We start from the raw sequence: 123,380 nt of genomic DNA on the forward strand, positions 1-123,380 counted from the left end.
TTGTAAGTTCTGCCCTCGCATGATTTCTCAAAAATATGTACAAGTAGGAAAGGAATGCTTGATGGTTAAGGACCTAATCACCTGTCAAACCAAGTATGTGGTCTACGTCCTCTTCTGCCCCTGTAAACGATTCTATATAGGGCAAACTACGCGTCCATTAAAAGAACGGGTAGGGGAACATCTGGGATCGGTTAAAAGTGGTAGGGGTTGTGCCCGTTTTATTGCCCATATGAGAGAATACCACCAAGGGGATATCAGGGGTTTAAGATTTGCGGGCCTAGAGAGAGTGGATAAGGCAAGACGGGGTGGCAACAGGGACAGGTTATTGTTGAAAAGGGAGACCTGGTTGATTTTACAAACTGAAGCCCTGGGCCCATTAGGCCTTAATGATAAGGTGGAGCTTGCAAGCACGCTAGACCCATAAACTTTGTGTTGAGCGACACTAATTAGGGTACCCGCTTATGAAGAAATGGGGTGTTACAGAGCTTGCGCCGAGGCTAGTACCAATTGTTAGTGTTAGGCGTGAATATGCGGCTGATGAGTGTTTTATATAAATGTTCAGTCAATATGTATATGTCCATTGGTTCGCATTTGAGTGTAATATATATATATGTCTGAGACGGCCGGTGATGGCCGATGTATCCCCCTCCCCCCTGCCCCTTCTCCATCCCCCCCTTTAGGTCTGCTTGAAGTTATGGGTTACACGAGCAAGTGTAGCGGTCCAAGATAATAATGAATGTAATTGTGAAAGTTCTGCCCCTCAGTCCCAGTATTTAATTTTAATTGTGTGACACATCATGCACTATCACTAATTTTAATTATTTTTCCACCGGTGGATGAGCTGGAGGTATCTACCTAATGGCAACAGAAATATATGTGCCAGTTTACTGCGATGTGCCGGCTGAGGAATGGACATGCAGCGTTGGCGCTCTCTACTGGTGATTTTTCATCCAGTGCACGAGCCCTCCGGCAGCGCGTACGATTTACGCATGCGCTGGAGGGGAGCCGCATGAGACGCGTCAATAATGACGTATGTTTATGCGACAGTTTGTCCGCTTGTTTTGGTCCACGCCGGGCACCGTTCGCATAGTGTAGCCCCTCCGGCTCCCCCATTGGTGGAAACTTGAGCCCCAATCACAGCCGGCGCTGTGACGCCACGGTGGAGGCGGGTCTTCCCGCATGTATGCAGTGGCGAGGCGGCGCCGGCCTGCAGTGGAACACGGCGTGACCAAGCGTCCAGGAGGACGCGAAACGGCCGTCGCTAGGCCCACATCAGTCCCTCACTCCCACCTCCTACACTGACAGGCCCACACAAGGAGCCGCAAGGTACTATATATGTGCAATACTATGCAGATTTTGTATGCAGTGATGAATACGCCATGCACAGAATACAATGTTGATGTATAACACTGGCAATAAATCTACATGCTTAAGACGGAAGATGCACGCTATCTGTTTCTATATGCATAACAGTATAGGAACCCCACAAGTGACCCCATTTTAGAAAGAAGACACCCCAAGGTATTCCTTTAGGAGTATGGTGAGTTCAAAGAACATTTTATTTTTTGACACAAGTTAGTGAAAAATGACACTTTGTGAAAAAAACAATAAAAATCAATTTCCGCTGGGGTTCCTATGCTGCCCTGGCATTTTACGGGCCCAAAACCGTGAGTAGTCTGGAAACCAAATGTCTCAAAATGACTGTTCAGGGGTATAAACATCTGCAAATTTTGATGACAGGTGGTCTATGAGGGGGAGAATTTTGTGGAACCGGTCATAAGCAGGGTGGCCTCTTAGATGACAGGTTGTATTGGGCCTGATCTGATGGATAGGAGTGCTAGGGGGTGACAGGAGGTGATTGATGGGTGTCTCAGTGGGTGGTCAGAGGGGAAAATAGATGCAATCAATGCACTGGGGAGGTGATCGGAAGGGGGTCTGAGGGGGATCTGAGGGTTTGGCCGAGTGATCAGGAGCCCACACGGGGCAAATTGGGGCCTGATCTGATGGGTAGGTGTGCTAGGGGGTGACAGGAGGTGATTGATGGGTGTCTCAAGGTGTGATTAGAGGGGGGAATAGATGCAAGCAATGCACTGGCGAGGTGATCAGGGCTGGGGTCTGAGGGCGTTCTGAGGGTGTGGGCAGGTGATTGGGTGCCCTAGGGGCAGATAGGGGTCTAATCTGATGGGTAGCAGTGGGTGATTAGATGGCAGAACAGATGTAAACAATGCACTTTGGAGGTGATCTGAGGGTAGGTCTGCGGGCAATCTGATGGTGTGGGAGGGTGATCAGATGCCCGTAAGAGGCAGGTTAGGGTCTGATCTGATAAGTGGCAGTGACAGGTGGTGATTGACGGGTGAATGAGAGGTGATTGACAGGTGATTACAGGGGAGAATAGATGTATACAGTACACGGGGGGCGGGGGGGGTCTGAGGTCATTCTTTTGGGCGGGTGATCGGGTGCCTGCATGGGGCAGATTAGGGTCTGATCTGATGGGTAACAGTGACAGGTGGTGATAGGGGGTGATTGATGGGTTATTAGTGGGTGTTTAGAGGAGAGAACAGATGTAAACAATGCACTTGGGAGGTGATCTGACAGCGGGTCTGCGGGCGATCTGATGGTGTGATCAGATTGCTCGCAAGGGGCAGGTTAGGGGCTGATAGATGGGTGATTGACAGGTGATCAGTAGGTTATTACAGGGGGGATAGATGCATACAGTACACGGGGGGGGGGGTCTGGGGGGTGATCAGGAGCCCCCAGGGGGCAGTTTAGGGCATACAAAAAAAAATAGCGTTGACAGATAGTGACAGGGAGTGATTGATGGGTGATTAGGGGGGTGATTGGGTGTAAACAGGGGTCTGAGGGGTGGGCAGGGTGGGTCTGAGGGGTGCTGTGGGTGATCAGAGGAAAGGGGGGGGGGGGGAGACCAGTGTGCTTGGGTGCTTACCTCCGTGACTGCAGCCTGCCCTGGTGGTCCCTTACAAAGCGTATTATACACTTTGTATGCGGCGATCTGGATGCTAGTAACCCGCCGGCACTTCCGAACGGCCGGCGGGTTACTGCGCAAGGGGGGCGGAGCCTGTCGCCGGCGCCTGATGGCGTGATGGGATCGGCGCATAACCACGACCGCCGCCTGTGACGCCGTCGATATGACATATCGAATGCGTCATGGAGTTACGACCGCCAGTTTCTTCGCAAACCAACCAAACTGACATTTGTTGGTTTAAAATCCCCTCTTTTTCTCTTGCTCTCTGGCTGCTAACAAACCCTGGCTCTTTGGTAGCTTCTAATTACAAAATCTCTCACCTACACGGGACCGGGTGTTTCCTGGCCTTATGTGGCCCCCTAGAGAGTTTATAAGCTCATCCATCAGATGAAGGGTAGATATCAGCTGACAGAAGCTCATAAATTGCGTTTTTCTCCAGTCTGATCGGCCCCAGTCTCAGCAGGAGATCTGACACCTGCTGCCTGAGCTTCAAAAGACTTCTAACCTTAGGAAAACCTATCTGTGACCTCACAAATATGAAATCCATCTTTTGTCATAAAGATGACTTTCCAAATAGGCAACGGCCTTTAGAACCCGCTTATTATGAAATTCGGAACCAACCACACAATTGGATGTTTCTGAATTCAAGGTAAGCCCTGCCAAAGCAGAGATATGCATTTTGGGGTCACCGTTCACTCTAAACCCCCCAAGTTTGATATCATTGTTATCGTTAAATTCTGATCGACCTGAAAATGTTATTAGATTTAACATAACCTGTATGGTTTGAAGATCAGCACACCTATCATGACTCAGATATAATTTTGTGTTCATGCGAGGGGCGGGGAGATCTCCTGTTCCAAAGAGGTGTGTGATCCACGCCCCCTAACCCCTCCTTGCTGGAGTGGGGGCTATAACCAGAGAGAGCCCAGAAAGCTCTGGGTCCTTTACCTTCAATCTGATGCCTAGTAACATCCTGGCAGCCCGCAAGGGCACGGGCCAAAACCTCCATCTTGGAACCATCTCTAACAAAGGCTTGTTGGCCGCATGGCAACCGCCATTTTGGACTCTACGCCAAAGACTTGCGATTGCCGCATGGACTACCAATAACGGTATTTGAACTGTATATTCGGACATTCTGTTTGTTTTCATCTCTTCTCTCTGTCAAATCAATGTGTTCTAAAATAAGCTGCGTGTATGTAGTTTAGAAATAAACTAACGATTTTTATCGTTCAGTCGTGTGCCTTTTCTGGTCATCTTATTGCTGCTATAACGAATCTGCCCTCTGAAGAGTCAGTCATACTACCGCATTGTTTTATGATTTGCTTATAAATTGTTGATTTGCTAGCTAGGTTGTAAATAACCGTTTCTTCCTTCTAGGATTAGCTAGTACCAGATTCCCTGTGCGAAATCGATAACTTTCGTTTCTCGATTGTAAATACAATTCGAGATTACATCATATAGGGACCCAGTAACCTTTCTTTAACGTCACATTGCTCACAGTCTTTAAGCCGTCGGAAGTGACTATTCCCCGAACGGTGACTGGAGCGTGTTGAACGTGATTGGGCTGGCTACCGTATTATGATAGCGGGAGTCTCTTTCCTCCCTACAGAACGCGAGAGAGTGGTGGTAGTGTATTTACCCGATTTCAAGCGCAAAATCAATATTTTTAGTTTACCGATTGTATATACAATCAGAATTGTACATGTATGGGCACCTTCAACCGATCTTAACCGTTTACTACGCACACAGTGAATTTGCCTCCAGCAGTCTCTAGTGCATGAGACCTGCATGGCAACAGTGGTCTAGTAATACGGGATTGGTGGATGTTTGTCCCATTACATATTGTCGGCAGCTGCGCGACCAATCTTTGTCAGTCTGTTCACCGTACTTCCTGCGTATGCTAACGGGAGCAGATTAGACGGGGTTGGCACGCTCTATCGCCTTAACGCTTTTTCTTCTTTCACCCTCTGACGATCCAGCAACCGGTCTTTGTTGTCCGTCTGCGCCCGTACTTCCTGCGTACGCTAACGGGAGCAGATCTCGACGGGATCGCGGGGCTGGATTGTCACACCGCCACCACCGCCGATGGGCGTATTGCGGTCGTTTAGGCCCAGTACTTGCCTGCCGCCCATAGGCTGTGGGCGGTCGGCAAGTGGTTAAAGTGAAGGATATCCAGACAGATCTTACGATTTTCGGAAAAAAAGGGCTCTTAATGTCTCTTTATTTTAAATACAATAACAGAATTGGAATTTTATACTATGATGTTGGACGTTGTTTTAACCAGTCTAGTTTTCCTTTTAAACAAATTTCTACAATCAATATAGTCAGATGCCGAGCTACCTGGCAGTACATTTTTAAAGGGAACCTGAAGCGAGGAAAATTATTTAAAATAAACACATGACGTAGCTGCAAATGAATATTATATACTAACCTCACCGTCAGTTCCTCTCAGAAGCTCTCCATTTTCTTCTTACAGTGATCCCTTCCAGTACTGACAATATTTTGTCAGAACTGAAAAATACCAGTTGCTGTCAGTTGTATATCAGCAGCTCTCAGTTACTACTGAATGTGCAAGGTAACGTCCATGTTTCCCTTTGATTCAAGTGGGCGATATTACAGTTTAACAGTATACTGACCGGGAAACTGTTATAGGGTAGTGGCCATATTTAAAATGGAGGACGGAGAAATCCTTTGACCACAGTGGACAAAGGTGACGCAGGAGACGAGAAAGAGATTGAGTAGTAGACTACACAGGAGGTAAGTATGGTTATTTTGGCATTTGACTCTTTAAGCTGTAGCTGAAAGCCACACAGAAACGAGAATAAACCCCAGGCAGAAAACCTAACAAGTTCAGTGCTCTGGGCTAATGGAACAATAAATTATTATGGACCTTAAACTTACCTAATACAGGGAAATCCGATATGAATGTGGACCTGAAATTCCCCTTAAAGCGCATGTGCAATGATTTCCTATGAGACTGTACACACGTGCGTATTTCGATTTTATTAAAATCGCAAACACGCTACATGTACCATTTTCTGAGCGCTTTGGCTCAATGGAAGATATAGGGAAATCGCGAAGTGCTTGAAAAAGCGCTTTGTATTGCAATTTCCCCAGCGCTTTTATGAATAAATTCATTGTATTTATTCATTTCCGGATCAAAGAATTCACTGACATCAGGAAGTGAAAATCGTAATCGCTCAGCAAAAACGCTTAGAAAAGCGTTTTTCTAAGAGCAAAGCGCAGGGAAAAGGGCTTTAAAAAAAAGCTCAATAAATCGCTCAGAGCTTGCGATAGCGCTGACGATTTAGAATGTGAACAAGGCCTACAGTAACAGCATAAAATCCTTTAAGCCCCGTTCAGACTGCAGAACCGCAACGCATGCGGACCGCAACGCGTACGAACGCACGCCATCCGCGTTCGTATGCGTTGCGTGGCTGATCCCATCACTGAAAAGTGAATGGGACAGCCACGCGTTTTTACAAAAAATGCGTGCAGCATGCGTTCCCGGACCGCACAGGTCCGGAACGCATGCAGTGTGAACATCAGACATTGCACTGCATGCAATGTCTGATGTCGTGCGTGTCGGCCACCTGCACGCGTTTCCAAAACGCGGCTGGAAACGCGTGAAGTGTGAACGGGGCCTTACAGAAAAACATTTGTTAGGCCTCGTTCACATTGCGTTCCGATCGCGTTATCGTTGGATTTTTGTGAAGCAATTTTTTTCCCCCTTCCCAGCGATTTCTGTTCGTTGGACATTTTTTGGTAAGCGATTTTGTAGGCGTATTTGCAGAGCGATTTCGTTTCTTCATTTCCTGACATCATTCAGATAATGAACTCTTTGATCTGGAAAAGAATAAATACAATGTATTTATTCTTAAAAACGTGAACGCAATCGCTGCACAAAGCAAATTATTAAACTTTTTGCGGTTTTCCTAAACCTTCCATTATAGCAAAATCGCCCCAAAAATGGTCCATGCAGCGCTTCTCTGAGCGGAAAGCGGGCAGATCGCTCTAATATGAACTACTAGCGCATAGGATAGCATGGTGTAAGCGCTTTTAGGGCGATTTGGAAAAATCGCAGGCACTTAAAAAAAAACAAAAATGTCTCCAGTGTGAACGAGTCCTTACAGCTGATATAAATCTTGCAATAAATCTGCAATATGTCTACTTCCTGCTTTCATGGAAGCAGACATATTGTTAACATACTGTGTTTACAAATTAGCTGCTCTGCTGTGGCAGATGAAATTCCTGAGATGACACAGCTGAGAGCTCAAATTATGGTGGTGAAGAAGGGCAGATGAGGGGGAATTAGACAGGTTAAACGCTATAAATACATACAGTGTGCATTACTCTGTTTTCTTTCTGTCCTGTGCAAGAGTTCAGGTCCACTTTAATAAATGTGTTTAAAAACAATAAAACTTCTATACTGGGCAGCTGAGTAAGTCCATTGATTTTTTTGTCAGTCCCTCCCTCCGCCAACTAGTTGGGCTTGGTGACACGGGCAGGGTCCACGCTAAAGGCAGAGCAGAAAAACCAGAAGTGTCAGCCGTGACCCCGCCCCCCGTCCTGTGTGTGACAGGGGACTGCTCTCTGCGGAGAGGGGCGGCTCCCTGCAAGCCTACCTGGCTGTACCTGTGCTGCTGACGTCACGCAGGTGCTGCAGGAAGGCGGAAGAGGAGGAAGGTGTCAGCTGTCCGTGATCTGCCGCCCTGCGCCGTGTCACCACCATGTCTGCCTCCGCTGTCTTCGTCCTGGACCTAAAGGGGAAGGTGAGTGCGTGCTCCATGTGCCTGCGGGGGGAGGGGGCGCCAGCCGGACTAGCACCCCTATCCACCCTCTGGAGCAGCAAGGTGGAGGGGGACTGGATTATCGGACGCTGCTGAGCTCCGTATGAAAAGTACTGTAACAATGTATCACTTTACAGAGCGAGTCTCCAGCAGATCGCATGTGGGAATGTATGGTATACAGGAAGCAGAGTAGGGAATTTAAAGAAGTACTGTAGGGGGAAAAAGAGTTGAACTTACCTGGGGCTTCCCCCTCAGATGTCCTGTGCCCCCGCAGCCACTCACTGATGTTCTGGCCCCGCCTCCGGTTCACTTCTGGAATCGCGGCTGCGCCCTCGCTCGCGTCACCAGGAGTGTATTGCGCAGCACCAGTATGGTCTGCGTCTGCGCAGTATGCTCCTGGTGACATCAGCGGGAGCGATGACACGACCGTACAGGCGCAGCGGTTTGTGACATTAAAATGGCAAATTCTGGAAGTGAACGGCGGGGACTGGAGCATCGGTGAGTGGCTGCGCGGGCACAGGACGTCTGCAGGGTACAATTATAAGCCCCAGGTAAATTCAACTCCTCCCCCTTTTTTTTTTTTTTTTTGCCCTACCCCCCTACAGTAGTCCTTTAACTCTGGAGGTTTCCTCCTCCGTCAGGCTGTTCCAGCGCTGAGACCCCGAAGTTCGCATCCGCAATGCCATTCCAGCACTGAGACCCTCGAACTTCGCAGGTAGGCAATAGTATGGACCCATTTGGGCTTCAGCAGAAAAAGCAAAGCGGTGAGCCCAATCACGTCCATGCTACTGCGCAAGGGTGAGCTGTCGACTGGGTGTGACAACGTTCTTTCAGGGGATGCAGCGCTGGAACGGCCCAGTGCAGGTGGGTAGGGGTAAGCCCTTGAGGCGAGTACTCCCTTGGGGCTTTTAAATTGTACTGAGGCTCTGTTCCCACTTGCGTTAGATCAGTGAGAGTGGACAGTGTAATGTCTGCTCCCATGGCTGGGCCAGTTGTGTTACCCCCATAGGCTATATGGGGAATGCACCGCATGCCCAGGACTATTGCAGACTGCACAGTAGCTCACGGATCCATTTCAGAGTGACAAGTGTGAATGGCTCCTATTTATAAAATAGGAGCTGTTCGCTGCCCATTTAGCAATGAGCAGAGAATGGGCAAAATAATGTCTGTTCTGCACTCAAGTGGGAAAAGAGCCTTAAAACTGGCCAGATGAGGAAGACTGGGGAAGCCTCAGGATTATCCAGAGGCTTCCCTCTATTGAGTTGAGTACCCATTTGGGACACTTTTTGTGTCTACAGGTACACTTAAATGCAAATTGTATGCAGCCTGACATTGGGCCCCTTACATTCACTTCCTGCTGAATTACAGTATTCGGATCACTGCAATCCTTCAGTAGCAGGGAGTGCAGTGATTGGCCCTAATGACAGAGCCGTGGTCCTACCTTGGAGACCATCGGCTCCTATTAAGAAGTGAGTAGTTAGTAGCTGTGATTGGTGGTCCGGGGCAGCACCCCCTGCCTGATTTGTAGATGCTTTCCAAAGCTGTGCCGCTACTTCCATAGCCTGAGGATACTTCCTGGTAATCAGCAGCCTTCACCTTATGTAAAATGGACAGAGGAGACTGGGGGATGGGGGACAGCGACACCGGAGAGGACAGGGGGCAGAGGACACTGCAAGGGATGGGGGGTGTAGGACGGGGACAACGGATACTGGAGGACACGGGGATAAGGGGGCAGAGGAGGACGCAGCAGGAAGGGGAAACAAGTGGTAGAAGGAAGACCCAAGAGGGACCAATATTGGGGGTGGGGACGTCCATAAGATGCCCCAGCATAATGGACGCACCAGGTTTAGTATACATTTTTTTTCCCCTTGGTTTTTGTCCTCTAAACCTATAGTCTTAGGCCCCTTTTACACTTGACTTGCTCTCAGTTATAACTGAAAGAAAACCGATTTTCAAAGTAATGCCCATGTGGCACAGTTCCCTTTTATACATGTTTTAATTGAAATCTTTTTCACAATGCAGGGCTATAGAAAAAAAAGTGTACTAACGCATACCAACTGATTAACCACTTGCCGACCGCACGCTTATACCGTGCGTCGGCAAAGTGGCAGCTGCAGGACCAGCGACGCAGTACTGCGTCGCCAGCTGCAGGCTAATTAATCAGGAAGCAGCCGCTCGCGCGAGCGGCTGCTTCCTGTCAATTCACGGCGGGGGGCTCCGTGAATAGCCTGCGGGCCGCCGATGGCGGCTCGCAGGCTAAATGTAAACACAAGCGGAAATAATCCGCTTTGTTTACATTTGTACGGCGCTGCTGCGCAGCAGCGCCGTAAGGCAGATCGGCGATCCCCGGCCAATCAGCGGCCGGGGATCGCCTCCATGTGACAGGGGACGTCCTGTCACTGGCTGCACAGGACGGATAGCGTCCTGTGCAGCCTCGATCGCCGGGGGGGCAGCAGGTAGGAGAGGGAGGGGGGTCCTTAAGGGGGGGTAAAGGGTGGGTCATCAAGTGGTTAAAGGGGTTCTCTGGTATGTTTAAAAACAGCTAAAACTGCCACTTACCTGGGGCTTCTATGGGCCCCCTGAAGCTGTGATGTCCCGCACTGTCCTTCTCCAATGCTCTGTTCCCCGCCACCGGGAACCTGCTAATTATTCGTCTAAAGGGTTTACAGTTTCCCTTTGTCTGCACCAGAGTGGGTGACAACAGCTCAGCCATTGGGTAATCTCTGCCATGTGCTGGAATGTTGTAATGTAAATTTCCTTTCAATAAGCCACATAACTCAGAAAGACAGATGTAAAATACAAGCTGGCTTTCAGTGTTGCCTACAGGCAAAAATATCATGCATTACTTGATAGTGACTTTGCATGGGCACTTCCACTGATTTGAGTTGATTACGCTCAGTAGTAGGTTCATTGAACTGCAGCCACTGAGCCTTGATTACCTCAGAAACAAGTGAGTGGAGGTGCGCATGCAAAGCTAAATTTCATGCTCCTCTGATTTTCAAGTGTGGATGTCATTTGTGTGAAAATTGCTCTAATCTCGGGATTGTGCTGTCTTTGTAAATGTGAGTGGACAGTACAGTGCTGGAGAGGCTGGACCTGCTGTCTCTGAAATCGCCTGTGTGAAGCTGAGCAAAGTTTTAAGGTGGCCACACGAAACATTTTTTTTTTTCTATTCAATTCAAGAATTGCAATCAATTTTTCTGACTGGTCAGATTTTTGAAATGCTACAATGTACCACACACGTGTTCAATTTTCCCTCAATTACAGTATGAAGTAATGAATTATTGTGTGGAATAAAATGGGAAATTAAATTTTTCTCTACAACCAATGGTTTTTATCGAATCGTCAGAAAATTGCATACTTTTATTGTATGGTGTGTGGCCACCTTCAGTGTTAGGCCTTGTTCACATCAGAGGAGCGCCGGTGGCCGTGCGAAGCGAACGCAGCGCATCCGATCGCACGCCATCTGCACCGCTGCGCTGCTGATCCCATCCATTGTCAGTGATGGGATCAGCTCTGCGCTTGGGGCAAAATGCAGGCAGCGGTACGCAAGTCCTTCCCAGCGCATCGTACTGCTGCGGAGCGCAGTAGATGTGAACGGTAGACGGGCAGTCTATGCCCTTCTGCCATTCCTGCGTTTCAGCACATCATACGCGCTTCCATATCCGCACGGCAAGGCCGCAATAGCAGTACAGGGGGTGCTATTGTGGCTGGGAACGCCGAAGAATCACTCGCGTTCCCATGCCTGTCGGCCGGTGATGGCGAAACCGGAAGTCGTCGCTGGTGGGTCCAGGAGCATCAATGTGTCGCTGCGAGGGCACCGATCAGCTGCAGGGGGCTGAGGGAAACCGCAGGTGAGTTAACCTCATTTTTTTCTGCCTGACTTAAGTATCCCTTTAAGGTGTCCACACACTATAGAATAAAATGATCCACTATTATAGCAATTCAATAAAAAAATCAGGTTTCCTGAGGAATCGAAAGGGTTTGTTTTAATTCGAGCAAGAGATTCAGTCAGATTTACCTTTATTATTTTTTTCTTATATTGGCCCATATGCAATTTAACTTTTTCACCTGAGTTCTCTCCTAGGAGATAATTTTCTATTTAAAATAACTTTTCAGCATTTTACAACAGATAAAAGTACCCAAAGGTTGTTGAAAGGGGACCTTTAAAATTATTGTATATATTTTCATTCTTGCTGGTGGTTTAAAATGCATTTTATAAAAAGGTGTGAAAATATCACCTAAGTGAAAAGTCAGGTGAAAAAAGTGAATTGCATATGGGCCTTTAAGTCAATCAGAAGTGTTGGATTTTTCTGATCATTTTTATGGAAATTAAATGGTGTTTGTAATTGTCAATTTCAGTCTGAAGCCTAATAAATTAACTCTTTTTATCTTGCAGTTGTCTTAAGCATTGAGCTCACAGCTGTTTTGCCGCATCCCCACGGCAGAACGATGTAATTATCCCCCAGAAATCCCCGGGGCAAAATTACACGACTTTCCAGGTGGTGGATTTTGTTGCACGGGGGAGGCAGAGCTTTGCGCTGTAGCTCTGCCTCCAATGCAGTCAATCTTCGCCTCTCCCTGCCCCTCTCAGTGAAAGAAGGCTGAGAGGGCCAGGGAGAGGCGGAGATTGACTGCATTAGAGGCAGAGCTGCCTCTACCAGGAATAGAAATCTGCTATCCGCAGAATATTGCCCCGGGGATTTCGGGGGGGGGGGGGGGGGGGAATACATTGTCCTGCTGCAGGGATGCGGCGAAACAGCTATAAAGGAGTAATTTATTTGGATTCAGACTCTTTAAAGGAAACATTCAAGCAAATATTGCTGCCCCATGATCTACTTACTGTGCAGCATCTCCGCTCGCAGCCACGGGCCCGGGTTCCCCGCTGGTGCAGAGGCCGACCTCGAGGTTGTCCTTACTGTGCCTGCGTGAGCGCCGCTGTCAATCAAGTCCACATTGTCCGCTGTGAACAATGTGGACTTGACAGACAGCTGTGCTTCACGCAGGCACAGTAGAGTAGGTTGGCCTCTGGACCGGCTGCGCACGGCGATGCGGCATGGGACATGATGGCTTCAAGGGGCTGGAGGAACCCCCCGGTAAGTATATTATGGGGCAGCCACATTTGCTTGATGCTTCCTTTAACATGCACACCCAAGCAATTTTCTCAGTTTTCAATTTATTTTTTTTATAATTGAGGAAAAATTGAATGTGTGTGGTACATTGGTCAGATTTTTCAAATGTTACAATCAGTCAGAAAAATTCATTGTATTTCTTGAATTGAAAAGTATCCTCTATAATAAAACCCCTGTGTCCGTGCCTCCTGTCCCTGTGTAGCGTTGTCCGTGCTTTTGCCCACTGCGCATGTGCGCAGCATGGACCCAGAGACAGGGGGGCGGGGCTAGGGAGTCCAGCGGGCGGCGTGTGAGCAAGGCGGCCGGATGTGCGTCGGGTGAGCGTGCAGCGGTGGGCAGGGGTGGCGCGCGTGCCCAGGAACACAGACCCCCGTTTTTAAACGGGCTTAGGTCTACTAGTTGTAAAATAATTTTATGGTGCATGGCCACCTTCACCCTCGATTCACAGTAGGAAATGCTCCTGTTTGTTACGCTTTCTGCACTTCTTAGAATTGCAGGAAGCGGATAATATTGTTAAAAATAGGATCCACTTATGGGGAAAAAAAAAGTATCTATTTGCCACGTTGCAGCAAACGGAAGAGTCCCGATCTACCCAGCTTTTGGATGAGTGGATGTGTTTCCTATAGCCACCTGTAGTGCAAACGCATCCCCACCCCTCCCCCAACTACGAATGCGATGTGAAAGCAGAGCGGACACTGAACTGGTCCAAACCGCTATGCTGAACAGACCATCAGAATTGGAGGTGAGTGGGAACCAAGCCTTACTCTGTGGTGGTGGTTGCTCATTCCACCCTTCCCCTTCCTTTACCACATATTGGAGAGGAGCATGGCTGTTATTACTACAAAACCACTCCCCAGTATCTGATTTTTCGTGTGCGTGCACGTTTTTTCATAGAATGAAATGGGGGTTGGTTTTGATTGATGTGGGGTCCCTGGAGTCTGACACAAGGGGTTTAGGGAGGAGATTGAATCTGGAATCAAGATTCCATTGTCCATTGATTGTATGTTAAAGCCTAATGCCTAGAAAAATAGAGGGTGTGTGTTATTATTTTATAGTGTAGAAAGGGGTAAGAACCTTCTTGGGATTTTACTAGTGTCTAAGTCCCTGTTGGGGAAACTTTCCCACATATTGTCCATGGTTTAATAGGGGTTTGGGGTTTAATGGAGAACCTGGTATAAGATGGACAGCTATAAATACTTGGCAGGAGTTCTAGACGAGTCCGGCAATAACGGCGCTGGAAATTTGGGCACACCAGGCACTGCCATAGGCCGCAATAGGATTTTACAGCTATAGCAGCGCTCAACCAGTAGTTTGTCGAGACGAAGCCCAAATTACGATAACAGCGTAATTCAGCCGTCTGCAATAGCTGGCAGCCGAATTATGTATTACCCCACGGTCCATGGAAACCTGCTGGGGGAATGGTAATTAATGCCACTGTGACTTTTGCAGGAGCAGGGTGACCTCTTTTTGGCTTCACCCTGCCATCAAATTTCCCAGTGCCTTAAAGGACAACCGAGGTGACAGGTGACACGAGATAGACATGTGGATGTACAGTGCCTAGCAAACAAATAACTAGGCTGTGTTCCTTTTTTTATTTTGTTGCCTGAAAGAGTTAAACATCAGCTATGTAACAGTTTATGTCCGAGTCGGACTGGGTCAGACTATAGCATAGCCCTTGCTGATAAGTAATTACAGCCATAAAACACTTTCCTGGCAGTAAATAGCTTCTGTGAGCAGGAAAAAAGATAAAAAGGGTCAATAGTTCATAGATTTGAGCTCTGGTATACTTCAATAAAGGTGCCATTGAGCAGAGACAATGAAACAGTAAAAACTTAAAATCTAGATTTAAATATAAAATCAAACTGTGGGATATCTAAAAAAAAAAAGTAATTTTTAGGAGGAGGAGAATAGATACAATTGTTTTTCTCATCAGTTTGTCACCTCGGATGTCCTTTAATCACGTGCACATTCTAAGGCATCATGCATAACCAGCATTCATATATGTTAAATTGCATGTTATTTCCTAATCCCAGTAAAACGATGCAGTGTGAACTGAATAAATCTGTGGAACAAAGAGTGAAACTGCCTTTGCTGCACAGATTTTACAGTTGTTGACCTCGTGGTGCTGATGTATTCTGTCATGCTATGCTCTGTTCATATAGCCCAAGTATACTTCAGGGCTGCTCTACAGGCAGATGCCACTCGCGATTACTTCTCAGGATGTCATCTGTGCAGCAGAAAATGTTGTCTTCAAGCACATCCATGTCTTCCTCCCATCCAGCCTTATATTTCCAATGTTTTCTGCTCAGTTGGGTTCCTGAATAATCTCATGCGTGGCAGTTTTTAACTCCATTTACATTTTGTGTTGTCACAAAGAGACGTAACAAGACCAGTATACTGTATTATAAAAGCAGGAAATTGGCCATAGTGTGTATTGTAATTCATACACTTCATTCACTGACCACCATATCTACCACCTCATACACAGCTTCCCTTTACCTACGGTCCTATACCTTAAAGAAAATCTGTAACTATAAAAAGCTCCCCTGGGGGGTTCTCACCTCAGGTGGGGGAAGCCTCCGGATCCTATCGAGGCTTCCTCCGTCCTCCTCGGTCCCATGGCAGTCTCGCTGTGCTCCTCCGAACAGCGGGGATGTAAGTATTTACCTTCCCGGCTCCAGCGCACGTGCAGTATCAGCTCTCCGTTCGGATAGAGGCGGAAATAACCGCTGTCGGTCCGTGGACCTGACAGAGATCGGCTATTTCTGTCTATTTCCTTGCTTAGAGCCGCAACAGCGCCCCCGCTGGAGCCAGGGAAGGTTAATATATCAGTGCTTGTCGAGCCAGGATTGCAGGTCGCTTCGGGGGAGCCAGCGCTGGATTGCCTTTCAGCTACAGGGATGGGGGAAGCTTCATTGGAACCATGGGGCTTCCCCCTTTCCGAGGTAAGTACCCCCCAGGGGACTTTTTTTTTTTTTTTTTTTTTGTAATGCTGGGTACATACAATGCTATTTCCTGTCTGATCGTCGGGAATCTGGTGATTATTTCCGTCATGTCTGATCTGATCCCACTCATAATGGAATTGATTTTCTGAAGTTATCACGAGAAAATCGATCCCGTTATCTAACGTAAGCAGTTTGGACAAGTACACACGATGCAACTTCCTGTCAAAATACTTGTCGATCAGACTGGAAATTGCATCGTGTGTACCCAGCAATAGACTGTAAAGCTGGCCATACACTGGCCCGATTTGCGCCCGTTTCGACAGCAGATTCGATCACTGGGATCAAATCTGCTGCCAATCGTTCACGCTACATGCCGAATTTCGATCCATTCAGTCCGATCCCGTCGATCGCGCCGTGCGGAAAATAACCGTCGATCGCCCGCGGGTAAAGAGCGCATCGCTAGCGGCGTTCGAGTGCCCGGCGACCGACGCAATAGAGCTGCAATACATTACCTGCTCCGCCGGCGCGACTCCCGGGTCTCCGCTCTTCTTCTCCGCTCTGGTCTGGTCTCCGGCATGCTTCCCTTCTTCCTGTCCCGGCAGGAAGTTTAAACAGTAGAGGGCGCTCTACTGTTTAAACTTCCCCAGACAGGAAGAAGGGAAGCATGCCGGAGACCCGGGAGTCTCGCCGGCGGAGCAGGTAATGTATGCGGGCAGGGGGAGCGGCGGCAGCACCACCACCACCACAACAGATTGTGATCGGTTTCAGGCTGAAATCGGTTCACAATCTGTTTGCAGTAAAGGTAGCCATACGATCCCTCTCTGATCAGATTCGATCAGATAGGGATCTGTCTGTTGGTCGAATCTGATGGCAAATCGACCAGTGTATGGCTACCTTAAGGCGTTTTGGCCAGGACTCTCTTCCATTTTTTTTGTCTCACAATGCTGTGCAATGTGTTTGCATATCTCCCACCCCTTTGTACAAATCTGTTGTTGATTGTTTCACTGCATCAGCCGTAATTCACCATTGTCTTGTATTAACTGTTGTATTGTTTATTTTGTATTGTCATACCTTGTATGCTGTTGTACAACGCCACAGAAGATGTTGGCGCTATATAAATCAATAATAATATACAGTGTCCTTTTTCTGATATTAACAAGGTCTCATCTTTCTCTCTCCTGCAGCCTCTAATATGCCGCAATTACAAGGGAGATATCGATATGGCGGTCATCGATCACTTCATGCCATTGCTGGTCCAGAGGGAAGAGGAGGGATCTCTGTCACCACTGCTCACTCATGGGAAAGTCCACTTCCTGTGGATCAAACACAGCAACCTGTACCGTATCCTTGTCATGTGACTGGAATCCTCTCCTTCCATTTGTTGCCTTTTATGTCTAAAGTACTGGTGTACTTCTGCTCAAGCATCACAATTTTAAGCAGTTCTGGCAGTTGAGAGATAGTGATGTCGCGAACCTCCGATTTTCGGTTCGCGAACCTCCGCGGAAAGTTCGATTCGCGAAAAAGTTTGTGAACCGCAATAGACTTCAATGGGGATGCGAACTTCAAAATTTACAAAAATTTCTACTGGCTAAAAAAATGAAATCATGTTTCAAGGGTTCTAATACCTAGAGCACCCTCCCTCCAGGAGGGTCTCATCTGCCAGGGAATTCCAGTATTTTAAAAGCCAGCTTACATACCGTGGCTGGGGATTGAACCCAGCTCTCAGTGTATGGTAGGTAACTAACATATCCATTATACCACCAACACTACTAGCTGAAGCCAGCCTAGCATTTACAATTTATGCTCAATCCAAAAGAAAAATTAGACAAGGCAAATAACATTTATATCGTGCTTTTCTCCTGGTGGACTCAAAGCACCAGAGCTGCAGCCACTAGGGCACGCTCTATAGGCAGTAGCAGTGTTGGGAAGACTTGCCTAAGGTCTCCTACTGAATAGGTATCATCAAAAGAAAAAAGTTGAGGCACTGTAACTTGCAAAGGTACATTTACTCACAGTATACAGACAGCTGTACCTACTGAATAGGTGCTGGCTTACTGAGCAGACAGAGCCGAGATTCGAACCCTGGTCCCCTGTGTCAGAGGCAGAGCCCTTAACCATTACACCATCCAGCCACTGCTTAAGAATATGTAGGCAGGCATGGCCTTGCCTTTCGTGTTCAACAGTTGTCGAGAGAAAAATTAGACAAGACAAATAACATTTATATCACGCTTTTCTCCTGGCAGACTCAAAGCGCCAGAGCTGCAGCCACTAGGGCTCACTCTATAGGCAGTAGCAGTGTTAGGAAGACTTGCCTAAGGTCTCCTACTGAATAGGTGCTGGCTTACTGAGCATATGCCTGCCTAAATATCCTTAAGCAGTGGCTGGATGGTGTAATGGTTAAGGGAAGGCCTTAGGCAAGTCTTCCTAACACTGCTACTGCCTATAGAGTGAGCCCTAGTGGCTGCAGCTCTGGCGCTTTGAGTCTGCCAGGAGAAAAGTGTGATATAAATGTTATTTGTCTTTTCTAAGTTTTCTCTTGGATTGAGTTTGGAACTTGGACTAGTTTTGGCTAGTAGTGTTGGTGGTATAATGGATATGTTAGTTACCTACCATATACTGAGACCTGGGTTCAATTCCCAGCCACGGTATGTAAGCTGGCTTTTGAAATAATGTAATTCCCTGAATAGGTAGAAGGGTAGGAGGGTGGAGAGCAGCTGTACCTTAACTAATTAGTGTAGGCAGACAAGTGAGTCAAATGGCATAAGGACCTTGCTTGGAGGGGGGAGGGGGGCGTCCAGCAGTGAGAGCAGTATGTTTGGCAACAAGCTGACTGTGATGTAGAGGGTCAAAGTTTTGCTCAATAGAGCATTATGGGGCGAATCAAACTTCCGCGAACCACCAAAGTTCGCCTGGAACCGTTCGCCGGCGAACCGTTCGGCCCATCTCTATTGAGAGATTTATTTCTTGTTTAATAACATATTTATGACGAAAGTTTTGTTGGGGTTCTACTAAATTGAAGGAAAAGCTTTGGAAATAAGTTCTGGGCTGTGTTGGTTCTGGAAAGAGGTCCTGTTAAAGCAAGTACTGTGAGGGCTAGGGGGGAAAATTAGTAGGTTGATCCAATGCTTAATCTAGAGGACCCTGAACAAGCCTCGCTTTAGGTTCCCTTTAAAGGACACATCCGAGGCAAAAAAAAACAAACGAAAAAAAACCCTACTTACCTGGGGCTTCCTTCAGGCGCTGGTAGCCTATCTGTCCCTTGCCGTAGCTCTGCTCCCAGCCGGTGTCCCGTGGTCCCCGGCTTTGCAGATGCCTTCTGCACCTGCGCAGAACACTCCAGGCTACATGAGGGCGGTTGTGCGGTCACGCAGGTGCCGAAGATGCCGACCTGCAATGTGGGTTACCCTGGGACACCAACTGGAAGCGGAGCTGAGGCGACGGTCAGATAGGAAGCCCGGGGTAAATAGAGCTTGTGGGTTTTTTTGTTGTTTTTACCCCGGACCTGTCCTTTAAGGGGAGTATTGTTTTATATATTTTATAAAAACAGTGCTCAGATCCACTACTGCAGCCAAAGAGATCAGCAGGACTAAAAGGAAATAAATATGGCAGCCTCCATATCACTCTCACTTCCAGTGTACTATATACCGTACTCTCCTACTTCTGGGTCACCAAGAGCTATCTGGGTACTCCATAGAGCAGGGGTCCCCACACTTTTTCGGTCAAGGGCCGGGTCAACATACTTCAGACTACTGGGGGGCTGGAGTATACATAAAATGATGTAGAAAAGCACAACATTGAGCCTAGGTATTGTAGACAGTGCCTGTTAACATAGGCAGCCCTCATGTCTTCCATTTAACCAGAGCAGATGTTATACCCCCTAACACAGCAAGTGCAGATAGTATCCCCTGCCACACAGCAAGTGCAGATAGTATCCCCTGCCACACAGCAAGTGCAGATAGTATCCCCTGCCACACAGCAAGTGCAGATAGTATCCCCTGCCACACAGCAAGTGCAGATAGTATCCCCTGCCACACAGCAAGTGCAGATAGTATCCCCTGCCACACAGCAAGTGCAGATAGTATCCCCTGCCACACAGCAAGTGCAGATAGTATCCCCTGCCACACAGCAAGTGCAGATAGTATCCCCTGCCACACAGCAAGTGCAGATAGTATCCCCTGCCACACAGCAAGTGCAGATAGTATCCCCTGCCACACAGCAAGTGCAGATAGTATCCCCTGCCACACAGCAAGTGCAGATAGTATCCCCTGCCACACAGCAAGTGCAGATAGTATCCCCTGCCACACAGCAAGTGCAGATAGTATCCCCTGCCACACAGCAAGTGCAGATAGTATCCCCTGCCACACAGCAAGTGCAGATAGTATCCCCTGCCACACAGCAAGTGCAGATAGTATCCCCTGCCACACAGCAAGTGCAGATAGTATCCCCTGCCACACAGCAAGTGCAGATAGTATCCCCTGCCACACAGCAAGTGCAGATAGTATCCCCTGCCACACAGCAAGTGCAGATAGTATCCCCAGCCACACAGCAAGTGCAGATAGTATCCCCCGCCACACAGCAAGTGCGGACGGTATCCCCCGCCACACAGCAAGTGCGGACGGTATCCCCCGCCACACAGCAAGTGCGGACGGTATCCCCCGCCACACAGCAAGTGCGGACGGTATCCCCCGCCACACAGCAAGTGCGGACGGTATCCCCCGCCACACAGCAAGTGCGGACGGTATCCCCCGCCACACAGCAAGTGCGGACGGTATCCCCCGCCACACAGCAAGTGCGGACGGTATCCCCCGCCACACAGCAAGTGCGGACGGTATCCCCCGCCACACAGCAAGTGCGGACGGTATCCCCCGCCACACAGCAAGTGCGGACGGTATCCCCCGCCACACAGCAAGTGCGGACGGTATCCCCCGCCACACAGCAAGTGCGGACGGTATCCCCCGCCACACAGCAAGTGCGGACGGTATCCCCCGCCACACAGCAAGTGCGGACGGTATCCCCCGCCACACAGCAAGTGCGGACGGTATCCCCCGCCACACAGCAAGTGCGGACGGTATCCCCCGCCACACAGCAAGTGCGGACGGTATCCCCCGCCACACAGCAAGTGCGGACGGTATCCCCCGCCACACAGCAAGTGCGGACGGTATCCCCCGCCACACAGCAAGTGCGGACGGTATCCCCCGCCACACAGCAAGTGCGGACGGTATCCCCCGCCACACAGCAAGTGCGGACGGTATCCCCCGCCACACAACAAGTGCGGACGGTATCCCCCGCCACACAGCAAGTGCGGACGGTATCCCCCGCCACTCAGCAAGTGCGGACGGTATCCCCCGCCACTCAGCAAGTGCGGACGGTATCCCCCGCCACTCAGCAAGTGCGGACGGTATCCCCCGCCACTCAGCAAGTGCGGACGGTATCCCCCGCCACTCAGCAAGTGCGGACGGTATCCCCCGCCACTCAGCAAGTGCGGACGGTATCCCCCGCCACTCAGCAAGTGCGGACGGTATCCCCCGCCACACAGCAAGTGCGGACGGTATCCCCCGCCACACAGCAAGTGCGGACGGTATCCCCCGCCACACAGCAAGTGCGGACGGTATCCCCCGCCACACAGCAAGTGCGGACGGTATCCCCCGCCACACAGCAAGTGCGGACGGTATCCCCCGCCACACAGCAAGTGCGGACGGTATCCCCCGCCACACACCAAGTGCGGACGGTATCCCCGGCCACACAGCAAGTGCGGACGGTATCCCCCGCCACACAGCAAGTGCCACCAACTCTTATAGATGCAGCGGACCGCATCTATAAGTAATACTGTACATATTGTGTGAGGGGGGCCGGTAAAGCCTCAGGGGGCCACATTCAGCCCGCCGGCCTTAGTTTGAGGACCACTGCCGTAGAGTATTATGTGTGAAGGGTATCTGATCAGGGTCTCAGATGTATAAATTATGCAGAATCAGTGGGTTTAAAGCAAAACTGTGGCAACTGAAAATTAAAAAATGATCCACCAGAGATTTCCCACGTTCCCCTGGAGACCACCCACCACCACTGCCTGGGACCCTCTTGAAGATCGCACCCATGTTCCTTTTCATGCATGAGCACAGCCATGCTGCACCTGCATGAGTATGGCCACGTCTGCGCAGTAGCATAGAGCCGCTCCTGCATACGGAGGCGCGCATCCACGTAACATATCCGTAGCATGTTCTGGGGGTTGTCTGTGCGGCAACGGTGGAGGCCAAGACTAAGTAGGAATCCTCTGGGGTTTTTTTTTTTTTTTTTGATCCTCACTCAGTTGCTAAAAGGATTGTATGGCTGAGTGACAGCACAATGTTTGGAGTGACAGAGAATTTGCATATCTGTACAGGTGACAACAGGGGACAATTCCTAATGGCTGTCCAGGTCCAGTGAGGTAGCTGGGCTCTTATTAGTAATGTTAATGTGTTCAAGTAGTTTGAATTCAGAAGTTTGTTTTGAATTCTCCCGATCAGAACCTTTGTGCATGTGCACCCCGGCAGGAGGGTTAATTCACCTTAGTCTCTGATTCTGCCCACATCCCATTCCAGCGCTCACATACTTCCTCCTTCATAGCTGGGAAGAGGAAGTATTGGAGAGGTGAAACACGACGTGGAGCGCAGAGGTGAGAGGCAGCGACAAGGGTGCGTTAACATTCACTGCTGCGGTGCGCATGTACAAAGGTTCAGATCGGAAGAATTCAGAACAATGTTATGAATTTGAACTACTTGAACACGTCAACACTACTTATAAGTATCACTGGAGTTGATCAATGAGATGATAGCTTTCTGTGTTGTTGCAGATTACATGCAGCTTGGAATTCTCATCTACTTGATTGGTTAAACTTCCAAGATGCATGTAATTTGCAACTACATTTGTAAGAACTCAGAAAATAAGCATCTCGCTGACCATGTGTATTCATCACGTGAAAGTGTCCATCCTTTGCACATGCTACAACTAACTGATTTATTGTTGACTTCTGAATGTAAAAGATTTAGGGTCAGTTAACACGGGCCCTGAACTGGCGATAAATCATGATTGCAACACTTAATGTCCAGTCAAATGAATGGACAGTGGTTTTTAAACGTCGGTACTGGCTTTAACTGTCATTGATGTGAAACGCTGCACGCAATCCAGTCCTCTCATTTAGTCCTGGAAACTATATGTAGTGTCCATGATCAGGGTCGGTTTAAGACTTTTTCCCACCTGAAGCACTTCGCTTACCTCCCCCCGCTTCCTCCAAGACAGCATCTCCTATCTGATGGCCCACAGTATCCCGGCTCTGATCCTCAGGATGCTGGGTATGTGCTGCACCGTCGCCGCATCACTCGCCCACTCTCAGCAGATTAGTCATGGGATCCCCAGCCACACGTGAAGTCCTGCTTCCTCTCTGACTACAGTGGCACCTCATGTGACCAGGCAGCACGTAACAGGTCACATGAGGCACCGCTGTAGCCATGGATACAGGACGCTGGACAGGAGGATGGAGATCCTATCACTGGAACGCTGAGAGCAGTTGAGTGAAGCGGCACCGCACCTATACAGAGGGGGAGATGGGGAATTTGGGGAGGGGAGCTGCCTCTTGCTGCCCTCTAATTGTTGCCACCTTGAAGCACGTAATTCACATTGTTTCATAGAAGAACCGTCCTTGTCCACGATCGGCTAAACGTGGTGCTTCCATGTCCCATGCCGGCTAAGCGCGGCATGCCGATTGCCTGTCTGATATATGAATATTTAACAGAAATGTATAATCTGTACATTTGTTACACTATTATAACTTGTGCATGTTTAATCCTTAACTCTGCTTTGCCAGTGGTTGCTTTAACAAATAAGAATGCAAATGCCTCCCTCGTGTACTCCTTCCTCTACAAGCTGGTGGAGGTAAGTCATTTCATAGTGACCTAAAAATATAAATGTATCATATGGCGTTCAGAGGACCACAAAAATGTTCTGACTGGTGGCAGCCAATGGGATGCCTCACCTCATTTTATGATGGGTTTATTTAGCTAGGGAACTGCAGTTTCCAGCAATCAATGATGCTTCTGCCAGTAGGGACTAACTGCAGGTGTCACTGCACCTGTCTGGCCAAGCCTTGCCTCCTTAGCTTGCCCTGGAGGCCATGGGGAGATGCTGAAGCAGGGATTCAGGAGCTATTTCTTCTCTTGGGGTCACGTAGCTGGGCTCTTCTTGCTATTATCAGTTTCTTGGTGGGGAAAGGGGGATATTTTTAGCTGACCTTGTAAAGCACAGTACATACCAAAGTAAATGGGATAGTTTTAAATAGGCAGTATTCAGTTCATATTTGTACAGCAGCGTCCATGGTATCTGGCAATAGCGGGGATGGCCTGATGCCGGATACATGTGCTTGTCGGTTGCTTGAACAACTGACCGAAAAAGCACAAACCTCCCCCCATAAATACTCATCGAGTCTCCAGTGGAGTTGTGTTTTAGTTCCTGCAGCTCCTTGTGGCTTTCCGGCATCCTCCGTGCATGTCAGCCTGCGTGTTATCTGACCCACATCAGGTGACCCGCAAACCTGCGTGCACGGAAGATGCCGGAAAGCCGTCAGGAGCTGCAGGTAAGATATGAGACACACCTCTAGAGGCTGTTTAAGTATTTTAATGCCTCCAACCCCCCCCCCCCCCCCCCCCAAAGTCCCCATTATCCCCCAGGCATGCCGGTTAGTTGAGTCTCCCGGTTGCTGGAGTTCCGGGTAAGTGGGACTTTCCTGTAATAAGGTGCCCAGTAAAAGATACCCGAGGTGACATGAGATAGACGTGTATGTACAGTGCCAAGCACACAAATAACTATGCTGTGTTCCTTTTTTTTCTGTCTCTGCCTGAAAAAGTTAAATATCAGGTATGTAAGCGGCTGACTCAGGCCTGACTCAGACAGGAAGTGACTACAGTGTGACCCTTACTGATAAGAAATTCCAAGTATAAAACACTTTCCTAGCAGAAAATGGCTTCTGAGAGCAGGAAAGAGATAAAAAAAGGGTCAATGGTTCATAGATTTTAGCTCTGGCATACTTCAACGAATGTGTCATTGAGCAAAAACAATAAAACTTAAAAAGTAGATTTAAACAAAAAAATGAAACTGTGGAATATCTTAAAGTAATTTTTAGGAGAAGGTAGATATAATCGTTTATTTCATTAGTTGATTTTCGCCTTGGGTGTCCTTTTTAACAGTACAATTTTTTTTTTTCATCAGATGTGATCTTTCAAAGCTCTTTTTATGATCGATTTTGTACAGAAAACTGCGCAGTGTGTGGTGAAAATCGATGTAAAACTATTCTATGGTCGATTGGAACAGAAACTTTAATCGATCCGAAAGTTGGTTTTACGATTGTATCTGAAGAGAGAAAATGCCGTAATTGACCCTTTTATGCTAACTTTGATAATTACCTTCCGATTACTTACGATCCTAAAAACTGCATCTAAAGATTGCATCTGATGAAAAAATGATACCGTTAATGGGCATCTTTTCATGGATCAAAATTGTCACTGGCATTTTAAGGGGTAATATAGGTTATACTCAGAACAAGTTAGAGCATTAAAAATTCTTATTTGATAAACCTCATTCAAAAATGGGACTGAGAGGGGCAGCAAAAAATCCATTATGAAGAAAGAAAATTTGGTGTCCAGTGTTATTTATTAGAATTTGAGAAGTAAATCTGGGATTAGCCCCCAACTTTTGCAATGGGTAGAGTGTACCCAATGGCCACCGAGAGGGCTGCCATCCAGGCCAGAAGTGTGAAGCCCAAACCTATAATAGTATTGTATTATCACAGCATGAACACCACACCTGTAAAGTATAGATCATGCAGCTTGGCGCATTTTATGAACCAGAGTTCACTTCCTCAGGAGTCAGTTGTAAAAGTAGCATGGCTCCAAGCTGTGCTATATTTACCTCAAGACGCAGTTAATTGACCTGAAGAAGCAGTGTGATACCAGAGAAATATATTGTCTGGTGTGTTTTTACAATAAAATTACTACATTCTTATTATAACTATGCTTCATTCTTGAGGTAATTTTTTTTTTTCCCAGATATTTTATATTTTTTTGGGGCACCTTCTTCCCTTCTTATTTCGGTTACAACCCCCTGGGTGGGTGCATTTTTTTAATTCACAGAATTGTGGTCTTCTTCTTCTTGTTCTTCTTGTTCTTGTTCTTCTTGTTCTTGTTGTTCTTCTTCTTCTTCTTGTTCTTCTTCTTCTTCTTGTTCTTGTTGTTCTTCTTCTTCTTGTTCTTGTTGTTCTTCTTCTTGTTCTTGTTGTTCTTCTTCTTGTTGTTGTTGTTGTTCTTCTTCTTGTTGTTGTTCTTCTTCTTGTTGTTGTTCTTCTTCTTCTTGTTCTTCTTCTTCTTGTTCTTCTTCTTCTTGTTCTTCTTCTTCTTGTTCTTCTTCTTCTTGTTCTTCTTCTTCTTGTTCTTCTTCTTCTTGTTCTTCTTCTTCTTGTTCTTCTTCTTCTTGTTCTTCTCCTTTTCCTTTTCCTTCTTCGTTTCCTTTTCCTTTTTTTTTTCTTTTTCTTTTTTTGTTCCCTGACTATACTTTTTCTGGAGAGCTACCGAGCCTACCAGGACATGCAGAGTGGCTGGACTACTGCAGTTTACTGTGGTTGCTGTTACGCAGCCCGGGTTTGTTAGTACCTTCTTTATACTCCACAAATGTTAACATACTGCATTATCAGGGGCTCCTGGTTTCTCCTGTGTATTGTTTTTCTTCTCTGGAACATCTGCAGGTTGTCCAGTCTTCAGCCATGACTTGTTAGATGTTCATCCGTTGTGTATGAGAAGCCTGTCTTTGTGTACCTCTACTCATGCCTGTGACATCTTCCCACACCCAGGTCTTCACAGAGTACTTCAAGGAGCTGGAAGAGGAGAGTATCCGGGACAACTTTGTCATAGTATACGAGCTGCTGGATGAACTTATGGACTTTGGCTTCCCCCAGACCACCGACAGCAAGATTCTGCAAGAGTAGGTTACTGTTTAATGCAGCAGCTAAAGTCACCCTGTAGTGAGAGGGATACGGAGGCTGCCATATTTCTTACCTTTTAAGCAATGCTAGGTGCCTAGCTTACCTGCCGGTCCTTTTGATTTCTGTAGTGTCTCCCTGTAACAAGTATGCAGCTAGTGCGGGCAGAGTTTAGTCAGGGCATTTATCTATATACTCATACTGGGTCTGTGGCAAAACCTATTATTATTATGTATTTATATAGTGCCGACATCTTCTGCAGCACTGTACAGAGTATATTGTCTTGTCACTGTTTCCATGGGAACAAGTCAAAACAAAATTTTTCAAAATGGACTTGTAGTTTTTGAGAAAATAGATAAAAAAAAAAAAAAAAATCAAGGGAAAAAATGCATTTTAAACTTGTATAAACAGGTACAAAGGGCAGATGTGACACAGAGGGGGACATTGGAGGCACAGAGGAGGTACAGGGAACAGAGATGGCACAATGTTCTGACTTAAGAACAGATTCAGGTTAAGAACGAACCTACAGTCCCTATCTCGTTTGTTAACTGGGGACTACCTGTACTTAAAATGAACTGGAGGGGAGAGTTATATGGAGGCTGGCATATTTATTTCCTTTTAATCAATACCAGTTGCTTGGCTATCCTGCTGATGCTCTGCCTCTAATACCTTTAGCCATAGAGCCTGAACAACCACTGCAGCCAAAGAGATCAGCAGGGCAACTGGTATTGTTTAAACGGAAACAAATATGGCAGCCTCCATCTCACTCTCACCTCTGGTTCACTTTAACACTTTTACACCCCTACAAGTGCCTAACCCTCTCCTAAAATCTAACACTAACCCCCCAGCACTCAACTACTAGCCATTCAGCTGCTAAAAGCCAGTTAACTAGAGTAAGATGAAATGCTGTAGCCAATCGGCCACAAATTGCTGATTGGCTATAATCGTGTTGCCACCTTGGTGCCGTATAGCCATAATTTACATTAGTGTATTACACTGCTACTGACTGTGCCCAAAAAACTGCTTTGCACTTTCAAGACTGAACAGAAATGGACCAATTCCCCAGACAGCTCTTTACATGTTTTTTTTTAAAAAGAACCTGTAATAAAGAAAAGTGCCTCTGGGGGTTACTTGCCTCGGGAGGGGGAAGCCTCTGGATCTTAATGAGGCTTCCCCCTTCCTCCTGAGCAGCACAGATCCAGCTCTGGCTCCCTCAGTCACCAGCAGATGGAAATATTTACTTTGGAAATCCAGTGCAGGTGCAGTACAAGCTTCCCTCTCAGGCTCCAGCAGAAATGGCCAAGCCCAATTGTGTACAGTCTACTGTGCAAGCATCTCGCGCCTGCGCCGTATAGCAGACCTGATCAGGCTCCTCCATTTCATAAGTAGTGAAACAGTTATTGCTGATTAAATAGGGGCATGACTTAAAGAGACACTGAAGAGAGAATAAATCTCGCTTCAGAGCTTATATTCAGCAGGGGCATGTGTGCCCATGCTAAAACGCCGCTATCCCGCGGCTAAACGGGGGTCCCTTACCTCCAAAAATCACCCCCCCCCCCCCCCAACCCCTGCAAAATCCACGACCAACTTGGTCATAGATTTTGCTGCAGTTGAGGCAGGGCTAACGGCTGCAGCCCTGCCTCTCAGCGCCGTCTATCAGCGGCGCATTGCCGCCTCTCCCCCGCCCCTCTCAGCGAAGGAAGACTGAGAGGGGCGGGGGAGAGGCGGAGATACACGCTGATAGACGTGTGTGAGGCAGGGCTGCGGCCGTTAGCCCTGCCTCACCAGGAAGAGATCCCCGGGACTCCACGAGTGGATTTGGGAGGTAAGGGACCCCCGTTTAGCAGCGGGATAGCGGCGTTTTAGCAGGGGCACACGTGCCCCTGCTGAATATAAGCTCTGAAGCGAGATTTATTTTCGCTTCAGAGTCTTTAGACGTCAAAACTGCTCTGGTGGATGAGGAAAAAGGGGCCTAAATGAGAAGTAATTGCCAAATGTGCTGTTGGGAATGCATGAAAGAAAGGTAAAGGTATGAGAGCCAAGTGGGTAGCACAGAGTATGTTTTCCTTGAGGTTTCCTTCCTCATCTGATAAATTAAAGGATACCCGAAGTGACATGATGATAGACATGTGTATGTACAGTGCCTGGCACACAAATAACTATGCTGTGTTCCTTTTTTTCTTTCTATCTGGTATGTAAGTGGCTGACTCAGTCCTGACAGGAAGTGACTACAGTGTGACCCTCACTGATAAGAAATTCCCCTTTTTATCTCTTTCTTGCTCTCAGAAGTCATTTTCTGCTAGGAAAGTGTTTTATAGTTGGAATTGCACATACACATGTCTATCTCATTATGTCATATGTCACTTCGGGTATCCTTTAAAGCTCAGTGGTGGCCATTTTAGTTTATTATGTCCCTCCTTGTCAAAAACAGATACATCACACAGCAAGGGAACAAGTTAGAGACGGCTAAGTCTCGTGTACCCACCACCGTCACAAATGCCGTGTCCTGGAGGTCTGAGGGACTCAAGTACAAGAAGAATGAGGTCTTCATAGATGTCATAGAATCTGTTAATCTATTGGTAAGTGCCTAAAGTCTTGTATAGCCCTTTCTGTTATGGGGGTGAAGGGCCATCAGCACGGGCCTGAGTTGCAAGGGCTGAGTTGGAGACTGAGTTTGAGTTGGCTTGTGCTTGGACAAGATGATCCACCAGGTTGATCACTCGCTGACACAGAGATCAGGGTCGCTGTACACACTAGATTCTCAGCAGAGGTGGCCCCAACGGCCATCTTGGGTAAGAACCATCTAGAGCAGGGATGTCAAACTGGTCCTACGAGGGCTGAGGTCCTCAAACATTTATGACGCAGCTCAAATTGATCGGTCTGAATCAGGAATGGTGTGGTCCATCAGGTAGAACACATTAGTCTTTCTCAGTCCATCCTAAACACTGGCATGGATCTGGCCCTCCGGGCCTGGAGTTCCACACCTGTGATCTGGTGTGTGCACAGGACTTGTTATCACTTGTTCATCTCTAATGATTACATTTCTATATTCCAGTGAATTTTCCTAGAGCGAATAAAGCACATGAGGTTGATGAGACAAGATTTTAAGACTTTATTGCCTAGTGTATTATTGATTCTCTTCTTTTTTGTTCCCTCCCTACATTAGCAGTGTAAGCTGTAGTTTGTACTTGCCACAAACACAGGTTTGTCATCTGTACCCCCCATGTCATTGTATTGTGCTATGTAACATGTTGGCTCTTCAAGTGGAACCGGTCATATTGCCACTGCCTCAGTAGCTTCCAAAATTGTTATTGGATCACTAACTGTAGTAGATAATTCTGAGCAAATACAGCAGAGAGTTTCTCTTGCCACAATTCGGTGGGTCTAGGCATAGGAGAGATAATTTTCCTCACTTGAGAGCTTTTTCAATGAATTAGATATAAGATCTCCAAGAAATGCCGACTTTTAGCATTTCTTAGTTTTTTTTTTCTTTTTTTTTGCGCATTACTTTGGGACAACAGTAAGTAGATTAACTATAAAGGCACCAAAGAGCAGGGAAGCAAGTTTGTATCATGTTATGTAAGACTCTTACTCTGCTATAATAATAATTCCAGCATCCTCCGTAAACCTGATTGATGTGTTTTTGTTTTAAAGCGGATCAGAGATGAAAAACTAAGTATGACAAGTAACTTGTCTATATATCTTATCTAAAGTTAAAGGGAATGTCCAAGCAAAATAAAACAATGAGTTTCACTTACCTGGGGCTTCTACCAGCCCCATGCAGCCATCCTGTGCTCTCGTAGTCACACACTGCTGCTCCAGTCCCCCACTGGCAGCTTGCCGACCTCGGAGGTCGGTGGGACGCATTGCGTACATTTTTACGCATTCCCGCTAGTGCAGAAACATTAACACATACATTTTTACGCGTTACTGGTTCAATGCGTAAATTTTTACGCATTGAACCAGTAATGCGTAAAAATGTATGTGTAAAGGTTCCTGCACTAGCGGGAATGCGTAAAAATGTACGCAATGCGTCCCGCCGACCTCCGAGGTCGGCAAGCTGCCAGTGGGGGACCAGAGGATCCATGAGTGACTACGAGGGCACAGGATGGCTGCATGGGGCTGGTAGAAGCCCCAGGTAAGTGAAACTCATTTTTTTATTTTGCTTGGACATTCCCTTTAAGATAGTTTACACAGCAAATCTAGCTGCAAACCGCTTTAATAGAATATGATTATTTCTTCCTGTGATACGACAGCAGCCATGTTGTTTGTAAACATTACACAGAGGCAGGCTTACCGTATCTGTATCTTGAGCAAAAAACAAATCCCCTCTCCTCCTCTGCCTCTGAAATCTCTGGCTAGTAACACCTCCCCCTCCTCCTGCCCAGACTGAGCTCCCATGAGCCCTTGCAACTGTCTGAAAGTGCCTTGGCTCTCTAAAAACCTGTGGGCGTGGCTTATTTAGTTTATAGGGAATTAGAGTATTAAAACAAAAACAAAATAGTATTTGGCTTGAGGAATGCCCGATAACCTATAGGAAAGGAACACAATTATGCAATGAGTAAGTTCATCTCGGATCCACTTTAACCACTAAAGATTCCTGGATCTTACTTTAATGCCCAGGAATAAATGCTGCCACTGTCACTCTTGCATGTGCATGAGCACTCAATCAATGCTAACACTCGTGCACATGTGCTCGCCTGCTTAAATGTGAATGATCGCTGCTATATGAATTTGCAGAAATCATTCAGTAAAAGTTAGAAAAAGTCAGGCAGCAACAGGTAGGCGGCACAATTGTCCCGGCGACATCACAAGTTGCTCTATGATTGTGTTTTCTGCAGGTGATTTTGAATTTAGCGTCAAAATACAGTACAATTAGAAAGTCTGATGTTCCCATCTGTACCTAGTGCCATTCCATTTCATCTGCCAGTGCATATTTTTCACCACAGGGAAACAAACAAAAAAAAGGGCAGGGGTATACACTTTTTCTGTATGTGGCAGAATGCTTGCAATTTAATAAGTGTGTTCCTTGTTGTCTCACAGTATTATTTTTTTCTTTTTAGTATAGTGTTCACCCCTAAGCGTGCATACCTTCAGTGCCTGCCACCTGTAGCCATCAGATGCGGTTGCTATGGTGACAGTTCAGAGCCTCAATGTTCTACAGAGGCATCTCTGTACTATTGCCTAGCTATGCATCTATAAAGCACCAGGGGCCCCAAAATGTCACTCTAACAATTGGATCCGATCGCTACGGATGTACAGGCTGGGTATCGTGCTCTTCTGCACGCCCAACTAGTGATAAAATAAGGCATATGTGGTATCATTTTACAAGGGAAGAACCAAACATATATTTGTAAGGTGTTTTATAACCATGGCACTTGTCATTGGAAAATTAGGAAGGATGAAACGTGGAGAATGTGTGTATTCAGGGGTGTAGCGATAACCATAGCAGCTGCTATGGGGCCCTGAAGCAGAGGGGGCCCAGGTGGTACTTTGTGTATTCACTATTAACCTTTTGTGTTCCTGCACCCCCTGATTATCAGTGCCCATGGACTATATGCAGTGTAGATTGCACAAGAATGTAAACAGCCAATTAAGTCATCCATAAGGGTATGGGCAGGTAGCATAACAAGAGTGCCGACATCTAAAGGGCCCCATGAAAGTTTTGCTATGGGGCCCCAAAAAACTCTAGCTATGCCATTGTGTATTTTCTGCATTTTATGTCTAATCTTCCCCGTAAATTGCCTGTAAAATTGAATCATTTTTGGTAAAGAAATATCTAGAAAAAAACCCTGTATTGTCCTGAAAGAAAATATATGTATTAGATGTGATAAGTACAGTGATGTATACGTTATTGCTGTATCAATACACAGCTGAAATGTCAAAATTGCAAGGAACCAGAACTGGTTAAGCAAGTTGAATAAAGCCTAGATAACAGTTGTTTAACACATCCGACTAACGATAGATTTTGCCGTTTCAGAAGACAATTGCTGTCAGTTATTTTTGCCGGGAAATGTCATGTTCAGCAATGTCGCCTGTTTATGTGCCAACTTTTATCTACCGTGTGTACAGACCTTTATACTGGTCAGGAATGTCATGTTTTAAATTTAGCTACTATGAGAACCCTCTTTTCCTGGGTTTCCTGGTACTGCTGTAATAGCCGATCTTCCTCTTATATTCCACGCCAAATTAATCCATGCCATGCACTGATGAGGATCAAACAATCCGAAACAGTCTGTATGCATGTTGGATTATTCTGGCTCTGTACAAATTAACAAGCTGACACATCATTGCATTCCAGCGGTTCTGGAGGTGTGTTTAGCTTCCAAGGGTACAATGGTTAATTTGCATATATTCAGCAGTGATGCACTGGGAGACATCTCAAGCTCACTCCAACCTGAATTATCGCAAATTCTTTCTGTTTTAAGAAAGCAAACTTTTGTTCTTCTTATATTCTGATCTGGTTTCTTTCAGGTGAACAGTAATGGCAGCGTGCTACTGAGCGAGATTGTGGGCAGCGTCAAGCTGAAAGTCTTCCTATCGGGGATGCCCGAGTTGAGGCTTGGCCTGAACGACCGCGTCCTTTTTGAACTATCAGGACGTAAGTACCGGGCACTGAGGGAAAAGGGGCTGTCTTCTCAAATGTTAAAAACCTAATCTAATATACGCTGCTTATTGAAATTGCAAATAATTCTGAGTTAAAGGGAAGGTTCAAGCAAAAAAAAAAATGAGATTCACTTACCTGGGGCTTCTACCAGCCCCATGTAGCCATCCTGTGCCCTCGTAGTCACTCACTGCTGCTCCAGTTCCCCGCTGGCAGCTTTCTGACCTCGGAGGTCAGGGCCACATTGCATACATTTTTACGCATTCCAGCTAGTGCAGGAACAAAAATTTACGCGTTTCACCACTAACGCGTAAAAATGTATGTGTTAATGTTCCTGCACTAGCGGGAATGTGTAAAAATGTACGCAATTTGGCCCTGACCTCCGAGGTCAGAAAGCTGCCAGCGGGGGACTGGAGCAGCAGTGAGTGACTACGAGGGCACAGGATGGCTACATGGGGCTGGTAGAAGCCCCAGGTAAGTGAATCTCATTTTTTTTTTTTTTTTTTTTGCTTGGACCTTCCCTTTAAAGAGTACCCGAGGTGGTGGTTCAGGGGGGGGGGGGGACGATGGGACATAGAGGCATGTTCCCTGCTGCAGGACATGCCTCTGATCTCCCCATGCTGCACTCTGCCCCCCCCCCCTCCACACCATGCCGTGCTATAGGGATTGTTGCTATTCTAGAGGTATTCCCCGCTCAAATGCCCACTAGGGGCGTTCCTGCAGGCTTTCACCAGCTGCCATTGGGCAGCTCTGCCTCTTCATGGCCACACCCCCTGCCTCCCTCACACTGCTCACGGAAACCAGCTCTTCCAGCGTCATAACGCCAGGGGTCACAGAACCACAAGTGCAAGAGTACAGACCACCAGAGCGGCGGGGGTGGCGGCTACCTGATGTGGTTTTTTTTTTTTTTATTTATTTATTTATTTTTTATCATCTTTAAATGCAGAATTATGCAGCTTGAAAATGGACCGATTGAATCCCACCAAGGTGATTGGTCTATTTTCAAGCTGCATTAATGTGTGTATAACATTTGCATAATCCTGGTTCAACTCGAAATACCGGTAATTTACATCTTCTTGACCATCCATATACAATGTATGTTTATGCATGTGAGTAGGGGCTTAGTACCAAATATCTTTCTACAAGGTAACCCGGAAAAGTGTTGGGTCAACTTGCAGGGCGATATTGGATATGGGACAGGGTTAATTTGATGAAAGATATTGGGTAAAATGCCAAATCACCTTGATGGCAGATATTAAATGGAACCTGAAGTGAGAGGTATATGGAGGCTGCCGTGTTTATTACCTTTTAAATGTTACCAGTTCCCTGGCAGACCTGCTGATCTCTTTGGCTGCAGTAGTGTCTGGATCACACACCTGAAACAAGCATGTGGATTATCCTGTCAGGCTAAGAGCACACTAGGCAGAAACGCTAGCGTTTCCGAAAACGCATTTTTGCCACTAATGAAAGTCTATGGGCCGCATAAAAAATAACTGTGCCTTTACAATGTGCATTTTCAAAACACACAAATTGATGCATATTTCTCTAAAACACAAGTGAAAGGCACATAAATGTATTCCAATGGAGATGCAGAGGACTGTTTGTTTTTACACGTGTTTAATTAAGTAAACTAGTGACCTTAGCCCGTTTAAAAACGGGCTAGGTCTATCAACACTCCGCCGCGCGAGAACTCACGCGGGCACGCGCACACCCGCCGCGGGCGGCCACATACCTGCCGCCGCCGCCGCCGCCGCCGCCGCCGCCGCCGCCGCAGCCTGCCCAGCAGCAACATTCCGAGCTCTAACAAATCTGCACATGCGCACTGCCACTTTGGGACACAAAACCCCTGGGACGCAGAGACACAGGGGTTTTATTATATAGGATATTACTGTATTTTGTTACATTGAAAAAGTGAGACTGTTGAAAAAAAATGCTCAAAGAATGCATGAAAAACACCAAAACGCACCCAAAAATGCTGAAAACTCATACATTGACTAGTTCAAGGTCTGTGGCTAAAAGTAGTAGGTTTGATTCACACATAAAGGCGTCCTGTCAGTTTTTCACAGTTGGCATACGTTTTGTATGTGTTTCTATGGATGTATTCACACATAAAAGGTGTACAGTTCCGGTCCAGTCAGGTAAAACTGATGCGTAACGGACAGGACAGTACTGGACCGGACAGGAAATGAGCAGATTTATGTGTGAACCAGGCCTTAGAGGCAGAAGATCATCAGGACAGCCAGGCAACTAGTATTATTTAAAGTGGATCCAAGATAAACTTTTACTCATTGCATAATTGTGTACCTTTAATATAGTTTATAGGGCATTCCTCAAGCCAAATGCTTTTTTTGTTTTAATACTCTAATTCCCTATAAACTAAACAAGTCTCGCCCACAGCTCCTTTTGTGCCTTGGCACTGTAGCAAGGGCTTATGGGAGATCAGTCTGGGCAGGAGGAGGTTACTAGCCAGAGATTTCAGAGGCAGAGGGGAAGAGAGAGGAGGAGAGGGGACTGATTTTACACACAGGCAAGCTGATAGCATCTCCAGCCCTCAGCCTGTGACAATGTGACAAACAGAACATGGTTGCCCTTATTGTATCACAGGAATAAATAATCATAAACTTTTGAAGCTGTTTGTAGCTAGATATGCTGTGTAAACTATCTAAACTTTAGATAAGATATATAGACAAGTTACTTGTTATAGTTAGTTTTTCATCTCGGATCCACTTTAAAAGGAATTACATATGGCAGCCTCCATATCCTTATCACATCAGGTGTGTTGCACAAGTTACACAGAAATATATACAATTAATCAATAAAATGTTTCTTGCTTTAACAATATAAATATACTTTTATGTGAAAGGCTTAGAGTCCTGTTGACAACAGAAATTTACTATTATGTTTAGGTCCAGTTCTTATTGGCTCTATTGGCAGAGAAGGGCTTACTATGTGATGTCTGATTAAACCAGCAAAGAGCTGACAGACAGTGGGGAAGGAATTGGTGTTGGGAATTTCTCTGTCACCTCCCTGCACGATACAGATGGCTGCTCTTATTTGCTCACCAACACAGGTAATAAGAACAAGACTGTGGAGCTTGAAGATGTGAAGTTCCACCAGTGTGTCCGCCTGTCTCGCTTTGAGAACGACCGCACCATCTCCTTCATTCCCCCAGATGGCGACTTTGAGTTGATGTCCTACCGACTGAACACCCAGGTATCTTGTGTACTAAGCACAGTACTATTGAGTTACACAGTACCTGTGACCATCTGATAAGATGAGTGGATCTTTCACAATGTGGACTGGTGAATGGGGCAGATATTCACTTGCTTTGGACAAGCCTTACTAGGGCTCAATTTAACTATGCATGGACAATAAATTCAGTTTCATAAATATAACGTATCTCATCTTTACAGTAAAACTCTGCAGATCACCGTGGTGGCCACATCTGGAGTATGGGATACAGTTTTGGGCACCTGGGCGTAGCAATAGGGGGTGCAGAGGTAGCGATCAGAGGCAATAGAAAAGCTTTGCAGATTAGCTTTTTGTCCCTAAGCTTTTACAACAGAGATGATCTGCGTATGGAGAAAAAAAAGGTTTTGCCATCCATCTAGAAAGGGGTCCTTCACAGACAGTGGTTACAATTTTACCTCAGAAAGTACTTATGGCAAACTCTATATCTGCAAGAGGGCTTGGATGTTTTCCTTTATGCTGGGAATACACCATGAGATTTTTTGGCAGGTAGGCGGTTCGATAGATAATTCCGAAAAAACGAACGGACAGTAAATCTGCTGAAAAATCTCGTTGTGTATTCCCAGCATTACATTGAAGGGCATCCACAACTATAATTGCGAAGTAGTTACCAGGAGAGTTGATACAGGGATTTATCTGACTACCATCTGGAGTCGGGAAATAATTTTTAGCTTTTAAGGCTAACTGGCCCAGGCCTTGTAGGGTTTCTTTGTTTTTTTTTGCCTTTCCCTTGATCAACTTGAATATGTGCGGGTTCAGGACAGCGGTCTTTTTGCAAATCATCCAAAAACGCTAAACGCAAATGCGTCGCCTGCACAATTTTCAGGCGATTTCCCGGCAATCGTGTTACAGTGCTATAGAAGCGCTAAACACAATCGCGAAAAAATCTCCAGGTGTGAATGGGCCCTCAGGACTGTGAAACGTGCGTAAGGCACTACCAACAGCCAGGTTCCTTTTTTCAAGATGCCCATTATATTAAAGGGGAACTTAAGCCTAAACAAACATACTGTCATCAAGTTACATTAGTTAGGTTAATTAGAATAGATAGGTAATATAATTTTTTACCCACCCTGTTTTAAAAGAACAGGCAAATGTTCGTGATTCATGGGGGCTGCCATCTTTGTCATGGGGGCAGCCATCTTTTTGGTTGAAAGGAGGTGACAGGGAGCATAAGACACAGTTCCAACTGCCCTGTGTCCTGATAACCCATCCCAGCTGCACACACTAGGCTTCAAATGTCAAATTAAAAGTGTAAAAAAAAAAATAAAAAAAAAAAATTGCACCAAAACAGCAGAAAGAGAGCAACATCAGAAATCCCATCATGCTTTGTACAGCATCAGGGGAAAAAAGCCCGGGCAGTTTTCTTCTGTGCAGCTAAAAATGAGGCTTGTATAAGAGAAACAAAGTTCTGATGCTGTGAAACTGTGAAAGAAACACCAAGCCTTTTCAGTGCTGCTGAGTCGATTTTTAGTCCGGAGGTTCACTTTAACCTTTTTCTTGTATATCTTGGTATCTAAACTTTGTTTATGGTTTTCAAATATTGAGTGCGTACAATTTAACATAGCCTAACCAATTACATAGTTTAGTTGAAAATATGACATCCGATCACCACCACTGGGAATTACCTAGTAATTATAGCCGTTGATGATCTTCAAGCCCCCCTTTAAATGATCTATCTCACTGTAGATAGATGGAAAAACCTTTTTTCATCCATATGCAGATCATGTTACTTTGTACAGCACCATGGAATATGTTGGCGCTTTATAAATCAATAATGTATTCAGAGGCGCTTGGCCCGGCTACAGACCTGCACTGTACCTACTCCTACCTGTTGCCTGAAGAAGCGAAACCTGCGAAACGCGTTGCATTTTCCCCTGGAGTATGTAAATAAATTTGTTCTGCTAAACTTTGTTGGCATATCTTGTGTCTGTTTGGAGGAGGTAAATCCACCACTGTCTCCACAAATTTTAAACTTTTTTTGGCCTTTTTTATTCTTCTGGCGCCTCTGTATCCCTGTTACATTATAATGTCCCCTTGTCTTTTGTACAAACTTAGGGACAAAAGGCTCATCTGCCAATCTTTAGTATTTATACATGTTAATCGGGTTACGTTTCAGTCATGTTTTTTTTGTTTGTTTTTCCCCAACCTAACTGAGCCCAGTTTGTACAACCTTTCTCGGTAAGTTGAGATCTTCCATTCCCCTAAATAATTTAATTGCCGGTCTTCTTACCTGTGCTAGAATGTCAACAATCTTCCTATAGTGTGGTGCCCAAAACTGTATCCCATACTCCAGATGTGGCCTCACAAGTGAAATATACAGGGAGCCACCGTTAAATTGTGTCAACACCAGTAACCCTTTTGTGGGTTGGTATGATCATTGTTGAAATATTCTGTTATTATCCAATATTGTTATGTTTTGCGATACTTAAAGGGACTCCGAGCAGTGCAGAAACTATGGAAAGATGCATATCATTTTAAAGCTCTCCTTCTCCTCTTTCCAATGATATATAAACCGCCACCCTACGCCTTTTAGTTTTCGCTATTTTCGCGATTGAAATTGCAGCGGCCGCGATTTCGATCGCGAAAATAGAGAAAACTAAAAGGCGTAGAGCCGCGGTTTAGGTGTCGCCAGAAAGAGGAGAAAGACAGCTTTAAAATGATATCCATCTTTCCATAGTTACTTGTATTACACAGGACGACACTTTCCCCAGTGTCAGCAGCTCTATTTAGCAGAATGGAGCTGCTGACTTTAGGAAAAAGTCGCCCTGTGTAATACAATGTAACTATGGAAAGATGGATATCATTTTAAAGCTCTCTTTCTCTTCTTTCTGGCGACACCTAAATCGTCGCCCTACGACTTTTAGTTATCTCTATTTTCGTGATTGAAATCACGGCTGCTGCAATTTTGATCGAGAAAATAGCAATAACTAAAAGGCGTAGGGCGACGGTTTATATATCATTGGAAAGAGGAGAAAGAGAGCTTTAAAATGATATGCATCTTTCCATAGTTTCTGCACTGCTCGGAGTCCCTTTAACCACTTCACAACTGAGGGGTTTTACCCCTTGAACACCAGAGCAATTTTCACCTTTCAGCGCTCCTTCCATTTATTCGTCTATAACTTTATTATTACTTATCACAATGAAATGAACTCTATCTTGTTTTTTTCGCCACCAATTAGGCTTTCTTTAGGTGGGACATTATGCTAACAATTATTTTATTCTAAATGTGTTTTAAGGGGACAATAGGAAAAAATAATGCATGCTACTGTAGTTAAAACCCATGAAATGTATTTCCCCATTTGTCCCGGTTATAAAACCGTTTAAATTATGTCCCTATCACAATGTTTGGCGCCAATATTTTATTTGGAAATAAAGGTGCATTTTTTTCAGTTTTGCATCCATCCCTAATTACAAGCCCGTAGTTTGTAAAGTAACAGTGTTATACCCTCTTGACATAAATATTTAAAAAGTTCAGTCCCTATAGTAACTATTTGTTGTTTTTTTCTTGTATATATATATTTTTTTAATTACAAAAAAAAAATTGGGGAGTGTGGGAGGTAATGAGTTAATTTATTGTGGAAAACTAATGTATTTGTAAATGTAAAATGCTTTAGGGTGTAGTTTTACTATTTGCCCACAAGATGGCCACAGTGAGTTTGTTTCCATGCGACCTGTAAGCGTCCGGAAGTACAGGAAGCAGTAGGAGGCTGGGCAAATCACAATGATCGCGCTGTTTCTAATAGAAGCAGCGGATCATTGCGGGGGCTTAGATCAACGAACGGGAATGGATTTTCCCGTTCATTGATCTCCGAGCGGGCGGCGGCGTGCACGAACGGCGGGAGCGCACGCACGAGCGGCGGGAGTGCGGACAGCGGCGGAAATGCAGAAGGTACGGATTTCTCCATCCCTTGGTTTTTTAGGGGGAAAAAAAGGGACGGAGAAATTCGTACCGCGGGGGGTAAAGTGGTTAATTTTTTTAAATTTCCATAGTATTATTTTGCTATATGCTAAAAACATAGGTTTGAAGTTTTTATTATCTAAGTTGGATGAGGACTACTTTTGTTACAGCTTTCTCATCTTGAACTATTGACCTTTTTTATCTCTTTCTTGCACTCAGAAGTGTGACTTGCAACATTTTTTAGAGCGTTTTAAAGCCCTAGATTCTTAACCCTTAAGGGTCCCATACACGGAGCCGATTAGAAGCCGATCGATCGAAATCGATTGACAGGTCGATCGATTTGTGGCCGATTCCGATCGATTTCAATCAATCTGACATGCTGGAAAATCTAGGTCGATCTGATGAGATTGCTTATCATTTTGCATTGGACCTAATGGAAATCTGATGGCAAAAAATGCCATCAGATCGTTTTTCAGTAGATTTCATACTGAAATCTATTGGAAATCTGTCCCTAGTAAAAAATGTTCCTAAACACAACAGATCAGAGATCTATCTGATGATCTATCTGCTGCTAATCTAACAAATGTATGGCCACCTTTACAGTAAGGGGAAAAAAATAAAAACCAACACTGCTTAGTTCTATGTAGGCTGGTCACCTCACATACAAATGTTTATCTAATCATGTCACTTGTCAGTTCAGGTACCCTTTAAATGTATTTAAAAATAAATAAATAAATGGCCCTGATGGCATTGTCAGTGTTTTCTGTATTAAGGTGTGTATGTGATCATTGGTTGATATATTATGGTTTGGGTTTTATGTGCAGGGCGTTTTTGGTATAATTTTATTATTTTGCTAGTTGCTTTCTAAACTCTTTATATCATTTTCACCTTTTATTGCAAAACTCAGAAGTGTTCGGCCTGTAATAAAACCTATTCTATTTAACCATAGGTGAAACCTCTAATCTGGATAGAATCTGTGATTGAGAAGTTCAGTCACAGCAGACTGGAGATCATGGTTAAGGTAAGGGTGTTTATTCTATACTCTCCACTACAGGGTGGCGCAGAGGAGGTAGGAGGTGTATGGTATGGGGGTCTCTCCCTCCCACCCAGAGCTGGATTTGTACTTTTTACCACCCAAGGCTCAGAATCGCCAGCCGCCCCCTGACCATCAGCATCTCAACCGATCCCATCCCTGCAACTTGCACACTGCTGTAGCCAGATGACTCCTCCCCCCCTCCCCCCCGGTGGAGTGGCACCACATGGCGCGGCACTATTGCGGTGGAGCGGCACCACATGGCAAGGCAGTATTGCGGTGGAGCGGCACCATGTGGCACGGCAGTATTGCGGGGGAGCGGCACCATGTAGCACGGCAGTATTGCGGTGGAGCGGCACCACGTGGCACGGCAGTATTGCGGGGGAGTGGGATGGCAGTATTGCAGGGGGGAGTGGCACCACGTGGCGCGGCAGTATTGCGGGGGGAGTGGCACCACGTGGCGCGGCAGTATTGCGGGGGGAGTGGCACCACGTGGCGCGGCAGTATTGCGGGGGGAGTGGCACCACGTGGCGCGGCAGTATTGCGGGGGGAGTGGCACGGCAGTATTGCGGGGGAGCGGCACCACGTGGCACGGCAGTATTGCGGGGGGAGCGGCACCACATGGCACGGCAGTATTGCGGGGGAGCGGCACCATGTGGCACGGCAGTATTGCGGGGGAGCGGCACCATGTGGCACGGCAGTATTGCGGTGGAGCGGCACCACGTGGCACGGCAGTATTGCGGGGGAGTGGCACGGCAGTATTGCAGTGGAGAGGCCCCACGTGGCACAGCAGTATTGTGGGGGAGTGGCATGGCAGTATTGCAGGGGGAGTGGCACCACGTGGCACGGCAGTATTGTGGGGGAGTGGCACCACGTGGCGCGGCAGTATTGCGGGGGAGCGGCACCACGTGGCACGGCAGTATTGCAGTGGAGCGGCACCACGTGGCACGGCAGTATTGCAGTGGAGCGGCACCACGTGGCACGGCAGTATTGCGGGGGAGTGGCGCGGCAGTATTGCGGGGGGGAGTGGCACCACGTGGCGCGGCAGTATTGCGGGGGGGGAGTGGCACTACGTGGCGCGGCAGTATTGCGGGGGGAGTGGCACGGCAGTATTGCGGGGGAGCGGCACCACGTGGCACGGCAGTATTGCGGGGGAGCGGCACCATGTGGCACGGCAGTATTGCGGGGGAGCGGCACCATGTGGCACGGCAGTATTGCGGTGGAGCGACACTACGTGTCGTGGCAGTATTGCGGTGGAGCGGCAGCACATGGCAAGGCAGTATTGCGGTGGAGCGGCACCACGTGGCACGGCAGTATTGCGAGGGAGTGGCACGGCAGTATTGCAGTGGAGAGGCCCCACGTGGCACGGCAGTATTGCAGGGGAGTGGCATGGCAGTATTGCAGGGGGAGTGGCACCACGTGGCACGGCAGTATTGTGGGGGAGTGACACCACGTGGCATGGCAGTATTGCGGGGGAGCGGCACCACGTGGCACGGCAGTATTGCGGGGGGAGCGGCACCACATGGCACGGCAGTATTGCGGGGGAGCTGTACCACGTGGCACGGCAGTATTGCGGTGGAGCGGCACCATGTAACATGGCAGTATTGCGGTGGAGTGGCACCACGTGGCGCGGCATTATTGCGGGTGAGCGGGCACCATGTGACATGGCAATATTGCGGTGGAGTGGCACGGCAGTATTGTGGTGGAGTGGCACGGCAGTATTGTGGTGGAACGACACCTCGGATTTCCTCCTCAGATGCCGGTAAGCATAAGGCCATGGATGATTGACCTCAGCAGTGGAGCTCCTGCAAGTCGCTGCACCATGCTAGTCATGCCCCCTGCTTCCTCGCAACTCTGAGGCCTGTAAGTCTGTAGCCGGAAGCCGCAATTATACGTGGCTGCCGGCATATCAGGCTACTAACTGCCCATATACCAGGTTGACCTTGCTTTGATGCCAGGGCCTTTGTGTCCTTGCCACAAATCTGGCCCTGCTGGCAGCTGCCACCACAGGGTGACACAGAGGAGGTAGGAGATGTATGGTATGGGGTCCCTCCCTCCCCCCACAGGGTGACACAGAGGAGGTAGGAGCTATATATTATAGGGGTACCTCCTCCCCCCCCCCCCCCCCACAGGGTGACAGAGAGGAGGTAGAAGCTATATAGTATGGAGGTACCTCCCTTCCCCCGCAGGGTGGCACAGTGGAGGTAAGAGCTATATAGTATGGAGGTACCTCCCTTCCCCCGCAGGGTGGCACAGAGGAGGCAAGAGCTATATAGTATGGAGGTACCTCCCTTCCCCCGCAGGGTGGCACAGAGGAGGTAAGAGCTATATAGTATGGAGGTGCCTCCCTTCCCCCACAGGGTGGCACAGAGGAGGGAAGAGCTATATAGTATGGAGGTACCTCCCTTCCCCCGCAGGGTGGCACAGAGGAGGCAAGAGCTATATAGTATGGAGGTACCTCCCTTCCCCCGCAGGGTGGCACAGAGGAGGTAAGAGCTATATAGTATGGAGGTGCCTCCCTTCCCCCACAGGGTGGCACAGAGGAGGGAAAAGCTATATAGTATGGAGGTACCTCCCTTCCCCCACAGGGTGGCACAGAGGAGGAAAGAGCTATATAGTATGGAGGTACCTCCCTTCCCCCACAGGGTGGCACAGAGGAGGAAAGAGCTATATAGTATGGAGGTACCTCCCTTCCCCCACAGGGTGGCACAGAGGAGGAAAGAGCTATATAGTATGGAGGTACCTCCCTTCCCCCACAGGGTGGCACAGAGGAGGTAAGAGATGTATAGTATGGGGGTACCTCCCTCCCACCACAGGGTGGCACAGAGGAGGTAAGAGATGTATAGTATGGAGGTACCTCCCTCCCACCACAGGGCGAGAGACGGGAGGAAGGAATTCTGCAGTATGAAATAAGTTATCAGTCCTCCGTATTGTACTGGTTCTCTTACTTAAAATATGCAGCTTCCTCACAGATGGTTTTTTTTTTTTCTGCAGGCAAAGGGTCAGTTTAAGAAGCAGTCTGTTGCAAATAATGTGGAGATCTCTGTACCAGTTCCAAGCGATGCCGATTCCCCAAAATTTAAAACAAGCGTCGGAAGTGCAAAGTATCTCCCAGAGAAAAATGTGGTGGTTTGGACAATCAAATCGTTTCCGGTGAGTGACATTTGGAAGGTTGATGAGCTTGATATATGTATAAATTGAAGGAAGGAAGTATTTGATCCTCTGCTGATGTTGCTGGCTTGCTCTCTAACCAAGAAACAACCAGTCTATCCAGCCATTAGGGTGTTGTGCTCCAAATCCCAGATTGTTTCAGGGACTGTAAAAAAACACCTGTCATCAGAAGTAATCTTATCAATCAGAATGCAGACTTGTCAGTGATCTCAGGGCAGCTGAAACCATAGTCGCCAAGAAAACAGTTGATGGACACATTATGCTTCAGGGGTGTTTTTTTTTCTGCTAAGGCACACATGCCAACCATACATGTTAAAGGGACTCCGAGCTCAAGTTAAAAAGGAAAATAGTACTCACCCAGGGCTTTTTGCAGCCCAGTGCTGGTCGGGAGGTCCCACGACGGCGTCCTGGCTCCTCTCCTAGGCCCCGCTCCGGAATGGCTGCCGGCGGCAGCCTGGCGACACTGGGCTGAGTGTCGGGCTCCTTCTTCTGCGTATGACGCGGCTGACGTCATCAAGGCGGCCGCCTCGCGTCATCACGGCGGCAGACGTGGCAGTACAGCGCATCCACACTTTAATCGCGCATGCGCCGTACTGTCACGCCGGCCGCCGTGATGACTCGTCTATTGTTACAATCGGCTGTTGCTCACTTCCGCGCTCTCATTGCCGCCCATTAGAGGGGAGATCAGTGAATGGGAACGCACTAAGGAGGACCAAAAGTCCGAAACAGGCTGTCTACATGTGGGGTTGATGTGGCTTTTGTAAATTTAAAGCTATAGGCTCGCTATACTTCAGCAGTTCTGGATGCAAGCCTGGCTTCAGGGGCATAAAGAGACAATTTGCATATTCAGTAGCGGTGCATTGTGGTGCCCCAGAAGTTCACTTATAGCTAAATTATTGTGAATACCTTCTGTTTTAAAAAAACATGTGACACCCATGCTAACCTAGAAATAAAAAAACACGCATACAGTGCGAGTTTGGGCAACCTTGTTAATAGTCATGATTTTCCTGTATAAATCGTTGGTTGTTACAATAAAAAAATGTCAGTTAAATATATCATATAGGAGAGACACACAGTGATCATTTGAGAAGTGAAATGAAGTGTATTGGATTTACAGAAAGTGTGCAATAATTCTTTAAAAAAAATTAGGCAGGTGCATACATTTGAAAGAAATGAAATCAATGTTTAGTAAATCCTCCTTTTGCAGAGATTACAGTTTCTAAGCGCTTCCTGTAGGTTCCAATGAGTCTGGAATCTGGTTGAAGGTATTTTGAACCATTCCTCTTTACAAAACATCTCTAGTTCATTCAGGTTTGATGATTTCCGAGCATGGACAGCTCTCTAACTCACACCACAGATTTTCATTTATATTCAGGTCTGGAGACTGAGATGGCCATTCCAGAATGTTGTACTTGTTCCTCTGCATGAATGCCTTAGTGGATTTTGAGCAGTATTTAGGGTCGTTGTCTTGTTAAAAGATCCAGCCTCGGCGCAACTTCAGCTTTGTCACTGATTCCTGGACATTGGTCTCCAGAATCTGCTGATACTGAGTTGAATACATGCGTCCTTCAACTTTGACAACATTCCCAGTCCCTGCACTGGCCACACAGCCCCAAAGCATGATGGAACCACTGTGATGTATGATATGTAAAATGTGATGTATGATATGTAATAACTGTATGTTTTGCTTCATGTATTTTGTTCCTGCTTTGTTTGTTTGCTGTGATGGCACTGATGGGACACTGCATTGATTGTGTTACTGGAGTCGGGTGGGGAATACACTATTGTTCTGTTGTGTGTTAGTAGACTGGCCTTGTCCTTATCACTTGATAAGATTTGAGGTCTGTTTGTTGTCAAGTTGATAAATTGACTGGTGGAGAGGGAGAGACGGCCAGTTTTGGTGTGAGTCAGCCAGGTGAAAGCTGTATAGTACGCTATGGATGTCATTTTGCTGACAAATGCTTCAGAATAAAGTGTTCGTCATCAGATTCCATGTCTGCTCACGGTTTATGGACAATCCTCATGTCCTATCATGACATATTGGTGAGCAGTGGTGGGACAGAGCAGACATTGGAACACAAGAAGCATGGAGGAGATGCTGCAGGAGCCTAAACTCAATACCCTTCGGAAGTTATGCCGTAAGAGGGGCTTACTTCCTGATTGACTAAAGAAACCTCAGCTTGTGTTACGTCTGATGGACAGGATACAAGCTACCAGTAATGCTGAGGCACCGAGTGAAGCTTGAGATGTGCAGACCGATGAAGGCTCGGGTGAAGGTGACGTGCAGACCGGTAAAGGCTCTGAGGAACAGTCTACGGATCAGACTCAGCAAGGTGTTGCCAGAGGTGAGGACATGCTTCTCACATGGCTCAGGATGGTTTGTGAGATGATGGCACAGAATGTGAGCTCAAACAGATCTCGGGGGAATGTCACAGCCACATATATGGACACTGTTAGACTGTACTCATTATTCCCCATGTTTGATGAAAGTAAAGAGGAAATTGATGGCTATTTAGAAACTTTTAAACTCATTTGTGAGACACATTGTATCCAGACCAGTGAGTGGCATCGCATTTTGTTGGGAAAGCTCACAGGACGTGCCAGTGACACTTTTAAATCACTCCCTCTGGCACAACAAATGAACTTTACTGAATTGAAGCGGGCATTGTTGGGTCGGTATGCCAAAACTCCAGAGACTTAAAGCGGTATCGTCACCATAAAAATCAAATTTCAACAGCAACTGGTCTGAGTGTATTAAGTGATAATGATGCTAATCCTGCATTCAAAACTTTCAAAACTTTTTCTGCTGTTAGGATTTGGAGTTATCACATACTTAAGGAACACTGGCCCTTTAGTAGTCGTGCCAAAGAATTGCATGCTGGGGGTTCTTTTATCTATAATCTCTTCCTCCTCTTCCCTTTATTTCCCTGCCAGCTTCTTATCTGAAACCTAATCCCCTGCTCACTTGTGTTTACAAGCAAGGCTGAGGCGACTCAGCGATTGGAGGAGACAAGAAAAAAAGTAAAGGGCAGAAATGACATCACGAGTTAGCCTTAACTGTGGGCAAAAGACATGGCCCCCACCAGGAACAGAATTCTCGTAATTTACTATATAACATTCACTGAAATCAAAATGTGGACAGTACAATACATGTGTTATGTAAGTAGATCAAGTATTTATCTACTTATATATGTGTTTTTTCCCTGGCATAGTATGGCTGATCCTACTGCTTTAAAGACAGTCTTTCCATTCAATGTATAAGACCCCACTAAACTCTTTTACCGAGTTTGGAGTAAAGCTGAATCATGTATTTAATCAGTGGATTCAGGGCAGTGGTGTCAGGACTTTGGAAGACCTTAAAAGAACTTTGTTTGTGGGAACAATTCCGGAGCTGCTGTCCTCCAGAGGTGAAAATGTGGGTGCTGGATCGCAACCCTCCAACAATGAGAGATGCTGCAAAGCTGGCCGATCAGTTTGTGGAGAACCAGTCTCAGGTGTGTCATCTACCAGAGGATTTGTGTGTCTGTGAAGCATCCAGGACAGCATCTTGTGTAGAGCTCAGGCCCACCACTCCAGAGAGGAGTTCTGCCACTTCAGCTGTTACAAAGAACAGGTTGAGGAAGTCCTGTTTTAACTGTGGGTCGACTGAGCACCTGGTAGCAGCTTGCCCGCATGTCACCAGAGACAATGGACCTTCTCATTTTCCTCAGCCCACTGATGGTAGGAATGTGGCAGCCAACTCCTTAGGCATTTCCCCACTCTTAAGAACAGTAGCAGAAAGAGAATATGCCAGAGGGGTTAATTGTGTTCGTCTGTCACATGATGTTTCTATCAATAATGTATCTGATTGTGCCCCGTCCCATGGAGCTCGCAGCACAAATTCCAAAGTGTACATTGGACACTAAGGAAGACAGAGCAACAAGTGGGAGTTGGGGCAAGTGTTTGGCCGCTATGGACCTGTGCACCACATCTGGGTCTTGAGGAGTCCACTTGGTTCGGTTTTGTTGAATTTGAGAAACCAGATGATGCAGCGAGGGCTGTGTTTGAACTGAATGGACAAATCATATGTGGCTGTCAGGTAAAAGTCGAAATGGCATGTATGAAAACAAGGACAATTATGAACTCCCACCTAGACTGAGAAGGAGTAGATGGACAGATTTGCCACTTACCTGTACCTCAGTCTCACCCAACTAATGGGCTCCCCTGGGGGTCCAGAAACGTATGGGGGAGGAATGTGATGTATGATATGTAATAACTGTATGTTTTGCTTCTTGTATTTTGTTCCTGCTTTGTTTGTTTGCTGTGATGGGACCCTGCATTGATTGTGTTAAGGGCCGTACACACGCCTGATCAAAGGCAACTACGGGTCCGTCGTCACCTCCCGCTGGGCGGGCGTTCCAGCGACAGTCCGGCATGTGTACAGTCTGTCTGCAGACTGATAAGGCTTTCTGAGCCATCCACCCGGTGGATCATTCAGAAACAGCCTTATCAGTCTGCCGACAGACTGTACACACGCCGGACTGTCTGCTGAAACCCCGCCCAGCGGGAGGTGACGACGGACCCGTCGTTGCCTTTGATCAGGCGAGTGTACGGGCCTTTACTGAAGTCGGTTGGGGAATTTGTTCTTTTGTGTGTTAGCAGACTGGCACAATAGAGAGTAGATTCCGCACTAGGTCAGTGGAAACAAACTTCGCTTTATTGAATCACGTACATGACAAGCTAAAATCCTTTCAAGGCCCGTAGTCCCTCTGTTGATGCTTTCCAGGAGGTTATAGAACGGGAACTGCTTGAGCTTGCCTCTGCCAGCACCACCAGTTCTCGTTGCAACCTCTCTTCCGTTGAGAAGCAGGCCCTCTCCTCCCTTAAAGGGAACCTTAACTGCCGTGGGAAAATAAATTCACTTACCTGGGGGCTTTCCCAAGCCTCCTGCAGCCGTCCTGTGCCCGCGCCGGTCCTTCGGTGCCCTCCGGTCTCCCTCCGCCGCTAAGTTTCGATTTCGGACGACTGCCAGTCATCCTCGGGCCTCTTCCGCATTCCTCGTCGTAAAGCACGTCCGCATGACGCGTTTGGCGTCATGCGATGACGCGTTTGGCGTCATTCGGACGCGCTTTACTGCAGTTTACGACGAGGAATGAGGAAGAGGCCCGAGGACGACTGGCAGTCGTCCGAAATCGAAACTTAGCGCTGGAGGGAGACCGGAGGGCACCGAAGGACCGGCGCGGGCACAGGACGGCTGCAGGAGGCTTGGGAAAGCCCCCAGGTAAGTGAATTTATTTTCCCACGGCAGTTAAGGTACCCTTTAAAGAGAATACACGTATTGTCATTAGAAATGCGGATAAGGGGGGTGCAGTGGTCATACTGGACACTGAGGTCTACTGTGCTGAAGCACTGAGACAACTTCGGGATCCAGTTACTTATTCTCGGTTGAGGGGCGACCCCACTATAGAATTCAGCAACCAATTACTCTCACTTTTATCGTTAGGTGAGAGTTTGGGAGTGATCTCTAAACGCGTGGCAGAATACCTGGCCGTTCCATCTCCTGTTATACCGGTATTTCATCATCTACCTAAAATTCATAAACAGGGCTTTCCCCCAGAGGGTAGGCCAATTGTGGCCGGGATTGGATCCCTGGGGGAGCGCCTGGGCAATTGGGTGGATGAACACCTGCAGCCTCTTGTACGACGACTTCCAGGCTATGTTCGTGACACTAAGCATGTCTTGAGCAGTCTACAATGTTTTCGATGGCATGACAACTTCAGCTGGATTGCCATTGATGTCAAATCATTGTACTCATGCATCCCACATGCTCTTGCCTTGGACGCTCTGGAGTACCATATGGCCAGGTATTCTGCCTTTTCCACGGACCTCCAGTTCTTCGTCGCGCGTGCCGTACAATATCTGCTTGCCCACAATTATTTCTTATTTGACTCTGAGTTCTATTTACAACGTTGTGGAGCCTCGATGGGATCGAAATTTTCTCCCTCACTCGCAAACCTTTATATGGGTTGGTGGGAGGAGCTCCACTTGTTTAGTGAGAGTAATATTTACTCGAGTCATATTGTGTGGTATGGCAGATACATAGATGACCTGTTGGTCATCTGGGACGGCACGCGCGACGAGGCCACACGATTTGTTGAGTTCCTCAACGTCAACACCATGAACCTTGTTTTTACCTTTCAGTGGTCACCTGTGGAGGTCAATTACCTTGACCTCACCCTCAGGGGAGACCCCCTTCTGGCCTCGGTAGTCTCTGCCACGTATCGTAAACCTTGCAGTGGCAATTCCACCTTGAGGGCCAATAGCTGCCATCCATCTCACACCATCCGTGCAATTCCGGTGGGTGAGTCGATACGGGCACGTAGGAATTGCTCTGATGCCTCAGCACTTCAGGCGGAGTTAGGTGTTGTGGGCTCCCGACTTGTGGAGCGGGGGTATCCAGGATGGATGATTGAGAGGGGAAAAAACTGGCCCTGATGAGGACCAGGGAAGAACTACTCGCCCCTGGCTCTCGTCAGGTACCGTCACAATCGACTAGTGGAACAGTCTTTGTGACTACCTACAGCCAGGAATTTAGACAGGTCACGCAGATTGTGAAAAAGTACCTGCCTGTACTGGAGGCCGATGCAGCTCTTAACGTTATCCTTAAACCAGGAGTTAGATTTGCTAGCAGGAGGGCCCCTACATTGGGAAGTATCTTGTCCCCTAGTTTATTTTCAACCGGTTCTCAGCGTCCATGTTGGTTAACCACCTTAGGTTCCTATAGGTGTAACTTTTCCACCTGTAGGTACTGTGTTGTCCATAGACCTACACGTTCTGTTGTATCCTTTTCCAACGGAAATACCTTTTCTATGAAGCAATACATTAACTGTGACACAAAATCCGTGGTTTACCATCTCTTGTTCCTCATGCCAATTACAGTATGTTGGGTGTACTACCCGACATCTCAGGCAGCGAATAGGTGAACACTATAGGGGTGCCGGGTGGGTGACTATGGAGGTATCAAATGTAGCCAAACATTTTAGATCTGTCCATCTGGGCGACATGTCCTCTTTTTCATTCCAAGGTATTGAGCGTGTCCATACGCCAGTGAGAGGAGGGGACGTGTACAAACGACTCCTCACTCGGGAGGCATATTGGATCTTCAAATTAGGGACCCGCTCACCGAGAGGCCTTAATGCCAGATGGGACCTGAATTCGGTTACCTAATGTGGATTTACCGTCCCTGACTATGATCAGTGCAATACTACAACAATAATATCTGTCTGTATACACTACCCTTTTTTGCGATGACTATTTGCTAGTTGCTGCGTAATATTGTGCCATGTATAATCATATGTATTTACATTTTTATTGTGTATTATGTTTTTATCTATTTGATTATATAATTGAGGCTGTTTCTCAATTCTCTTTTTTTAATGTATGCACCTCTTTGTGGGTGGGGTTTGTGAACATGTGACTTTGGGTGTGGTACCTTCCTACTTAAAGGTCATCCCTGTTCACTTGCACCCATGCTATGGTTAAGGACGTGTAACGTCCGAAACATGTCAGCATGTGGTGATGGATTTTAGCTTGTCATGTACGTGATTCAATAAAGCGAAGTTTGTTTCCACTGACCTAGTGCGGAATCTACTCTCTATTGTACTGGATTTGGGGTTCGAGCAGCCCGTCTTTCCTGCACTGTTGGTGGACGGAGCCGTGAGCGGAGTTCCACCTACATCACAACTTAGCAGACTGGCCTTGTATTTATCACTTGATAAGATTTGAGGTCTGTTTGTTGACAAGCTGATATACTGACTGGTGGAGAGGGAGAGACAGTCAGTTTTGGTGTGAGTCAGCCAGGTGAAAGCTGTATACTACGCTATGGATGTAATTTTGCTGACAAATGCTTCAGAATAAAGTGTTCATTAGATTCCATGTCTGCTCACTGTTTATGGACAATCCTTATGTCATATCATGACAACCACTACCATATTTTACTGTAGGAAGCAGGTGTTTTCCTTGGAGTTCTGTGTTTTTCCTCCATGCATAAAACAAGTTGCCTAAATAACTCAATTTTAGTTTCATCAGTCCACAGCACCTTATTCCAAAATGAAGCTGGCTTGTCCAAATGTGCTTTAACATACCTCAAGCGGCTCTGTTTGTGCTGTGGGCAGAGAAAAGGCTTCCTCTGCATCACTCTCACATAAACCATCTCCTTGTGTAAAGTGTGCCGAATGGTTGAACGATGCACAGTGACTCCATCTGCAGCAAGATGATGTTGTAGGTCTTTGGTGATGGTCTGTGGGTTGACTCTGACTCTTCTCACCATTCGTTGCTTCTGTTTATCCAAGATTTTTCTTGGTCTGCCACTTTGAGCCTTAAAGGAATACTTAAGTCATTTAAAAAAAATGACTTTTACTCAGCTGGGGCTCCCCTCAGCCCCCTGCAGCTGAACGGTACCCTCGCCGTGTCCCTCCGATGCGGCTGGTCTCGCCGGCCGACAGGCTGTGAACGCGGCTGATTATCCGCATCCCCGGACGCAATAGCATTGTAGAAGGCGCTATTGCGTCCGGGGACGCGGATAATCAGCCGCGTTCACAGCCTGTCGGCCGGTGACGGCCAAACCGGAAGTGGCCGCCGGCGAGACCAGCCGCATCGGAGGGACACGGCGAGGGCACCGTTCAGCTGCAGGGGGCTGAGGGGAGCCCCAGGTGAGTAAAAGTCATTTTTTTTAAATGACTTAAGTATTCCTTTAACTTGAACTGAGCCTGTGGTCTATCCATTTTCTCAATATGTTCCTAACTGTGGAAACAGACAGCTGATATCTCTGAGACAGCTTTCTGTATCTTTCCCCCTAAACCGTAATGGTGAACAATCTTTGTCTGCAGGTCATTTGAGCGTTGTTTTGAGACCCCCATGTTTCTACTCTTCAGAGAAAATGAAGAGAAACTTACAATTGACCCCCTAAAATACTCTCTCATAATTGGATTCACCTATGTATGTACGTCAGGAGTCACTAAGCTTACCAAGCCAATTTGAGTTCCAATAATTAGTTCTAAAGGTTTTGGAATAAATAAAATAAGTGCCCAAATGTATGTACCTGCCTAATTGTATTTAAACAATTATTGCACACTTTCTGTAAATCCAATAAACTTCATTTCACTTCTCAAATATCACTGTATGTGTCTCCTATATGATATGTTTAACTGACATTTTTTCTCGTAACAAGCAACGATTTATACAGGAAAATCATGACAACTAACAAGGTTGCCTAAACTTTCACATCCCACTGTATAAGTAGGTAAATACTAGTTCTACTTACATAACAGATGTATTGCACTGTCCACGTTCTGTAATTCCTGTGAATTTTATAAAGGAAAAGCAGAGAATCCTATTCTAGACAGTTTCCATCTTGGTTACCAGGGGCGTAACAATAGACCCTGTAAGGGATGCAGCTGCAGGGGGGCGCAGAAGCCACGGGGCCCCTGTTCTGTGAGACTGACAACTAAGGGTAAGGAGAGAAAAAAATTTCTGCTCTTTGCACAATTGTTCTAATGACTGCATCTGCTCAGCCACTGATAAGGAATCGTACAAAGTTTTGCAGACAAATATTTGTAGACAGTCCCTATTCAGTGTCCAGCAGGCTCTTGTGTACAGCTTGTTCTACCCCCAGCCTTTCTACCCCTCTCCAAGTGCTGTGTCCTATAGTGATGCTTGAAAGGTCTGGGCACGGAGAGAAGGCGAGAGGGGGGGCCCATCCAAAGTTTTTCAGGAGGGGCCCGTGATTTCTAGTTACGCCCCTGTTGGTTACCTTTGATCTTCTGATATCATTTCCTCCCTCACTTTTTTTTTTTTTTTCCTCCTCTTGCTAATTGTGTATTTGTTACCCGCCCTCCTCCCAGAGTCTGCAGACACTCCCACTGAGGTCTATACTAGGAAGTGCACTATCTTGAGTCATTAGAAGGAGGGGGAAATAAAGGGAAGATGAGGAATATATTCTAGATAAAAAGAACCCCCAGCATGCAACTGTTTGGCACTGACTACTAAAGGGCCAGTGCTTTAAGGTATGTGATAACTCCAAACCATAACAGCAGAAAAAGTTTTGAATGCAGGATTAGCATCTTTATCACTTAATACACTCAGACCAGTTGCTGTTGAAATTTGATTTTTATGGTGACAATCCCGCTTTAAGAAGTCAAAACTCACTTAGTATTGCATTTTAGTAGGGGAGCTTTTCAGTCTCTTTTAGTCCCCTGTGCTTTCCTAGTGGGTTTGTAGCACCCCGAGCTGCTTAGCTACTCTGTCTCACTATTTAAAGAGAACCAGAGATGAAGCTCCCTCTTGTATTTTACCTTATAAATCAGTGGGAACATGACAGTAAACACCTAATCTGCTCTTTGTTTCATTGTTCTCTGTTTAATCTGACTGTTATCACCTCTGATAAGAATCCCCGACTAAGCTCAGTCTAGCTTTGCTACGGAAAGATTATAGCGGAGTCTGTCTTCTCTGGTGTCTTTTCAAGCCCAAGCCTACCCCCTTGTGGCTCTGCTATAATTACTCAGCTATAATTATTCCCTGCAAAGCCAGACTGAATGCTCAGTCTGGGATTCTTATCACAGCTGAAAACAGACACTTTTAGCAATGAGGATGAAACAGAGAGCATGGTATTTGTTTTCTCTAATGTTCTTACTGATCTATTAGGTAAAATACACAAGGGTGCTTCATCTCTGGTTCCCATGTGAGTGATTCTCTGACTGATGACATTTCCTTGCTTGTCTATGCAGGGTGGTAAAGAGTACCTGATGCGGGCACACTTTGGGCTACCCAGTGTGGAGACAGAAGAAATGGAAGGAAAACCCCCAATAGGTGTGAAGTTTGAAATCCCCTATTTCACAGTTTCTGGAATTCAGGTGAGATGGTGCTTGCACGGGGCATACAGTTCCTGGGGCCGGGAAGGACAGCTGCTTCCTATTTTCATACAAACATGAGAGGCGTCTTTTAATTGATCCAATTTTTTTTTTCTTCAAGGTCCGGTATATGAAAATTATTGAAAAGAGTGGATATCAAGCCCTTCCATGGGTCAGATACATCACACAGAGTGGTGGTGAGTACCTAACTGTAGACACTGTATGGCCAGGAAGAATATTGTGTTAGACTGAATTTCTTTTTAAACGTATATTAAGATTAAAGCGCACCTCCTCTCAACTTCTATTAATGGATGGGCAGCAAGGAGATAAGTGGAAGGGTGCCCCTCCTGTCACTTAAAAATTAGGAATAATACATAGAAGACTCCTGCGCACTCGGCTAATTAAAGAGAGTCTGAAGCGAGAATAAATCTCGCTTCAGACCTCATAGATAGCAGGGGCATGTGTGCCCCTGCTAAAATGCCGCTATCCCGCGTCTTAACGGGGGTCCCTTCACCCCCAAATCCCCTCCGTAAAGCGGGGGAGCGCTTCCGCGTTGGGGCAGGGCTAACCACCTTAGCCCTGCCCCACGCGCATCTGTCAGACGCGTATCTCCGCCTCTCCGCCTCTCCCCCGCCCCTCTGTTTTCCTTCACTGAGAGGGACGGGGGAGAGGCGGCGATGCGCGTCTGATAGACGCGACTGGAGGCAGGGCTGCAGCCGTTGGGGGTGAAGGGACCCCCGTTTAGCGGCGAGATAGCGGCGGTTTAGCAGGGGCACACATGCCCTGCTAAGTATGAGCTCTGAAGCGAGATTTATTCTCTCTTCAGAGTCGCTTTAAAGGACTTACGAGCTGAATTAAAAAAAAAGTTAGTTACCTTAGTGCACTATCAGACCTCAGGGCAGACGATCTGTGGCTCCCTTGTACTTTCCAGACGCACTGTTATCACAATCCACTTATTACATGCCCCGACCCAGCCCAGGGTCGCCTTATCTCTGGGCGATTACAATCGCTGCTTTAAAAAATCCTCTGCCAAATAGCCGCAGCTGCGCAGGATTACAGCCCTGCCCGCTGCACATCGTCACCCTGCACACTGAGTAATGCGTCATGTTGGCGTCACCACATGACCGCCCACATGACTGACTTCACTTCAAGCCAGCCGCGCCCCCTCAGCACATAATAAGAGCGCAGAGCGAGGGAGGACGTCACCTAGTGACTGCATTTGTTTACAGGAGATTGCCCCTGTAAGTTATTTCATAATAAAAAAAAAAAAGTTGCCAAGCGATTTTTAAATGATTATTAAGGTGTCCCCCATGAATTATTAATGATTTTGAATAAAACTTCTGGAAGTACTTCTTAGAATAAATAGTCCTTTAAAAAATCTGCTATGCTGTAAATACTATTTGCATTTAATAGTTCAATATGAGCCAACAAAGTCCTTCAATCCAACAAAATCAATGTATTGCACCAATAGTTTCCGGTCAGTGTCTTGTATTATTCATAAACATCCAGCAATCAATGTTCAAAAATTTACCTCGATAGCATAGGGCAGTGATGGCCAACTTTGGCACGCCAGCTGTGACAAAACTACAAATCCCATCATGCCTCTGCCTCCCTGAGTTATGCTTAGAGCTGTCACAGTATTGCAATGCCTCATGGGACTTGTAGTTCCACCACAGCTGGAGTGCCAAGGTTAGCCATCACTGGCATAGGGGATAGAGTGTAGGCGCCTCTAAATTTTTTTTTTTTTTTTTCTATAGATTACCAGCTGCGAACAAACTGATGCATGCCATCGCCCACTTATGAGCAAACACATGAAGCTCTGTCAGCATCTGGTGACATTTCTACAAAACAATAATATTTACGCTGTAAAGTATGACATTTATATTGTTACATCTTTAAGAAATACTTTTTAAAAGGCAAAAAAAACAAAAAAATCCTATTTTTATGTCTGAACTAATAATGACGGATGACTGTTTAGCCTGTAAATCTGCAGTGATCTACTTTCTAAGTGAAACTTTGTACTTTTAATTGTTTCTTGTGCTGCTGTGTTTGCTTTGCTGTGTTGCATTTTTTTTCTTTGTTTAGGTGTATATTTGCCATGCATGAGCAGGGGTGTCTAAGCTTGCTGCACCTATTCCATTGGTATTAGTCACCTACTGTCTTCCATAGTTCACTTTCATAAAGCAGTGCCTAGATGGAATGCCTTGACCAAGAATCAAGAGTTTGTACACATGTCCATTCCTTACCCCCCCCCCCCACCCGCCCTCCAACTGCCAGTTCTATACATGATAGTGGCCCCCTAAGTGTAGTCTCTTTCTGAGGCCAGGCCAGGTCCACATTAGAAACCAAATTGCACCAATCAAATCCTGCTGAGGTAAAATTTGATTGGTCCATTTTTGAGCTGCATAAATTTGCAGCATACAAAATTTGCATGACCCTGCATCATTTCAGGATTATTTGTATTTCATTGACCATCTCTAACCCTTGCTATTGATGCTATATCTGTTATACCAAACGCCACAATCGCATGGACGGACAAAGCGGATTATACATCGGATCTGCCGTGACCATCCGTGTCATAGTGTGGACCCAGCCTTTACCCCTCCCGCATGCCTCATTGTTACACAGAGCAGTGTCTGTACAGGACTCTACCCCAGAATTGTTGCCCAAGCAATCAAGACTGGATCTCTTCAGGCCATAACCACTGAAGGTGTGTAATGCAGCTACTGCTCTCTCATCCCTTTATATGTTCCAGTATTCCAAACTTAGGAATTGTGTGAAAAGTCTGAGCCAGGAAAGAAAAATCAGGTTTCAAGTTTTTTACCCTATCGCTAAGCTTATTGCACCTCTGTTCTTATGCATTTTGATGTAAGAGAGTGATGGCACAGAATCATGGAACAGGAAGCTACAGTTCTGCCTAGAAGCCATATGTGAAGCCTAATCTATCTACCTCTAAGGCACCATACAGGGTGGCGCATTTAAAATTGGCCCTGACTGGCTGCTGTGTGTGTGCGTGCGTGCTTATATACTAGTGGCAGGCAGCTGGGGCCTGGTTTTAAAGAGACACTGAAGCGAAAAAAAATCTGATAGTGAATTGGTTGTGTACTATGAATAATTACTAGAAGATTAGCAGCAAAGAAAATATTCACATTTTTATTTTCAGGTATATAGTGTTTTTTCTAACATTGCATCATTCTATAATATGTGCAGATTACACAACACTCAGCGTTCAAAATGATTCTTTCAGAGCAGTCTGTGAACTAATGACCTCTCCCCTGGCAGAGGAAAAGTAAATAGTTAACTAACACTTGAGATAATAAAAGTCAGAAGACAGCCTTCTCCAGCACTTTTTGAAAGTCGTAGAGAACTGGAGTTTAACTCTTTCTGTACTGGAAACCATTAGACTGATGTATCTGATCTTAATGGTTTATCCCTTATCTGTACTACATGTACAAATCATAATTTTTTCACTTCAGTGTCTCTTTAAATGCGCCACCCTGTATCATGTTTAAAGTCGCACTCGAGGAATACATTTTAGTTTTGGAACGTATGGAAAGGATTTGAAAATGATGGGAGGTTTTATTGCTACTGGCGTCCTGATCTGGAGGAATTTCCCTCACTGACAAGCAACAAATAATGAATGGTGGATGAAGATGGAGTACTCAACTAGGTTTATTTCCCGCCACTCATTTCCCATCCCTACAACCACTTGGGTTGATGTTGACACTTGGGAAATCCATGGAAGTTCCAGGTACAGGAAGTGAGGTGAAACTTCCCAGTGGGGAACACTAAAAGCCTGGTACACACATCCACATTTTGATACGTCACCTTTGCCATTTTAATGTAGTATGAGAGCTTTCCTACACAATCTCTTAATAATATTCACAATGTTATAGATGCCCTCATGCTATAAGGAGGTGGTAAAATTGGCCAATTAAAATTAAATGTGTGTACCAGGCTTAAAAGCATTGAAAGCTTTCTGCAAATCATCTCCAAAACGAATCCCCTAAGATGTCTGATCATGGCTACATGGTGAACTACTCCATGTTATACAGTTGGTCATATAAATACATTGGTCATCTGCAAAGTCAAGTCAACCAAGCTAATGAGCTTTCTTATGTTTTAGTGCATTTGCAATATCTCCTAGTGTGTTAATTAAGAGTACTATATAAGAAAATAAAATATTATTTTCTAATTTATGAAAGAAAATGTTAACATGTCCTTGACTGATCTCAGTAAAGATATCCCCTGGATGGCCTGGTGCACACCAGAGGAGTTTTTCTGAGCTTTTTGAGTTTTTAAATCTGCTGCTAATGTTATCCTATGTGTCTGTGCACACTGGAGCAATGAGGTTTTGTAAAAAAAAAACCCATAGCATTACATCGGGAAGAGCTTTTGAAACCTCTAAAAGCTCTTCCCAATGTAATGCTATGGGTTTTTTTTTACAAAACCTCATTGCTCCAGTGTGCACAGACACATAGGATAACATTAGCAGCAGATTTAAAAACTCAAAACGCTCAGAAAAACTCCTCTGGTGTGCACCAGGCCGATGGGATGATCTGGATAGTCTTGCATCAGGGCTTCAGTAAAATGAGTGAGGAGAAATAAACGCCTGTATAGAGACATGACCAATGAGATGCAGGGAATTCCAACTTGCTTGCAAATTGTATGCTGATTGGAAATCGGCCAGTTAAAACGAGCAGGGAGAGTATTTGACTGGTCCACTTCTAAACTGCATACAATTTCTATTAAAGTGTTTGAATATTATTGGGAATGAGCTCCAGACAAAAAAAAGGGGGAGCTTTAATTGGTGTAACGATCCACACTTGAGCACCCCACTATGCTCAGAGTAGTACCAGGTTTCTGGATAGGAGGATCAATTTAGATACAGTGAAGCCACAAACCAGTGATTTGTTTCCAAAATTTAAGTTTCACTCATTATATTCAAAAATAACTTTTTTCTTCAAAAAGTTAGAAAAGTTTTTTTTTTTTTTTTGTAGACAACAATAAAAGTACTTCATATTATAAACATTGATGATCAATGAATTGAGCAGATCGTAGACACTCTATGCTTTGTTTGATGAAATAAAGTATTTCAGATATTTTTGATTCAGGCAATGACACTAGTCCGTTTCGGGTAAATAACCCTTTGTCAGGCCTTTACAAAGCAAAAAAAAAAATCTTAACCAAAAAATATGCACAGTCTAAAAGACCATAGTGTGCACACTGTGTTTGCAGCTGATCCTTTCTACGCCAGCCATCAGTCAGGTGCCGGGTCTTGTCTGGTTGGAACAGATACCCCAAAATCAAAATATCTATTTATGGTCTTTTAGACTGTGTGCATATATTTTGGTTAAAGGGACTCCGAGCAGTGCAGAAACTATGGAAAGATGCATATCATTTTAAAGCTCTCTTTCCAATGATATATAAACCACCACCCTACGTCTTTTAGTTTTCGCTATTTTCGCGATCGAAATTGCCGCGGCCGCGATTTCGATCGCGAAAATAGAGAAAACTAAAAGGTGTAGGGCAACGATTTAGGTGTCGTCAGAAAGAGAGCTTTAAAATGATATCCATCAAGCCATAGTTATATTGTATTACACAGGACGACACTTTCCCCAGTGTCAGCAGCTCCATTCTGCTGAATGCAGCTGCTGACTTTGACAAAAAGTCGCCCTGTGTAATACAATATAACTATGGAAAGATGGATATCATTTTAAAGCTCTCTTTCTCCTCTTTCCAATGATATATAAACCGCCACCCTACGCCTTTTAGTTTTCTCTATTTTTCGCGGCCGCTGCAAATTCAATCGCGAAAATAGCGAAAACTAAAAGGCGTAGGGTGGCGGTTTATATATCATTGGAAAGAGGAGAAAGAGAGCTTTAAAATGATATGCATCTAGTTTCTGCACTGCTCGGAGTCCCTTTAAGATATTCTTTTTGCTTTGTAAAGGCCTGACGAAGGGTTAATCACCCGAAACGGACTAGTGTCGTTGCCTGAATCAAAAATATCTGAAATACTTTATTTCATCAAACAAAGCATAGAGTGTCTACGATCTGCTCAATTCATTGATCATCTATGTTTATAATATGAAGTACTTTTATTATTGTCTACAAAAAAAACCTTTTCTACCTTTTTGAAGAAAAGTTATTTTTTAATATGAGTGAAATTTACATTTTGGAAACAAATCACTGGTTTGTGGCTTCACTATATCTAAATTGATCCTCCTATCCAGAAACCTACAATTTACATTAAAGCAGACATAAACTGAGAACTTCCTTTCTGCTCTAAAAGATAAGCAACATCATAATAACCTTGACCTCCCTGGCAGTATTAATATTTCTGGATTTTAGGGAAATTTTTAAAAAAACATTTTAGACCCTAAAATTTTCAGACCCTAAAATGGAAAAAAAATCATGGCGTGAGAGTCTCTGCAGTAGCCCCTGCTCTTACTCACCTCCCTGGGCTCCAGTGCTGCAATTTTACCTCTGTCCTCTGGTTGGCGCTGTAACTCTGTAGTGAGATCTATGATGGCGATTTCACCATTCAGAGTGATTCAGAGCCTCGGAGGACAAGAAGGAGAACGGCTACCAAAGTCTGGATCCCCCGGGAGGTGAGTAAAAATGGCCACTACTCGCTATACTCTGCATAGAGCTCCCTACGGCTAGCTCGAGCTACACTCGGCATTACTGCCAGAGAGGTTAAAAGAAAAACATTTCCTTGTCTCCTGTGCAAGAGCTTAGGTCTGCTTTGCATCCTGTATGCAAGTTTGTGTGATTCTCTGTATCTCTCGGACCATCTCCACTTCTGTGCATCCCTCTACCAGTAATTGAGGGTTTTCCAAACCTGTAGTAACATAGAATGCAGTAAATGATTCAGGATATCCACTTTTTTTGTAATTTTGGTTTTAGCATCAGAAACACTTCCTATATCAATATATTGGTATGTAGCCCCACCCTCCCAATTGTGGTAAGCCTAAGCAGTTTAGCTATGTGGGATTCTTCTCCCAGAGCATTCTGGGAGACTGGTGGTATTTTCACTAGCTTTGAAATCCTCAGAAATAAACATTCTGCAGAGCAGCACTTGACAAGACAAAAGATGTTACCACCAGTGAAACCTTTCAGAATAGAAATCGGAGGGGGTGGAAAGATTTCACAATGAACACACATTTATAATTCATACATGAATATTGTAAAAATAAATAAATGTATTCATTGTTTCACTACAATACCTCTTTAACACCAACACTGTAAATCATTTTCTAATAAGGTGTTCTATATCATCCTGGAACATGAAAAGCAATGCTGCCTATTTATGTGACTGCAAAGTCAATAAACCCTCCACACACTCTTATGCAAATTGTTTCACACAACTCATGCAGGAACGAACACTTTTACTAAAGCTCAGTTAAAAGCTGGGGTCTTTGTTACAAGAATAAAGTCTCTTGCGTGGTCACATACACCATATAGAGGTGCCCATGTTAGTATGTGTCCTAACTCCAGCAACCCCCTATTACATATTAAAATATTTAAATGTCCTAGATCAGGCTTTCTCAACCAGGGTTCCTTGAGGACTCTGCAGGGGTTCCTTGGCATTTTACCCCATCGTGGGGGAAGTATACTAGAGCACACTATAATAGGTGGTACTGTAACAAGAAGCACTTAATTGAGGGCTCAGGAAACAGTATAATGAGTGGTAGTGAAATTAACAGCCTAACCTACTTTTAAAGACCATGCCTCCTGAAAAATAAATGCAGGGTTCCTCGAGACCAAAAAATTGTTTGCAGGGGTTCCTTGAGATCCAAAAGTTAGGGCCCTTTTCCACCAGCGCGTTTGCGCTGGCTGAATCGCAAAAACGCAAACCGCTAGCGATTTTACAATCGCTACGGTTTGCTTTTTAACATAGGAATCGCGGTAGGTCATTTCCACTACCGCGATTCGTTTTTGCCGGGAACGCAAACGCGCGGCGGAGCGATAATTGCCGCGATTTTGCTATGCAGTGCATAGCAAAATCGCGGCCGCGAACGTCGGGGAATCGCCGGTAATTGCGATTCAGCAATCGCTAGCGTTCAGCGTGAACGCTAGCGATTGCTAGTGGAAAAGGGCCCTTATTTGCAGGGTTCCTCCAGGGTAAAAAGGTTGAGAAAGGCTGTCCTAAATGGAGGAGAGTAGTCTGGATTCTGTGTTTTTTTTTCTAAACCATACCAGTGCTGATCCTCTGCCTCTAAGGCCACATACACACATCAGACTATAGTCTTTGGAAACTGAAAGATCACAGACCAATCTTACCACCCTTCATGTAGTATGAGAGCCATACTCTACACAGTCTTTTCTATGGAGCTGAACTCCACATCAGAAAAAATCTTTGCAAGATGCTGCCCACACAGATGCTGTACAGACACAAAAGATCAGTAGCTGCAAAAGATCTGTTCCTGCCAAAAATCAATTCCTGCAAATTGCAATGATAGTCTATGAGATCTGCAGATCATCATACACACATGATTTAACTGACATTCATCTGCAGATCAGATCCACCAGGATGGATTTTCAGATCTGCAGATCTGCAGATGAATGTCAGTTAAATCATGTGTGTATGATGATCTGCAGATCTCATAGACTATCATTGCAATTTGCAGGAATGGATTTTTGGCAGGAACAGATCTTTTGCAAATACTGATCTTTTGTGTCTGTACAGCATCTGTGTGTGCAGCATCTTGCCAAGATTTTTTCCTGATGTGGAGTTCAGCTCCATAGAAAAGACTGTGTAGAGTATGGCTCTCATACTACATGAAGGGTGGTAAGATTGGTCTGTGATCTTTCATTTTCCAAAGACTATGGTCTGATGTGTGTATGTGGCCTAATACTTTTAGTCATAGACCCTGAACAAGCATGCAGATCAGATGCTTCTGACTGAAGCCTGACTTAATCTAGTTGGACTTCAGCTGCGAGCTGCATGCTTATAATCAGGTGTTTTATCTAGATACTACTGCCAGGGCTGGTTGTAGACTTTTTGCTGCCTGAGGCAAACTTGTGAGGATCCTCCCAATTAAGAATGATCACACAGCACCCGACAATTTACTCTGCTTCATTTGATGTTCTCGCATGACATGCTACAGCTCAGCACAATAGCACACTGGCTGGCTGTAAATCTGTGAATAACAAACTGCTCACCCTCAGCCACTCCATCCCTCCTCAGTCAGGACAGCAGTGCCACCTCCTCCCTTCTGCTGTGCAAGTCAATTGAAACACTTCTGCTCTCCTGGCCTCCCCCCTCACTGTCAGACTCCTCACACAGCACAACAAGCTGCTTTTCCCCAATGATGACCTCTTTACCTCGCTCTCTTCTTGCTTCTTCTCCTACTCTGACTGCTGCTGTTAGTGTAAACACAGTACAAACATGATGCCCCTGTAATCTCTGCTACCTGATGCAAGTGTTTCACCTTGCTTCATGAGAGAACCGGCCCTGACTACTGCAGCCAGGGAGCAGCAGTTTTGCCTGGCAACTGTAATGGTTCATAAGGAAAGAAATAATGGCAGCCTCCATATTCCTCTCAGTTCATGTATCCTTTACAGTTGCATAAACTAACCTAAAATATGGATACATGATTAGCCTCTCATTGACTGGAGAGTAGTTAGCACAGAAGACTGACCGTGCCACACTCAGTGGTGCTGAGGAAACATTTTGAGGTTACATTGTGTTGCTGCTGGGAGGAGAGAGGTCCAGGACATCTGCTTCTGATGGCCATATTTTCACTGGGTTATATATTAGCTGAACGCCCAACATGACCCACTTGAGTGCGAACAAGATCCTCTCAGTGAATACAGCCCTTCCTTCCTTCCTGATTAGTCATCCAGCAATAGTTTAAAACCACGACAAGAGTTTGTTGGCGAAGCCTCACTTATTTTACTGGAAGTCCGAGAACGGAGTGTTCTGTACCCACGTCCCACATCTGTGACTCACGCCGGAGGGAGGATGTGCCCATCAACCAAGAGCCATGTTAGGATTTGGAAGACGTCAATAAGCTCCAAGCTAGATAATAAAAGCTCTGATGTGTCCGATATAGATATTTTAAGTGCCTGGAGTTCCTCAGTTTCTTATTAGCACTCACATTTGGTTGTGATTTCTAGTAACCAAAGTTTAGAGGACAACTGTAGTGAGAGATATGGAGGCTGCCATATTTATTTCCTTTTAATCAATACCAGTTGCCTGGCAGCCCTGCTGATCTATTTGGCTGCAGAAGTGTCTGAATAACACCAGAAACAAGCATGCACACACCTGAGCTTCTGCATGCTTGTTCTGGGTCTATGGTTAAAAGTATTAGAGGCAGAGGATCAGCGGGACAGCCAGGCAACTGGTATTGCTTAAAAGGAAATAAATACGGCAGCCTCCATATACCACTCACTACAGTTGTCCTTTAAGGGCAGAAAAATAATCTTTGGTGGAGCTCATTCACCCCAGTGGAGTGCCTTTGTTTTATTGCTCCAATGCAATGCAGCGGAAGGCATGCCTTTGTGTTGTGAAGCAGCCCAAGGTGCATTGGGTAAAGGTGCCCATAGATCTAGTGATGATGATGGGCAGATTCGGCCAAGAGATCAACTTGGATGGTTGATCGGCCGCCAAGTTGAGCAGTGTATGACCAATGTAGAAAAGGAACAGACTGGCACTAGATGTGGGTGGATGAGCGCTGGGTTCACCGGATTGCGTACTCCATGCCAAACGTGCTCTCAGAAACACACACTTGCAACTGGAAAGAAGAGGGAGGCAGAGGCACAGTTGTAGAAAAGTGAGATACCTTTAATCCACAATGTACTGACACGCGGGGTTACAGTGGGGGTGAGGGGATGCCTGACAGCTGTTTAGCTAAGAAAGCTTTAGAGGCAAAATTTGGGAACCTAATGGGGTTCCTAAATTTTGCCTCTGAAGAAGCTTTCTTAGCGAAACAGCTGTCAGGCATCCCCTCACCCCCACTGTAACCCCGCGTGTCAGTACACTGTGGATTAAAGGTATCTCACTTTGCTACAACTGTGCCTCTGCCTCCCTCTTCTTTCCAGTTGCAAGTTGAGCAGTGTATGGCCACCTTAAAGGGGAAGTGAAGTAAGAGGTATACGGAGGCTGCCATATTTATTTCCTTTTAATCAATACCAGTTCCCTGGCAGCTCTGCTGATCTGTTTGGCTGCAGTAGTATCTGAATAACACCAGAAACAAGCATTCAGCTAGTCTTATCAGATCTGATGTTAAAGTCAGAAACACCTGATCTGCTGCATGCTTGTTCAGGGGCTATGGCTAATAGTATTAGAGGCAGAGCTGCCAGGCAACTGGTATTGCTTAAAAGGAAATAAACATGGCTGCCTTCATATACCTCTCTCTTCAGTTCCCCTTTAAGAAGATGACGAGATGATTTTGCATGAAGTCTTCTCTAGGCAAATTAATTAGAGAGTAATAGTGATAGGTTTGACCAAGTGACTGAGTTGTAGGACTCTGAATTGCTGCCCACGATCACGTGATGAAATCTGGCGATCCGCCAATCACAACACCACTGACAATATAATTGAAGTTGTGGTACTTTTTTCCTCTTATACAAGGTGTTCCCCTCCAGATTAGGTGGTGTTGTGGCCACAATCAGACCCCTTTCACACGGGCAACTGACAGGCGGTGAATTTACCACCTTGTCAGCTGTTCTCATGCGCGGGGTGAGTGCTTGTTAGTGCCTGGTAACATACTAGACAGGCACAGGCACACGCACACGCACCACGCACGCACGCACGCACACACACACACACACACACACACACAGTTCTTTGCCACCCTGTAACAGCATGTCAGCACTTTGGACACATGGTGCCACTACTGCTGCAATTTTGCTGCATTTCAATTAGACCCGAATAGCACTGGCAGACAGGAGACTAATCTGCTCAGCAAGCAAGCAGCTCAGCCTCCCATCTGAAAGAGGCCTTCTTATGGGCTGGGGGAGTCATGTGGCCACACTAACTTATATGACCCCTGGTCGTGGCGGTCATCAGAGGGGAAAGATGGAGGGGGATTGAAGTTCCCTAGGAAGTTTTGCTGGTGTGTTACATCACTTGTAGTCGCACCTCTGCTGACAGGTGCTGTCTTAAGCTGGACATGCATTAGTTTTGCTCAATTCTTCCTTGATTCAACAAAAACATGTTATTTGCCGACAATTTTAGACCATAGAACTATATTACGTGATCTGGAATGCTGGTTCTTTTCTGATGTCAAGCTTGTGTAACGTCCATAAATATGACTTTTACGTTTTTAAATTTATATGACTTGAGCTTATTGTAATTGTTTTACTGTGAATCCTATGTCCATGATGTAACTGAGTTTTAGTGGTCCTTTTGAGACATGGAGGGTTGTTGTTGCCACCTATAAAATATATGCAGTATATGTAAGCCTGTGGGATAAATGTTTCAAAATAGAATGAGCCCTAGAGAATAATAAATTATATTTCTTATCAATGTGCTGTGTTCCTTGTCTTTCTTACTTTCTACATTGGTATGAATCTGAATATTTGTATACTCCGAGACTATGGGCCCGTTTCCACTAGCACTGAATCCGCAGGGTTTCCCCACAGGCAAATTGGGCGGGAAACTCTGCCATAGGGTACAATCGCGCTAGCGATGCGGCTGACATTACCATCCAAAATGATGCGGGAGCCTGCGAATCCCATAGCCGTGCATGGCACAGCTGATGGGATTCGTCTGCGTAGCCGCAGACGTGTGCGGCTCAAGTGTAAATAGGCGCTAAGGCTACATCCACAGTGGGGTGCTGCGTCAAACAATATAAGCACATTGCTAAGGCAATTATATTGTGCCGATACGTTCACAGCGGCGTGTTAGCCACTGCAAATGTATCAAAGCAGGACACAGCTGTATGTTGCTTTTTTTTTTTTTTTTTTTTAAGCAACACAGGACCCAGCTGTAGCGCTTGTCTGCTCTTTGATGCCACCACTAGATTGCACAGTTCAGAAGCCGGTCAGGTTACCTTAGAAACGGATAACAATAGGTGTCCGTTTCATTGCCAGCTTAGCAAAAGGGGTCCTTGGCGGCCGGGCTGCGTTTCAACACACAGCCGCTCGCAGCCACGTCCTGTGCTGTACGGAGGAGGCTGCGTCCTGCACTTTATGGCGGCTGCTGTGAGCTCTCTAACTGCACGTTAGAGCAGTTACAAGGTGGAACAAAGTAAATGAGCTGCACAGAGGGGTGGAAAATAACGGCAGCTCTAACACCAGTAACAGATGCCTCCCTACTATAAAATGGATTAGGCTGCATTGGCGTCGGAAAGGTAAAACTACTGACATGACTGCCTGGCTCTAAATGCATATTGTCAGTGAACAATTACATTTGAATAGGACTATATACTTAGCAAGAGCATTACTCCAGCAAGACATATGAATGACACATAAACAGCTCCGACCTTGTGCGCAGCCTTGGTGTGCTAATCGATGGGGAATTGAGTTTCAGAAACCAAATTTCATCTGTAGTCAAATCTTCCTACTTTCATCTGAAGAACATTGCAAAGATTAAACATCTGATTCCCCCAACCTTAATTCACGCATTCATCACATCACGGCTAGACTACTGCAATGCCCTTTATGCAGGCCTTCCCAAAAAGGACCTGCTCCGCCTGCAATTAGTGCAGAATGCTGCTGCCAGATTGCTAACAAACCAGCCTCGCCACTGTCACATTACACCGATCCTTCGCTCACTGCACTGGCTACCAGTAGAATGGAGAATACTCTTCAAGATTGGACTGCTGACATTCAGCATGTATCCCTGGATACATGAAGGACTTGCTGAAGCTGCACCACACCCCTCACAACTTCAGATCAGCAGGATCCATAAACTTGGTCACCCCCTAGACCTAGAGTGCACCTCAAAACCTCTGGAGACAGAGCTTTCTGTCATGCTGCCCCTACTCTTTGAAACCCCCTACCACACCTAGTAAAGACAGCCTCATCCCTGAAGTTATTCAAATCCAGACTGAAAAGCCACCTGTTTAGCCTGGCTTTTCCGGACCAGACTTAGAATTATTTTAGGGCCCGTTCACACTGCACGCGTTTCCAGCCGCGTTTTGGAAACGCGTGCAGGTGGCCGATACGCACGACATCAGACATTGCATAGAGTGCAATGTCTGATGTTCACACTGCATGCGTTCCGGACCTGTGCGGTCCGGGAACGCATGCTGCACGCAGATTTTGCTAAAACGCGTGGCTGTCCCATTCACTTTTCAGTGATGGGATCAGCCACGCAACGCACACAAACGCGGATGGCCATGCGTTCGTACGCGTTGCAGTCCGCACGCGTTCCGCACGCATGGCCATCCGCATTTGTGATCTGAATGGGCCCTTACTCTGTACCACCAATAATTGGTCTGAGCCATGCTTATGCCCTTTGAGTCCTATGGGAGAAAAGCACTTTACAAATGTTATTTTTTTGTTGTTGTATAAGTGTCTAAAAAATATATGAAATTAGCAATAGTACCCCCTTTAAATTATCAAAAAATTGAGTTTTACTCACCTGGGGCTCCTGCAGCTGCCCCACGCAGTCTCTCTCAGATCCTCCTTGCCCTGCTGGCAGCTACTTCCGTTTTCAGCGACAGGCCTGGGAACGCGAGTGATCCTTCGCGTTCCTGGCCGCAATAGAGCCCTCTATACTGCTATTGCGTCCAGGAACACGAATCACTCGCGTTCCTGGGCGTGTTGCCAAAAACAGAAGTAGCTGCCGGCTGGGCGAGGAGGATCTGAGCGAGACTGCGTAGGCACCGGACAGCTGCAGAGGGCTGGTGGAAGCCCCAGGTGAGTAAAACTTTTTTTGTCCTTCGGCCGGAAGTGCGCAGTACTGAGTCGTGGAATGAGTCCCATTGGACACGTGTGAGACTGTGATACGCATAGAAGTGGCTGGCAGCTGGGTAATGAACCCCCACTCTCCCAGCCGCACACCTGAAGCAATTACTCCTCATTAGAATCACGAAATTCGAGTAGCTGACTACATCAAATTGATAAATCTGGCCTATCAAAATTGTATGTGTGATCCAGGTCTAACAAAAACCATTGTAAGCAGATAAAAATAATCACTTCACCTGCACTGCAGTGCTGTATAAATACAGTGGGAATGAATGATAAATCCATATTGTAAGTGATTTATGAGGTAATCAGACAGGAATATTCACCTATTGCAGAGTTTAGCCCCGCCCTAGACCGCATGTAACGTCTGCAGCGAGGGGGACGAGCCTAGAATTCAAAAATAAACATCACAGACAGGGGTCACTGGGAGGTGAAGCGAAGAGCCGCCGAGCAACTGAACTCTTCACCTCAGGTACTCCGCTCCTCGCGTAACGCCCTCCCGTGTTTTTAAAACCCCACCGATCCCGCCCACACCAAGCGCTCCACCAGCATTGGCAGTCACCTTGGCCAATGGGACACCGCCTTTGTCGCCATTGCCAATACTGCGCGTCGTCTGGTAGCAACGACGAGCCCTCTGCCTCTGCGCCTACCCATTGGCCGCTGCCTTGTGGGTGGGCGTGGCTTCCAACTCCTTCACCCGGCGGCCTATGGTTGCCCCTGCGAGAGAAGAATACACAGTTACAGTTTTTAAAAAAAACATTCGTACCACGTGGGTCGGTGACGTCGGAGGCTGGCAGAAGGGAAGAGGAAAAAAAAAACAGACTCGTCTGTGGAGAGAGAGCGAGCGCGAGCCGGTGACAGAGGAGCTCGTTGTCGGCGGCGGTTGGTCAGTCACGGTCCTCGCGCTGGTCACCTGGTACCTGGTGTGTGAGTATATAAGGAGGTGAGTGCAGAGCGACGCTGCTGTGAGAGGAGCAGGAGGTGGCGGCTGTGTGATAAGACAGGGGGGCACCTGCTGCTGTCACTGGCTTATCTAGCTCCACACACAGTGAGCTCACAGCAGGGATAGGACAGCTTGCTGTTATCATTAGGCAATGTTTTCATGTGTGTCCTCCTGCTCAGCTGTTCCCGGTGTAGTCGCATTTCTATGCTACTGCGATGTGTATGATGATGACATGCTGATGCACCTGTGCTCTAGTCACATTCAGCTGCCTATATAGGTGTTCTGCTGCTACATTTAAAGTGGACCTGAACTCTTGCACTGGACATAAAGAAAACCTAGAAAGGCACCCTGGATGCCTGTCTAATTCCCCTTCATCTGTGACTAACCACTAGTTGTAATTTGATCCCTTAGCTGTGTCATCTGACAGCCATGGCAGAGAGTGCATTTGTACCGTAAATACAGGGTGTTAACAATATGTCTGCTTCCATGAAAGTAGGAAGTAGATTAACTGCAGATTTATTGCCGGATTTGTATTCGCTGTTTCAAATGTTTTTCTTTAAAGTTTATTGTGCTGTTGCTAAGCTGAGATGACGTCCTGAGTTCAGGTCTCTGGTATTACCTGGTCAGGGGCTTCACCCCATACTGTTACCTGCTGTGTCCACAGAGAAGCCAGCTTGTTGGGCAGAGAGGAAAGCATACACTCCCATGCTGAAGTTTCCTCAGATCTTGGGAGATCATGTAACTGTCATTTGGAAGCACCTATATAGGCTCAGTTCCTATTTTTGTTATTCTTATCATTACTTCTTAATCGTTAAGTGTTTGCCATAAGTGCAGGGCACACTGTGCTGGACCAGAACCAATTCCATATTGGACAGATGAGGGTCTTGTCACTAGAGACCTTTTGTACTGGTTGATTTATGTCTATACTGGAAGCGCAAAATAGACTAAATACAAATGGATGAATGTGAACTGAATCCTTGCTAGCTTTGAGGCAGGTGGCACACTTGCAAGAATCGCATGCAAATTGTGTGCGAAAAAAAATACTGCACACTCGGTGTGATTCCGTATTGCTGACAGTCAGCTGTCTGTCAGACAAGACTGCAAAGAAGGATCCTCAGAAAAGAAACGCAGCCGTTTTCCACAAATGTGATCCCTGCCTTAGTCCACTGCTTATTCTGGAAAATGCAGGGCAGCTTAGCTGGTGTCAGCCGAGCCTTGCACAGTGGAGGATGGAAGCAGAAGGAAAAAAAAAATCTGGTAAATTGTGAAGCTAGTGTGTTTGAGGTGAGCCAGCAAGAAAGTCCATAGGAAACAGTTCTCCAATCACAACAATGTCTACAACTTGAAGCATTCTAACTGGCTGAGGCTAGGTTTCCAGTTGTGCGCCGGCATGCGTCTTGCAAGAAGCGATGCCGGCACAGCTGCTGCCTCTCGCAGCCGAATCCCTCTAGTCGTGCTATGCGCGCCTATGGGATTCGGACATTCCCGCACCAAATTATGCTGCAGGGCCTCAGATTTTTCCTCGGCCCACAAATTTGGATGGCTTACGTACACTTCTATAGGCTGCTGAAATCCATCCGAATTTTTGGGCGGGGAATCGGCCTGGATTCGCAGCAGTGGAAACCTAGCCTGAATATTGTGAGTGTATTATTACTACAACAACCTGTGATGCTGTGCAAGTCTTCATAGCATGTTTATTGCTCAGCATCAGCATGAGTTTACTAGGATAGGTCTTGTTTGACTAACATGCTCAGCTTTTATGAGGTAGTGTGGATATTGGGAATGCTGCAGATGTGATATACTTGGACTTTGCAAAGGCCTTCAGCACTGTTCCCCACAAAAGTCTGGTGCAAAAGTTGAGGATGCAAGGACTGGGGAAGAGTCTGTGTGCATGGATAAGGGAACTGGCTAATGGACAGAAAACAAAGAGTTGTGGTCAATTAATCATATTCAAAATGGGTGACTACTAGCAGTGGGGTCCCATATGGGTCAGTACTGGGTCCAGTGCTCTTCAATTTATGTATTAATGACTTAGTACATGAAGTAAAAAGCAATGTTGCTATTTTTGCAGAAGGTGCAGAATTATTAACTCTCAGGAGAATAGTGACATATTGAAGAAGGATCGAGATAGGATGTTAGGATATTTAATGCCAAACTGCTGCAGCTAATGCAAATAGAATTTTGCAATGCATTAAAGGTAATCTGAAGCGAAAATAAACTTGTTTTATGTGTAGCACAGCTAAGAAATAAAACATTAGCAGAGACGTGAGTCTAATATTATTTCCAGTACAGGAAGAGTTAAGAAACTCCAGTTGTTATCTATGCAAAATAGCCACTGATGTCTACTTTCAAAGTCGCAGAGAGCCCTGTCTTCTGAAACTTATCTCAACTGTCACTGTATTTTCTTTTTCTCTGCAGAGGATAGTTCAAAAGTTCACCAGCCTGCTCTGTAAAATCATTTAGAATGCTGAGTAGATTGTAAACTGCAAATATTAGAGAATGATGCAATGCTTTAGCGTCCTTGAGCGTCTGGTTCACAAACGCCTGACCCAGTTCCTCAATGCCAACTCACTGCTAGACCCACTGCAATCTGGATTTCGGCCTGCCCACTCAACCGAAACTGCTCTCACCAAAGTGGCCAATGACCTTGCCTTAGCTAAAGCTGAAGGTAAATACTCCATTCTCCTCCTTCTTGACCTTTCAGCAGCTTTTGACACAGTAGATCATCCCCTACTCCTCCAGTCCCTCCAGTCCATGGGCATTCACGATCTTGCCCTGTCCTGGCTTTCATCCTACCTCTCCAACCGCTCCTTCACGACCGCCTTCAATGAGTCCTCATCCACCCCCAACCACCTCTCGGTGGGAGTCCCCCAAGGTTCGGTCCATGGCCCCCTACTGTTCACCCTATACACATCCTCCATTGGCAAGGTTATCTCCTCCATGGGTTTTAACTATCATCTGTATGCAGATGACACCCAGGTCTACCTCCACACCCCTGACATATCCACCACTACCATGGACAAGGTCTCCTCCTGTCTATCAGCCATCTCCTCCTGGATGTCCACTAGGTTCCTGAAACTAAACCTAGACAAAACGGAATTTATGATCTTCCCACGCCGGACATCCATAAACCTCCCAGATGTGCATGTCACTGTTAACCACACTACAATTCACCCTACCTCTCAAGCCCGCTGTCTGGGTGTCACCCTGGACTCCGCACTCTCCTTCACTCCCCACATCCAAAACCTCACAAAGTCCTGCAACTTCCGCCTTCGTAACATCTGTAAGATTCGCCCTTTCCTGACCTCTGCCACCACCAAACTCCTCATCCATGCCCTCATAATTTCCCGCCTTGACTACTGCAATGCCCTGCTGTCTGGTCTCCCTATGACCCGAACAGCCCCACTGCAGTCCATCATGAATGCAGCAGCCAGAATTATCCACTGCTCCCATCGCTCCACCATGGCGGATCCCCTCCTTGAATCCCTCCACTGGCTTCCTATCCAGTCCAGAATCAAATTCAAGATACTGTGTCTGACCTACAAATCTGTCCACAAAACCTGTCCAACCTACATTTCCGATCTTACTCAGAGATCCACACCTAGCCGCTCACTCCGCTCTTCCAATGAACTTCGCCTAACCGCCCCCCGCATCACCCAGTCCCATGCACGCCTCCAGGACTTCTCAAGAGCTGCTCCAACACTATGGAACTCCCTACCTCCACCCATTAGGGCAGCCCCCTCCTTCAACATCTTCAAGAAAGCCCTCAAAACTCACCTTTTCACTCTGGCCTACTACCCCTCACAAGTGCTCTAAACCCACATCTGAACTCTAGTCCCCTACCTTCCGTGTCCTTACCTCTCCCTTTAGATTGTGAGCCTTTGGGCAGGGTCCTCCTCCTTTTGTGTCCAACCTGATCATGCACCTCCATTACTGTGCACCCATGCTATGCATCTGAGGGAACCTAACTTGCCTAATCTCCATGCTCCATCCAGTGACTGACTAAGCATTACCTGGTACTCATACTGTGCTGCATGATCTGGTCTTTCTTGTATTCAGGTATTGTCATTTTGCTGTATGTCACCCCTAAATATTGTATGTATCCCTATTTATTGTCCAGCGCTGCGTAATATGTTGGCGCTTTATAAATACAATAAATAAATAATGCTTTAGAAAAAAAACTCTATAACTGAAAATTTAAAAATATGAGAATATTTTCTTTGCTGCTAATGGTATAGTAATTATCTGTACTATACAACCAATTCATTATCCCTTTTTTTTTTTTTTTTTTGCTTCAGTGTCTCTTTAAAAGGTAAATACAATTTTGGGATGCTAGCATAATACTGCCCCTGCTTAACTCTTTAGTAAGGCCGCGTCTGGAATATGGACTTCGGTTCTGGGCACCACATTACAGGAATGATATTGCAGTTTTAGAGCAGGTGCAGAGACGAGCAACAAAATTGATACGTGTCTACGCCTTAGAGGAGATCTAATTAGCATGTATAAATACGTCAGAGGGCAATATTAAAGCTTGGCGGATGAGCTTTTTACATTGCCACAGGAAGTAGTTATGGCAAATTCTATATCTGCATTTATGGGGGCTTAGATGCTTTCCTTGCATTGAAAGACATCCATGGCTACAATTACTAGGTATTGCCCAGTGTCGTTGATCCAGGGATTTTATCTGATTGCCATAGAGCTGGGAATGAATTATTTTTCCCTTTTGGGGCTAATTAGACCATGGCCTTGCAAAACCTGGTACACACTTTTTCAACTATGATTGGCCAATCACTGACCAATTTTACCACCTCCATGTAGTATGAGGGTCAAGAGATATTGTATACAAAGAGCAGATTGTGTAGGTAAGCTCTCATACTACATGGAGGTGGTGACATTGGTCAGTGACAACTCCCTATTACGGAGTAAAGGCTCTGTTCACACCTGCATTAACAACAGTCAGTTCGCGGAACGGATCCAATGTTAACCTGTGGATCTGTTCACATCCATCTGTTTAAATGGATCTGTTCCACACGATCTGCTGAACAGGCCGCATGTTTGCTGCAGCACCAAATTTTCCGGACCACTAAGCCCAGCAGACCAGAAACGGAAGATTAAGCAATGCATTGGGGGCAGTGGAAGAACGGAACGTTTCTTCACATTAGTGAAGAAACGGACCGTTAAGAGGCAAAATCCATGGGGGGTGGGGGTCTGGGGTGAGATGTGGGGACGCTCCACTGGGGGTGGGGACTGGGCACGCTAGACTCCGGAGGGAGGGTTTCTTATCCAGGCTTCCGTCTTTTGCGGCTCACGATGTGTCACGTGACTACCATGCTTCCTGGTAGTCACATGATGCAAGAGGAAGAGACGGAAACCTGGTTAAGAAGCCCTCCCTCCCTCACCCACCTGCTCAGCAGACCAGAGTGGCAATGGAGTGAAAACGGATCTGATCGACTGGTGATCAGATCCGTTTTCACTGATCCATCTGCCAGTGTGGACCAAGCCATATGGATCCGATGAAGCAGAGGCTGGATCAGTTAGGCTCGATTCACATTGGCATTTTCAGCCAAAGTATCTAACGTTTCATATTTTCTCACCTTAAAGAGTAACTGTCAGGCTGCAGAAGCTAATTTAAACCTCTATTCTCCTGTGTTAAACAGTTTAGAAGGAAGCCAAAAAAGGAATTAGTGAAGATAAAAATCTCTCTTACCTTTGATGTGTGCTTATCAGCAAAGCTTAGACCCAAACAGGACGCAAGCCGCATACTATACTGCAAAGCATTCTGGGGCCCTCCCCTCGGCTGCTAATGAGACGTTACAGCAGCTTGTAATCAGTCCAGCGCGTAGCACTGATAAATCTCCGGGCAGAGTACACTGCAGGAGTCAGCTATTGTTCCTAGCCACATGGCTCATTAATATTCACTGCACACTATGTTATTCAGTAGGAGCTTTTCTGTGATCAGGAAGCAGGCAGGACTTGACGACACATTTGACAGAAAAACATGGAGCCTGCCATGAGCTGTCAGGAGCATCATTCTCTGCATATACTATATACAAATTCTGTGAAATCCAAACGTGGACAGTGAAATGCATATGTAATGTAAGTACAGCCAATCTTTAGCTACTGATATATGTGTTTATTTTCTCTGAGACCTTATACCTAACAGCTCCTCTTTAAAGTAAACCTGAGCTAGGCTATTAAAAAAAAATTGTTGTACTCACCCGGGGCTTCCTCCAGCCCCATAACCACCGAGGCGTCCCTCACTGTCCTCTGAGTGCCTCCGTTCTCCTGGAATCTGTCCTGGGAATCTGGCTCACTCGTGCCAGTCAATATTTGTGGCAAAGAGAGAGCCTCTTCAGTACATCAACACCATTATCTCTGTACTTCAATCTAATAAAAAAAACAAACGGCAACTTTGTGAAACAGGGTGACCTATATGAAGGCCAAGCCTAACCTTGTTTGTTATTAGAAAAAGAATAACACATCCCAGAGCACTATAAACAGCTTAACAGAGATCAGCACTAACCAAACAAAAGTCTGTGGCTTCTGGTGTCTCTCACCACATTGGGAGCCCTGCGTCAGCAGCTTCCCCAGGCCTGTCTCTATGGGGCTCTGTCTCGTAGACATCACTGTCCATGAATTGTATCATTTATTTACATAGCGCCATCGTTGTCTGTGGTGCTGTAGAAAGTAAACAATGTAAGTACATAAATATAGACATCGGCACATAATACGGTAGAACCTTGGCTTGCGAGCATAATTCTGTCCGGAAACACGCTTGTAATCCAAAGCACTCTTATATCAAAGCAAGTTTCCCCATAAGGATTAATGGAAACTCATTCCACAAACAAAAAACTTTTATAGAGTACTGGAGCATAGAAAGTAAAAATGTAAAAAAATGTTTCAGAATAAAATCATTGCATTCCATCGGTTCTGGAGGTGGTAAAATTAGAGACAATAAAGAGAAGATTGTATATTCAGCAGTGATGCATTGTGGGAGACATATATGCTAACGCCAACCCGAATAATTGCAAATACCTTTAGTTTTAAGATGTCAAACTTCTGTTGTGTATAGTTTTAGTAAGAGGGCTTTGTGGTCCTTTTTAGCCCCTTACACACTCCTAGGAGTTCTGGTTCACCATGAGCTTGCTGGGCAATCTGTAATGATAACAAACAGAATCATTGCTATCTGTTGGCTCACCCTGGCTTTAACAAGGAACTTATCCAATGACAGTTGCGTTTGTCTCCTGAGGATTTCACAGAAATGTGACACTGTACAGTCACTACACTCAGATTGCTGCACTGTCAACAGGTGTTGCTAAATGCTTTTTCTGCGAACAAGAAGAAAAACGTTTGGCATCCGTCCCATCATTCTGTCTTCGTGTTTTTTGAGGGGGACAGAGAGGTGCCGAATGGCGTCAATCTTGGATGCTACATGTAGTGTCCACCACAAGATGATGGGATTGAGCGTGGCCTTAATGGGAACGAATTGAAAAGCCGGTACAGTTGGTTAAAAAACACCGTCCATTCATTTGAATTAACTAGGGCCACTAGGGCACACTCTATAGGCAGTAGCAGTGTTGGGGAGTCTTGCCCAAGGTCTCCTTACTGAATAGGTGTTGGCTTTCTGAACCGGAAGAGCTGAGATTCAAATCCATGTCTCCTGTGTCAGAGGCATAGCTCTTAAAGAAAACCTGTACTGAAAAAAGTTCCCCTGGGAGGGTACTCACCTCAGTAGGGGGAAGCCTCTGGATCCTATCGAAGCTTCCCCCGTCCTCCTGTGTCCCACGGCGGTCTCGCTGCAACCCCCAGAACGCACAGGCGACAAATCCGACAGCCTGTGCAATATTTACCTTTCCAGGCTCCAGTGGGGGCGCTGTTGCCGCTCTTCTGACGGAGATAGGCGAAAATAGCCGATCTCCGTCAGGTGCGCTCTGCTGCGCAGGAGACTTGCGCCTGCGCAGTAGAGCGACCTGGCGGAGATCAGCTATTTTAGCCTATCTCCGTGGTAAGAGCAGATACTGCGCCTGCGCTGGAGCCCAAGAGGTAAATATTTACATCGCCGCCACTCCGGGAGGATTTTCGCCGCCGTCGTGGGACCAAAGAGGACAGGGGAAGCCTTAATAGGATCCGGAGGCTTCCCTCACCCGAGGTGAGTACCTCCCCGGGGACGTTTTTTTCATTACAGATTTTCTTTAAAGTTTACCCGAGACAACAGGACATAAAAGTTTTATACATACCTGGGGCTTTCTCCAGCCCCCTCCATGCAGATCGCTCCCTCACAGCCGTCCAAATCCTCCTGGATCCTTCAGTAGAAGCTGTTATTTCCACTAGTCAGGACGTACTGTGCATGTGCTGCCCGGCTGCGTACCCGCCCCGTTGTGCTTCCTCGGCTGGAACGTAATGGGGGAGTGCGGATGAACTTTGGCTGTACTGATTTGCCCTGATTGGCTGAAGATAACGGAGCTTCTACCAGGGAATCCAGGAGGCTTTGGACAGCTGCAAGGGAGTGATCTGCGTGGAGGGGGCTGGAGGACGCCCCAGGTATGTATAAAACTTTTATGTCCTGTCATCTCAGGTACACTTTAACCAGCACACTATCCAGCCACCTAGTGAGAAAGCAAACCGCAACAGCTGATTTACTAGATGGTCGTGTTTTGATTGACACAGAAGACTGGGAACGCCCGTACCAACATCATATGAGCAGCCAAAAAGATAATAAACAATGGTTTTGTCTGAACAAGAGAAACAAACCCAACCCTGATGTCTGTATGTATGTACCTGGATGTATGTGGATAGTCTAACTTCCTTCTAACAACAGAAGCCATCTATTGTACGTTTTGAAAAATCTGACATTTGACTTCAAAGGACTGAAGAGCGTCAGAAGTTCAGCTGTATTTGTAATGTAATTGCTCTTAGGTATTTGTGGGAAATTCCTCTTAGAGAAGAAGGAACTGGGCACTTTAGCGTACAAATATGCCCTAAGCGCTGATTTTATTGTGTTCAGCCATGGTCCGTGAACATCTGCCATGTTGTTGTTGCTAGTCACAGATCTGAACAAACATGTCTGGAAAGGGATTGTTGCCAAACAGTCACCTGAAACAATAACAACATGTTGTATAGGGCGCCAAAAGTCTGTAGCCTTAATGGTACCTGTAGATGTTAGACTGAAACACCCAGCCACACAAGCATGCACAAGTCCTTTGCAGACCACATCTACTCCATGGGTAGCCAGGTAAAATAGCAATAGGAACTCCACTAAAAACTGCAAAATGCATACAAATTGACTTTACCTCCAGGTACAGGCAGGTCTTAAACTGATTGGTAAATTATGTGCTAACATGCCCCCTAATTCCCATGAGAATAGCTGTTTTCGTTAAAAATAACTCAAATTACTTCATGATTTACCTCATGAGGTAAATTACTCCATCAGGTTCGCACCATCTAAAATAGCAATCTTCTTAAAAATTACAACATTTTAAAAGTCCACATGTGGGTGTGCACCATAGGATGACGCACAGGCGTTTCGGGCTGTCCTTGGTCCTTTCTCAAATCCTGACAGACCCACACTAACATAAGACTGCTATTCTCACTTCTATAAAGTCCAAAAGAGGACCATATAGAGGACTGCTGCTTAGCATGCATACATATTCATAAGGTGCAAATCCACCAATCAGAGACTAAGTCCCATATATTGATGGTAAATATCCCACATAGTGACCATATTATTCACCCATAGTATATATATAGAAACCTATATGCTCTGGACACTCACCAATAACATTCCTCTTGTATAAAATACCAGGGAAAATAGTTAATATAAGGCTCACCGTGTCCACGTCCTGTCAACACAATACAAACAAAAATGACCAATCTAAATTCAGCCTACAACGTCCGTGCAAGGACTGATCTTACCAGTGGCCAATCAGGAGAGTCCATCCGCATTCCCCGCGTCCCCATTAGAGAAGCCTCCGTGAAAAAAATCCGGCGTTTGGGCCAATAAACTGGGCCTGCGCTGGTCATGCCGGGCACCAATAAGAATAGCGCCGACGGCGTCCGCCGAAACTGCAGTCCTAAGGCAAGGAACACGTGAACATGTCACGTGCTCCTGTCCACCAATACGCGGAATCCCGACAGCGTCCGCTTAGAACATCTCCGCAGCGTAGCACGTTATCAGAGCGACGTGCTCCCCAGCCAATCACAAACCCGCCGACGGCGTCCGCTCTACCACACCAAGGGGTGCGGCAAAGACGGCGCATCCATAGATGCGCAGTATCCACAGAGGTTTACATATGTAAATTAGCCATGAGGACGCGAAAAAACCGAATAGCCAATCCCAGGCGGCCACAGTCATAGATGACAGAGGGCACAGGACCGGGCAGGCGGCAACCAATTAAAGAATCACCTAAAACATTACCAATATAGTTTTTAAATATAATATTATCTCACCCTACCGGTCCCGGATCCTCTCCATCGCGTAATCACATTACCTATGGGTAGAAAAACTAGAATCACTTATAAGGAAAAAAATCACTATTCAAATTAATGCAGAGAGTCATAATCCCTATTAAGACCCTTTGGTGCAAGGGTATCAATCTTATTGATCCAATAATTTTCCCTTAAAGCTAAAAGTTTATGTCTATCCCCCACTCTTCGTGGGATTGATACCCCCTCAATTACCTGAACCCTCAATTGTGACAGGGAATGCTGTTTTATACAAAAATGTTCAGAAACAGATAATTCTCGATTCTTGTTTCTAATATTCGATTTATGTGAAGCTATGCGGTCTCTCAGGGGTTGGGTAGTCTTCCCCACATATCCCAGTCCGCAGGGACACTTAAGTAAATACACGACAAATCTAGAATCGCCCTTTAATAGAATACTTGGTCCCCCGACTGGGATGGGTAAAGACATCCCCCTTCTTAATTTTTAAGAAGATTGCTTAATAAAGTATTTTAGATGGTGCGAATCTGATGGAGTAATTGGCAGACAACTTGTGACTCCAAAGGCGATTGCAGCACATCGATTTACCACCGGTGCAGTTACAATTACGCTACTTACCTCATGAGGTAAAACATGACTAAAACCTGACAGAATTGCTAAATGTCATTACCTCAGGAGGTAAATTAGCTTACATGAGGTAATTTGTTTGATAACCCTACCAGAATTCAGGCCAATGTATCTGATGTATGGCTGATTTCCAGCAAACCCAAAGTGGTATAATAAAACTATTATTTAAATACACAGAGGGGCAAAGCTCATTGCCTTCGGGGTCTCTTCTCATTCCCAATTCTGCCAAGTTTATCATTTATGAATCCAAAGTCTGGTCGACATCTTCCAACATAGAAAGCACTTTGGCTTAAAACATAGCTCTTTATTGAAATTAAAAACTGGCATTAAAAAAAGGGGGGTCTGCGTCTCGGTCAGCGACAGCCCGCTGTTAGCGATGCCCTGCAGGCTAGTCAGTGCAACCTCAGCCCTGCAATGTCGACTGAGGGATCGGATCCTGGTCCCCGCCGGGCGGCTTGCCTTTTACGCGAGTACAAGGCTTTACACTGTACTTCTACTGATAGCAAATCAGCTTCTGTGTGTGATGATTTCCTGTTATTTTCACCGGTTTGTAAGTACTCTCTCCTCCAGTTCGGAATTGCCTCTAAGGCCTCGTTCACATCTACACAGCGCAGATGGCCGTGCGATCAGAACACAACGTGTACTATTGTACGCCATCTGCGCTGCTACTCGCTGTGCTGCTGATCCCATCCATTGACATTGATGGGTCAGCTCTGCGCTTGCGGGCAAAATGCAGGCAGCAGTACACAAGTGCATCATAGCGCATCGTACTGCTGCGCAGCGTGTAGATGTGACCGGCAGAAGGGCTGTCTATGCCCCTCTCCCGTTCTTGCATGTCACCACTTCATACGCGCTTCCAAATGTGCACGGAAGCGCGTATGATGTGAACGAGACCTAATTCTGGGTATACATGATACGTTTTTCCGCATGATTTTCCACCCGATTGTTTTTTCCCAGCTCGATTCTGCGATTGATTCTCTTATCTTCTGCCCGGTTTTCTTATCTTTTTCCATTCACTTCTATGAGAAATCCAAGCCAAAAAACTGTTGGAAGGAATATCGGACATGTCAGAAATGATCTATGGAACCCATCTATCAGGGGTAAAAACGTATGGTGCATTCCCAGCATAAGCCTGTGCAGGTGGTATCAACGCTGTAGCAAATACCGAATAAAGGGGTCTGGGCTTATGCCAAGTCATTTATAGTCACGAGAAACAGGAGTGGCTTGTTTTTATTTGAAAACGGAGATCAAATCATTCATGCAAATACATTTAAGCACTTGTGATTTGCAAGAAAACTTAATGAAGAACTTTAGTGAGAAGGGGGGAAAAATAAATCAATACATTGCAAGGTGAGAAGTTAAACAGAAGAAAGATCAAGAAATGATTGATATTCACTATGTAATTTTTTCATATTGTTTGAGCCACAATCAGCCTGCATGACATCCTCTTAACTGCTGGCAGACATGAAAAAAAATAGGCAGCACCAACTGCCATTATCTATAACCACACCCCCTAACAATGTGATATATTTTTTTTTTTTTTTTTTTAAAGGGACACTGTAGAGGGGTCAGGGGAAAATGAGTTGAAGTTACCTGGGGCTTCTAATGGTCCCCCGCAGACATCCTGTGCCCGCGCAGCCACTCCCCAATGCTCCGGCCCCGCCTCCAGTTCACTTCTGGAATTTCAGACTTTAAAGTCTGAAAACCACTGCGCCTGCGTTGCCGTGTCCTCGCTCCCGCTGATGGCACCAGAAGCGTACTGCGCAGGCCCAGTATGGTCTGTGCCTGCGCCGTGCACTCCTGGTGACATCAGGGGAAGCGAGGACACGGCAACGCAGGCGCAGTGGTTTTCAGACTTTAAAGTCTGAAATTCCAGAAGTGAACTGGAGGCGGGGCCGGAGCATTGGGGAGTGGCTGCGCGGGCACAGGACTTCTGCGGGGGACCATTAGAAGGCCCAGGTAACTTCAACTCATTTTCCCCAGCCCCCCTTCCCCACAGTATCCCTTTAAATAAATCTACATATGGAGGGAGATGATCGTTGCTGGGCAGTTGAAAACAGCTGTTACTACCCACAGTGCAGCAAGGCTCACAGACAGGAAACAGTCAGGACCATGGTCATGACATCACACTGTGGGAGGGGTTTCACCACAATATCAGCCATACAGAGCCCTCTGAAGATCTATTCGAGAAAAGGTAAAGATTTCTCATGGCAAGGTAGTATCAGGTACTGATTAGGATGAAGTTCAATCCTTGGTTACAGTTCCTCTTTATCCTGACGAAGCTCGCAGTGGGCGCGCGCAACGTGTCAATGAGCGGAGTCAAGTTCTGTGATGTGCGCATATGTCAGCTGATCAGCTGTTTCGACTCTCTGATTCTTGCGTGGCAGGCAGGAGGCAGTGCATGGTGACTACTGGAAGCAGGACTTGGAGGAGGTCTGACTGTAGGACGCCGGAGTGGTGAGATTACCGGCGGTATTTATGTTGGCATTCCGGAATAACCGCTTGCACATTTATCAGCAGCCCTGCAACATGTAGATGTCCATACTGCTGACAGCACTTGTCTCTCTCTCTCCCTCCCCACTCTGAAGGAAAATCCGGAGTTTGTGGTACCGGTACCAGTGTGGGTGAGGCATGAGTGAGTTGTGCTTGGATATGCTTGGAAGCACTCCTCAGTTTGTTTTTAATGTGTTTTTAAGGTAAAGTGGGGTCATCTATTGTGCAGTTTACCTACCTATTTGATACTAATAAAGGTTATAATTATTTGAATATCCCCTGAGCGGTCACATGATTCTTTGTTCATGTACAGTACCTCTTTAAACCTTGTACACACCATAGATGGCGTTTGGCTGTTGAGTTTTGTCCCTAGAGATGATGGTTTGCGGCAGGTGTGGTGACGCTCAGCAATGCGAGTCATGTGTGAGCCTGTGTACAACAAGCCTTCATCCTCTGTGGAATGACAGGAGGCTAGCTTTCTTCATTTTACCTTTCATGATTTTAGTTGTATGACAAGCTCTGGCGATGTGTTTGCTTTGTCATGTCTTTCTGATCAATCCTGAGTCTCTCACCTCTGTGACTTGCGCCATTTCTGGGTAAACCACAGCACTTGGCCATATAGAGGAGGAAATCACTGGGTATTCCCCTCCGCATTCTCCTCACAAAAGCACAGTGTGTGTGTGTTTACATTTCTCAGCACATTTACTTGAATCAAAGCCACTTCACATCTGGCGGTACGTCACTAACGCACCTACTGTGTGTTTTCTCAGAACATCTCAGGACTCTGCTAGCTGTACTGAAAAACCACAGCAAGCTGAATCTTTACACTGTAATCCCCTCACCCTCCCTCTGCTAAATTGTGGCCTCGGGTAGAAATTGACTGACGATTTATCGATTAGGCTGTATTACAAACTCTACAATTGTCTCCGTTTGACTTAGTTTTGGATCATACATTTTCTGTGTAGAGCTTATGCTACATAGAAGTCAATTCACTAAGCCACGTTCAGTAAAAATTTTGGTGACGGGACCCTCCCAGTAATGCATAGCCTAGGCTGTTTAGATGTTGGGAATTCTCCTCCCAGAGCATTCTGGGAGAACAGGCATTATTTTCACTGGCTTTGGAATTCTTAGAAACAAGCGTTCCACATAGCTGCACCTGACAGGACTAAAAATCTTGCCAGCAGTGATACATTTCAGAATGTAAATCGGGGTGAGGAAAGATTTTACAGTGGCCAAACAGTGACTAAATAATTTATAAATTTAATATTGTAAAAAAAAAAAAAAAAAAAAAAGGAAGCATTTTCTTCATTGCTTTATTTTCACTACAGTTCCTCTTTAATCATTTGAGGACCACAGGTTTATACTTCCCTAGTGACCAGGTGATGATTTTTTTTTTTTTTTTTTTTTTTTTTTACAATTCGGCACTTCACAACTTTAATGGTTTATTGCTCAGTCACAATTTTAGAGCTTTGTTTTAGTGGTAGTTGATTGCCGCTGCTAGTTTTTAATTTTTATTAATAAAAAAAACTAATTTTTTTTACATTTTGTCTCCTTTCTGTGTTTATTATGTAGTCTACATGCACTCTGCATTGCAAGCATCCCAATATAATCATTGTTTCTGCTGTAATGAATCTTATCTCAGTCAACCTGGCTATATTCTGGTACATTACCGGGGAGAGGGAAGCTTGTTATCTCCCCTCCCACATTACTGCTCCCTGATTGGCTGAGGGCAGTTCAGTATGACAGGCTGAGGTTGAGGAGGGAAATACATCTCGCGCCACTGCAAAAGCTGCTGAAATCTGATCTCTGCTGTGCTCACGTTTGTTTACAAAGCAAGCTAGATATGACAGTGCAGTTTCTAGAAGAAAAAAAGAGTAAAGGAGAAAAAGGCATCAGGATTGGCTTCAGTTAAAGGGACACTTAAGTCAAACAAAAAAAAAAGAGTTTTACTCACCTGGGGCTTCCAATAGCCCCCTGCAGCTGTCCGGTGCCCTCGCCGTCTCCCTCCGATCCTCCTGGCCCCGCCGGCAGCCACTTCCTGTTTCGGTGACAGGAGCTGACAGGCTGGGGACGCGAGTGATTCTTCGCGTTCCTGGCCACAATAGCGCCATATATGCTGCTATAGCATATATCATATACCATATAGCAGCATAGAGGGTGCTAATGTGTCTAGGAACGCGAAGAATCACTCGCGTCCCCAGCCTGTCAGCTCCTGTCACCGAAACAGGAAGTGGCTGCCGGCGGGGCCAGGAGGATCGGAGGGAGACGGCGAGGGCACTGGACAGCTGCAGGGGGCTATTGGAAGCCCTAGGTGAGTAAAACTCATTTTTTTTTGTTTGACTTAAGTGTCCCTTTAAGGGCAGTATAGATGGAAAATGCCTGGAACAGCTTTTTCTTTATTTACTATAAAATTCACGGAAATTAAAATGTGGACTGTACAATACGTATGCCCCTGCTGCTTTAATGACCAACATTGTTCCATACACTCTGTAGAATGCTGCGGAAAAAGTGTCTGGTGTATAAATACTACAATAATGTTTTTGTTGTATTTGCATGGGGTTTTGGTATACAACTAGTATGTTTCGAACAGGCAGGCAGTTCATTGGTATGAGGCTTTGTTATGTGTTGTGTTCTCCCCACTGCCATTTGCCTCTTTCCTCTTATTTTTAATGTCCTCCTGTCTGTCTGTTCCCTTCAGGTCTCTTACTTGAACACTGCCAATGTTGCTGCAAGAGACGGGTGCAGGAGACCTCCTGACGCAGGCGGCAGCTCAGGGAGATCTTGATGAGGTGAAGAGACTACTGCACCAGGAGAGAGTCCACCCTGACTGCCTCAACCGCTTCGGAAGGACGGCCTTGCAGGTGAGACTAAGGGCAATGCTTCTTATGTAGATGTCAGGGCTGTGGAACCGAAGTCAGAGCAATTTTGGGTACCTGGAGTCGGTGGTTTCAATACACTGAGGAGTTGGATGATTTTTGAACCAAATCCATAGCCTTTGTAAAAAAAATAGACTAAGGAGTCAGAGCAATTTTGGGTACTTGGAGTTGGAGTCGGAGGTTTCATAAACTGAGGAGTCGGATGATTTTTGTACCAACTCCACAGCCTTAGTACATGTGCACAGTAGTGGGAACGTGAGGCTAAGAGCAAACACTTCCCAGTGCACAGTATTGGGAACTACTAAATGAATGGCCATTGGACAATACTTCAGATTGAAGACAAGACAAATAATATTTATATTGTGCTTTTCTCCTGGTGGACTCAAAGTGCTTGAGCTGCAGCCAATAGGCAGTAGCAGTGTAAGGGAGACTAGCCCAAGGACTCCTTACTGAATAGGTACTTGCATAGTGAAGAGCTGAGAACCGAACCCAGGTCTTCTGTGCCAGAGGACGAGCCGTTAACCAGTACACTATCCAGTCACTGCTCAAAGGTAGATTCACTCTAATATCAGAAAGAAAAATCGTAATCTGGGTTGCGCCATTTCGATATTTACTGCATGTCCCACTATGACGTCAGACAACAGTGAGATTAGCCTTGAAATAGTTTGGCCTCAGGTGATACCCCCAAATTGGGAAACTACAACGTTTTGAGAAATTATGGCTTGGAGGTTTGGTCAAAACTGGACTTTGGAAGGACAACGGTATGGCTTCCAACCAACGCTCAGAAACTGCTCCCATACCAGTCTATTACAGCACTCGAGACAAGTATAAAGTGTAGAGACGCCAGGTGTGATCCTTATCCAGAATCAAGCAGAAGTGCTGGCATTAATACTGTCATAGAAATGTATTATTTTATTTTTGTATGGTGTCTTTCCGGTGGGAGAACTCTGATGCTTGATGTTTGTGGGTCCCTAGAGGGGATGAAGGAATGTATAAATGGATTGTATGAAGGATCGCCAATGCAGGGGGCCTAAATGCTTGTCCATGAAAATGAGCATCAATTCCTAGAACCCCCCCCCCCAACCCCCCCCCCCCCCCCCTCCCCCAATCAGTTTATTACGGTTGATGGTCCAACAGTAAGCTTCCTGCTCACCGACCAAGTTTAAGGAGTATACATTATATCACCACCAGGCAGTTGGGTGCAAGCCAAATGACGGCTCTCCCTGCTGCCGCTGAAATTCCTGGCGGTTTTAAATACTATTACTCCTCCAAGTCATAGCAGGGGGGGGGGGGGGGGAGGGGGAGACACACATAATAAGCTTCCTGCTCACTGTCCTTTGGTGAGGTGGTCACTGAGGTGTAAACAGCAGTGAAAATATTTTCTATATGCTGTCTCCTAAGCAAAGTCCCCATTGCAAGACTGAAACACTAGCAACTGCCAATTAATGAATTTTCCACAATCTTTATACTAAAGATCTTTACTGATGGGATGTGGAGGACCGCAATTGACCACAAGAAAATTACCAAACAATAGGATTGTTCAACGAAAAAGGATGCTTAAGGCCCATACACACGTCTGATGATTTTTGCGAACGACGGGTCGCTCAAACTCAGTCTTATCACGCGAATGACAGTCTGTACACACGCCCGATTTGGCGTGCGGACGACTGAACGATGGGACGTTCAAACGACCCATCATTCGCAAAAATCAGACGTTTGTATGGGCCTTTAGTCTTTGGCGAAAAGATTGTTTAACCACTTCCGGATACCGGGTGGTTTTGCTGATCGGTGCTGTGTGGGCTCTCCAGCCCGCAGCACCGATCAGCTAGCAGCCAGGCCGATCAGACTTCCCCCCCCTTTTTTCCCCACTAGGGGGATGTCCTGCTGGGGGGGGGGTCTGATCGCCGCCGGCTGCTTGCGCTTGCGGGGGGGGGGCTCTCTTCAAAGCCCCCCTCCACAGCGCTTCCTGGCCGCCTTCCCCTTCCCTCCCTCTACCTCCCCCTGTGAGCGGCGCAGGACGGAATTCCGTCCTGCGCCGGATAGGATAGGCTTCAGCCTATCAGGTGCCGGCGGTCCCCGGCCAATCAGAGGCCGGGGATCGCCGATCTCCGCCACGGCGCTGCTGCGCAGCAGCGCCGTATACATGTAAACACCGGGGAAGATCTTCCCCGTGTGTTTACATTTACCCTGCGAGCCACGATCGGAGGCTCGCAGGGTGTTCACGGAGACACCCTCCGTGAACTGACATGGAACGGCCGCTCATACGAGCGGCCGTTTCCATGCAATCCACTTCAGGATTCAGGGGTGTAGTTAAGCGTACGCCGAATCCTGAAGTGGTTAAAGATCTTTACACACGGCGGACGTTGAACTAGTTGATCTGTCCTGACAGTCTTTCAAAATTCATAAGCGTTGTTGTACATTGGCTGCCTGTAACCGCTGTTTACCGTTTTTTTTTATTTTTAAAGTTACTCATTTTGACAGATGTAATCTTGCTGTGGGCATGGACCTTTACTTCTTATTGCTGGTCTAGGCTGGAGCATACTTGATGTTTTTGTTTGATATTGAATATGGTGTGCTCTTACTATATAGCCGATGGAGAGTTGGGAAAGGTACCCTATAATTACCGTACTAAATGTGTTACTCCCTAAGGGTGTGTCAGCTTGTTCATTTTGTTGTCTCTTTGCAGGCGATGAAACTCACTGCAATCACCCTGTAGGCGTATGTGTAATTAGTATTGTATAGCAGCCATAGTGTGCAGGTGTTTTTCTGAGATTTAGATCTACAGCATCCGACCCACTGTCCTGATTCTATTTACATTTTAATGAGCCATAAATTGAGATTATGCTTGAGGCTGGCGTTGTTCACCTTATTTTCTCTGTAACTGATACAAGTCCAAGTTTTCAAATCTTTTGTTAGGAGAACTGGGCAGGTTACGCCTGGTATACACCATGAAATTTCCCGTCAGATAGATGCGTCGAACAAATAATTTCCGACAGGTCCGATCTGATTTCCGATCATTTTTCTGATTGATTTTCTGTTCACTTCTATTCAAAATTGATCAGAAAAATGATTGGTAATCAGATCGGACCTGTCGGAAATTATCTGTTCGACCCGTCTATCTGCCGGGAAATTGCATGGTATATACCAGGCATTACACTCTGTTTTTTTTCCAGGTTAATTTAATTTACGTGAATAGAATAGGTTTTGGTCCAGAAGACCTATTATTGTCCAGGAATTGCTGCATTTTTTTGGACTATAAGACTCACGTTTTCTCCCTCAAAAGTGGGGGAAAAAGTCACTGTGTCTTATAGTCCAAATGCCGGGAGTTCCTGACTTGTGAATGCTTGCCAATACCATCCTCCGAACCGCCACAATGTTGGGGACTCCCTGTACTGTGCCAATGCAGAGGAGGACACAGGGGGACAGAGGAGGACACAGGGAGGTACAAGGGGGCATGAGGTACAGAGAGGGCATAATCCACAAGATGTCCCTTCACCTTTTTTTGCAGAATGACTCCTCACTCTCCCGCCATTGTTGAATACTATTCCTCCCCGACTCGGGGGGGGGGGGGGGGGGGGGAGTAATAGAAGTAAATCGGGGTCCGCCTATTGCCCTGGAGGGGGGGGGGCATTATTAACTTTTTGGGGTCTGCAGTTTAGCCATTCGCCTGCGTCTGTGTGGCCTGTTCCTGGCCACCACAATGTATGCCAGAAGGGTGTCGTTTTTCAATGTGAGTAAACCGCCCAGCATGCATTGCGGCGGTTGATGTGTGACACTGCCAGGGGAGCTGGGTACTGCTGCAGTTGCTGGTCTGGCTGTAGAAGATGGGTGAGCACATACAGGCGGGGAGCTAGGGAGTCGATGGTCAGCTGCTGTCAGCAAACGCACATTTAAAAAATAAAAAGTGTCTGGAAAACTGCGACCGCTTTCTGCTGCTGAGTGTGATCCCTCGCTTAGCATTTTATTGCTGATTTCCCTTCATTACTTCACCCATCACCAAGGTGGGATTCAATAGGTCCATTTTCAAGTGGCGTATGGAATTCAGTTCTGGGCACCACATTACAGGAAATATAGAGCAGGTGCAGAGAGGAGCAGCAAAATTAATTAGAGAGATGGAAGGTCTCACGTAACAGGAAATGTTAGATAAACTGGGCTTATTTAGTCTGGAGAAAAGATGCCTTAAGGTGGCCACTAATGGTCCAATTTTTAGCGAAAAATCGTTCGAACGGTCAGTAATTCTGATCAGAATGGTTGCGAATAATCTCCATTGATGGACACAATCAATTATGAACGATTTATAAAAATAGTCGTCAGATTGGATTTTTGCCAAACCAAAATTTGGATTTTCTTGTTGGTTGTGATAGAAGATAGGAAGCCAAGATTGGTTCGTTGATGGTGTAGTGAACGATTTTTCTTCCGATTAGAATTATCTGATCACTCGAACGATTTTTCGCTTGAAATTGGATCGTTAATGGCCACCTTTAGACGAGATCTAATTAACATGTTTAAATACATCGAAGGGCAATATAAAAGCTTGGCAGATTTTTGTCCCTAGGCTTTTGCAAAGGACTAGAGGGCATGATCTGAGCATAGAGGAATAGGGTTTTAGCCATTTATTTAGGAAAGGGTTCTTTACAGTAAGAGTGATTAAAATGAGTAATGTATTGCCACAGGAAGTAGTTATGGAAAATTCAATATCTGCGTTTAACGGGTAAAGTGTGTGTGTGTGTGTGTGTGTGTGTGTGTGTGGGGGGGGGGGGGGGGTGCTGGGTTGGGTGGGATTGCTTTCTTTGCGTTGATAGACATCCATGGCTATAATTACTTGGTAATGCCCAGTGGTGTTGATCCAGGGATTTTATCTGATTGCCACCTGGAGTCGGGAAGGAATTTTTACCCTTTTTGGGGCTAATTGGACCATGCCTTGTAAGGGTGTTTTGCCTTCCTCTGAATAACCAGGTAGATGTGAGGGTGCAGGCCAGAGTTGTACTTTATTTTCTGGTTGAGCTTAAAGGGAATCAGAGAGGAAAAAATAAAGCAGTTATACATACCTGGGGCTTCCTCCAGTCCCATACGCGCTGATCGATCCCACGCCGCCGTCATCCTCTGCCCGCAGCTACGAGAACCGGCTCCGTGCTGATCCGTCAGTCGGAGTCAGTCTAAGCGTAGCAGAGGTGCGCTCTGCATATCTCTGCAGGAGTGTATGGAGAGATGTACATAGAAGAAGGAGACTGCTACACTCACATAATATCCCAAATGGGAGCAGGGAGTTCCAAGGCCAGAGAATCCAGAAGTAGAGGTAAAAATCCCGCTGCACCAGATGGTAGGGTAAAGTGAAAAAATCTTTATTTTGTTAATCCATGTCAATGTTACAGATAAAAGCTCACGCGTATCGGAGTAGTAGACTACTGCTCAGATACGCGTGAGCTTTTATCTAACATTGACATGGATTAACAAAATAAAGATTTTTTCACTTTACCCTACCATCTGGTGCAGCGGGATTTTTACCTCTACTTCTGTATGGAGAGATACGTAGAGGGCGCACTTCTCCTGCGTAACCTGGCTCCGATGATGTCAGTGACGGGATCCGGTTCTCGTAGCTGCGGGCAGAGGATGACGGCGGCGTGGGATCGATCAGCGCGTATGGGGCTGGAGGAAGCCCCAGGTATGTATAACTGCTTTATCATTTTTTTAGATGAGGTTCCTCTCTGGTTCCTTTTAAGGGATGTCTGTCTTTTTTTCTTTTTTTTCCCCAACCCAAATAACTATGTAACTATGTATATTTACATACAACGTTCCCATAACCCTGTATCGACTTGCATCTTCTTGACCATCCCCACGCTCCAGTAGAGTAAAGCAGCACTGACACCTCTCCTTGTACGTTTACAGGTGATGATGTTCGGCAGTGCGTCAATTGCGTCAGAGCTTCTGAAGCAGGGAGCTACAGTGAACATCCAGGACTCGTATGGCATTACACCGGTGCATGATGCTGCCCGCATGGGCTTCCTGGACACTTTACAAGTCCTGGTTCAGTACGCAGCGGACATTAATGTACCCGATGCCTCAGGGTCTCTCCCTATTCACCTCGCGGTCCGAGAAGGCCACATTCCTGTCATTGTCTACCTTGCCCCGCGGTCCAACCTGCAGCACCGTGACCGAGAGGGACAGACGCCCATCCAGCTTGCCGCTACGCTTCATCCTAACCTGGCAGCCATTTTGGAACCGTATGCATAGAAGAGACCTTTTGGAATGACGTCACAGTCCTTATGAACAGCAGATGGTGGGATCTATACTATATATTGCTTTGCGTTTGATATTATGTTAGGTGCTCTGCCTTATTGTAGAAGAAACAGTCCGCAGATCAACTAAATGGGCGGCTTTAAAGTGCATCCACCATCCACACAAATGTGAAAGAAGCCATTTCTGTGTGTTGAGCCATAATTAACCTCAATGTGTTGTAGAGGTGACGTCAGATAGGAGTCAGGCGTGGCCTGCACTGCTAGAAACCTTACTGGCTGCATCATTATTGAATTTTAGCTTCTTTTTCGAAATCGTCACCTCTGGTCATTGTTACTATTATTTTATATGCACTTTATCTTTTTGATCTGTTCATGTTGGAGCACAGGACTGGATAGCAAGGCAGCACAAGGAGCAGTGATAGGTTGCACTAACCCCTAAGAGCTAGATTAAAATCCGGTTGCTATGGGATACTGCACTTAAAGGGAACCCAAGGTGAGCGGGATATGGAGGCTGCCATATTTATGTCCTTGTAAACAATGCCAGTTGCCTGGCAGCCCTGTTGATCTTCTGGCATAAGTAGTGTCTGAGTCAAAACCCTGGAACAAGCATATGGCTAATCCAGTAAAACTGAAGTCAGCTGAGTCAGAGTACCTGATGTGTTGCATGCTTGGTCAGGGTCTATGGCTAAAAGTATTAGAGACACCTTATCAAAAGGACTGCCAGGAAACTGGTATTGTTTAAAAAGAAAAAAAATATGTCCGCCTCCATATCAGTCTCACCTCGGGTTCCCATTAAAGCGGACCTGAACTCAGAACTTCCTCTCTACTCTAAAGGATAAGCAACAGCCTAATAACCTGAAAAGAAAAAAAATTCTTTGTTACAGCTGATACAAATCCCGCACTAAATCTGCAATGCACCTACTTCCTGGTTCCATGGAAACAGGCATAGGGTTAACATCCTGTGTTTTATAAATTAGCTGCTCCATCGAGGCAGCCAGCTGACACAGCCGAGAAATTAAATTACACAGAAGAGGGGGAATTAGACAGGCAAAACTCTCTAAATACATACAGGTTACATATCTCTCTGTTTTCCTTCTGTCTGTGCTACTAGAGTTCAGGTCCTCTTTAAGCCTTTATCTCTACTCCTTTTGCTGCATTACTGTACAAGCCAGTTAAGCTGTGGTCCTATTCAGACATGTAGCACAAGCTTGTGTTGGTGGTTGTTTTTGGGATACGTGTGTGTATATAGATTTTGAGAGTGTTCTTATGGCCGGTTATGTGCATTTTTATTTTAATTATTATTTTAATACTCAGGTTGTGTTTTTTTAATTTTGTCGCATTTTAACATTTTTGTTATTGTTTATTTAATCATTAAGCCTTTGGTCTATGCAAAAAGCATTAATGTGAGGAGGGGGTGGGGCATATCCTAATTAATAGTCTAGCTATACTGTTAAGTGTTGAAGAATTTAAGTTAAGTTTAAGTTTGTTAGAGAGATTCTCTGTATGAAAACTGGATCTAGAACTTGGAGACGCTGCAAAAAAAAAAAAAATGAACTGGCCAATATTGCCTGACTGGTCACAGGATTAAAATGCAAGGGTAGGCGGGCCTGCAAACGAGGAATTTTTCCTTTGTGTGATACTCCCACTGAATGTCACTGTGAGCTTTGCTTATGCAAATAAATTTCATAGATGTCCCTTTCCCGGACAGCTGTGTGGGAGGGCGCTTGCGTCCAAAGACTGCGAGCTCAGCGCTTTCAGGACAATAAGCTGTTTGGGAAGTGACGTCATAAAAGATCATCTCTATAATAACGCTTTGTGCACCGGGGAGAACTGCGGTGCCTCTGAATAATTTGAATAGGTCATAAGTAAACCTCGCCTTTGTAAGCAAATATTCATTGGGTAAAATTGCCTTTCCTTTAAATAATAACCATTTAAGAGACCCTGACCCAAACTCGGGCATTGTAGGCTGAGCATGTGATCATTAGCAAGGCATTCAGAGCGTTACGTTCAGTGGAAACTACATGGCTATATTTGTAGCAGTTCCATAAATTGGATCAGATCAGAATAAAGGTGGCAACTAATGTTTCAAGTTGTAGAAAAAAAAAATTGAGCGATCGGATAATTCTGATCGGATTGGTTGTAAATAATCTCCATTGATGGGCACAATCGATTATGAACGATCATAAAAATAGTCTGATTGGATTTTTTTGAAATAAAATGTGTATTTTCTTGTTGGTTGTGATAGATAGGAAGCAAGGATTGGTTTGTTGATGGTTTTGTGAGCGATGTAGTACGATATTTCACTTTCAATCAGAATTATCAGATCGCTCGAACATTTTTTTTTTTTTTTGCTAGTAATTGGATCATTAGTGACCACCTTATCGGACCTGAGCTCCTCTCTTGGTTGGTGAAACCATCCATTACATTTAAAGGACAACTGTAGTGAGAAGAATACGGAGGCTGCCATGTTTACTTCCTTTTAAACCATACCAGTTGCCTGGCAGCCCTGCTGGTTTATTTAGCTGCAGTAGTGTCTGAATTATACCAGAAACAAGCATGCAGCTAATCTTGTCAGATCTGACAATAATGTCAGAAACTCCTGATCTGCTGCATGCTTGTTCAGGGCCTGTGGCTAAAAGTGTCAGAGGCAGAGGATCAACAGGGCTGCCAAGCAACTGGTATTGCTTAAAAGGAAATAAATATGGCAGCATCCATATCCCTCTCCTTACAGTTGTCCTTTAAAAAAAAAACCCTAGTAGGGAGGCTTGAAAGTCCAAAGGGGAGGGATTTCCTCCTGACACTGGGGTGCTTCCTCCTTACATTGTGTGCATCAGTGGTCCTCTCACTGGATGTAGCTGAACCAATAACTGTTTTGTCATGCAGTTTGCATTGTAGGTAACCCCTGAACATGTACGTGATTATACACTCAGTTTATAATACCGCAGTTTATCTTGGTGTCCCTTGAAAGGGAGTGTATAGGGTTTTTTTTAGCATATTTATTTTATTTAATATTCAAAGCGTCTTTTTAATCTATATTATTTGGAACTCATAAGATTTTACAAATTAACTTTTTCCCCCTATTTGAGCTCCACCTGCTCGTCTGACCAGCGAAAATAAGTGTCTTGCTTGCTGTGCACACTGCTGCGCTTGCGCTGCGTTTTTAAAATCGCATTTGATTTGGAAATCGCAAAGCCTTCATGAAAATAGAAAAATCGCACCAGTGTGTACAGGTCACCATGATTTTTCATCATTTTTCAAAAGGCCTTGCAATTAAAAAACAAAACAGATTTTAAAAGCGCAGCAGTGTGTACAGGCCCTAATTGTTGCAGAGGGGGAAAAAAGCGAATAAGAGATAATAGAAAAATCTAGCATGTGAGACAAGGTGGTGTTTTGGGGGAAGGGTGGGGGGTGACTACAAACCATGCCCCCCCCCCCCCAGCAAAACTTTGGGGCCCCTCAATCTTCACACCATTTCCCTCTCTGACCCCTGGTGACCCTCCCAGCCCAGGGCCCATCTTGTAAGGGACATAAAACAAGATGCAGTCATTACACCCATAGCAAGTGTAGCCACATACCACACCTGGTCTGAAATATGGACCCCTCATTTGGAGTGAAGTAGTATTTGGGGCCCCCTTACAGCTCTGGGCCCCTGTGCTGTTGCAGGGGCTGATCCCCTCTAGTTACACCCCTGGGTGTTGTGCACCGCTAGATAATACAATAATGGGATCCTCACCCTTGTGCTCATCTCATGTCTGTGATATATAAAATACCATGCGTTTTTTGTTGTGGTTTTCTTTTTTACAGAAAAATCTCAAATGATTTTCCTGATGTGAAAACGCAATGCTAACATGAAAACATAGCTTAAAGGGAATGTCCAAGCAAAATAAAAAAAGGAGTTTCACTTACCTGGGGCTTCTACCAGCCCAATGCAGCCATCCTGTGCCCTCGTAGTCACTCACTGCTGCTCCAGTCTCCCGCTGGCAGCTTTCTGACCTTGGAGGTCGGCGGGACGCATTCCGTACATTTTTCCTCATTCCCGCTGGAGCAGGAACATTAACGCATACATTTTTACGCGTTACTGGTTCTATGCGTACATTTGTACGTATTGAACCAGTAATGCGTAAAAATGTATGTGTTAATGTTCCTGCACTAGCGGGAATGCGTAAAAATGTACGCAATGCGTCCCGCCGACCTCCAAGGTCGGCAAGCTGCCAGCGGGGGACTGGAGCAGCAGTGAGTGACTACGAGGGCACAGGATGGCTGCATGGGGCTGGTAGAAGCCCCAGGTAAGTGAAACTCATTTTTTTTATTGTGCTTGGACATTCCCTTTAAAGGGATACTGTAGGGGGGTCAGGAGAAAATGAGTTGAACTTAACCGGGGCTTCTAATGGTCCCCCTGCAGACATCCTGTGTTGGCGCAACCATACACTGATGCTCCGGCCCCGCCTCCGGTTCACTTCTGGAATTTCAGACTTTAAAGTCTGAAAACCACTGCGCCTGCGTTGCCGTGTCCTCGATCCCGCTGATGTCATCAAGAGCGCACAGCGCAGGCCCAGTATGGTCTGTGTCTGCGCAGTACACTCCTGGTGACATCAGCGGGAGCGAGGACACGGGCGTGCAGGCGCAGTGGTTTTCTGACTTTTTTAAAGTCAGAAATTCCAGAAGTGAACTGGAGGCGGGGCCGGAGCATCGGTGAGTGGCTGCGCCAACACAGGATGTCTGCGGGGGACCATTAGAAGCCCCGGGTAAGTTCAGCTCATTTTCCACCGACCGACCCCCCCCCCTCCCCCCTACAGTATCCCTTTAAGTGTGCTCCCAGCCTTTTAAAGGACAACCGAGGTGACATGTGACATGATGAGATAAACATGTGTATGTACAATGCCAAGCACACACATAACTAGGCTGTGTTCCTTTTTTCTTTCTCTGCCTGAAAGAGTTAAACATCAGGTATACAAGTCACAGTTTCTGTCCAGGTCAGACTGTAGCATAATCCTCACTGATAGGTAATTACAGCCATAAAACACTTTTCTGTCAGTAAATTGCTTTTGAGAGCAGAAAAGAGATCAAAGGGGTCAATAACTCATAGATTTGAGCTCTGGCATACTTCAGTGAAGGTGTCATTGAGCAGAGCCAATTAATTAATAAAAACTAGATTAAAATAAAACTGGGATATCTAAAAAAAAAAAAAGTCATTTTCAGGAGGAGGATAGGTTCAATTGTTTTTCTCCGTTTATTTTCACCTCGGATGTCCTTTACGCTCTCAAAGCTTGCCAGTCAAGCCAGAAGGCGGAGTTACAAACAAGTATCAATTTTCAAATGAAATACTTTAATACTGATAACTTGCGTCTTTTTTGTATTACTGATAATAGTTCTCTATACATTCTCTAGCAGAAAGGATATTTTTCGTTGGGTAGAAACTGTATGTCCATTGTTCAGGCAAGCATCCCAAAAGCCCCATACACACGTTAAACAGCGGTCTTTTATGCAGCACAATTATCAAACAACTTTTATTGTGAAACAAGTTGAACAACCAAAAAAAAAGTTGCTTGCTATTGTTCACACAACTGATAAGACTGATAAGACGTGAATCCAACAATTGGATTGACTTTTTATCAGCTGTTTGAACAATAGCAAAAAAAATTTTTTTTAAAAGTTGTTTCAACTTGTTTCACAACAAAAGTTGCTTGACAATTGTGCTGCATAAAAGACCCGCTGTTGAGCCTGTGTATGGGGCTCAACACTCGGCTGTCACTGCAGAACTCTTATTGCAGCTCTAGTGCCCACACAAGGCATCAGGGCTTCCATAGGTACGCACACAGGTCAGAGGGGGCTGCACATTTTCTACATGATAGAAAGTGACTGCTCTGGCAGGTGAGACATGCTGGGTTGAACATCTCAGCACTAGGTGCAGATTTCTGTCTTCACACTCCTTTATTAGCCTTTAAGTTTTCATGCTCTTAATGGTAGCAGGCCTGTGAGTTCTCTGCGCTGGCATATATACGCCGTGGAGACATTCTTACTATCTCCCAGATATAGGGACGCAAACCTCAGGACTGCAGGCATTGCATGTATGGCAGTCACTTTTTGGGATTTTGTTGTTTACATGTGAAATTGTGCTCTTGCAACTTGGTTTACACCTGCACAATGTAAACTGAGCATGTAGTGGGGAAAAAAATACTCACTCTAATTAGTGGAAACTGCATGTCAGGATAAGTAGTTCTATGGATGTGGGCTGAATAGTTCATAGTGAACTGAACTCCTGTGTTTCCTTGTTGGTCAGTAAGGGCCGCCCACTAGGGGGTGTTTTGACCTTGAAAAAAACGGATCGCTTGCCTTTTTGTCAATCGATACAGCACCACAATTAACATGTAAATTGCTGTGATGTTTTTACTCTAGTGCAATCCATTTTTTTCCCGAAATCTGCCCAGCACCTTCTCTGGGGGCAATGACCCGACCGCGACCGACCATTCATGTCAACAAACCTTAGGATGTGCTTTTTGAGTGTTTTTTTTCACCATTATATGATCCGTTTCAATTACCCAGGTTTGAGATAGGTTTGCTTAAACATATTTACAATTCTTAATGCACTTTTGCGAATATATGAGCTTAATTTATGTACTGCAGTAGATTCAAGCAGAATCTGAGGCTAAATATACTATGTTATGCAAAAGCACAGTTCTGTTGCACTGATGGGCGCCTGCTTACGGTGTCTGCCACAGTACACGGGATCACTGCAAGCACTGAATCTTGTTACGCCCACCGGCATACAGGCAACGGTGTGAGCTGTGCCAGTGGCTGGCATGTTGTGCATTTTCAGTGCCCGTTGCAATGCTTTGAACCGTGTGAACAAAGCCTTGGAAGTTTAGATTTGTAATGTGCTTTGTAAACGTATGTATTTATTATTACGTTATTATTGTTTCCAGACATTGGCAATGCAATCTTACGTGTTTCTTGCAATGAGTAGGAGGTCCCCCATCTGGAATTAGGGCCCATTCACACTTGGGGCGATTTGCCGGTGTTTACCGCTGATCGCTAGCGTTTTTAAAAGCACCGGTGTAATTAAAGGTATATAGCAGTGATCTCGCTGCCGCGATTGCCGGTGATTTGCGGTAAACGCAAACACGGGGACTGGGATCTCCTTACCTTTTTGTACCATTCTAAAAATTCAGCACTGCAAAGATTCTCCCGTCATCCTGTCATAAGTGTTTACATAGTACTGTTGTTTGTTACTCTGTGAAAACTCCTTTTTTTTTTTTTTTTTTTTTTTTTTTTTTCCTAATCCAGGAAACAGAAAGATGTGGAAATTCAACAATAGCATGGGTGGATCAACAGCTATGTCCAGCAACCCCTTTGCCTGGTACACACAATGCGATTTCCCATCAGATTGACGGTTAAATCTATTGTTTTCAACAGATCAGCTTTTGCTTGTTTTTCTGATCGATTTTGTATTGAAGTGATCGGAAAATCGATCGACAATCAGATCGGACTTGGCAGAAATTATCAATCCGACTGTCTATCTGATGGGAAATTGCATTGTGTGTACCAGGCGTAAAGTCCTGTACGCAAGCTAGATGAAACTCTGCCGAGGCAGCCGATACTCTAGGCTATGTATAGCAGCCCCGACTTTTCCCGTCATTGATCTTTCAGGAATCCACCTGGCGGATTTCTTCAGCTGAGCATTATTCTCCGCTCTTACCCAGTTCCTGTGTTTCGTCACACTGCTTCGTTGACCGTATAGCAACAGAACCTGTTGCTAGCCTGCAGGCTAACAATGTGTCTGCAAAGTGTTGGTCCTGCAATGTTGCTGGAGGGATCGGTTTTCTATACATTCTCCCTATGTGTGTACAAGGCTCAGGCTAGTTTCACACTGGGACGTTGTGTTGTAACGTTCATTCAACACAAACAAAAATAACACTTGCAGTGGCATGCCATGTAACACATTCAAAGAAGCCACTGACTAATGTGCACCTTCATTGACTTGCATAGTGTATGTCAATGCATGTCCTTCTAGCAATGCACTACATGTTCTGCGTTGTGTCAGTGGAATCTATTGCATTGCAACTGATTACGCCTGAATTTTTCATAGATTTTAAATTGCACAGTGCTAGGGCCTGTTTCCACTAGTACCAAATGCGAAACAAATCTGCAAGGGATAACATTGCTCATTTCTTCTATGGCCTGCAGCACGCTTCCAAATCCCAACAGCCATGCATGGCTTCAAGTAATCTTTACAGTACGCTAAGCAATGCCAGTTGTAAATGCAACATTGTTAGTGTGAAAGTACCCCAATTCCCTCCTCCTATGTACACAAATAAGAAAGCTGCTGAGTGTATTAAAGGGAACCTAAACTGAGAGGGATATGGATGTTTCCTTTTAAACAATACCAGTTGCTTGGCAGTCCTGCTGATCTGTTTGGCTGCAGTAGTGGTTGTATCACACACCTGAAACAAGCATGCAGCTAATCCAGTCTGACTTCAGTCAGAGCACCTGATCTGCATGCTTGTTGAGGGGCTGTGGCTAAAAGTATTAGAGACACAGGATCAGCAGGAGAGTCAGGCAACTGGTATTATTTTAAAAGGAAAAATCCATGTCCTTCTCAGTTTAGGTTCCCTTTAAGTGATGTCTCGGGAGCCTGAGAAGAAAGACTATATATGTAATTTAAAAGTTTATAGAAATAATCTATAACTTGCAATGTATTTTGAATTACTGCATTTTAGTATAGAACTTGTATTTATCTGTATATTCCTGTGCTTTTCTCAGGCTCATTCTGGAACAGCACTGAACACACAGAGCAACAGTCTTGTCTCTGCACACAGGAGAACAGACAGCATGACTCATCAGATGGGGGGAGGGAGTTGGCAGGGAAGCTGGGCAGAGCTGTAGTTTCAACAAAATTATAGTTGAATTTAAACAGTTTTCAGCTGGCTTGCTTTGGAGGAAAACTACAGGGTATAAATGACAGTAGTTCTTCCAATAAAATCTCTAAGAATATAATGGTGCATTCATATGCTTTCATGCAGTACAAGGATCCCTTTAAGCTTTTAACCAGCTGGTTGGTAGCAAGTGTCACAGAACCAAAGGCAAATTAGTCCGTCAGTAGTTGGGAAGCTTTTGTCTGTGAGAGGATTCTGAAGCTGTTACAGGTCAGTTTAGAGCAGAACAGTACAAAGTGTGTAAGAACCCTTGCAGGTAAGAAAGTATCTGGCTGGCTTGGTGTCTTTTCTGGTCACCAGTTCTTATTAATGTCCGTCTTGCAACCTGAAAGGACCATTAACGTTTCAATTTGAAAATGACGCGTAAATAAACATAAAAGGTGCACATTTTCTCCCAGAGTTAAATGCACTATCCATTACTTTTTCTTATGTTGTCACCTACAGTAGGTATTTTAATCTCACCTCTGAACCTCTTACCACCATATTTTGGACTACCGCTAGTCCACCACCTCACATGCTTCTCAGGATTTTTATTTGTTGAAAAGCGCTCCCTGGCAGGAAACTATACAAAGGTGGCCGCCAGCCGACGCCAACACTATTGTGGCAGTTGGGTTGGACTGTGCCACTGCTGTTTAGGGAATGCTTTGAAAAGAGTCAAGGGAATGGTGCGTTCGCACTGTCCACGTTGGCCAGTAATACCACATGTGAAATAGCTTGCCTGTACAATTGTATGGGCTCATTCACACCCCCTGCGTGTCGGACGAAGTGTAAGTGATGGTTACATAGGAAAAAGTAATTTACAATGAATTATATTTTAAAAGTAGGATTACACTCCTAAAACTTAGTTACATAAAAGCAAATAAACATTTGAAAGCCTTCCCAAGTATTCTGTATTTAAAATTGTTTGTTTTCACTCCAGAGGAGAGAAGAGGCTTCTTGTCATCTTCAAAGGCAAGAATCTCCCAGTGCCTGCGTCTTCACTCTGCCCCTCTCCTTATTTGCTAAAGTGACTGTTGCCAGGGCGATGTGTCTGGGAGGGAAGTAGGCAGAATGAAAAGACACAGGCGCAGTTATATTTTTTTCCTTTGCCGATGACAAGAAAGCGTCTACTGCTCTCTGCTGTGAAAATAAAATTTGTACACACAGGGATACTTGGGAATGGTTTCTAATGTTATTTTATGTAACTTAAGAGTAGTTACTGAAATGTTAGTTTTTGTAGTATAAGAACGCTTTAAAGCAAATATAATTGAGAAGTCGAATTTCTTAAGGATGAATAAGACCGATCGTCTTACACAAACTAAACACCTTGGCGATGCCCATTGGAAGGATAAGACAATAACTGCATCTGTACTTAGTTTCACTGGTACTCTTTACAGTGTAGCTGTACCAAGGACCTGTATGATGAAACACAGGGTGAAAAAACGCGCGGGTCAGCCTCCATGCTTTGCTCATGACAAGATTGTATTTATGGTACTCTCCCTCTTTGGTGAGATAGTTTAAAGCGCATCAATAAGCTGTATTATTTCGTGTTCGCTAACAGAATAGACGCCTATTCTGAATATGAAATGTTTGTTTTTAATTTATTTTAATCCATTTCTCTTCTCTAACCACTTTGCAGAGCCTCTTTTGAAAGCGAATGCTTGTGTCAGGGGTGTGCCTATGGCATGTGTCGCGGACTGTATTTAATGTCTTTTTTTATATATGTATTTTTTTTTCTTTTTTTAACCTTCAAATGAAATGAAATGAAATTAATTGTAGAGCCATTTTTAAAGTAAAAAAATGAATTGTATTTATTAAACACTTGAAGGAATTGTTATGTGACTTGCTGTTTTTAACTATTTAATATTTGTGGACTGAAAAGTTTGTTTGTTTTTTTCTGATGTTTTTTGGTGTTTTTTAACTTAAGAAGCAGAAGAGTTAAAAATGGTGTTTTTATTGTAAAAATTGCCACTCATTACTAGTTCTTAAAATAAAAAAACTAATAAAACCAAATTAAAAAAACACAAACTAGTGTATGAGTCATTAAGTGTGCCTGACTTTCTTGAAGCCTTGTAGGATGTAACTATATACTATGAATGTTTATGAGTGTGGAGATGGTCCGCGAGATACTAATAGTTCAGGCTTGCATGTAAATTTAATTTGCATGCAACTGTATGCAGCTTAGAATTGGGCCAATCAGAATCAGTGAGGGGTGGGGGCGAAAGAGGTGCAATGGGCGGCAGCAGTGCATGGTGGACATTAACCATAGCTTTGTACTGAATAAGGCAGCAGCCTGATCGAAGTAACAGAGAGAGAACTGGGCTGGCCCTATGGCATCCAGAACCTTCCCTCTCCATAGAGGAGTATCTCACTCATTGTAATTATTTTGTGCTGCTTCATTATTGCCTTAAAATGGAATGAAACCCAGCAATTCTTCTTTTCTCTAAAAGATAATTTACAGCATATAATAACACAATTTTTTTTCTTTTTTAGTAAAACAGCATTCAAAGGGTTAAATCACAGGACTGACCTTTTATCTCCTGTAGGGGCAGCCGCATCTGACCGGGTGATAACCAGGGATGGTCATAGTCAGCCAACTTCGCTACGCTGGAACTACGCATAGTTTTACGCATTTACGCTTTGCCAAACTACGGCTTTGAAATCAAATAATCGCTTTGTATGCATTTCGTAGACTAGGCGTTAAAATACGCAATTACGCGTAGTGTAAAACATAGTGCATGCGGACGCTTATGCGGAAAAATGTACGCATTAATTCCTCTGTAAAAGCTTGTATCAGGACCTCTTCTATGCGTACATTCCCCTTTCCAATGCGTAATTTTGTAAGCATACAATCGTACGCGGAAAAGTAGACGCGAATAACGCATTTGTAGTTTACTTCGCAATACACTTGTGAACTACACGTAGGGGCGTAAACTACGCGTAACGGTACTTCGCTACGCGTAAAATTGTAAGCGTAGTTTTGAAACTTCGCCTACGAACTACGATGCGTAAATGCGAACTACGATGCGTAAATTCGCACTAGCGTAGTTTCTGCTCATCCCTGGTGATGACCTTATCTTGTGTTTACATTCCTCATTTGATACAATTAGGGCTCTTTTACACTAAGACGTTGCGTTTGATGCGACGTTAAGGTCGCATAACGTGCCCCTAACGCAACGCATATTAGCTTTGAAGTTGGACGTTACATTGAACTGCGTTATGCATCTCTTGATGCGTACTTTTTGACTTATACTGATCGAACGAAAATTGCGCATGCGGCACATTTTTTTAAAGAACAAACATTACTGAGCATGTGCAAACATTCGAACGCAGCGAAATAAGAGTATAACGCACAGCACGTTGCACTTTCATTTAACTTGCTGCGTTATACTCCAACGCAACGTGGGCACTGTGAACAGCCCATTGATTTATCATTGCTGTGAGTTGGGCTGCGTTACAGGATGCTTTAACGTCCCACTGTGAAAGCAGCCTAAAGTAAACATTCTCTGCCTGTGCAGAAACATCTGCTAATGAGTCCTGAACTGAAACACTGCTCAGAAATCATTACGGGGTGCATTTACAATAAAAATACACCCAGTTATGAATAAAATGCACCAGCACCTTTCAAAGTGAATAAACTGAACTTTGGGAACTTATAATTTCTAAATGACTAATAATACGTGTGCACAAAAGCAAATATGATAATTGTGTAGTTTATAAAAAGTAGAAAAACTCATTTTTATTGAATATTTTGTCAGTTTAAAAACGCTTTAAAGGGAACTGAGCAGCGTTTTTAGCACTCGGGGCATCTCCATAGCACATTAACCACTTGAGGACCGCAGTGTTAAACCCCTCTGAAGACCAGGCAATTTTTCATTCAATTGGCCACTGCAGCTTTAAGGCCAAGCTGCAGGGCCACACGACACAGCACACAAGTGATTCCCCCCCCCCCTTTTCTCCCCACCAACAGAGCCCACTGTTGGTGGGGTCTGATCGCCTCCCAGATGTTTGTTTGTATGTTTTTGTTTTTTTTAATAAAGTGTCTGGTTGTTTTTTTAAGCTATAGTATACCCCCTCCCCCCGCCAGCCAATCACCGTGACTAGCTGTTATAGGCTTCAGCCTATGAAAGCCGATCACCTCTATGGCTCAGGAGGGGACAGCCGTGTCACACAGCTGTCCCCAGTATGTACCAGTAATTAGATAGCGATTACACCGTCTAACAGTCTCCCGAATGGCAACACACCAAGCAGGAGATGCGCGTGCACCCTGCGCACTATCTCCCGCAAAACAGAGCCCCAGGACTTTACGCCGATTGGCATTAGGCGGTCCTGAGGCTGCCGCCACGACCATCGGCGTGACGCGGTCAGCTAGAAGTTAAAAATTAATTCTAACAATGTGGTTCATTAATACAAAAAAAAATCCATTATACCTCTTTTTTACATTTTAGGCCTCTTTCACAGTGCGATGTTAAAGTTGCACGTTAAAAAATGTGTTAACACAGAGTAACGCACAGCAATGCAAAGTCTGTACGACATTCACAGTGCACATGTTGCGTTAGTGTGTAGCGTTATTAGAAAGTGCTGCTTGCTGTGCGTTTAGCAATGAATCTGCTGTGTTACTTGTGTTGCACATGCTCAGTAATGTGTTTTTCTCTTTTTTTTAAATGTTCCGCATGCGTCGTTTTCGTTCCATAGTAAATACATTATCTAACGTGCGACTTTAACGTCGCACTGTGAAAGTGTATATGCGTTGCGTTAGGGACGCGTTGTGCGATCTTAAAATCGCATCAAACTCAACGTCCTACTGTGAAAGTAGCCTGAGGGCCCATTTCCACTATTGCGAATTCGCATGCGTTTTTCGCATGCGAATTCGCATAGCAATACAAGTGAATGGGACTGTTTCCACTTGTCAGGATTCCTTTGCGCTTTTCTGTGCAGAAAAAATTTGCATGGCAGAGCCATCAGAATTCGCATACCGCTATGCGAATCGCATACAATGTATTTAATAGGAAATTCGCATGCGGTTTGGGTATGCGTATTTTCATGCGAATTCGCATAGAAACAATTGAAAATCACACCAGCACTGCCATGGTTAAATTCGCATACATCGTCATCCATGCAAATTCGCATAGACCCGCATGCGAAATTCGCATGCAAATTTTTCCCGCGACTATTCCCACCGCACAAGTGGAAATGCAGCCTTAAAGTTTAGCAGAGGCTTTTATTACCCTGCTTCTGCAGACAGCAGGGCCTGCCTGATCACAGAAAGTTCAGGCAGATAAGGACTGCTGTAATTTTATTTTAATGCACACATTAGCAAGAGCAAACAAAAGCTTTCAGCTGGGTGGAGAGATAGGACACTATGCTTCAAAGAGTTTACAGAATCCATAGATGCTATCTTCACACCTTTCCCTAGATAAATAATGGGCAGCTAGAAAGGGAGGGGGGAACATGTCAGCTCCTATAGTTATTAGAAACCAGGAGAAACTGCAGAAAAAAAATGGTGTTTGGTTCACTTTAAGGGTACGTTTCCACTTGTGCATTGCGATTCCATTGTGGAAAACGCGTCAACAAATGCGGATTTGTTGGCGTTTCAATGCGGATTTTCACGCGGAATCGCTCGCGGTTTGCGCTATGCGATTTTAACCATGTCAATGCCGGCAAGCATTGACATGGGTTTTTCAGCGGAATCGCACGCGGAAACGCCGGGATAAACTGCAAGACTAATACGCTTGCGGTTTTCCTATTAAATTACATTAGTGGCGATTCGCGTGCGGCATGCGAATTCTGACCGCTCTGCCGTGCAGATTTTTTCTGCACAGCAGACCGCACAGAATCTCGCACAAGTGGAAACAGCCCCATCCACTTGTATTGTCTATGCGAATCTGCATGCAGAAAACACATGCAGATTCGCTCTAGTGGAAACGGGCCCTTAGTGTCCTCAAGGTATGTGTATCACATACTGTGAAGTCATTGCCTACATCACAGCCTGTCCCACTCCCGTTGGCCAAGGATTTTTTTTTTTCCAGTTGTTGATCTGTCTTGGAGTACCCAAACCTGCCCCTTTCATACATCATAGAATTCATCTGCTATTAACATTTTTGCAAATTCACTATCCTTGCGCAACTACAGGATTGCACATGACTTGCGTTCTTGTGCAAAATTTCTGCAGAAATGATCTGGCTGGCGTGCACATTTTTTTTTCCCCCGCATTGGACATGCGATTCACATATTCATGCAAACCAATATGAATGTCAAAATTTTGTGTTAGCAATGCAAAAAACTTAAACTAATTTAAAATTAAATGTATTTTCACATAAATGAACTACATTGGTATGCAGGAAAGATTCGCATTCTGAAAACTTGCACAAAATGCGCACACAAACAAGAGATTTGGAACTGAAAAATTGGACACTGCAGAATGCAAAAGAAGAAAACCTGGCCAGAAAATCGTAGGGATAGGTGTGAAAGCTCCCTAGCAGAACCGGTGGTTTGAAGGTAAAATTTCAGGTTTGTAAAAATAAACATCAATAAGGCCACCACTCCCCGACCATCAAAGTACTTGACTGTGACATTTAAAAAGAAAAAAAAAAACATTGAAAACCTGTTTAGCAGCCATGGAAGAGGTACTTGTTTATAGTAAGCGGAAGGTTAATTAAAGGAAACCTGAGGTGTGAAAAATGTTACAAGTTATGCATACCTGCATAATGGGTAAGGCCCACAGGCACTGGGTGATTCCTTATTCTGCCTGACCACCCCTCTGTGCTGCTGTTGTAGCACCCATTCTTAGCTGGAGGACACCTTCACAGTGGGAGTTGCTTTGCATTCCCTTTTTTTTTTTTAAAGATGACAATGTTGCACCGCATGTTTTATGACCATTGCATTGCATACAGTGAAGCATACAGTCAATGAAAAGTATGCTTCACTGCAACTGTTAATGTGCACCCTATGCAGTAACGCTGAGCGTTGGGATGACGTACACAGCTACATGGCGCCAGATGCACTGTGAACGTTGCATTGGTTTCACATTATGGTGGGATAAAACTCGCTAACATCACATTCAATAAAACTGTGTTTTCCTACTTGTTATTATAGTTATCATATTTGCTTTTTGTGCATGAGTAATATTGTGTATTTACAAATGACAAGTTCCCAAAGTACAGTTATCTGCTCTGAAAGCTGCCATTTAATTTTATTGCATGCCTGCTGTATTTATATACAGCATTAAAATCTAGTAGTGATCATTTTCTCACCTCTCTCTGCTTCTCAGCTCAGTGCAGTTCAGGGCTCGTTTCCACCATAGCGAATCCGCATGCGGCGACGAGATGCGGATTCGCTTGTTACACTGAAGTGGCCGGGGCTGTTTCCACATGTGCGGCGTGCGGGAGCGATTTGGCGGCGGGCCAAATCTGCACGACGGGACCCACAGAATTCGCCTGCGTCGGGAATCCGTGCGAATCGCCACTAATGTATTTAATAGTAAAAACGCATGCGTTTGTTACATGCGTTTTTACCCGCGATTTCGCACCCTTTTCAATGTTATTTTGCCCTGGCAGTGTCAGGGTTAATCGCACGCGAAATCGCGGGTAAAAACGCATGCGGGAACGCATCCGCATGCGTTTTTACAAGCGTCGGAATGCCGGCGAAATCGCGTCGCAACAGTGGAAACGGGCCCTTAGTGTCAGCAGGCTGATGGCTGTATACTAATTGTAGCTTCAGAGGAATGTAAACAAAAGTTAATGTTATTGTGACGTATGCGCACTCACCCACCAATTCCTGTTCCCTTTGCTGCAGTTTACCATAAAGCCTCAGACCCTGAGGGAATCCTGAAGGCAGTCAGCACTGCAGGCAAAGTAACCTTTTGGATTGGTTGGTGAGTCCACACACAGTCCAATTTCGATTGTATATACAATCTGGGCTCTCATATAGAGGCCAGGTCGCTGCCACCAATCCTCAATAAAGCATGCGAATGCGCTAATTCTAACTCTAGCTAAATCCTGTAGGAAAAAGGGTTAATTTGACAACCTTTCTAGAGCTAGCAAAACTAACGATATTAATATCAAAACAGTTATGGTAACGTCTCTCTTTGAAGATGTGAATTCTTTTTGCGGAGATTTTTCAGAACAGCACTTAGACAAACGATTTTTAATCGTTTATTTAAAGAAATAATGCAGAACAAAAATATAGCAATAGAAACAAATTGATACAGAAATAATAAAGATTAAATGGGAAAATAGCTATTGATAGTCTGAGCAAATTGTCAAGTTACTGTGTCCTTTGCGATAATAAGTCCAACAGAAGATATAAAGTCCAGTTATGGAAAGTCCTGTGGAATGGGTAGGATTCCTTTTATAATCCAGCCAAATCCATGATGTTATAAGTATGGCTGGAGTCTCTCTCTCTTGTGTCCAGCAGTGTTGTTTTAACTCTTCCTCTGCCAGAGGGCGGAGTTGTAAAAAGAGCTGGTGGGGTGTGCTTTTTCCCGCCCTTAGTCATGACAAGCATAAAGAACATGCAATAACTGGAATGGTCATAATTCGGCCCCAGCCGACCATAACCCGCAGCGAGTGACACAAGCACGCCTCTGGCGTTCTCTGTGTCACACAGATACAAAACATGGGTGTCTTGGTATTCCAAGGCCGAGCACACTGTTGCTTGCTTTCAGAAGGTGGTAGGGCCATGCTGAGTGGTCCCACCACACACAAATCATTTTTAATAATTGTCTGCTAATTTTGAAATGGCTAGCATCGACAGAGAACTGATTAATTTAGTAAAATGTCTGAATGACTATTCCTTCATATCAAGGGGAATTAAAAGGCCCTACCTCTCATCAGGCTAGAGCAGGAATGTGGACCTAATGATTTTATGAGGGAATCTGTTCCTCTCCTTTAAAACTAGGATGGAGAAACTTCCTGGAGAAGCTTTATTGGCCGCCCCGATAGATAACCTTTTTCCTGTGTGGCAGAGGTCTGTTTTTTTGCAAGGAACCCTGTCTTCTCAACACAGGCTAATGGATTTAAAGGGGTACACCAGATCATATTTTGTGCACATTTTCATGCGCTTGCCGCAATGGCGTTCGCAAAATTGTGACAGTTATCACCTCTTTGGATGCTGCCAGAAGCCGCAAGAAGTTTTCCACGGAAGAACAAAGTGCTGTGTTTAACTGCTTGAATGCTGTTCAGCTACAATATTTTTGTGGTAGTAAATTTAATGCTGTAAATGTATCTTTTAGAGGAAAGAGGAAATGCTCAGTTTCATACCACTTTAAAGAGAAACTCTGACCAAGAATTGAACTTTATCTCAATCAGTAGCTGATACCCCCTTTTACATGAGAAATCTATTCCTTTTCATAAACAGACCATCAGGGGGCGCTGTATGGCTGATATTGTGGTGAAACCCCCTCCCACAAAAAAATTCTGAGTACGTACTCTTGGCCGTTTCCTGTCTGTGAACCTTGCTGCATTGTGGGAAATAGCTGTTTCCAGCTGCCAAAACAGCAAGCAGCAGCTACATCACTTACCAGCAGTAAAAATGTCACCATGTAATAAATGTCAGAATATAAATCAGGGATTTAAAAGATTTTACAATGGGCAAACACTGACTAAATCATTTATACATAATTATTGTAAAAATGAAGCACTTTTTTATTACATTATTTTCACTGGAGCTCCTCTAAGGGCCGGTTTCCATTGGGGTGCTGCATCCATTTGAAGCGGCAGCCATGCTTCTGCAAAGCTGCAGCTGAATCGCTATAGGGATTTGGATGCGTGCTGTGGCAAACTGGAGAATGCTGTCCGAATCGCACTGGCCAGCGATGTGGGCCAAAAGCCTTTTGTCTGAATACGCAGCATTGCCCCTCCAGCTCGCATGTAGGGTATCGCTGTGTATTCGGAAGTAGTGGAAACGAGCCCTAAATCAATTCCACATTCCTGCTGCGCTCTCCACTGCACTTCTGTACTTCCAAGGTTATAACCTACAGGGCTCGTTCACACTGGAGGCGTTTTCGTTCTTTCTTCACACGCAGGTGCTATTAAAAATCGCCTGCCAAACGCTTATGCAATGAAGGTCTATGAGAAGGTTCATATCAGCGCGGGTCGTGCGCTGTGCGGTCAGCAAAGCGGTGCCTAGACCATTTTCGAGGTGATTCCGCCTCGGTGGAAAATATTGGAACACAAAATGCTCACGAAATCGCTTTGTGCAGCGATTGCGTTTGCGTCTTTAAAAATAAATACATTGTGTAAAAACACAATCGCTTGGCAAAACCGCTTAGAAAAGCGTTTAAAAATAAAAACAGCGCAGGTAATTGCCAAAAAAAAACCTGCGCAACGCGAACGCTAACACGAACGGAACGCAATGTGAACAAGGCCACAATGTACATTTGTACAGGTTTACATTGTAGGTTATACCCGGGACGCATGTAAGTGAAGTGGGGAGTTTAGCAGGAGATTAGAATTGATTTAATGCCTATTGAAAAAGTACTCCAGCGCCAAAACTTTGCACCACTGTGAACATAGTCTCAGTGAGAGCTCAGGGGCGTATGCTCTGTTCACACTGTGTGCCCGCCTTGCGCTTACACACAGCTCTTGCCGGGATTGTCCTGGACATGCATGGTTTAAAATGTTTCTGAACCGTGCAGGTCCAGTAGGCTTTCAGTTGTGGCTGCGCAATCCATGAGGGCATGTGGAGTGGACAGCGCATGCACCCCACTCTGACTGGAACCGGTTGTGAACGGGGTCTATAGTGGCAGCATTGGAGAGGCGGCGAGGCACAATAAGGGGCCATGCAGTATCTGGAGATCTTACAGATTATGCAGGTATAACTTTTAAACATTTGTCTCACCTCAGGTATACTTTAAAGGATACCCGAAGTGACAGGTGACATGATGAGATAGACATGTGTATGTACAGTGCCTAGCACATAAATAACTATGCTGTGTTCCTTTTTTTCTTTGTCTGCCTGAAAGAGTTAAATATCAGGTATGTAAGTGGCTGACTCAGTCCTGACAGGAAGTGACTACAGTGTGACCCTCACTGGTAAGAAATTCCCCTTTTTACCTCTTCTTGCTCTCAGAAGCCATTTTCTGCTAGGAACGTGTTTTATAGTTGGATTTTCTTATCAGTGAGGGTCACACTGTAGTCACTTCCTGTCTGAGTCAGGACTGAGTCAGCCACTTACCTACCCGATATTTAACTCTTTCAGACAGAGAAAGAAAAAAAGGAACACAGCATAGTTATTTGTGTGCTTGGCACTGTACATACACGTCTATCTCATGTCACATGTCACTTCGGGTATCCTTTAAAGACGAGCTGTCAGAGAAAAAAAACACATATCAGTAGCTAGATATTGGCTGTACTTACATTACATATGCATTTCACTGTCCACGTTTGGATTTCACAGAATTTTTATATAGTATTTGCAGAGATTGATGCTCCTGGCAGCTCATGGCAGGTTCCATGTTTGACTGTCTTGTATGAAGCCAATTGTGATGTAATATCCTCCCTTACCCTGCTTCCTGATGATTTGACTCACAAAAAAGATCAGGATCAAAGATCCTAATGGTTCATGATCCGGACAACACTACTGTGCAGTGAATATTAATTAGCCATGTGGCTATGAACAATAGTTCAAAAAATAATAATAATAATAGTGGACTCATGCAGTATACTCTAATACTGGGGATACACGGTACGTTTCTGTACCGTGTATCGACCAGCTGATCCGGCCAGCTGATAATATTCAGCTGGCCCGATCAAGCCGCTCAACCCGCGCCCGCTGGATTCCCGCCGACGGACAATGGCAGGGAATCGAGCGGCTGATAAGGACCGCCGCGGGGACACGGCTGGAGTCTATGCCCAGCATAAGGGAACATGTGCCCTGTGAACAGCACATTGATTTTTCAGTGCTGTGAGCTGGGCTGCAAGATACAAGCTGCTGTAACATGAGCCTGTACCTTCTCACTGTGAAAGCAGCCTTAGGGCGGGATAGGGAAATGAAGGGGAGGACCAGGGAGAAGAAGCAGCCCCAGCATGCTTTGCTGTATCTGTTATGCGGCCTGCCGGCCTCCTTAGGAGCTTGGGAATAAAGAGGCTTGCTATTCAGCAAAAATCAAGAGAGATTTTTAACATCAGTATTGCCTTTTTGGCTTCCTTCATAACTGTTTAACACAGTTATAGAGGTTTAAATTAGCTTTTGCAGCCTGACAGTTACTCTTTAAAGCATATATTCCCCCTCCAGGTCGCCATGGATAGTGGGTAATGATGTAAGTCGGCTTCCAGCTATTGTTGGTGGCTGAATTGCAGTGATTTAAAAGTAATTTGAGCTCCATCTTTTGACTGCACCCAAATTACTCACTGAGCGCAACTATAGCCGTAATTCCTATGGTGGCGCCAGCTGCACCCAAATCTCCTGCACTGTTTTAACAGCGCTTGATCTTCGAGAGCCCGAGCGCTCCTGAAGACGGGCAGCTCCGTACAGAGCCTGGGCAAGAACTCTCTCTAGGCGCAGTACAAAGCCGCCCTCGGCACTCGGCTCCTGAAGACTTCCGAAGCCTTCTCCACCATAGGATTCAAAAGGGGGAACCAGTGCTGCAACGAGGGGACCATGAGAGGAGCAAGAAAGACTCTATAGGACCCAGAGCCTTCCCTCTCCTTAGGTAAGTATCTGGTTCATTTTTTATTTTAGACTCCCCTTAGCTTTAATAGACAACTGAAGTGAGAGTGATATGGGGGCTGCCATATTTATTTCCTTATAAGCAATATCAGTTGCCTGGTTGTCCTGTTGATCCTCTGCCTCTAATACTTTCAGCAATAGACCCTGAACAAGCATGCAGCAGATCAGGTGTTTCTAACATTATTGTCAGATCTGACAAGATTAGCTGCATGCTTGTTTCTGGTGTTATTCAGACACTACTGCAGCCAAATTAAAGAGAACCAGAGACAATATAATAACATATTTATACATACCTGGGGCTTCCTCGAGCTCCATCAGCCTGGATCGTTCCCACGCTGCCTTTTTGCACGGCCTCTGTCCGCCGGTACCGGGTCCCGTCATTTCGGCCAGTCGAAGCAAGCGCAGTGCGCTCCCTCTGCACTTCGCAGGCGCATGCGTAAAGAGCCGGAGGGAGCCCATGTGCATATGGAAAACTGGCCGCGTCCGGCGGAAGTGATGGGACCCGGTACCGGCGATAGAGGCAGAGGAGGATGGTGGCATAGGAACGATCCAAGCTTATGGGGTTGAAGGAAGCCCCAGGTATGTATAACATATTTTTTTCATTTTTAAACGTCGTTCGTATCTGGTTCCCTTTAAGAAGAAGTAAATATGGCAGCCTCCCACATCCCTCTAACTTCAGTTTTCCTTTAAATTATTTTTTACTATTTAGCTTCTGAATTCTGAATGAGGCAGCGGCCGTCTGACAATGAATGCGGTTTGCTATGCGCAGGCCAGGATTTGCAGGATTATGCCATTCTGTGCTGGTGTGAGCCAGTATTATTAGACAATAATCTGTGTGCGGAATGTGTGAGTTACACTATAGGGAGCTGTATCTACTTAGTAAGAGCATTATATATAGCATGACATAACGTCAGATGATTCATGTGGTCGGATAATCAGCTTTTCTGTCATTTCCTGGCTGGTGTAGTCTATCAATATAAACATCAGCCTTTCTCAATCTTTACATCCCTGGGAACCCCTGCATACAAATTGTATGTATATGCATACTGTAGGAATCGTTACACACCAAACAACTAGTGCAGTATTCACTAGCCCCCATATATTAAATGCAGCAAATATCACCCCCAAATAATAAGTACATCAATTATTACCCTTCAAATTTCAAATGCAGCAGTTATCACCACAAACTATCTATCCCCCCCTCCCCCACACTATTCCATAGCTCCCAACTGTCCCTCTTTGAGAGCCCTGTCCCTCTGCCCCTGTTTTCTCCTCATTTTTCCCTTTTTCTTGACTTTGTCCCTCTTTCTATGTAAATATATATATTTCTCTAATAGAAATGTGTTGAATTGACTCTAAACTTTATTCCCATCCTTAGCATTGATTTTTACTAATTTTAAAATGTTAAGATGAAGGAGAATGAACCAGGATAGAAAGGACCAGTGTGGTTTTAATTATAAAACAATGTATTTTTCTTATGAAATCTTTATAGTATGCGTGACTAGGGGGTGTGACGGGGGTGTGACAGGGGTGTGGCTTAAATGTCCCTCTTTCTCATCTCAAAAAGTTGGGAGGTATGCTATTCTCCCTAAGATAACTGGCAAATTTGGTAAAGCTAGCATTTATTGGGGCTTTGAATTTAACCCCAGAAATCTGTAGTGTTTACCTTAAAGAGAATCTGTATTGTTAAAATCGCACAAAAGTAAACATACCAGTGCGTTAGGGGACATCTCCTATTACCCTCTGTCACAATTTCGCCGCTTCTCGCCGCATTAAAAGTGGATAAAAACAGTTTTAAAAAGTTTGTTTATAAACAAACAAAATGGCCACCAAAACAGGAAGTAGGTTGATGTACAGTATGTCCACACATAGAAAATACATCCATACACAAGCAGGCTGTATACACCCTTCCTTTTGAATCTCAAGAGATCATGTGTGTGTTTCTTTACCCCTTCTGCTCTCATGCACTGAAGTTTCAGGCTGCTCTTTTCTTCCTGCAAACAGCTTTGCCCTTGTCTGTAATTCCTCAGTATGTGAAAGCCCAGCCAGCTCAGAGGACGATTTATCCAGCTTGTAAGAGAGAAGAGAGAAGCTGCCCTAATCTAAATATCACACAGGCAGTGTGCATAGAGGGGCCTGGAAGGGGGAGTTCATAGCAGAACCACAACACTGAAGAACTTGGCAGCCTTCCAGACACAGGCTGACTAGTCTAACAGGGGAAAGATACATTGATTTATTACAGAGACTGTGATAGCAGAACGTGCTGCAGTAAGCCAGAACACATTAGAATAGCTTTTGGAAGTTGTAGGATGATAAAAAACAGGATGCAATTTTTGTTACGGAGTCTCTTTAAAGATAATCTGTAAGAAAAAAAGAGCCCCTATGTGCTGTGCATAAAATGAGGGAGAAGGGGACCCCAACCAAATTTTTGCAAGGGGGGAGGGGGCAGTGATTTCTAGTCACGCCCCTGTATCTAACATTTCTATTTTTCAGGGCGGTTTTAGATTTGCTTCAAGTTTTCTGCTGGGGCTCCTCATTTCTGTCTGAAATTGGGCTCATCATGTATGAATAAGCTTATATCTCATCTCATCATCAGTTATAATGAGGAACTGAGTTCACAGCCCAACCTCCTATCAAGGCAGAAGAGGAACATTGGAACCTACAATTGTATTATACACACTGCAGCAGCATCTTGTGGAGAAAATACAGAAGACAGGTTAGGAAATACAGTATCATCTCACTGGAAGTAGGTCGCCAACATCCTCCGGATCCAACAACTTGATAAGTTGGTTGTGGTATTACAACAGAGGCAAACAACACTGTAAAACGAAAACATAATTTACGAATCCTCTCATAAGGAATGTAGCGGTCATGGATGGACATCAATACATACAGTAAGTACGCGCAAGAAGTTGCACAATAAGAACTGGTACACAGTAATAAAGGGGTCCCCATCATTTTCACTCTCCCTGATTGTTATAACACATCAGGAAGTGAGAGGTGCAGGGATTGGGGAACTCTGGAATTCCTCTATTAGTGCAGAGCAGGGCGCTGGCTGGCTGCGCTGCGGGAACAGAGGAGATGATTTACTTTGACATATGACTTCTTCTCTCTCCAAGTCATGCCGCCCTTCTGATCTTATCTGATTTTATCGCCCTAGGCCGTGGCCTCTGTGGCCTTTGCAGAAATCCAGGCCTGACTCTCATTGATGAAGAATATGATGCCTTTTCAGAGCCAGGCTTGAAAAATATATATATAAAAAAGCTCACATCTGGGAAGAAACTATTTATAGACTACCTAAATATAGCACATATCCTTTAGCCTATAATAGCATCTGTATTTACCTGTCCACCATCACTAATGCCGCTCCCTCTTTCACTTTAGGTATTATTTTTATTATTTTGCATTTGTATAACAGAACATAGTTGCAATTTTTCACTTCCAGCTCTACAACATTTACATATTAAGTCATACTACCATATATATACGAATACAAGTCGACCCAGGGACGGATCTAGGGGGGGAAAGCGGGTATCTTGCCCCAGGTGCAGTTTGTTGAATTCTTTAAAAGGCAGCAAAATTAATGACAGTTTAGGCGCCAAAACCTGACCTTTAGGCGCCGAAACCTGACCTTGCTCCAGGCGCAACTTGGTCTTGCTCCGTCCCTGAGTCGAACTTATGTATACGTCGACTCCAATATTCAACCATCTTCAGTTGGAATTTTTTATTGACTTACTGTAAGTATAAGTCTACCCAGCAAAGTTAGTGGCTGCACTTGGGGACCAGGAGGGGTTAATTACTGCACTGCATACAGTATTGCAGCCATTAACAACTCCTGTCAACAGCAACTGGTCTGAGTGTATTAAGTGATAAAGATGCTAATCCTGCATTCAAAACTTGCAAAACCTTTTCTGCTGTTATGGTTTGTACTTATCACATACTTTAGGAGCACTGGCCCTAGTGCCAAACAGTGCCAAAGTGTTGAATGCTGGGAGTTATTTTTATCTATAATATATTCCTCCTCTTCCATGTATTTCCCTACCTAGCTCCTTATCAGAAACACCCTCTGATTACTTGTGTTTACAAGCAAGGCTGAGGTGACTCAGTGATTGGATGTGTAAATAAAAAAAAGACAGTGCAGTTGTTAGTATACACCTCAGTGGGAGTGTCTGAAGACTCTGGAAGGAGGGCAGCTAAGGAATACACAATGAGCAAGAGAAGGGAGGGGGGAAAACAAGAGTCAGAGAGGATATGATGTCAGCATTAGCTTGGCAAGATGGCCACGGCCTAAAATAGGATTTTCTGCTTTTCCTTTATAAAATTCCCAGGAATCATTACGTGGCTAGCACAATACATCTGTAATGTAAGTAGAAGTAGTATTTATCTACTTATATATGTGTTTTTTATTTCTAGGTTAGCATGGGTGGTGCTTGTTCTTTAAGTGCAGCAAATACCTCCTCCAGGCCCCCAAGTGCTGCAATTATTCACTCCCTTTTATGCAGCCCACTATTTCCCTCCTGTCCCTTTCCTTGTTAATTGTTGTGGCCAGGACTTTTAGACCTGTGTTTTTTTGGCATTTCCTTTCCTCAAAGTATCACTTACCACGGGGTAAATTTCTGCAAATGGGAATGGCACTATTAGTACACACATTACTCAGTGTGCTCAGTGTTGCCCATGACTCGTGTATAAGTTGACCCCTATACTTTTATTTAGTGAATCAGACCTACATTTCTAGACTTATACTCGAGTATATACAGTAAGCCCTTTCCTATTCCCAGTGTTCACCAGCCTCCTGGTACACACTCATTCTTTCACGTCAGTTACTGCAACATCCTCCTATATGGTTCTTTTCTAGATAATCCATCCTGGATATGGCAGCCATATTTATCAATCCTTTGTACTATGCTATCTGGAGGTCTCTACAATAGCTTCTGTTTCACCTCAGATTCAAGCTACAGTGATCTGGTGAACAAAATAAATGTAGTTTTACTCACATAGGGTGTCTTCCAGTTCCTAGAAGTCATGTGTGTCCCTAGCTGCAGCTCTGAAGTCCTGGGTCCCACTGGGAGCCTCTGAAGGATCACCGGCCCATCGGGTCGGCGTCTTCTGTGCGGCCACGTGCAATCCCACATGCGCTCCCAGTAACATGGGCGCATTCTCTCGCTGGGGGCGCACACTCATACATGCACAGAAGACGCCGACCCCTGATCCTTCAGATGCTGTTAGCGGAACCCAGGAGAAAAGGGGTGGCGTTAGGGTTAAATACTTACCTGTACTGGCATTCATCCTTCCAGGCAGGTGATCACTCCGGCCCACTCAGAGAGCTGCGGAGGCCTGCCCCCAGCTTGGCAGCTGCTGCCTGGTGGCTGCGGTACTGGGGGAGGGCTGCGACAACCCACGTGGAGGTTTCTGAAGAGCTTCATTCAGTAGTCTTTGGAAACATGGCCGCAACTGCACTTCTGAGAAGGGGGCAGAGCATCACCTGTGACCCGAAAACGTCGGGACAGGTAAGTATTTAGCCCACGCAACCCTCCCCCCAATCCTTCCTCTTCAAGACAGGCTCTGTCATTTTTACCTTAGGTATTATTTAAACCACTCCCCTGCCCATCTTATTTACAGTTCTGATCTTGGCGGGGTACTCCTAGTCTCCTTGTGTTATTGTTTGTTTTTTGTATGCATACAAGTTTGTCATCTGCATCCCCTATTTATTGTTCACTATGCTGAGTAATAAATAAGTGCTTTGGAAAATATAATAATAGTGGCAGATCCTGTGCATGAAAAAAAGGGCGCCAGGGAAAAAGATCCTGGCTGGATAACGAATTGGTGCTGGTGGATAACGACATCTCAATAACGACACACTTTGGTTAACGATAAATACAGTTTTAAAACAGATAGGAGATAATAATGAAAAGATATTAAGGTTAAAAATAAAAAAACCCTCCCCTGGTGGTGCCTAACCCTAACCACCCTCCCTGTTGGTGCCTAACTCTAACCACGCCCCCTGGTGGTGCCTAACCCTAACCACCCCCCTGGTGGTGCCTAACCCTAAACACCCCCCTCCGGTGTTGCCTAACCCTAACCACCCACAGGTGGTGCCTAACCCTAACCACTCCCCCTGCAGAAACACCCTTAGGCTTGGAACCCACTAGGAGTGCTTTTATGTGCGCTTTGTGATTTGAAAAGCTCTTGCCAATGTAATGCTATTGGTGTGATCCCACTTGAGTGATGTGATTTTATAAAAATTCCCCATAGCATTGCATTAGCAAGGGCTTTTTCAAATCACTAGCGCTTAGAAAAGGCAGCTAGTGGGTTTGAGCCCTTACACACATAGAAACGGTATCTTTGATCACGTAAAATCTACATACAAACAAAATAATATCCAAAAACTATTATGTAACCAAAAGATCACAGGGGCGTTCACCTTCCATCCAAGGCTTTATTTCCACAAGGGTCAATGGTTAGGTTGCACATTATTATAGTGCAACCTAAATAAACAATCTAAATTGCAACTGGTCGCAAATTCTGACAAAGTTGCAAAATCTTTCCCCACACTTCCCTCACATGGAATCTAATGTCGAATCTATAGATATTGTGCAACTAGCAGTCAGTGTTGCCAACTCATCCCTTTAACCACTTTACCCCCAGCGGTACGAATTTCTCCGCCCCTTTTTTCCCTCCTAAAAAACCAGGGACGGAGAAATCCGTACCTTCCGCGCTACCGCCGCTGTCCACGCTCCCGCCGCTCGTGCGCACGCACACGCCGCTCGTGCACGCTGCCGCCCGCTCGCCCGGAGATCAATGAACGGGAAAATCCATTCCCGTTCGTTGATCTAAGCCCCCGCAATGATCTGCTGCTTCTTTCAGAAACAGCGAGATCATTGTGAGTCTCCCAGCCTCCTACTGCTTCCTGTAAGCGTCCTTCCGGACGCTTACAGGTCGCATATAAACAAACACTCTGTGGCCATCTTGTGGCCAAATAGTAAACTACACCCTAAAAGCATTTTACATATACAAACATTACATTTACACAATAAATTAACTCATTACCTCCCACACTCCCCAATTTTTATTTTTTTTTTGTAATTAAAAAAAAAAAAAAAATACAATTAAAAAAAAAAACATAAATAGTTACCTTAGGGACTGAACTTTTTAAATATTTATGTCAAGAGGGTATAACACTGTTACTTTATAAACTATGGACTTGTAATTAGGGATGGATGCAAAACTGAAAAAAATGCACCTTTATTTCCAAATAAAATATTGTCGCCAAACATTGTGATAGGGACATAATTTAAATGGTTTTATAACCGGGACAAATGGGTTAATACATTTCATGGGTTTTAATTACAGTAGCATGCTTTATTTAAAAACTATAATGGCCGAAAACTGAAAAATAATAATTTTTTCCTACATTTTTTCCTATTTCCCCATTAAAACACATTTAGAATAAAATAATTCTTGGCATAATGTCCCACCTAAAGAAAGCCTAATTGGTGGCAAAAAAAACAAGATATAGTTCATTTCATTGGGATAAGTAATAATAAAGTTATAGACGAATGAATGGAAGGAGCGCTGAAAGGTGAAAATTTCTCTGGTGGTCAGGGGGTAAAACCCCTCAGTGGTGAAGTGG

General features: G+C 45.3%; 2 protein-coding genes across 2 annotated transcripts; both read left to right on the forward strand.

The window, feature by feature from the left end:
* The first annotated feature begins 7,559 nt into the window (after nt 1-7,559).
* AP1M2 (adaptor related protein complex 1 subunit mu 2) lies at nt 7,560-60,032 on the forward strand. Its single transcript, XM_068274369.1, has 12 exons — nt 7,560-7,755; nt 17,035-17,191; nt 23,688-23,755; nt 26,718-26,848; nt 29,278-29,425; nt 33,321-33,447; nt 36,521-36,663; nt 41,547-41,618; nt 44,625-44,783; nt 55,565-55,690; nt 55,809-55,884; nt 57,445-60,032. The coding sequence occupies exons 1-12, from the start codon at nt 7,714-7,716 to the stop codon at nt 57,465-57,467; spliced, it is 1,272 nt and encodes a 423-aa protein (XP_068130470.1). The 5' UTR covers nt 7,560-7,713; the 3' UTR covers nt 57,468-60,032.
* An 11,247-nt stretch (nt 60,033-71,279) lies between these two features.
* Nucleotides 71,280-98,043, forward strand: CDKN2D (cyclin dependent kinase inhibitor 2D). The gene is made up of 3 exons (XM_068274371.1): nt 71,280-71,497; nt 87,756-87,918; nt 93,820-98,043. Exons 2-3 carry the CDS (start codon nt 87,778-87,780, stop codon nt 94,162-94,164), a joined length of 486 nt encoding a protein of 161 aa, XP_068130472.1. The 5' UTR covers nt 71,280-71,497; nt 87,756-87,777; the 3' UTR covers nt 94,165-98,043.
* The last annotated feature ends 25,337 nt before the right edge of the window (nt 98,044-123,380 follow it).

Source organism: Hyperolius riggenbachi, chromosome 3 (genome assembly GCF_040937935.1).
Source record: "Hyperolius riggenbachi isolate aHypRig1 chromosome 3, aHypRig1.pri, whole genome shotgun sequence".
NCBI classification, from domain to species: Eukaryota; Metazoa; Chordata; class Amphibia; order Anura; family Hyperoliidae; genus Hyperolius; species Hyperolius riggenbachi.

What these genes read in the sequence shown, in the direction of transcription:
- AP1M2 (XM_068274369.1), top strand. Translation starts at nt 7,714, where the DNA reads ATGTCTGCCTCCGCTGTCTTCGTCCTGGACCTAAAGGGGAAG. An exon ending in TAGAATCTGTTAATCTATTG is followed by an intron (nt 29,426 to 33,320) that starts GTAAGTGCCTAA and finishes GGTTTCTTTCAG; the next exon opens with GTGAACAGTAATGGCAGCGT. An exon ending in TCACAGTTTCTGGAATTCAG is followed by an intron (nt 55,691 to 55,808) that starts GTGAGATGGTGC and finishes TTTTTCTTCAAG; the next exon opens with GTCCGGTATATGAAAATTAT.
- CDKN2D (XM_068274371.1), top strand. Translation starts at nt 87,778, where the DNA reads ATGTTGCTGCAAGAGACGGGTGCAGGAGACCTCCTGACGCAGGCGGCA. An exon ending in TCGGAAGGACGGCCTTGCAG is followed by an intron (nt 87,919 to 93,819) that starts GTGAGACTAAGG and finishes GTACGTTTACAG; the next exon opens with GTGATGATGTTCGGCAGTGC.